Source organism: Mobula birostris, chromosome 10 (genome assembly GCF_030028105.1).
Source record: "Mobula birostris isolate sMobBir1 chromosome 10, sMobBir1.hap1, whole genome shotgun sequence".
Lineage (NCBI taxonomy): Eukaryota > Metazoa > Chordata > Chondrichthyes > Myliobatiformes > Myliobatidae > Mobula > Mobula birostris.
In genome coordinates this window covers 37365994-37491923 of record NC_092379.1, presented here as the reverse complement: position 1 = coordinate 37491923, position 125930 = coordinate 37365994, and the positions used below count along the sequence as shown (strand labels likewise).

Below are 125930 nucleotides of genomic sequence, written 5' to 3'. Positions count from 1 at the left end.
ACTAGGAAGGAGAGAACAGCCCTGAAAGAGCTGAAGGAAAATATGGATATTGTTATCAAACCAGCAGATAAAGGGAGCAGCATAGTTATCATGGACAAACAGCAATATCTATTTGAGGCACACAGACAATTAAACAACACCGAACACTACACTAAACTAAAGGAACCCAAATACTGGCAAACACACAGAAATTAGGACCATTCTGCGAGAACTAGGAAGGACTAGATACCTCAGGAAGAAGCAGGTGGAGTACCTGACAGGGATACAGCCACGACCAAGAAAGTTCTATATCCTCCCCAAAATACACAGGAACCCAGACTCATGGACTGTTCCTGGAGAAATACCACCCGGCAGGCCCATCGTGTCGGACTGCAGCAGTGAGTCATACAGGATAGCAGAATACATTGATGCCTTCCATATAACCATATAACAATCACAGCACGGAAACAGGCCATCTGGGTCCTTCTAGTCCATGCCGAACTCTTCCCCAATCCTAGTCCCACCGACCTGCACTCAGCCCATAACCCTCCATTCCTTTCCTGTCCATATAGCTGTCCAATAACGACAACATTGAACCTGACTCAAACACTTCTGCTGGAAGCTCGTTCCACACAGCTACCACTTTCTGAGTAAAGAAGTTCATAGAACATAGAATAGTACAGCACAGTACAGGCCCTTCGGCCCACAATGTTATGCTGACCCTCAAACCCTGCCTCCCATATAAGCCCCCACCTTAGATTCCTCCATATACCTGTCTAGTAGTCTCTTAAACTTCACTAGTGTATCTGCCTCCACCACTGACTCAGGCAGTGCATTCCACGCACCAACCACTCTCTGAGTAAAGAACCTTCCTCTAATATCCCCCTTGAACTTCCCACCCCTTACCTTAAAGCCATGTCCTCTTGTATTGAGCAGTGGCGCCCTGGGAAAGAGGCACTGGCTATCCACTCTATCTATTCCTCTTATTATTTTAAAAAGAGCAGAGAGGATATGGATTGAAAGACTACAGACGTATTCCCCAAACAGCCTAAACGAGGCCTAAAAAGCTAAGCCAACAATATAAAATATACCCACTGGAGGGCCAACACTGCACCCAATAATTAAAAACATTGACTTCCGGTGAGGCACAAGGCAAGATGGCGGCACGGCACTGAGCGCTGACATACAACCCTCCTTTTTCAAGTTCTTCAGGGCTCATAGACGGTCTTAATACAAGGCTGAGTTGGAGAAAGATCTAACTAAAGACATGGCTTCAAAAAAAGATACAAATTCAACCAGGAAACAAGATACCAGCAGGCGACAACAAGCTAGCGATTCATCCGAAGAAATAGTTATGCTAATTAAACAAACAATGGTAAGGGAGATGGAGTCGCTGCAAGAAATGGTAGCCCACGTGCTAAGGGAGTTGCTGGAAAAGGCTCACGACCCCATACAGAAGCGTATGGCAGAGAATGGCAACATTCTCCGGTCGTTAAAGGAGCAAGCGGACATTCACGCTAAAACATTTAACGGTCTTCAATAAAATAGAGCAAGTTTCGCGGAGGTGTCTAAGATATGGAAGAAGTTAAACGACTTGGAGGACAGATCCAGGAGAAACAACGTGCGGCCGGTCGACTTACCGACAGGCGCTGAGGGCGACAATCCAAGGGGTTACCTCCAGAAGATGCTGCCTGATTGGATTCCAGCGCTCAAGAATTCCCACAGCACTCCACTGGAGATCGATAGAGCACATAGGATCTTTTCCAACAACTCCTCAAGACCGCGGACCATGGTTTTTAGGCTTCTAGGGTACACCGACCGGCAGGCTATCCTGGAGGGTGCGAGGAAAGCCAAACCTACTCTCCCTGATGGCACCCAGCTACAGTTCTTCGCCGACTACAGCCCCGGCACGATGCAGGAACGGCAGGGATACAAGGAGATCCGCGCTAAGCTTCGACAGAAGGGGATCGACTCGTTCCTCATATACCCAGCGATCTTGAAAGTGACTATCAAGGGCATGAAGATGTCGTTTAACTCGGCAGAGGAAGCAAAAGGAGTTCTGAAATCATCGGTGCTGGGAGATATGGAAGAAGACCCTGGGCAAAGTCCACACGCCCCTCGGGAGGAGATGGAACGGCATTAAACACAGCCCTGATCACAGTTATACCTAAGCTCGGTAAGGACCCCTTGGAGTGTGCCAATTACCGTCCAATCTCCTTGATAAATGCCGACCTCAAGATATTTTCCAAAGTCTTAGCCAGTAGACTTGAGACAGTAGTTGGGAAAATAATCAGCCCAAATCAAACGGGCTTTATCAGGGGGTGTCTCGCATCTGATAATATTCGCTGGCTCTTACACGTACTGAGTGCAACACATAAAATCCCAGCTGCCTGTGGCCTGCTATTTCTAGATGCTGAAAAAGTGCTCAATCGCCTTGAATGGCCATATCTTTTGAGAGTTGTAAAAGAATTTAAGTTCGGCGATAAATTTATCAATATGATTCAAACACTGTATGCTAATCCTTCAGCCCAGGTATGTGTGGGAGGAGGTTTCTCAGAATTATTTGACATAGGATGGGGCACACGACAAGGGGACCCTTTGTCTCCTTTAATTTTTAATATATCTATTGAACCGCTTGCACAAACTCTCCTCAGATCTCCCCTATTACAATAGGTACAACATTGCATTCAATATCAGTTTACGTGGATGACACGCTAGTTTATATGGCGAATGTTCAACAAACTCTCCCCTATGTTTTAAAAACACTGGAGCAATTTGGATTTCTTTCAGGATACAAAGTTAATTTGTTAAAATCAGACCTGATGCTGATTAATACGGATAAAAGTAAGGTGTCTCTTCCTCCCCAGATTAAAGTTACAAATGAGGTCCTCTACTTGGGTATTAAAGTTAATATTTCCATATCAGCTGTGGCTGAAACAAATTACTCTTTAATTCTAAAAAAAAGAGGAAGATATTAATAGATGGAGACACTTGCCAGCATCAGTCCCGGCCCGTATTTCGGTCATTAAAATGAACATCTTACCCTGCATTAATTTTATCAGCTCAATGATCCCACTTGCACCTCCGGCAGGATATTGGCAAAAACTGGACTCCTTACTACGATGCTATGTTTGGAATGGTAAACGACCCAATATAAAATGGTCAGTTCTACAATTCAAAAAGTCGAATGGGGGATTGGCATGTCCAAATTTTAAATTGTATCACTGAGCATTTGTATTAAAAAGTCTTAGCTATTGGATGGAGGAGGATAAAGTTTCGTCCTGGAAAAATATAGAACTGGAGCTAATAGCACCAATAAGGTTGAAGGACTTTCTCCTTATAGGTATGTCTACCAAAAAATGTGATTTGTATTACGGTCCAATTTTAACCCATATGCTACAAGTGTTTAGGGCAGCAGAAAAATTCCTAAAATTTAAAAGTGTATGGTGTAAATCATCTCCATTATGGAACAATAATCGTTTTCTATCTGGGGGGAAACCATTCACTAACAGAACTTGGGTGGATAAAGGTATTACTACTCTTCAAGATATTAATGGGGCAAGTACTATCCTTGGCTTTCAAGAACTGGTATCTCGATATAATATTGATAAACATTCTCTTTTTTGCTACTTTCGAGTAAGATCAGCTTGTAAAGCCTACGGCGTTCCCTGGGGGTCAGATTTAAAGGACCATCCCATTTTAAATTGGATACAGAGTCCTCCAGGACAGATAGTGTTGTATATCTATGATAAATTAAACTCCCAGAAATATATGCCCACATCGGGAATGAAAGCTTGGGTTAGGGACATATCTGAATTGGGACAAGACTTGGACTGGGTTGCGATTTGGGATAATGCTGCCGGTGCTTCGAAAAACCCAAATCATTGGTATATACACTTGAAATTTTTGTCATAGAGCATATTTAACACCGAGAATTAGACATCAAATGGGACTGGTTCCTGACTCTTATTGCTCATTTTGCCCCATGGAGCCATTGGCACTTTTATACATGTTGTATGGGAATGTCCAGGGGATTTTGGTTTGTGGGGGAAGGTTATCAGTACTCTTACAGAACTAACGGGGGTACAATTACCAATGGACCCCGCTGTACATCTTCTAAATGATGTCTCCCACCTTTCCCTTACGGAAAAAACATGCAAAATCTGGCTGGCAGGCCTGACTGCAGCTAAGAAGATTGTAGTCCAGCGTTGGAAACCTCCCCACGATATTTCAAATACTCACGGGCTTCGGAGCTTTTTGGACATTTCTTACCTGGAACTTTCATCAGCAAGAGTAAATGATGCACGACCAAACACAATCTTAATGTGGACAAATTTGATATCTAACAAAAGATCTTTTGTTAAAATAGGAATGCTTTGTCTGTGTATGTACTACTATTCAGTTGATGGGTGGAGGGGGGATGGTGATGAAGGTTGGGGGGTGGCGGGGTTTAACAGTCAAAATGTAATTGGCAACTGGTTGTATTGAATGTAATTTGTTGGTGTTGCAATAAAAAATTAATAATAAAAAAAACATTGAGAAAATGAGGGGAGGGAGGAAGAGGAGGAGCCCCTTCAGTCACCCACCCTGAAACAAAATTAAGACAGGTGACCATTAAATAGGAAAGGTACGTCTTTCTTGGGAAATAGAGACTAACAACTAGGCCCCAGAACAGAAACTAATTCCCCAAATAGAGAGGGATAACGTGAGAAATTATAACTCTACAGGGATAACCATGAGGAAGAACAGACTTGTAATGACCAGTTTGATCCAGACACAGTACTTGCCCCAACCTCCCAGCTTGCCCCCATTGGGTAGAATGCATCCCCAGCACATGGCCCTGCCCTGAAACCTAACATCTTCATCCCCATAAACACAGGTCCTCTTCTCGCCAGGGGGCCAAACTCACCCTTCACCACCAGTTATACCTCCCACCGCCCAGCGGACTTCCCCTCAACCCTACCCCCCAACCTGATCGTAACATCCAAAAGGGCCTCACACCCCAACTAAACCAGACGGCGCCCAAGTGGACCCTGCCCACAGCCCCACAAAGGGGCCAACTTAACGATGGACCCCATGTTCCTCTTCTTCCCACACCCCCATGGGTAGGCCTGCGTACACATTCCTCGGCCGTATCCCTAAACATAATGACTTCACCCATCCTACGCACCCCCAGAAACCTGAGCCCCCTCTCCACTGGGGTGGGGGGCAAGTTCACCCGACTACACCATCGGTTTGGGTGCTCTAACCCTAACCATCCCACCACCGCAAAGTCCCATGACCTCACTACCCAGCCATACACCTCAGCCTAACACCTCCAACCCTTCAGCACACCCCCATAAACCCTAGCCCTCTCCTCACCCGGGAGCCAGGTTCCCCCCACATCACCAGAACCATGCCACCCCACAAACATCCCCAACCCTAGCATTCACCATAACCATAACTTCCAATGGACCTTGCACCCCAACTAAACTGGACAGCACCCCAAATAACCCAAACCACACCACACCACACCACATAAAAGGGTTTATATAACTGTCCTTTACCCTACCCCTAAACCTAACAACTCCAACCCTGCTACACACCCCCCATAAACCTAAGCCCTTACCCCATCACGGGGCCAAATTCACCCAATATCACCGGCAGTTAGGATCCTATTTCAGCCCTCACCCCTACTGCAGGGGAACCCCCCCCCCCGCAATGCCATTTGCCATCCCACCCCACCTCCCTTCGCCATGAATCCTCAACCCCCATTACCTAACTCTACCCCCGGGCATGTCCCTCCCCACACACCCCTCAATTAGCTACCACACAACCCCCAAATCACAGCACCCAGTCCCTATAAAAAAACCCCAAATCCAAAACACTATCCATAGGCAATAACTCCATTGTAACTTAAACTCCAGAATGGAGGTTAAAGAGGAGGAAGATCCCAGTCGGGGACCGAGATGATGACAACGTGGGCTAAAAACAAAGTGGCAGGGTAAAGTGATACTGCATCTCCAGTACGAGATCCACAAACACTAGAGGGATATTTTGCCCACTGCCCGCATACTCGCATCCTAACCAGCAGTGACACGTCCCTCATCATCCTGGTCCTCATAAGCCAAAGTAAATCGAAGGAGCTAGGAAAACTGGCACAGACGACTGAGGTTAAACCCCAACCCCAACATACATCAGCCACAAGCTCCTACCACATTATACCCACAGAACAGTAAACTCACAGTTTGAACACTAAAGTCACAATAAAACAATGTAATCCTAAAAGGAGAAATAGGATGAAATCGAATCTCAACTCTAACTAGGTATTAAAGGAATAGAAATGAAAAATTTGGAGCTAAAAGAATGGGGAGGGTCGAACAATAAAAAGGAGCAGTGCGATTAGTGGATAATTTGCCTTTAAGAATCTTAACAAACAAGGCAGACCGGGATCTGGGCAACAGCCAGAGGCTGCAGCAGAAATGGAGAAACAGGTTTGGTAAAACAATACAGAGGTGGGAGGGGACCGGGGGTGGAGTGGAACATTTTAAAGGAGAGACCACCTCAGTCTTTACAGAATTCCCCATGAGGAAGCCACAGAGAAGAGGCGAAATTGGTGACTCTCCCAGTCGGGAAATACGCTTTATTGAAGGCAATATGCTTTGTTAAAGGCAATTCACAGGAGTCGAAATCACTGAACCCAAGATGAAAAGCAAGCGATAAGGACATTAATTAACTGGACTTCATCTGTGGTTTTCTGATTATTGTCTTACTTTAATGACGTGGAGGAGAAATTGGAGAGTATTAAAGGCAACACGCTTTATTAAAGGCAATTCGCTGGAGTCGAAATCACTGAACCCGAGACGCAGAACGAGCGGTAAGAACATTAATTAAGCGGACTTCATGGGAAGTTTGGTGATTATTGTCTTACTTTAACGATGTGGAGGAGAAATTGGAGAGAGAGGACCGGGGGCTTGTCAGCACATGGCGCGTCAGACCACCGTGGTAACTGCAGAGACCTCAGGTTTCCCAGGGATTCCTTTTCCACCACGGTTAGATTAATATATAAAATAATCCAGACTCTGCACCACCGAAGAGTTTTGGAACAAATGAACAGGCCACCAAAGGGGATTACTACCCAGGCATATAGACTGACCAAATTCATAAAGCCGGCAAACCCCTCCCAAGAAACGCTTCATAAAATTGCTGCCAATGCGGACGCTTGGGCTAAAGAAACACGACAAATTTTAATTGGACACTACCAAAGTAGCCTGCAAGAATTGGAACTTGAATCGGATCTGATTGATCGCTTATCAGAAGCAATCACCAAAACCGTAATCTGGAACATACGAAATTTAAAAGAAATTTTCAAATCAAATTGGAGGCTGTCCAAAAGCATATTTTTGATCTGGTCTCAAGACCTGTGCCAGAACGGCAGACCGGGCCCACGAGGGGCCGCACAATTCGGACGTGGCCACAATGACCCCACGGACAATGGAAACCGCATTTCAAGGGGGAGAGGGGAACCTTCAGGGACGGCTTCTGGGTCAGCCGTGACCGGACTTGTATCACACCCGAGCCCCGGAAAAAGACCGCCCACGCTGCACCCCGTCCGTCGGCGCCGAGTAAAGCGAAGTTGTGGCCGGTAATTGCGCTGCGGGACTGTCTCAGGCCAACAGGTCCTGAGAACGATGCATGTAGTGGGAGTTCCGGCACCGTCCACGGGAGGGCGCTGGAGCCGGTCAGCCCTCCCGGCGCCGACACCTGCAGTGGGAGTTCCGGCACCGTCCACGGGAGGGCGCCGGAGCCGGTCAGCCCTCCCGGCGCCGACGCCTGCAGTGGGAGTTCCGGCACCGTCCACGGGAGGGCGCCGGAGCCGGTCAGCCCTCTCGGCGCCGACGCCTGCAGTGGGAGTTCCGGCACCGTCTACGGGAGGGCGCTGGAGCCGGTCAGCCCTCTCGGCGCCGACGCCTGCAGTGGGAGTTCCGGCGCCGTCCACGGGAGGGCGCTGGAGCCGGTCAGCCCTCTCGGCGCCGACGCCTGCAGTGGGAGTTCCGGCACCGTCCACGGGAGGGCGCTGGAGCCGGTCAGCCCTCTCGGCGCCGACGCCTGCAGTGGGAGTTCCGGTATCGTCCACGGGAGGGCGCTGGAGCCGGTCAGCCCTCTCGGCGCCGACGCCTGCAGTGGGAGTTCCGGTATCGTCCACGGGAGGGCGCTGGAGCTGGTCAGCCCTCTCGGCGCCGACGCCTGCAGTAGGAGTTCCGGTATCGTCCACGGGAGGGCGCTGGAGCTAGTTAACTAACTCGACGCCGATGCGGCCCCACTGCCCCAGTCACAGGAACAGAGAAGACGCCAGGTGAGCCCCTCCCCAGCCATGAGCCCCTCGGAGAAGACGCAATCCAACCTAGGAGCAGGGGAGCCCCAGCCCGCCACCCCCACGGCCTCCCCGACCCAAGACTCCAGGGAATCAGCACCCCACCCCACACCAGTGCGGATGGGCAGACAGACAAGGGGAGCCAGTACACGAGGACCGAGCAAGTCTTCCACCCCAGAGAACCACACAGCCCGAGAGTCGGAGGACGTGGGACAAACAAGAGGACAGGTAACCCCTATTTGCAACAACCAGGAGGGCCAAGTAAGGAGGCATCCTCACTCTAAACAGAAAAATGTAACTTGGGAACTAAGGCCCCTTAAACCTATACTAATTATAGGGGACTCTAACATTTCCAGGATCAAAAGATGCCCTAATAAGGATGTTCAATTGGACAGCTTTCCGGGAGCCAAATTCACCCATGCCACTGCTATCCTGACAAAGTTAAAGCCACAACTGGAAACTAAGAAGGTTATCCTTTCCTTTGGAATAAACAACAGATCACATCAACCAGCAACAGCGACTAAACAGCTTCAGCAACTATTAAGAATGGCCCATATTAAATTTCCCAATGCCAGTATCTGGGTGCCAGAACTGAACTTTAGCCACTGTTTGACAGAGGCAGAACAAGCAACCCTGGGCCAACTAAATGAGGTTATTAGAACAAAGAATTATATCCCTGCAGTCCTGGCGAGGCAGTTTAAGGTAGACAGAGACCACATCGATTGGACAGAGAACACAGCCCTGACCATAGTCAAGAGGTGGATGCAGTCTTTAAACTAGAGTGGAGACAAAGCCGAGAGAGGCAGGGTCCACGACTGGGAGAGACCATCGTGAACCTCTCCCGTACGTTCATCCCTACAGAAACCCAGCAAAAAGTTCTGAACAGGGGCCTCACTTTTGTACCAACTGCAAAACTCCATAAGGAGCAGATTGAGGAGGACATGGATAAGTTCGATAGGAGATTGGTACTCGTCCACTTTGTTGCGGAGGCAGAAGGTAGAAAGACCCATTTCACCCCTCGCTCAGACTGGATCCCCAAGAGGAGGTACAGGTCAGAAGCGGTCCTACAATTCGAGAGCACACTGGATGAGATAATGGAGAGGGAGGGAGAAGTACAGGATAAGGCCAATTTAACTAGGAAGGAGAGAACAGCCCTGAAAGAGCTGAAGGAAAATATGGATATTGTTATCAAACCAGCAGATAAAGGGAGCAGCATAGTTATCATGGACAAACAGCAATATCTATTTGAGGCACACAGAGAATTAAACAACACCGAACACTGCACTAAACTAAAGGAACCCATATACTGGGAAACACACACAGAAATTAGGAACATTCTGCGAGAACTGGAAAGGACTAGATACCTGGGGAAGAAGCAGGTGGAGTACCTGACAGGGATACAGCCACGAGCAAGAAAGTTCCATATCCTCCCCAAAATACACAGGAACCCAGACTCATGGACTGTTCCGGGAGAAATGCCACCCGGCAGGCCCATCGTGTCGGACTGCAGCAGTGAGTCATACAGGATAGCAGAATACATTGATGCCTTCCTTAACCCACTATCGCAGAAACACTCCAGCTACATCAAGGACACGTACCACTTTGTCCGGATAGTCAATTCCATGTCAGTGTCCCCTGAGGCCGTACTCTTCACCATGGACATGGAAAGCCTGTACACCAATATAGAAACGGACAGGGGTATACCGGCAGTGAGCGATATCCTTCGGGAGAACCCTCAGCTAGAGAGACCAGACGAGGCCTTGATAGAACTCCTTCACCTCAGCCTAACTAAAAATGACTTTGAATTCAATAATGAATTCTACTTACAAGTCAAGGGCACAGCGATGGGAAAGAAGTTTGCTCCAGCCTATGCCAAAATATACATGGCAAAATGGGAGGAAACAGTTTATCCAAAGTGCCCCAAGATACCCATGTGTCTTTATAGATACCTGGATGACATCTGGGGAGTGTGGACACACTCGGAGGTAAAATTAGAGGAATTCATTCAAATCCTAAACACTCATCATCCATCGATTAAGGTTAAGGCCACAATAAATAGGGAGAAAGTTGACTTCCTGGACACTACGGTATTTAAACTAGCACCAGAAAATGGCAGCCAGAAACTAGCCACCAAAGTATTCTTTAAAACCACAGACAGACACACCCTCCTACACACAGGGAGCCACCATCCCAAACACACCTTCAGAGGCATTGTCAAGGGACAGCTGACCCCGTTTCACCGCATTTGCACCAGGGCAGAGGACTTCCACCAAGCCACTACTATCCTCTTCTCTGCACTTAGACACAGGGGCTGCAGCAGACAGAGACTCAGACACATCAAATCTGACTTTTTAAAAAGTATCACAAATCCCCCAACACAGGACAACACAACACGGAAACTACCCTTGATAACGAGATACAGTGGGATGGCAGTGAATATTCACAGACAGTTAAAACACACTTTGAAGAACTAAAAGTGGAAGGTAGGGACACTGGGACAATACACCATAGTCTCAGCCTTCAAAAGGGGTAGAAACTTAAAAGACATACTAGAACCCGAACCCGAACCCCGATGTGAGGTTATTAGCTTTGCTGCTCTCTTGACAGTCACTTGTATCCATCATCATCATCATCTCCTCCTCCTCCTCCTCCTCCTCCTCCTCCTCCTCCTCCTCCTCCCCCCCCTCCCCCCCCTCCCCCCCCTCCCCCCCCTCCCCCCCCTCCCCCCCCTCCCCCCCCTCCCCCCCTCCCCCCCCTCCCCCCCCTCCCCCCCCTCCCCCCCCTCCCCCCCCTCCCCCCCTTCCCCCCCTTCCCTCCCTTCCCCCCCTTCCTGGTATTCCCAGCATCCAGTGGCAAATGCTCAAATTAAAACTGAAGATGTTGTCCAATCTGAAACTGTTCTCGGATGGGGTGGCAGAGGAGGGGCCCAGTGAGGGGTCCACGTTGGATGGGTTTGGCTTGGGGAAGTGGTCCACGTTGATGGGTCCTGACCCTGATGTAGGAGAGGGTTTTGCATTTGATGGGGCCTGGTGAAGGGGTGGGTTCCACATTGGTGGGTCCTAAGGTGGGGCCCACATTTAATGGGGCCTCATGTGGGGAAGGATGTTTGCACTGTATTGTCCCCAGGTTGCTGAATGATGTGCTATAAGTTTTGACCTACCTTCATTTCCCTTTAAATCATTTCTAACATTAAAAGAAAGAGTGCCCGTCAGACAGTTATTGAAATGACTTTCAATGCCGACCTCATTATTCCAGTGACTTGAACAGCAGTGCCAGTGGATGCTGTGATTACCTGATGGTTTGGTTAGGCAGCCATTGCTTCTGTATGTATTAGTTAAAGTAGATTTTTCAATAGCTGAGCTTCTCCTCCCGACCAGAACTACACAATATTGTATCATTACAGTGGTCTAGTCACATTTGGGATGCCATTTCAATATTGCAAATCATGTAATTTAATGTCTGTTAGCTTTCTGAATGATTTTAGAGATTGTGTTAGGCACGTTTAACCTGTTACCAGTGGACATCTTTCTCCTAATTTGTACATTACATCGTTGTTTTGACTGGTTTCCCTAATAAAGTGGATTAAGGTAAATGCAAACAACAGGAATTCTGCAGGTGCTGCGTTCACCAGCAACTTTTATGTGTGTGGATTAAGGTAAACGCTGCCTTGTGTTGCACACCAGAGAGGTGCAGGATTTACCTCCTTGAGACTTTTGCAGAGCAGAAACACGTAAAAAGCATGTCATGTGTTTCATTTCCTTGTCATTTTTTCCTTCTGTTAAATTTCTTTTTGAGGTAGCTTTCTGTGCTGTTCACCTGGTTTCAGAGAGCAAAGTCTTGCACACAAATCAGAGTTAGTCACTGAAGATTTAGTCAACGTGGAGAGACAAGTACAGCAGGGGAACAGGCCCTTCACCTCTTCTCTCTGGCGTCTTCTCTCTTCATCTCTTCCTAACAAAAGCCTCAAGCCCAACCTTAGTGCCCCTCACCAGAGAAACCTCCCCTTAATCATAAGACCATAAGGTGGAGGAGCAGAAGTAGGCCCATCAGCCCATCGAGTCTGCTCTGCCATCCAATTCTTCCGGTCATTCCCATTCCCCTTGCCTCCTCCCCATACCCTAGCTAATCAAGGACCCATCGATCTCTGCCTTAAATACACCCAATGATTTGGCCTCCACAGCCGCTCATGGCAACAAATTCCACAAATTTACCACCGTCTGACTAAAGAAATTTCTCTGCATCTCTGTTCTAAATGGATGTCCTTCAATCTTGAATTCGTGCCCTCTTGTCCTAGACTCCCTGACTGTGGGAAATAACTTTATCATATCTAATCTGTTCAGGCCTCTTAACATTTGGAATGTTTCTATGAGATCCCCCTCCCCTCATTCTCCTGAACTGCAGGGAATACAGCCCAAGAGCTGCCAGACGTTCCTCATACGGTAACCCTTTCATTCCTGGAATCATTCTCGTGACTCTTCTCTCAACCCTCTCCAATGTCAGTATATTCTTTCTAAAATAAGGAGCCCAAAGCTGCACACAATACTCCAAGTGTGGTCACACGAGTGCCTTATACAGCCTCAACATCACATCCCTGCTCTTATATTCTATAGCTCCAGAAATGAATACCAACATTGCATTCGTTGCCTTAACCACCAACTCAACCTGGAGGTTAACCTTTAGGGTATCCTGCTCAAGGACTCCCAAGTCCCTTTGCATCTCTGCATCTTGAATTATCTCCCTATCTAAGTAATAGTCTGCCTGTTTATTTCTTCCACCCAAGTGCACGACCATACACTTTCCAACATTGTATTTCACTTGCCATTTCTTTGCCCATTCTCCTGAACTATCTAAGTCTCTCTGCAGGCTCTCTATTTCCTTCACTTATCTTGGTATCATCGGCAAAATTAACCACAAATCCATTAATCCCATGGTCCAAATTATTGACATACATCGTAGAAAGCAGCAGTCCCAACACCGACCCCTGTGGAACTCCACTGGTAAGCGGCAGCCAGAATTGGATCCCTTTATTCCCACTCTGTTTTATGCCAATCAGCCAATGATCCACCCATGCTAGTAACGTCCCTGTAATTCCATGGGTGCTTATTTTGCTAAGCAGCCTCTTGTGGGCACTTTGTCAAAGGCCTTTTGAAATCCAAATACACCACGTCTACCGCATCTCCTTTGTCTACCCTGCTTGTAATCTCCTCAAAATCTTGCGGTAGATTTGTCAGGCAGGATTTTCCTTTCAGGAAGCCATGCTGGCACTGGCCTATTTTGTCATGTGCCTCCAGATACTCCGTAATCTCATCCCTAACAATCGATTCCAACAACTTCCGAACTACTGATGTCAGGCTAGCAGGTCTGTAGTTTCCTTTCTGCTGCTCCGACCCTTCTTAAATAGCAGAGTAACATTTGCAATTTTCCAGTCATCCGGTACAATGCCAGAATCTATCGATTCTTGAAAGATCATTGCTAATGCCTCTGCAATCTCTCCAGCTACCAAGGGTGCATTCCATCAGGTCCAGGAGATTTATCCACCCTCAGACCATTAAGCTTCCTGAACACCTTCTCAGTCGTAATTTTCACTGCACATACTTCACTTCCCTGACACACTTGAGTGTCCGGTATACTGCAGATGTCTTCCACTGTGAAACCTGATGCAAAATACTCTGCCATCTCTGCGTCTCTCATTACAATATCTCCAGCATCATTTTCTATTGGTCCTATAGCTACCCTTAACTCTCTTTTGCCCTTTATATACTTAAAAATGCTTTTAGTGTCTTCTTTGATGTTAGTCACCAGATTCCTTTCATAATTCATCGTTTCTTCTTCCATAAAACTGCAACTTTGAAGCACAGTCGTTGTATGCACAGACTTTCCCATCTCAGCCTCTGAAGCTTGTAACTTCTCCAGGGTTGTCACAGGTCTCTTCATGTACTCCCTCACTACTCCCCTTCTTGCACGGTCACTCAGTTTTCGAGAACGGCCTACTCCCTTCAGATTTACAGCTGTGCCATATCCTTTCCATTTCTTGATGATTGACTTAACTGTACTCCAAGGGATATTCTGCGACTGAGAAATATTCTTGTATCCATCTGCTGACCTGTGCTTTTCAATAACCTTTTCGCGGAGTTGCCTGGAGTGTTCTTTTGTCTTCGTGGTGTAGTTTTTGCCAGGATACTGACTCACCAGTAGTTGGACCTCTACTTCTTCTTCTTTTGTGTTTTATGGCAGTTGGCAACCAGTTTTTCAGTGCATTACCGCCATCTGCTAGACTCGTGGTGTTCCAACCAAATATGTCCTGGAGTTCTCTACTTTAGACAATCTAGTTCAGCCTGCAGTTCTCTATTAGCATCACTCTGTAGTTGCAATTCCTGGTGACTGCTTAATGCGCTCATTAGATAATGCCACAAACTGCTATCCCTCCCTAATTTTCTCACATGCTTTCATGTAGTTGCATTACCTCAATTACATTGATTTCATCTGCATCACTTGTAAGACTAAAATCGTCTTGTTAAAGAATAGTAATTATTGCACGTTATACTTTTAAAATTGCTGTTTTTCCAAGTCTGCTGCTTTTTCAGGTTTTCCTTTTCTTGGATCGTAGCCTGCAGTTGTTTACTGAGACCTCGGAGTTCTTCTTCATTTGCTTCCATGTTTTCATTTTATAATCCAAATGTAGATAATTCGCTTTGTAACGCACTCCTTTTCTTTTTGTATCCTTGTAATAATTTCCTCCATTTCCCAATCTCCTTTCCAATTCACAGTTGTTCTTGTCGGGTACTTCTATTTGTTGTTGCAGTTCTGCACCCTGGGCTTCAACCTAAAATCTGAGTATTTTCCTTAAGTTCTAAAACATATTTCTTAAATTCTTTTTTTTCATATTATTTTTAATTTTTTTATTGTACAAAAAACAGCACATCTACAAAAACCACGACCTTAACAAAATCTAATTAAATATCGAGCAGCAAAAGGGAGAAAAATATGAAGGCTAAAGTAAACATACACAGCAGAGGTGCACCGCACCAAAAAACCTCAGTCCTCACCCCGTGAGAAAGTCCAATACAGGGCCCCATATCCTTTCAAAGATGTCCCCTCTGTCCTCATTACATAGTCTCAGTCTCTCCAAATGTACAGTATTTGCCAGTTCTCTCAGCCACAGATCGTACGTAGGCGCAGAGTCCATTTTCAGCATTTGCAGGATTAACTTCTTAGCAATCACCCTGTCAAACAATACAGCCTTTTTTTCATACCTATTGGCTGAAGATAGGGAGCTTGTTGCTCCAAGGATGGCTATGAGCGGGTCTGGTTCCCGTCGCTTCCCATAAGCCGCAGAGAAAGAGTGAAAAATACTTTTCCAGTATGCATAAAGCTTACAACATGACCAGAATGAACGTGACAAGTTACTGCTCACAGATTTACATCTATTACAAACTGGTGAAACTTCAGGGTAGAAACTGTGCAACTTTACTTTGGAACAATGAAGTTTATGTATTGTTTTAAACTGTATAAGTGTGTGTCTGACGTTGACCGAACAATCATGTATACTCTTTAAACACTCATCCCAGACCTCCTCTGTCAGTTCTATACCCAGTTCATCCACCCATGCCTGTTTAAGACCTGCAGTATTCACCCGAGCTGCATTCTGTAGAATCTGACAAAGATAGGATACCGCACTACGAGTAACAGGATCAAATTTATTTATTGCCTCCAGGGACTCATGTTTGTCTAAAACTTCGAAGTTAGGTATATATTTCCTAACATAATCTGAATTTGTAAATATCTAAAAAAAACTAGATGCAGGGATATTATAAACTGCTTGTAACTGTGCAAATGAGGCAAAGCTTCCATTACTATATAGGTCACCTACACTACAGATGCCTCTCTGTTTCCAGGTAGAAAAAAACAGTATCATTCAGGCCAGGCAAAAAGGAATGATTGTCACAAATCGGAGTGTTAATATAAATTTTTGCGGCCTTAACATGGAGTTGAATCTGCTTCCAAATTCTTGTAGTGCTGCCAACCACGAAGCTGTTACTAAAATGTGACTTATTAACTGCAGTGGGGCAAATAAGGAGAGCTTGTAAGGAAGTCTTTTTACAAAGCACTCGCTCTCTGAGTAACCATGCTGGGCAGAGGTAGAGGGTGGGCCTTTTTTCCACCATGCAAGCACGGATAGGTGGGCAGCCCAGTAATACATTTTAACGTCCAGTAGGGAAAAACCACCTGCTTCCCTGGGCTTTGACAAGTGTTTTTTAGTAATTCTAATGGCTTTATAATTCCAAATGAAGGGTATAATAATTGAATCCAATTGCTTAAAATATGACAGAGGAATAAATCATGGAATTGACTGGAAACGATGAAGAAATCGTGACAGTACAATTATCTTGATTGCATTACCCCCCCCCACCAAAGAAATCGGAAGGGTTTTCCAAAAGTCAATATTGCATTTAACCTGCTCACCTTTGTTTCGCCAATTCACTTGCAAAAGGTCATCTGGGTTTTTTGTATTAGTCACACCAAGATAGGAAAAACTATCATGAGTTATTTTAAAGGGAATGGACTGTAAATATGCTGTATTAAACCACTGCAGTGACTGGCATTAGTTCACGCTTATCCCAATTAATAGAGAAACCTGAGAAACTACCAAAATGATTAATTAGAGTCAGAAGGGCGGGTATTGATGTTTGTGGGCTGGAGATAAACTCATAGTCATAGTCATACTTTATTGATCCCGGGGGAAATTGGTTTTCGTTACAGTTGCACCATAAATAATAAATAGTAAAAAAACCATAAATAGTTAAATAGTAATATGTAAATTATGCCAGTAAATTATGAAATAAGTCCAGGACCAGCCTTTTGGCTCAGGGTGTCTGAACCTCCAAGGGAGAAGTTGTGAAGTTTGATGGCCACAGGCAGGAATGACTTCCTATGACGCTCTGTGTTGGATCTCAGTGGAATGAGTCTCTGGCTGAATGTACTCCTCTGAAAACCCAGTACATTATGTAGTGGATGGGAGACATTGTCCAAGATGGCATGCAACTTAGACAGCATCCTCCTTTCAGACACCACTGTGAGAGAGTCCAGTTCCGTCCCCACAACATCACTGACCTTACGGATGAATTTGTTGATTCTGTTGGTGTCTGCTACCCTCAGCCTGCTGCCCCAGCACACAACAGCAAATATGATAGCACTGGCCACTACAGACTCGTAGAACATCCTCAGCATCATCTGGCAGATGTTCAAGGACCTCAGTCTCCTCAGGATATAGAGATGGCTCTGACCCTTCTTGTAGACAGCTTCAGTGTTCTTTGACCAGTCCAGTTTATTGTCAATTCGTATCCCCAGGTATTTGTAATCCTCCACCATGTCCACATTGACCCCCTGGATGGATACAGGGGTCACCATTACCTTAACTCTCCTCAGGTCTACCACCAGCTCCTTAGTCCTTTTCACATTAAGCTGCAGATAATTCTGCTCACACCATGTGACAAAGTTTCCTACCATAGCCCTGTACTCAGCCTCATCTCCCTTGCTGATGCATCCAACTATGGCAGAGTCATCAGAAAACTTCAGAAGATGACAAGACTCTGTGCAGTAGTTGAAGTCCGAGGTGTAAATGGTGAAGAGAAAGGGAGACAAGACAGTCCCCTGTGGAGCCCCAGTGCTGCTGATCACTCTGTCGGACACAGAGTGTTGCAAGCACACATACTGTGGTCTGCCAGTCAGGTAATCAAGAATCCATGACACCAGGGAAGCATCCACCTGCATCGCTGTCAGCTTCTCCCCCAGCAGAGCAGGGCGGATGGTGTTGAACGCATTGGAGAAGTCAAAAACCATGACCCTCACAGTGCTCGCTGGCTTGACATCATCAGCGTATAACGAAAGGTGATGTTTATGTCCATGCATATCAATAGGAGCTATCAAAGGGTCCTGTCGGATGCTAACAGCCAGTGGCTCAATGATAACTGCAAACAAAAATGGAGAAAGGGGCAGCCTTGACGAGTCCCACGATGAATTGCAAAAGGGGAGGAAATATTCTGATTAGTGATAATAGAAGCAGATGGGTGTGAATAAATTATCTCAATCCATTTAATGAAAGATGGTCCAAATCCAAATTTCTTAAGTGCAAACATCATATATGGCCATTCCACTTGGTCAAACGCATGTTGCGCATCTAATGAAATGACTACAGCCTCTTCTGCATGTTTTGTGTATAAAGTATTGAAAGGATGTCGCAAATTAAACTGCATATATCTACCTGGCATAAAGCCAGTTTGATTTGGATGAATAATAGAACAAATGCATTGAAATCATCAAGAGATCCTTCATATGAAAAGGTATTCAGAAACCAAGACAGGGTCAGCAGGACTTGCGTCAACTTCTGACATGCTTGCAGAATCTTCTCCTGTTGCAGTGAAGGGTGTGGATGTTAGGGAGGAACACCGAGAAGTGGAGAGCCAGCAGGCCTCAGTCTTTGTCTCAGAACCGTCCAAGATCATCTTCCGGCTCAGAATCCATTCCATGAAGTGGGAGGAGATGTACTCACATTACCTCTTCCAAAAGGTAGAGGGGAGCACTTTGATCCACAGCTTTAAGGAAGAGGTCTGGTAGCACCCTTGCAAATGGCCATACTGTGGAGCTGCAAATGCTTCTATGCCATACTCCTTAGTTACTCCCATTGACTTCCATTGACTTGGCAATACAGGGAATTGATATCAAAATTCATGCACTTATTTACAAATCCTTCCATGGCTTCATCCCACCTAGCCCACTTAGCCTTTCCCGGCCAAGTATCCCAAATCTTGTCTTCCCCTGTTCCAGCTCTGGATTCTAATTCTCCAGATGTTCCCACACTCTGAGACTCCCACCTTGCATTGTTATCTCTGCACCTCCTTCCAAAAAATGTCAAACCACCTGTCCAATCTCCTGTTTAACAACTAACAATTTTTAATCGTCCAAAACACTGCTGCCTTGTTCTAACATGCACCAAGACCTTTCATCCATCTCTTCTGTCCTCACCAAACAACCTAAACTCCTAGTTAAACAACATTTCAATCTTAAGACTCTTGCTTTCAATCCTGTCTGTTTCTGCAACCTCTCCCACACCTACAAATCACCCCACCCCCAATCTCTGCACCTCCAATTCCAGCATCTTGTTCAACCATGACTTTAAGCACTCTGCTATTGATGACTGTGCCTTCAGCTGTCTGTGTCTCAAGCTCTGGAATCCCTTCCCAAAACCTTTCTGCCTCTCTCCCCACCTCTGTGATGCTCCTATGAAACTTCCCATCGACCAAACTCTGGTCACCTGTTCGAAAATCTCCTTTCACGGCCTGGTGTCAAATTGTGTTTGATGCTGCTGCTATGAGTGTCTCAGGACCTTTTGCTGTGTAGCTGTCAGTTCCAGTTCCGTCATAATTAACCTTTAGGCTCATCGGCCACTACAGCACAGAATCAGGTCCTTTGTCCTGTCCAGTCCGTACCAAACTATTATTCCACTTAGTCCCAGCTGCCTGCACCTGAACCTCGCCCTCTGTACCCCTCCTATCCATGTACTTATCCAAATTTCTCTCAAATGTTGAAATCAAACCCTTATCCACCACTTCCTCTGGCAGCTGATTCCACATTTGCACCACCCTCTGAGTGAAGGTTCACCCTTAAGTATTTCACCTTTCACCTTTAACCTATGACCTCTAGTTCTAGTCTCACCCTTCCACCATGAGAAAAGCCTGCTTGCATTTATCCTATCTACATCCCTCATAATCTTGGATACCTCTATAAAATCTCCCCTCATTCCCCTACACACCAGGGAATAAAGTCCAAACCTATTCAACCTTTCCCTATAGCTCAGTTCCCCAAGTCCTGGCAACGTCCTTGTAAATTTTCTGTGTGCTCTTTCAATCTTACTGATATCTTTTCTTTAAGTAGGTAAACAGAACCGCACACAATACTCCAAATTCGACCTTACCTTTGTGAAAGATTGTTTCTTTACATTATAAACACCAGTTTTGTTTTTATAAAACGTATCTGAAAGTGACTTCAGGCATATTACTATCTTTACCTGCTGGTTCTTAATTATTTTGGTCAGTTTCCTCTTTTGTGTTCCCATGTCAGGTGGGTGTCACTTAAATGTTCCTTAGGCCATGGGAAAGGAGTTAAGGGCAATTTATACTTCTGCATTGAATTAGTGCCACAGGTACGGCGTAACCACGTACCCTACGCTGTAGCCTGACGTGCATCTCCTCAAAAATGTAACCACGCGTTGCGGTGACGCAGACAGCAACAACTGATTGGTTGGCTTGGTAGCATCGCATTTCCTCCTGTGCATTTCTGGTTGCTTCTTGTCTCTCAGTGGCCGGACAAGCACAGAAAATTCACCCTCCTTCTGCCTCAATCCATTCAATGCTCGTACACACCATCTCCTCCCACGTCTCGGCTCCTTTCTACGTTGCAGTAACTTCAATAAAAGTAACTCTTCTTCAACATTTATTAGCTCCAACTGCAACATGATGCGCTCAGTTTCAGTCGCCACTGCTTGAAGTACACGAAGAAACTCAACACAGTGGCATAGAAACCCCATCGCCAACTAGCGTTTTGGCGGTGAATTGCAGAGCGACGCGGACACACCAGTGCAGAAGTATAAATGCTCACAAGGGCATAGACCACTTGCACAGGCTACGGCATCGGCTACAGGTTAGAGCCGACGCAGAAGCATAAATCAGCCTTAACGGTGGGGCGGGTGGAGAAGGGACGAGGGGAGGCCAAGTCAGTCAGATGACATCTTGCATCTGGCTTCGATCGGCTGTTTCTTTGTGGCAACTATTCACCTGTCTCTCTGCTGAGTGCACAGATTGTTCTTATTAGCACTTGTTGATGTGGAAATGTCTTTGGTACCATAGTATTATATGGGAGTTGAATTCCAAAACAGTCCAATTGGCTCAACTAATCTGTCTCAGTGTTTTACCCCCCACCCCATACAAGAAAATAGTACTGATCATATTTACCCAATCAGCTCCTATCTGTCTTTAGACTTGTTTCCATCATGCACCTGTCCAGTCTTTCTGCTGCAACTGTGAACTATGAAAACAAATTCCATGGCTTCTCCAATATCTCCGGTCTTTTGTTTGAAGTTTCTTGCATTTACTGCTGTATTCATGGGCCTTTGCAGTGGATCCCATGACTACCACTGGTCCATCTTTGCAACATTTGAGAAAACACTGTCATTGCAGCATGCTGGGTTCCCTTTGTCCTTACCTACCAGCCCACGAGCCTCTGTGTCCAGCACTTCACTCTCCAAAACTTCTGCCATTTACAACGGGATCCTACCACTAAACACATCTTCTCCCTGCCCCCCCCACTCTCGCTTTCTGCTTGTCCACTCATCGCTCCCCACTGATCTCCCTCCTCCACTTATCCCTGTGAACTGCCCCTAGACCACCTCCCTCACCACTATTCAGACCCTTAAACTGTCCTTCCGTGTGAGGCGATAGTTCACCAGCAGGTCTGCCTGGGTCACCTGCTGTAACTTGGTGCAGCCTCCTCTACATTGGTGAGATTCGGCGTAGATTGGGGTATCATATATTTGAGCACCTTCACTCTATCTGCCACAAAAGGCAGGGTCTCCCAGTGGCTGTCCATTTCAATTCAACTTCCTATTCCCATTTTGGAGTGTTGGTTGTCTCCTCTACTGCTTGAAGAGGCCACACTCAGATTGGTGGAGCAACATCTCATATTCGATCTGGGTAGCCTCCAGCCTAATGGCACAAACACCGAGTTCTCCAACTTCCAGTAATCTTTCCCCACTCCCTCCTTCTGTCTGTTTCCAGCCCTCATGCGGGCTCCCCTCTTACCCTTCTCTTCACTTCCTCTGGTTCCCCCCTCCTCCTTCCCTTTCTTCCATGGTCTCTATCAGATTACCTCTTCTCCAGCCCTTTACTTCTTCCACCTATCACCTTCCAGCCTCTCACACCCCCTTCCCCCTTCCCCCTCACCTGGTCTCGCCTATATCTTTCCAGCTTGTACTCCTTCCTCTCGCCGCACCACTTTATTCCAGCTTCTGTCCCCTTCCTTTCCAGTCTGTCCTGATGAGGGGTCTGTTTATTCCTGTCCAGAGATGGTGCTTGACCTGCCAAAGTCCTGTGTTAGTCTGACCTGTGCTGTTCCAACAAGAAAGATTCCAGTTTCAAGGTCACTCAAGTTAAGAGCAGTGGGGTAATCAGGTTGTTCTCACTGAATCCTGGTCTTCATTGGTGTGTTTTCTTGCAGGGAGTGCTGTTGGAGAGAAGTGGAAACACACTAAATAAGGAGAAGTATGTGACCTAGCATGGAGCAGTGTGCAGGGGAGCCGGCTGGATTCGAACTGGGGACCTTTCGTCCCCAAGTCCGACTCTGATGCCACTACACCACCAGTCGGGTCACAGGACTATAGATGGGGAAATGCAAGCAGACTTTTTCCACTGAGGTTGGGTGGGACTACAGCTAGAGGTCATGGGTTAAGGGTGAAAGGTGAAAAGCTTAAAGGGGAACATGAGGGGAAACTCAGAGGGTCATGAGAGTGTGGAATGAGCTGCAAATGCAAGTGGTGCACGCAGACATCCCACCCTGCAAAAACTCATTTCAGGGAGGTAGCACCATCAATTTGCGAGAGACTCCTGGAACTTTCCGGAGAGGTGGGATAGCTGCGATAGAGTAGCTCCTTAGCAGCTAGCCTGCTAGTTTAAATAACGTTAGTTATGATAATGAATGAATGACACCTGTTAAACTCACCTCAACATGTCTTTTACAGTCTTAACCCACCATGGGCAATAGAAAAGTCACTGTTGCAAGCAGTGCAGCGAGCAACACTGTCATTATTTTTGACACCTGTTAGGCAGGGGTACACTTTAGTGTAGTCTGGGGTGAAGTACGTTTTATATTTTCTTTTTTCTTTTTTTGGAACACTCTGCCATCCATCCATCCTCTCTCCCTGCGCCCCCTCTCCCCCCTCCCTACCCCTCCGCCTCTCTCCCCCCTCCCCCATCTGTGTGTGTGTGTGTGTGTGTGTGTGTGAAAAAAAATTGATTTCCAGGATATTGTACATAATTTGCAGCCATCAGGGAGCCGCTGTCAATGTGCGGGTGACTCCTGCAACTTCCGGGAGAGGCGGGATGTCTGTGCATGTGAGCTCAATTTCAACATTTAAGAGAAGTTGGGATGGGTACCTGGGTGGCAGTGGTGTGGAGGGCTATTAACCCAGTGCAGGTTGCTGGGAGTAGGCAGCTTAAATGGTTTTCTATGAAATAGATCAGCCTGGGGCCTGTTCCTGTGTTGTATGACCTATGGAAGGCTATCTTAAGTATGAAAAAACAGTTCCAAGGGAAGCTAGAGACAGAATCGGATGCACCTTAGCTTTGGCAGAGTTTGCATGCTATTACTTCCTACAAGGTGAAACCTAACATCATAAATGGCTGAATTAAGATGAATGCCTTTTATGTACACTTTGAAAGGCAGAATAAAATAATACATGTGTAATTCCGTGCAGCATCTTATATCTGTCTCAGAGGCCGACATCTGAACAGCTTTCCAGAGGGTGAACCCTTACAAAGCTTCAGGCCCAATGGTGCACCTGGCAAGGCACTGAAAACCTGTGCCACCCAACCAACCAGTTCTATAGGGAATGAATCTCATTGGCACTGAAAACCTGTGCCACACAACCAACCAGTTCTATAGGGAATGAATCTCATTGGTACTGAAAACCTGTGCCACCCAACCAACCAGTTCTATAGGGAATGTATCTCATTGGTACTGAAAACCTGTGCCACCCAACCAACTAGTTCCACAGGGAATGTATCTCATTGGCACTGAAAACCTGTGCCACCCAACCAACCAGTTCTATAGGGAATGTATCTCATTGGCACTGAAAACCTGTGCCACTCAACCAACCAGTTCTATAGGGAATGTATCTCATTGGTACTGAAAACCTGTGCCACCCAACCAACCAGTTCCACAGGGAATGTATCTCATTGGCACTGAAAACCTGTGCCACCCAACCAACCAGTTCTACAGGGAATGTATCTCATTGGCACTGAAAACCTGTGCCACCCAACCAACCAGTTCTATAGGGAATGTATCTCATTGGCACTGCACTCACCCTTGCACCAGCTGGTCAACAACAATGCCTACGTCAGCCTACTGTTTATTGAATATAACTCAGTGGTCAACATCATCATTCCTTCATTACTGATCAACAAGCTTCAAAACCTGAGCTCCTGTACCTCCATCTGCAACTAGACCATCGACTTCCTGATCGGGAGATCAAAAATAACATCTCCTCCTCCAAGACAATCATCAAAGGCTTATTGTAACTTATTTATTTTGTTTTCTGTATTGCAGCCACAAAAAACAAATTGCACAACATATGCCAGTGATAATAAATTTGATTCTGATTTTATAATGAAGGTCCACGAACAACGCATCATTATGCATTTTAAACACTATTTATTTTGAAACTTGTAGCAATTTACTGTCTTTGGGCTGTACTTTTGCAACTTTGCACTTTACAATTGCTGCAAAGCAGCTAATTTCCTGTCATATGAGACAGCATTAATAGACCTGGTTATGGTCTCACTGGAGACTTTGCTCCAGGAGGTCGTCATGCCCTTAACAATAAGTACTGTAGAACTGGTGAGTAAGGCGAACAGATTGAAATTACAAATGAGGCTAGTATCTGGATCCAGACAGCACCAAGAAAACTCCAGTCCTTGTATCTATTCAAGAGACTGCAGAATGGATGAGCAAAATTACCATAGTACGATGGTAGAAAGAATACATTTTCCAAAATCCCACCCCTTTCTTCTTGAGGTTCCCCTCAACTGGAAGGAAGTAAACGTGACCCCACTCTTTAACAAAGTTGGGAGAAGACAATTGCAGAGAAAATACTTAAAGCCTATCATTGAGTGAGTGGCAACAGCACATTTAAAAAAGTAGGACTGATCAGTTGGACATATCGGGCCGAGGCCCTTCGTCAGGATGAACTGATAGAAGAGCTAGTAAGAGATTTGAGAGGGGGAGGGGGAGATCCAAAATGATAGGAGAAGGCAGGAGGGGGAGGGATGGAGCCAAGAGCTGGACAGTTGATCCTCTCATATCCCTTTTGCCAATCACCTGTCCAGCTCTTGGCTCTATCCCTCCCCCTCCTGTCTTCTCCAATCACTCTGGATCTCCCCACTTTCAAATCTCTTACTAGCTCTTCTTTCAGTTCACCCTGACGAAGGGTCTTGGCCCGAAACATCGACTGTACCTCTTCCTAGAGATGCTGCCTGGCCTGCTGCGTTCACCAGCAACTTTGATGTGTGTTATGGTAGTAGGGAATGGTATTGGATCAAAGAGAGAGAAACTGATTACCTTGGAGGTCTGGTACAAACATTAGCTTCCTTCCTGATCTCTAGTGTTGTCTGTGGAGTCTACACATTCGTTCTGAGATCCCACCAGATGCATCCATTCCCATTAGGAACTTGCTGTGCTGCTACTGAGGCACACTCAAAAGATGTGCAAGTTACTAGGTTAATTGATTATTATAACAGGAAATCAGATTAGTGTAAATGAGCTCTTTGATAGAACGGACACTATGGGTCAAATGTACGAGGTCCCTATGTTGTACAATTCTGTGACTAATAACAGGGGCCAAGCAGAGCTGGGACAGCCACTCATCCTGACATGAGAGGAAGTGGAGAAAGGCTCATTGCAGAAGTTTGTTTACGCCCAGAATCTTTATGGAACATTCTCCTCTCTGAACTTCAGTAAGATACCTAGTTGAGGTGCAGGTTGCCTTACACAAAGTCCTCACTGAAATAAATCACCAGCTACAATTACAACAACAGGGAAAGAACAGCATTGCCTTTTAATGTGGTGACAAATCTTTAGCGTTTGGCTTCTCTCAGATTGGAGCTGTTTTTAATAACTCACAGTTAGTTGTCCTCTGTTGTGTAAGAGATATTAAGACTGTTCAAATTTACTGAGAATGTGCAGTAATTTCACTGGAGTTGCAAGCTGAACTAGGGTACAGGGCACAATTACTGCATGCACATAATTTGCAGGCAACACTGGTATATTTTAGAAGGTCATAGCATTTCCTCAAGATCCAGTTGACGTGACCATTGGCAGTGAATCATGTAGGTCAGTGCCCAGCATACTAAATGCAGTCATGATACATTCATTCTGTGGTGGTCCACCTATCCCATTTAGTAAGCACCCAGTGCTTCTGACCCTACACCATCCTGTTCTGCAAGGGGCAATACAATTTGTCGGTAAGTGTCACCTGGTTGACATGGTTATCTTGGTTGAAACGAGCAGTTTGTGTAACCTGTGAGATTTGGATTTGGGGGTCAAATGTTGGTGCATGGATAGAACAGGTGATGTACTCTAATGTTACATATGAGGCCTGATTTATAGTCTGATGCAAAACTGGTGATTTACTAGTCAATTAGGCTGTTGGTGCAGTTAATGGAATATGACTTTTGAAGGTAGGCTCATTGATCTTGACCGTTCTTTTGAGATCATTAAAAAAATCGAAGCAGAATTAGGTCACTTTGCCTATTCATGTATGTCCTACCATCAGTGCAATCATGGCTGATCTTCTACCTTACTAACCCTGCATCCATTTATCAGAATGGTGGATTCCAGTTAATGGGGACACATCAGGATCAGTACATTTTGGCCCAATGAAGTGGCTGCCACAATTAGCCAAAGTTTCATGAAAATAGTTTTAAAAAGGCTAACTATGTTCAACTGAGTAACAAATTATGTATTTAAATAAATACAGAACAAATTAGAATATTACCAATATAACTGTAGTACTATGATAACACCTAATAGTTCTCGACAGCAGAGTTCATACAGTGTACGCTGCTCTGTTCTTTTTGATTGACTGTAAATGAACAAAATCAGTGTTGAAGTCATGTCAAAAATTGTTGCTTTGTCACTTGGCATCAGTCGGCTCAAATGAATACCATAGCACAAGCATACGCAATTGATGGTATTTAAAAACTATGTGCTCTAAGCATGCTGTAGTGTCACATGGCCAGACACATGCACACAACTGATGCTAGTTAGAAACTGTTGCATTCTCCAAATCCTCATTTTCATTGTAGCATTCAAGATGATTGTCAATATCTTAACTTTCTTCGTGGTTTCTAATTTGTTGAAGCAGTGAAATTGTTTCATTTTCATTCCCAGCCATTTCTTGCATCTCCAAGCCTGACTGCTTGAAACTGTAGTGAGAAAAACAGTTCTGAATTGTCTTACTGCTTATTTCTCTCTACCTATCCCTGACATAAACCACTGCTTTTTTGAACACAAGCTGATGATATTTAAAAACTGTTCACTCTAAGCACGGTGTACTATTTAATGACACACAAGTGCACACAACTGACACTAGTTAGAAACTGTTTGGCAATACTCTCCCGTCCCAGTTAAGAGACATAGTGTCCCAAATAAGTGAGGAAATTCTGGCTATTTTTTTGATTAGTTTATGTTGATTTAGAGTTGTCCCAAATAAGTGGCTGTCTGGATTAACTGATAGGATAACTAACCAGAATCCACTGTACAGTATATCATTTATTCACACCCAGTCCACTCCTGGTGCAAGGTCTCAGCCTGGAATATCAACTTGTATTCTTCCTCTGCAGATACTAATTGATGAGCTAAGTTCTTTCAGAGTTTTGTTTTTGCTGGCAGATCCCAGAATCTACAGTCTCGTTTGTTTTCATATCCTTTATTAGCTCGAGAGACCGGATCTCTTTACAATATTCCAGGCACAATCTTACCAGATATTTATATAAATGTACTTGAATGTTATTATTCTTGTACTCCTTCTTCTTTCAATAAAGACGAGCAAACCATTTGTCTTTCTAATTGTTTGCTGTATTTTGGCATCAGTGATTCACGTACACTGGTACCCAGGTCACTCTGAGCACCAACTCCTTACAGTCTCTCATCATTTAACTACTCTACTTTTCTATTTTCCCTACCAAATTTCCTCTTGCACTTTTCCACATTACACTCCATCAGCTGTGACCTTGCAGATTCACATAACCTGCATGAATCCATTTAAAACCCAAAAGATACTGCAGATGCTGGAAATCCAGGACAACACACACAAAACGCTGGAGGAACTCAGCAGGTCAGGCATCATCTATGGAAATGAATGTTAGAGTGAATTTTTTGGGGGTAATGATTTGTTTACATTTAAGTGACTTTGGCCACCAGACTTCTACTTGACAATGCACTTCCTATGCTTCTGGCGCCGTAGTTTGACCTGATGCTGTAGTTTTGAAGACAGTATTATCTATGCATTATAAATATTAATTGTCTTCTATGTTAGCATGGGAAATGCCAAATAAATGTATCGTAGACTTAATTTACATTCCTAAAGGCTGTCGATACCAACCCAGACATGTTGGCGTTGGAAGGAAAGGATGGTGTGATATTTTGTATGTAGCCTCAAAAGGAAGCATTGTCTATAACTTTTTAAGTAGCGATTGCCTTTGTGTTTAGCATATAAATATTGAGCCCGCATTGGGCTAGCAGACCTTTCTGCGGAAGGTGTCTCCGTCCGTAAGATGCCTGCTGTAGCTTGTGTCGAATACAGAGGCTGCTTTGTACCTACCAGTGACTCTGTCTCTCTGATGATTTCGTCCACGCTCCAACAATGAATAAACTGTTGATGCTTCAGGCTGGGACATTCCATCAGGACTGGTAAGGAAGGGAGAAGATGCCAGAATAAAAGTGTAGGGAGAGGAGAAGGAGACCGAGCTTGAAGGTGATAGGTGAAGCCAAGTGGATGGGGGAGGGGGGAATGATGTAAGAAGCTGGAAGGTGACTTGCAGATGTCGGTGGGACGCAACTGAAACAAGAGGGATAAAATGGAGTTGTGGTATGTGGATGCGAGAGCAGGCAGAAACAATGGGCCTACCCAACCATTCAGCTTTGTGAATCTTGGGACCAGGTGTCAATTCTCTGGACACCTCCTCTTACTGACCCCTTGAAAAGGACCTCACTTGGGACCATCAGGATATTGTCTCTGACACCACCAGCAACCTCACCGGCTCTGGAGATCTCCCAACCACTGCCACCAACCCTCATTGTTCCCTTATCCCACACTGCAACACCTCGTATTCCAACTAAGTAGTCTTTAAGCTGATGGCATGAACATTGATTTCTCTTACTTGAATTACTTCTGGTAATTTTGCCCCTTCCATTCCCCACTCTGGCCTCTTACTACCTCTCCTCCCTGTTTATCACCTCCCTCTGGTGCCCTTCCTCCTTCCCTGTCTCCCATGGTCCACTCTCCAGTCCTTTACCTTTTCCACCTGTCATCTCTAAGCTTGTTACTTCCTCTCTCCCTCACCCCTCCTCCACCCACCTGTCTACACCTATCACCTTCAAACTTGTCTTCCTTCCCTTACTCCTCCCTTCATATTCTGGCATCTTTCCCTTCCTCTCCAGCCCTGATAAAGGGTCTTGGCCCAAAACATCGGCTGTTTATTTATTCCCATAGATCTGCTGAGTCCCTTCAGCATTTTGTGTGTACATCCATTTAAAACTTCTCTGCATCATCAGACCCCAACTTGGTATCATTAGCAAACATGGATACTGTATATTACTGTAAACCCTCTCAACAAGATCATTGGTATTGACTGAATATGAGAGCTCAACATCAACTCCTGCAACACTAGTCAACAACCTCCCAATCTCAAAGTGACCTATTTATTCCTGGTCATTATTTTCTGTTTATTAACTGATCCTCAACCCACACAAGAATATTTCCTTCAATCCCATGTGCTTTATGATTTCTTCTGTGGCACTTTATTCAAGGTCTTCTGAAAGTCTAATGAGCAGCATAGCTGTCTTCCTCATCAATTCTCAGCAAACTTGAACAAGTTACACGCCAATTCTGATCAGTCCTACTTTTTTAAATGTGCTGTTGCCACTCACTCAATGATAGACTTTAAGTATTTTCTCTGCAATTGTCTTCTCCCAACTTTGTTAAAGAGTGGGGTTACGTTTACTTCCTTCCAGTTGAGGGGAACCTCAAGAAGAAAGAGGTGGGATTTTGGAAAATGTATTCTTTCTACCATCGTACTATGGTAATTTTGCTCATCCATTCTGCAGTCTCTTGAATAGATACAAGGACTGGAGTTTCCTTGGTGTTGTCTGGATCCACATACTAGCCTCATTTGTAATTTCAATCTGTTCGCCTTACTCACCAGTTCTACAGTACTTATTGTTAAGGGCATGATGACCTCCTGGAGCAAAGTCTCTAATGACACCATAACCAGGTCTATTAATGCTGTCTCATATGACAGGAAATTAGCTGCTTTGCAGCAATTTTAAAGTGCAAAGTTGCAAAAGTACAGCCCAAAGACAGTAAATTGCTACAAATTTCAAAATAACTAGTGCTTAAAATGCATAATGATGCATTGTTCGTGGACCTTCATTATAAAATCAGAATCAAGTTTATTATCACTGGCATATGTTGTAAAAATTTGTTGTTTGTGGCTGCAATACAGAAAACAAAATAAATAAGTTACAATAATTCTTTGATGATTGTCTTGGAGGAGGAGATGTTATTTTTGATCTCCCGATCAGGAAGTCGATGGTCTAGTTGCAGATGGAGGTACAGGAGCTCAGGTTTTGAAGCTTGTTGATCAGTAATGAAGGAATGATGGTGTTGAACACTGAGTTATAATCAATAAACAGTAGGCTGACGTAGGCATTGTTGTTGACCAGCTGGTGCAAGGGTGAGTGCAGTGCCAATGAGATTCATTCCCTATAGAACTGGTTGGTTGGGTGGCACAGGTTTTCAGTGCCAATGAGATTCATTCCCTATAGAACTGGTTGGTTGGGTGGCACAGGTTTTCAGTACCAATGAGATTCATTCCCTATAGAACTGGTTGGTTGGGTGGCACAGGTTTTCAGTACCAATGAGATTCATTCCCTATAGAACTGGTTGGTTGTGTGGCACAGGTTTTCAGTGCCAATCAGATACATTTCCTATAGAACTGGTTGGTTGGGTGGCACAGGTTTTCAGTGCCTTGCCAGGTGCACCATTGGGCCTGAAGCTTTGTAAGGGTTCACCCTCTGGAAAGCTGTTCAGATGTCGGCCTCTGAGACAGATATAAGATGCTGCACGGAATTACACATGTATTATTTTATTCTGCCTTTCAAAGTGTACATAAAAGGCATTCATCTTAATTCAGCCATTTATGATGTTAGGTTTCACCTTGTAGGAAGTAATAGCATGCAAACTCCGCCAAAGCTAAGGTGCATCCGATTCTGTCTCTAGCTTCCCTTGGAACTGTTTTTTCATACTTAAGATAGCCTTCCATAGGTCATACAACACAGGAACAGGCCCCAGGCTGATCTATTTCATAGAAAACCATTTAAGCTGCCTACTCCCAGCAACCTGCACTGGGTTAATAGCCCTCCACACCACTGCCACCCAGGTACCCATCCCAACTTCTCTTAAATGTTGAAATTGAGCTCACATGCACAGACATCCCGCCTCTCCCGGAAGTTGCAGGAGTCACCCGCACATTGACAGCGGCTCCCTGATGGCTGCAAATTATGTACAATATCCTGGAAATCAATTTTTTTTCACACACACACACACACACACACACAGATGGGGGAGGGGGGAGAGAGGCGGAGGGGTAGGGAGGGGGGAGAGGGGGCGCAGGGAGAGAGGATGGATGGATGGCAGAGTGTTCCAAAAAAAGCAAAAAGAAAATATAAAACGTACTTCACCCCAGACTACACTAAAGTGTACCCCTGCCTAACAGGTGTCAAAAATAATGACAGTGTTGCTTGCTGCACTGCTTGCAACAGTGACTTTTCTATTGCCCATGGTGGGTTAAGACTGTAAAAGACATGTTGAGGTGAGTTTAACAGGTGTCATTCATTCATTATCATAACTAACGTTATTTAAACTAGCAGGCTAGCTGCTAAGGAGCTACTCTATTGCAGCTATCCCACCTCTCTGGAAAGTTCCAGGAGTCTCTCGCAAATTGATGGTGCTACCTCCCTGAAATGAGTTTTTGCAGGGTGGGATGTCTGCGTGCACCACTTGCATTTGCAGCTCATTCCACACACTCATGACCCTCTGAGTTTCCCCTCATGTTCCCCTTTAAGCTTGTCACCTTTCACGCTTAACCCACGACCTCTAGTTGTAGTCCCACCCAACCTCAGTGGAAAAAGCCTGCTTGCATTTCCCCATCTATACTCCTTCTGTGACCCGACTGGTGGTGTAGTGGCATCAGAGTCGGACTTGGGGACGAAAGGTCCCCAGTTCGAATCCAGCCGGCTCCCCTGCACACTGCTCCATGCTAGGTCACATACTTCTCCTTATTTGGTGTGTTTCCACTTCTCTCCAACAGCACTCCCTGCAAGAAAACACACCAATGAAGACCAGGATTCAGTGAGAACAACCTGATTACCCCACTGCTCTTAACTTGAGTGACCTTGAAACTGGAATCTTTCTTGTTGGAACAGCACAGGTCACACTAACACAGGACTTTGGCAGGTCAAGCACCATCTCTGGACAGGAATAAACAGACCCCTCATCAGGACAGACTGGAAAGGAAGGGGACAGAAGCTGGAATAAAGTGGTGCGGGGACAGGAAGGAGTACAAGCAGGAAGGAGTACAAGCTGGAAGGTGATAGGCGAGACCAGGTGAGGGGGAAGGGGGAGGGGGGTGTGAGAGGCTGGAAGGTGATAGGTGGAAGAAGTAAAGGGCTGGAGAAGAGGTAATCTGATAGAGACCATGGAAGAAAGGGAAGGAGGAGGGGGGAACCAGAGGAAGTGAAGAGAAGGGTAAGAGGGGAGCCCGCATGAGGGCTGGAAACAGACAGAAGGAGGGAGTGGGGAAAGATTACTGGAAATTGGAGAACTCGGTGTTTGTGCCATTAGGCTGGAGGCTACCCAGATCGAATATGAGATGTTGCTCCACCAATCTGAGTGTGGCCTCTTCAAGCAGTAGAGGAGACAACCAACACGCCAAAATGGGAATAGGAAGTTGAATTGAAATGGATAGCCATTGGGAGACCCTGCCTTTTGTGGCAGATAGAGTGAAGGTGCTCAAATATTTGATACCCCAATCTACGCCGAATCTCACCAATGTAGAGGAGGCTGCACCAAGTTACAGCAGGTGACCCAGGCAGACCTGCTGGTGAACTATCGCCTCACACGGAAGGACTGTTTAAGGGTCTGAATAGTGGTGAGGGAGGTGGTCTAGGGGCAGTTCACAGGGATAAGTGGAGGAGGGAGATCAGTGGGGAGGGTTGAGTGGACAAGCAGAAAGTGAGAGTCGGGGGTGGGGGGAGGGAGAAGATGTGTTTAGTGGTAGGATCCCACTGTAAATGGCAGAAGTTTTGGAGAGTAATGTGCTGGATACAGAGGCTCGTGGGCTGGTAGGTAAGGACAAAGGGAACCCAGTGTGCTGCAATGACAGTGTTTTCTCAAATGTTGCAAAGATGGACCAGTAGTAGTCATGGGATCGACTGCAAAGGCCCATGAATACAGCAGTAAATGCAAGAAACTTCAAACAAAAGACCGGAGATATTGGAGAAGCCATGGAATTTGTTTTCACAGTTCACAGTTGCAGCAGAAAGACTGGACAGGTGCATGATGGAAACAAGTCTAAAGTCATATAGGAGCTGATTGGGTAAATATGATCAGTACTATTTTCTTGTATGGGGTGGGGGGCAAAACATTGAGACAGATTAGTTGAGCCAATTGGACTGTTTTGGAATTCAACTCCCATATAATACTATGGTACCAAAGACATTTCCACATCAACAAGTGCTAATAAGAACAATCTGTGCACTCAGCAGAGACAGGTGAATAGTTGCCACAAAGAAACAGCCGATCGAAGCCAGATGCAAGACGTCATCTGACTGACTTGGCCTCCACTTGTCCCTTCTCCACCCGCCCCACCGTTAAGGCTGATTTATGCTTCTGCGTCGGCTCTAACCTGTAGCCGATGCCGTAGCCTACACAAGTGGTCTATGCCCTTGTGAGCATTTATACTTCTGCACTGGTGTGTCCGCGTCGCTCTGCAATTCACCGCCAAAACGCTAGTTGGCGATGGGGTTTCTATGCCACTGTGTTGAGTTTCTTCGTGTACTTCAAGCAGTGGCGACTGAAACTGAGCGCATCATGTTGCAGTTGGAGCTAATAAATGTTGAACAAGAGTTACTTTTATTGAAGTTACTGCGACGCAGAAAGGAGGGAAGACGTGGGAGGAGATGGTGTGTACGAGCATTGAATGGATTGAGGCAGAAGGAGGGTGAATTTTCTGTGCTTGTCCGGCCACTGAGAGACAAGAAGCAACCAGAAATGCACAGGAGGAAATGCGATGCTATCAAGCCAACCAATCAGTTGTTGCTGTCTGCGTCACCGCAACGCGTGGTTACATTTTTGGGGAGGTGTACGTCAGGCTACAGCGTAGGGTACGCGGCTACGCCGTACCTATGGCACTAATTCAATGCAGAAGTATAAATTGCCCTTAACTCCTTTCCTTTGGCCTAAGGAACATTTAAGTGACACCCACCTGACATGGGAACACAAAAGAGGAAACCGACCAAAATAATTAATAAAAAGCAGGTAAAGATAGTAATATGCCTGAAGTCACTTTCAGATACGTTTGATAAAAACACAATTGGTGTTTATAATGTAAAGAAACAATCTTTCACAAAGGTAAGGTCAAATTTGGAGTATTGTGTACAGTCCTGTTTACCTACTGAAAGAAAGGATATCAGTAAGATTGAAAGAGCGCACAGAAAATTTACAAGGACGTTGCCAGGACTTGAGGAACTGAGCTATAGGGAAAGGTTGAATAGGTTAGGACTTTATTCCCTGGTGTGTAGGGGAATGAGGGGAGATTTTATAGAGGTATCCAAGATTATGAGGGATGTAGATGGGATAAATGCAAGCAGGCTTTTCCCATGCTGGCAGGGTGAGATGAGAACTAGAGGTCATAGGTTAAAGGTGAAAGGTGAAATACTTAAGGGTGAACCTTAAATCAGAGGGTGGTGCAAATGTGGAATCAGCTGCCAAAGGAAGTGGTGGATAAGGGTTTGATTTCAACATTTGAGAGAAATTTGGATAAGTACATGGATAGGAGGGGTACGGAGGGCAAGGTTCAGGTGCAGGCAGCTGGGACTAAGCGGAATAATAGTTTGGGATGTACTGCACAGGACAAAGGACCTGATTCTGTGCTGTAGTGGCCTATGAGCCTAAAGGTGAATTATGACGGAATTGGAACTGACAGCTACACAGCAAAAGGTCCTGAGACTCTGGTAGCAGCAGCATCATCAAATACAATTTGAGACCAGGCCATGAAAGGAGATTTTAGAACAAGTGACCAGAGTTTGGTCGATGGGAAGTTTCATAGGAGCATCACAGAGGTGGGGAGAGAGGCAGAAAGGTTTTGGGAAGGGATTCCAGAGTTTGAGACACAGACAGCTGAAGGCACAGTCATCAATAGCAGAGTGCTTAAAGTCATGGTTGAACAAGATGCTGGAATTGGAGGTGCAGAGACTGGGGCTGGGGTGAATTGTAGGAGTGGGAGAGGATGCAGAAACAGGACACGGGATTGAAAGCAAGAGTCTTAAGATTGAAATGTTGTTTAACCAGGTGTTTGGGTTGTTTGGTGAGGACAGAAGAGATGGATGAAAGGTCTTGGTGCATGTTAGAACAAGGCAGCGGTGTTTTGGGCGATTAAAAATTGTTACTCACTAAACAGGAGATTGGGCAGGTGGTTTGACATTTTTTGGAAGGAGGTGCAGAGATAACAATGCAAGGTGGGAGTCTCAGAGTGTGGGAACATCTAGAGAATTAGAATCCAGTGGAAGACATCTGCTGTATACCGGACACTCAAGTGTGTCAGGGAAGTGAAGTATGTGCAGTGAAAATTACGACTGAGAAGGTGTTCAGGAAACTTAATGGCCTGAGGGTGGATAAATCTCCTGGACCTGATGGAATGCACCCTTGGGTTCTGAAGGAAGTAGCTGGAGAGATTGCGGAGGTATTAGCAATGATCTTTCAAGAATCGATAGATTCCGGCATTGTACTGGATGACTGGAAAGTTGCAAATGTCACTCTGCTATTTAAGAAGGGTCGGAGCAGCAGAAAGGAAGCTACAGACCTGCTAGCCTGACATCAGTGGTTCGGAAATTGTTGGAATCGATTGTTAAGGATGAAATTACGGAGCACCTGGAGGCACATGAGAAGATAGGCCAGAGCCAGCATGGCTTCCTGAAAGGAAAATCCTGCCTGACAAATCTACTGCAAATTTTTGAGGAGATTGCAAGCAGGGTAGGCAAAGGAGATGCAGTAGACTTGGTGTATTTGGATTTTCAAAAGGCCTTTAACAAAGTGCCCACGAGCGGCTGCTCAGCAAAATAAGCACCCATGGAATTACAGGGACGTTACTAGCATGGGTGGAGCATTGGCTGAACGGCATAAAACAGAGTGGGAATAAAGGGATCTTATTCTGGCTTCCGCTTACCAGTGGAGTTCCACGGGTCGGTGTTGGGACTGCTGCTTTTTACAATGTACGTCAATAATTTGGACTATGGGATTAATGGATTTGTGGTTAATTTTGCCGATGATACCAAGATAGGTGAAGGAAATAGAGAGCCTGCAGAGAGACTTGGATAGTTCAGGGGAATGGGCAAAGAAGTGGCAAGTGAAATACAATGTTGGAAAGTGTATGGCCATGCACTTGGGTGGAAGAAATAAACAGGCAGACTATTATTTAGATGGGGAGATAATTCAAAATGCAGAGATGCAAAGGGACTTGGGGGTCCTTGTGCAGGATAGCCTAAAGGTTAACCTCCAGGTTGAGTTGGTGGTGAACGCGACGAATGCAATGTTGGTATTCATTTCTGGAGGTATAGAATGAAAGAGCAGGGATGTGATGTTGGGGCTCTATAAGGCATTCGTGTGACCACACTTGGAGTATTGTGTGCAGCTTTGGGCTCATTATTTTCGAAAGAATATACTGACATTGGAGAGGGTTCAGCGAAGAGTCACGAGAATGAGTCCAGGAATGAAAGGGTTACCGTATGAGGAACGTCTGGCAGCTCTTGGGCTGTATTCCCTGCAGTTCAGGAGAATGAGGGGAGGGGGATCTCATAGAAACATTCCAAATGTTAAAAGGCCTGAACAGATTAGATATGATAAAGTTATTTCCCATGGTCAGGGAGTCTAGGACAAGAGGGCACGACTTCAAGATTGAAGGACATCCATTTAGAAGAGAGATGCGGAGAAATTTCTTTAGTCAGATGGTGGTAAATTTGTGGAATTTGTTGCCACAAGTGGCTGTGGAGGCCAAATCATTGGGTGTATTTAAGGCAGAGATAGATAGGTTCTTGATTAGCCAGGGCATCTTGAGGAGGCAAGGGGAATGGGGATGACTGGAAGAATTGGATGGCGGAGCAGACTCGATGGGCTGATGGGCCTACTTCTGCTCCTCCATCTTATGGTCTTATGATTAAGGGGAGGTTTCTTTGGTGAGGGACACTAAGGTTGGGCTTGGGGCTTTTGTTAGGAAGAGATGAAGAGAGAAGACGCCAGAGAGAAGAGGTGAAGGGCCCGTTCCCCTGCTGTACTTGTCTCTCCACATTGACTAAATCTTCAGTGACTAACTCTGATTTGTGTGCAAGACCTTGGTCTAAAACCCAGTGAACAGCACAGAAAGCTACCTCAAAAAGAAATGTAACAGAAGGAAAAAATTAAAAGGAAACGAAACACATGACATGCTTTTTACGAGTTTCTGCTCCGCAAAAGTCGCAAGGCGGTAAATCCTGCACCTCTCTGGTGTGCAACACGAAGCAGCGTTTACCTTAATCCACTTTATTAATTAAAGCAGTCAAAAGAATGATGTAATATACAAATTAGGAGAAAGACGTCCACTGGTAACAGGTTAAACGTGCCTAACACAATCTCTAAAATCATTCAAAAAGCTAACAGAGATTAAATTACGTGATTTGCAATATTGAAATGGCATCCCAAATGTGACTAGACCATTGGAATGATACAATATTGTGTAATTCTGGTCGGGAAGAGAAGCTTAGCTATTGAAAAATCTACTTTAACTAATATGTACAGAAGCAATGGCTGCCGAACCAAACCATCAGGTAATCACAGCATCCACTGGCACTGCTGTTCAAGTCACTGGAATAATGAGGTCGGCATTGAAAGTCATTTCAATAACTGTCTAACGGGCACTCTTTCTTTTAATGTTAAAAACGATTAAAAGGGAAATTAAGGTAGGTCAAAACTTATAGCACATCATTCAGCAACGTGGGGACAATGAGTGCAGACACATGAGGCCCCATTAAATGTGGGCCCCACCTTAGGAACCATCAATGTGGACTCCACCCCTTCACCAGGCCCCATCAAATGCGAAACCCTCTCCTACATCAGGGTCAGGACCCATTAATGTGGACCACTTCCCCAAGCCAAGGCCCATCCAACGTGGGCCCCTCACTGGGCCCCTCCTCTGCCACCCCATCCGAGAACAGTTTCAGATTGGACAACATCTTCAGTTTTAATTCGAGCATTTGCCACAGGATGCTGGGAATACAAGCGAAGGTGTTTTGGGAAAGGAGGAGGAGGCATACTGGATACAAGTGACTGTCGACAGAGCAGCAAAGCTAATAACCTCACATCCTTGTTAACAGTTAAACCCATCGGATACACAATGCCACTGGGTACACTACAGTCAATGAAAATAAATAGGGGAAGTAGACAGCTTGATATCTCAAGCTAAATTGAGACAGCAGAAAGACTGCAGACTAGAATCTGCAAGGCAGCTAAAATCCAGTGACACTACGTACGAGACATTTGCATTTCCAGGGGTAATTCTTTAAAGAGTGTTGTGTATGTGGCCTGGCTACACAACAATGCTATTAATAAAAATGCTGGAGACAGGAGCGAAGTTTCATGGTTGTTTACTAGTAGAAAATGATGCAGAACACACACATTTGTATCAATGTGCGCCTAATAGCGCATGCAACGATGTGTTACTACAACATAAAGTAGTCCCCATATTATACAGTAGGCTGACCCGGCTGATGCTGTAGTGGCGTCACCCCGAGTTTGAATCCAGCCGGCTCCCCTGCACGCTTTCCATCCATGCTGGGTTACGAGCTGGTGATCTCTTTGGAAACTCACCCGGCAGAAGGCAATGGCAAACCACTGCTGTCACTTGCCTCGTACGCGGTTCCCCACTATGTCAGAGAGGCGTGGAGGGAAATCGTCCGGCAACTGGAGAAACTCCGGATGTGACGTAACTTTCCTTTTTCCTGTACGGTACAAAGAGAGAGTGAAGAAGGTTTTCAAAGATGTCAGCGGCAGATCTCGTTGCAAGTCTGGACAGCCGTTTCTTCACTCCTTTCTATGATAAGGCAAGCACTAGATAAGAAGGAAAACATGCAGATTAGATATTAAAAGGAGACAAAATGGGAACGTTTCTGAAGATAATCAGAACACGCATCTATCTGTAAGCTATGACGACAACTTGTGGGAATTCTAGCGATGGAGTATGTCATTTCTAAAATATTGCAAGTGAATTCATACATTGCCAACTCTTAATTCCTGTTGCTTCAAGACCTATTCGGACAGATGGGACTCGTCAGCTCATCTAGGAGAAGGAAAATTCTGATCTCAAACCTCTGCTGCCTTGCGGCTGTACCCACTCACAGGGAAGGCTTCGGGAGTAAACCCGGAGCTGGAGTCCCTAAGGCAGTCCTACGCTGAATGACAACTCCTGTGGTGCTCCTGGTACCAAACTCAATCTGCCGTTCCTTTGGGTGCATGCAGACGGGGAGCTTGCTACATGGGGCAACAGCTTGCTCTCCATATCGTACTGCTACCTCCCTGAAATGAGTTTTTGCAGGGTGGGATGTCTGGCACTAGATTTTAACACCCGTTCCTAAACCCTAAAAATCACCTAATATAAACACAGAACTCTTTACTGAGGATTGTACTCAAAACTCTGGATTGGTTCTTAAAATATTCAGCTTCCAGAAACAGGGAGGCAAGTAAGAGACAGAACTGAGAACTTCATGCTTGGCTCTATAACAAGGTTTATAATTCTGAACAATTAGTAAATCCCTTTAACTGGAAACAGTTCCAAATATCACAGCGTTGTTCCAGCAGCTCGAATAACCCTCTTGCTGGTTCAGAGTTTTGAATCCATAATTTGTGTTTTATCCCCTTTAATGAACGTGCTGAGGACTGCATGTTTTTCCCCGACCCTCACTCGTTACACGTGCAGATTACAAAACACACATCTTTAGCTTAAAGAGCCTTTTCTACCATCAGTGCCCCCACAGCAGGAACCCAGCAGACACCCATCTTGTCTTGTGCTCATCTTCAGAGACCCAGTGACAGACTCTGGGACAATGCAGGCCACAACTGCTCGAAGGGAGAATGCTTATGCTCGTACCGAGCTGGGTCCAAAGCCACAACTTACCAGTCATGGCTTCCTGCGCAAAGTACTTTACGTCCATATCTTGGTCCTGACCCAATTTCTCCAATATTGGTTTGAACTCGTTCTGTAAAGTGCTGTGATTTAAAAGCAAGTTTTAGTACCTGTGACCTTCAAAACAAGATAGCAGCACATTCACTTAAATCTAAAGCGATACTGGATATTACCCAGATTAAAATCTCCTCTTTCTGCCTCTCACGCAGGCTCCCACTACCACAACTGATCGTTTACTGGCCAGATACGGGTTAGAGCTCAACTAGAAGAGTACGGTCACAAACTGCAGCTGAGCTCATTTGGGTTAGTGGATGCAAAAGGAGAATAATTCGGATGCCGCATTTTTATGCCGTTGAAGAGAGGGGGCACTGAATGCATAAACTTCCTTTTAATGCAATCCGTCTGTTATTGCTTTCCACACAAATTCCAATCAAATCACAAACGCACAATTTCACAAAAATCGTTCACCGGACGGGTTGGCGGGGTGGAGATACGTTGCTACCAAAGGAGGTGCAGGGTGCTCCTTCCCTCCGCAGACCTGCAGGTCACCCTTGGGCAAGGTGCAACACCTGCTTAAGCCCCCCCACCTGATCAGGGTCACGCGATGCCGTGGGAGCAGATGGTGGACAGTGATGTGTGCAGCCGGTGCAGATCACAAGTCCTGGTTGTGCGACCACTGATGCCGGGCAGACAATCTCTGAAGAGCACTGATAATGGCTGGGGGGTGGGGGGGGGGTCACCTCGTCTTGTAAAAACACACACGGCCCAGAAGGCGTCAATGGCACAAACCAGTTCTGCAGGATAATTTGCCAAGAACAACCGTGGCCATGGAGAGACCACGATCGCCCACGTCACATGCTGATGAAGATGGTGGTGGCGTTAACTGAAATCTCACTGTGCGGTTTTCACTTCTAACCAGGATTTATCCATCAGTGGTTGAAGGAGAGAGGGAAAATGTATTAAAGAAGATTGGAGGAGCAAACTTTTCATGCAGGAGTTGGTAGCTGAGCTGCCAAAGGAGGTGGTGGTGGTGCAGGCCGGAACAAAAACCTGGACAGTCACTTGATAAACCTCTGGTTAGGTCACATTTGGAGTACTGAATTCAGCTCTGGTCTCCCCTCTAAAGGGCGTGGAAACTTTGAAGAAGGTACAGAAGATGTTTACAGGACGTTGCCCGTGATAAACCGCTGGTTAGGTCACATTTGGAGTACTGAATTCAGCTCTGGTCTCCCCTTTAAAGGGTGTGGAGACTTTGAAGAAGGTACAGAAGATGTTTACAGGACGTTGCCAGTGATAAACCTCTGGTTAGGTCACATTTGGAGTACTGAATTCAGCTCTGGCCAGCTCTTTAAAGGGTGTGGAGACTTTGGAGAAGGTACAGAAGATGTTTACAGGACGTTGCCTGTGATAAATCTCTGCTTACGTCACATTTGGAGTACTGAATTCAGCTCTGGCCTCCCCTTTAAAGGATCTGAAAAAGGTATAGAAGACATGCTGGCTGGTACTGCAGATGTTACCGGAGAGGTTGCTTTCTCCAGGGTGATGGAGTCTGAGGGAGGGACGAGTTGACAGAAGTTTACAAAATTCTGAGGCAAAGGCAGACGGCTCACAGTTGAGATGTAAAAGCCAGAAGAGAACAGCTCAAAGATGTGCTGAGGATTTGAGTACCTGGAACACACCGACGGGTCTGGTGGAAGTGGATGCAGGTATGAAACAAGAACAAGTGTTTACGATCCAATGAAGGGTCACGGTCTGAAACAGCGACTGGTTATTCATTTCCATGGACGCTGCCTGATCTGCTGAGTTCCTCCAGCGTTTTGTGTGAGCATTGAAGTATTTAAGACACTGTTAGACAGGCAAATGAACGTGCGGAGAATGGAGGATATCGGCCACGTGCGGGCAAAAGGACACGGTTCAATTAGGCGCTGCTTTATTTATAAAGTCTGCAGGTGTTGGAAACCCAGAGCAACACACACAAAATGCTGGAGGACCTCAGCAGGTCAGGTAGCACCTATGGAAATGAATAAACAGGTGACGTTTCGGGCCCAGACCCTTCGTCCGGACTGAAAAGGAAGAATTAGTTTGGTACAACATTGTGGGCCAACGGGCCTGTTCTACAGGTTCAGTGAGCAAGACAGAGGGATGTGGAGTTAGTGTGGCTGAGTGGGTTTACAATAGCAAGGAGTGATTGTCAGTATAGATGCAATGGACAAGAGGTCATGCTTCTATACAGTACAACTGACTGTATCCAGAACCCAAAGGAATATTGCGCATTGCTTGGGAAAGCTGTAGTAAAATGAGGCCCTTGGAATACAAAGGCAGTGGAGAGACCTTAAACAGGTAATTTGGAGGGTAGAAACGGGCTACTAAATGTTCTTGGTGAGGATGTCCTTTCTTTAAAAAAAAGGGGAGAAGGCAGGCGAGTGGGGTTGAGGGGAATAATAAATCAGCCATGATAGAATGGCCGTGCAGTATCGATGGGCCGAACGGCCTGGTTCTGCTCCTGTGTCTTATGGCCTTAACCTCTGGATAGAGAAGAAGATCGTTTAAGGGTACCAAAGGATCAAGGTCAAGCAGGAAAGTGAGGCAAACACCACAGGGGAGGGGGAGGCCCGAGGGTTAAGTTTATGCCCCTCCCCCATGCAGTACATGGAATGAGCTGCCAGAGGAACTGGTTGAGGCAGGCACATTAACAACTTCAATAAGCACAGGTACGCGGGCAGGAAAGGTTTAGAGCAAGGGTGCACAACTATTTTGGTGCCATGGATCATTACGCTAGGGGTCCATGAACCCCAGGTTGAGAACCTGGGACGATGGGACCGGCAGAGACGGTGGTCTTGGCCGGATTGGACCTGTGGGTACAAAAGACGGTGCGACTCCATCACTAAATGCCACCACAGTGGCGTCTCAATTTCCATTCCAAACTGGAGGTGAAACATTCTCCACAGGCCGGGTTATAAGCCCCAACTCAAATACTTACCTGGCATCTAAAACCGGTCCTATTTTCTGCAATGTTTTAGCCACGTTGAAGCGAATGTTTGCCACCTGATCGCCTGCCATCTGGAGAACCGTCGGCAGCATGTGCTTTGCTGTGATTTCTTGGCCACAGGCTTCAGACAACACCTAAAAAAAAACAGCAGAAAATGCAAACGTTCATTCACAGCCCCGAACTTCACGAAGCAAGACTGAAGAAAAGGTCATCGATCTAATTTGTGCGACGCTCAGAATGTATTTTGCCCCATGATAAAAAGGCATAGTCCACACTGGCACCAATGATCACCCGCAAGGAGAGAGATGAGGTCCTGCAACGGAGATTTACAGATCAATAGACAAGTTGTAAAGAAGAAGTGCTGGTGTATTGTAATCGCTGGACTACCCCTTCTGCCATGTACGAGCAAGTTTAGAAACAGGAAGGCAGGACGGCTGAAATGTACAAAGTGTGGGTGCAGAGCAGACAGCATCACTGGGATCTCTTCCATGACAAGGTGACCCGAGCCAAGAGGGAACCAGGATTATAAGACGCAAGAGTGGAATTCGGCTATCGAGTCATATATGATGGCAGAATATAGCATTAGTGGTCAGACTCCTGGCACTGTGGAGGATCAGAGGAATCTTGTGGTCAGAGTCCATAGGACACTCAAAGCTGCTATGCGGTTGACCCTGCGGTTAAGGAGGCATACGGTGCATTGGCCTTCATCAATCGTGGGATTGAGTTTAAGAGCCGAGAGGTAATGTTACAGCTATATAGGACCCTGGTCAGACCCCACCTGGAGTACTGTGCTCAGTTCTGGTCGCCTCACTACAGGAATGACTTGGAAGCCGTAGAAAGGGTGCAGAGGAGATTTACAAGGATGTTGCCTGGATTGGGGAGCATGCTTTATGAGAATAGGTTGAGTGCACTCGGCCTTTTCTCTTCGCAGCGTACGAGGATGAGAGGTGACCTGATAGAGGTGAACAAGATAATGAGAGGCATTGATTGTGTGGATAGTCAGAGGCTTTTTCCCAGGGCTGAAATGGCTAGAACGAGAGGGCATAGTTTTAAGGTGCTTGGGAGTGGGTACAGAGGAGATGTCAGTGGTTAATGAGGTGGAGGATAAATGCGTGGCTGAGAGATTGGAGCAGGGGGCAGGGATTCAGATTTCTAGATCATTGGGACCTCTCTTGGGGCAGTTGTGCCCTGTACAAAAAGGACGGGTTGCACTTCAATCTGAGGGGGACCAATATCCTGGTAGGGAGGTTTGCTAAGGCTGCTGGGGAGAGTTTAAACTAGAATGGTTGGGGGCTGGGAACCGAACTGAAGAGACTAGGGAAGAGGGGGTTGGCTCACAAACAGAGAAAGCTTGTAGACAGTGCGAGAGGGAGGATAGGCAGGTGATAGAGAAAGGATGCTCTCAGACCGAATGTTTGAGATACGTCTATTTTAACGCAAGGAGTGTTGTGAACAAAGCGGATGAGCTTAGAGCGTGGATCAGTACTTGGAGATACGATGTGGTGGCCATTAGAGACTAGGATGGCTCAGGGACAGGAATGGTTACTTCAACTGCTGGGTTTTAGATGTTTCAACAAGGACAGGGAGGGAGGCAAAAGAGGTGGGGGCGTGGCACTGTTGATCAGAGATAGTGTCACAGCTGCAGGAAAGGTGGACGCCATGGAGGGATTGTCTACGGAGTCTCTGTGGGTGGAGGTTAGGAACAGAAAGGGGTCAATAACTTTACTGGGTGTTTTTCATAGGCCGCCCAATAGTAACAGGGATATCGAGGAGCAGATAGGGAAACAGATCCTGGAAAGGTGTAATAATAACAGAGTTGTCATGATGGGAGGCTTTAATTTCCCAAATATCGATTGGTGGATCCCAAGAGCAAGGGGTTTAAGATGGGGTGGAATTTGTTAGGTATGTTCAGGAAGGTTTCTTGACACAATATGTAGATAAGCCTATAAGAGAAGACGCTGTACTTGATCTGGTATTCGGAAATGAACCTGGTCAGGTGTCAGGTCTCTCAGTGGGAGAGCATTTTGGAGATAGTGATCATAATTCTATCTCCTTTACCACAGCACAAGGCTAATAGGAAGGAGCTTAAGAAGGAAATTAGGAGAGCCAGAAGAGGCCATGAGAAGGCCTTGGCAGGCAGGGTTAAGGAAAACCCCAAGGCATTCTACAAGTATGTGAAGAGCAAGAGGATAAGACGTGAAAGAATAGGACCTATCAAGTGTGACAGTGGGAAAGTATGTATGAAACCAGAGGAAATAGCAGAGGTACTTAATGAATACTTCCGTATTCACTATAGAAAAGGATCTTAGTGATTGTTGTGATGACTTGCAGCAGATTGAAAAGCTTGTGCATGTAGATATTAAGAAAGAGGATGTGCTGGAGCTTTTGGAAAGCATCAAGTTGGATAAATCGCTAGGACTGGATGAGATGTACCCCAGGCTACCGTGGGAGGCGAGGGAGGAGATTGTTGAGCCTCTGGTGATGATCTTTGAATCATCAATGGGGATGGGAGAGGTTCTAGAGGATTGGAGGGTTGCCGATATTGTTCCTTTATTCAAGAAAGGGAGTAGAGATAGCCCTGGAAGTTATAGACCAAAGAGTCCTACCTCAGTAAGTTGATGGAGAAGATCCTGAGAGGCAGGATTTATGAACATTTGGAGAGGTATAACATGATTAGGAATAGTCAGTATGGCTTTGTCAAGGGCAGGTCGTGCTTTACAAGCCTGATTTAATTTTTTGAGGATGTGACTAAACACAATGATGAAGGAAGAGCAGTAGACGTAGTGTATATGGATTTCAGCAAGGCATTTAATAAGGTACCCCATGCAAGGCTTATTCAGAAAGTAAGGAGGCATGGAATCCAAGGGGACATTGTTTTGTGGATCAGAACTGGCTTGCCACAGAAGGCAAAGAGTGGTTGTAGGCAGGTCATATTCTGCATGGAGGTCGGCCTCAGTTATCTGTTCTGGGACCCTTACTCTTCGTGATTTTTATAAATGACCTGGATGAGGAAGTGGAAGTGGAGGGATGGCTTAGTAAGTTTGCTGAGACACAAAGGTTGGAGGTGTTGTGGGTAGTGTAGAGGGCTGTCAGAGGTTAGAGCGGGACATTGATAGAATGCAAAACTGGACTGAGAAGTGGCAGACGGAATTCAACCCAGATAAGTGTGAAGTGGTTCATTTTGGTAGGTCAAATATGATGGCAGAATATAGTATTAATGGTAAAACTCTTGGCAGTGTGGAGGATTAGAGGGATCTTGGGGTCCGAGTCCATAGGACGCTCAAAGCTGCTGCGCAGGTTGACTCTGTGGTTAAGAAGGCATACAGTGTATTGGCCTTCATCAATCATGGAACTGAATTTAGAAGCCGAGAGGTAATGTTGCAGCTATATAGGACCCTGGTCAGACCCCACTTATAGTACTGTGGTCGCCTCACTACAAGAAGAATGTGGAAGCCACAGACAGGGTGCAGAGGAGATTTACAAGGATGTTGCCTGGATTGGGGAGCATGACTTATGAGAATGGGTTGACTGAACTCGGCCTTTTCTCCTTGGAACGATGGAGGATGAGAGGTTACCTGATACAGGTGTGTAAGATAATGAGAGGCATTGATCATGTGGATAGTCAGAGCCTTTTTCCCAGGTCTGAAATGGTTGCCACAAGAGGACACAGGTTTAAGGTGCTGGGGAGTAGGTACAGAGGAAATGTCAGGGGTAAGTTTTTTACTCAGAGAGTGGTGAGTGTGTGGAATGGGCTACCGGCATCGGTGGTGGAGCCAGATATAATAGAGTCTTTTAAGAGACTTTTGGATAGGTACATGGAGCTTAGCAAAATAGGTGGCTACAGGTAAGCCGAGTAATTTCTAAGGTAGGGACATGTTCGGCACAACCTTGCGGGCTGAAGGACCTGTATTGTGCTGTGGTTTTCTATGTTTCAATGCAAGTTTTTTTTATGCAGAGAGTGGTGAGTGTGTGGGATGGGCTGCCAGAGGCGGCGGTGGAGGCGGAAACGATCGGGTCTTTGAAGAGACACCTGAATGGATACATGGAGCTTAGGAAAATAGAGGGCTATAGGTAAGCGGAGTAATTTCTAAGGTAAGGACATGTTCAGCACAGCTTTGTGGGCCGAAGGGCCTGTATTGTGCTGTAGATTTTCTTTGTTTCTATGAGTCTCCTCTGCCATTCCATCATGGCTGATTTATTTTTCCTCCCAACCCCATTCTTCTGCCTCCTCCCTTATCTTTTCACGCCCTTAACAAATCAAGAATCTATCAACCTCCACTTTAGGTATACTCAATGACTTGGCCTCCAAAGCCGTCTGTGACAATGAATTCCACCGATTCAGTACCCTCTGGCTAAAGAAATTCCTCCTCACTTCTGCTGTAAAGGGATGTCCTTCTATTCTGAGGCTGTGCCCTCTGGCCCCAGACTCTTGCGCTATTGGAAACCGCCTCTGTGCGTCCCTTTTATCCATACCTTTGCTCGAGCACTTTGGGAGGGTTTAAGCTGGTGAGGCAGCAGGGCTGGGACACAGGATACTAGTGTAGCAGGTGTTAACTCAGAATTCTATGTCAAACTCACTGAACAGGCAGGTCCGGTAAGCAGAGAAGGCAGAAATAAGTGGGAAAGCACGAGAGGGCTGGGAGGTTTAACCACATGTTTCCGAACATAGAAATTCACAGCACATTACAAGCCCTTCGGCCCACAATGTTGTGCCGACCAGGTAACCTACTCTAGAAACTGCTTAGAATTTCCCTAGCGCAGCAGTCCCCAACCACCGTGCTGCGGACCAGTACCAAGCCACAAAGCATGTGCTACCGGGCCGCGAGGAAACGACATGATTTGGCGATAGGAGTCGCTGCACCTTTCCTCATTCCCTCTCACCCACTGTTCAGCTTGAACACACGCGAGGTCATTACTCGCACATCATCCATGTCAGTATGGGAATAAGATCAGCTCCTCGAGCTTGCAAATGACGGCGGGCTGAAAAGTATGTTTGACATAACATCTCTGGCGACATTCTGGATCAAAGTCAAGGCTAAATATACTGAGATAGCCATGAAAGCACTGAAAACGGTGCTTCCATTTCCAACATATCTCTGCAATGAATGCAACGAAAACTAAATTGCGGAAAAGACTGGACATAAGGAACCCCCTTCGAGTATCGCTGACTCCCATCAGCCCGTGATAGGACCGTCTTGTTGCAGGGAAACAAGCCCAGGGCTCCCACTGAATCAGCGATATTGGTGTGTTGCAATGATTTTATATGCTCATGCGGGGAAAATACGTGCTGTGTGTTTAATATCCAAATGTTACTTAAAATGTTATGATGCTATTGATTTATAAGTGACTTGTAGAACCATACAACAATTACAGCATGGAAACAGGCCATCTCGGCCCTTCTAGTCCGTGCCAAACTCCACTCTCACCTAGTCCCACCGACCTGCACTCAGCCCATAACCCTCCATTCCTTTCCTGTCCATATACCTATCCAGTTTTTCTTTAAATATTTTCTTTTTCTTCCTTCTTGTCATAGGAAGCATGGAGAAGATCTAGAGGGGACACAGGGGAGACTTGCCAGGAGGCTGCCTGCATTAGAGAGCGTGTCTTATGAGGAAAGGTTGAGTGAGTTGGGGCTTTTTCTGTTTGGGGTGAAGGAGGATGAGAAGTGTGGATAGAGTGGATAGCCAGAGACTTTTTCCCAAGGCAGAAATGGCCAATACCAGAAGCATAATTTTGAGATGATTGGAGGAAGGTACAGAGGTAAGATTTTTGTTTCACACACACAGAGTGGGTGGGTGTGTGGAATACCCCGCCAGGCGTGATGGTAGAGGCAGATGCATTAGGGGCATTTAACAAACTCTTAGATAGGCACACAGATGATAGAAAAATGGAGGGCTATGTAGGAGGGAACAGTTAGATTGATCTCAGAGTAGGTTAAAAGATCAGCACAGCACTTTAACACAGTGCTTTAACGTTCTATGTTCTAGGTACAATTGCTCTGCCTAGTTTGCCAACTAACCAATGCACCATCATTAGCACTAACACTGCAAGACAAAGCTCACATTTTTATGTCATCTGCTAAACTTCTAGCCACATCCAAATCATTTACAGGAGAGTTCCAGCACAGATTCCTGTGGTATGCCACGGGGTAATCACAAAAGCCGATCAGCAAATCCACTTTGAACCCAATTTGTGAAGTTACTTCGGATCCCTCGGTCTCTTGCTCGTTTGGGGACCTTGTCAAAAGATTTTCCGAAGTCCCTGTAGACAACACCAGCTGCATGAGTACACCCGTAACTCCAAGAAACTCAGATTGGCCGACAGAATCACCCCTTCGGCAGGAGTGGAGAAAAAAGATGAGTAGATTTAAAAGTTGGGGGGGGGGGTGGGGAAGGTGAGTGGAGAAAGAAATACAAGGTGCTGGGTGAAACCAGGAGGGGGGAGGGATGAAGTAAAGAGCTGAGCAGATATCACAGAGTGAGAGAAGGTTTCACTGACTCCCATCGAAAGGAAGCAGCGATCACGGAGGGGGAGCAGTGAGAGAGGGGTTCACTGAACTCTCGAAGAGACTTTGGGAGCTCAGCCCTTCCTTCCCATAACAGCCAAGGATACATTTCATCAGGCCTTGGAAACATATCCGTCTCCAACCCCACTAAAGACTCCTAATACATCGGCTTCTTGCCCTGTTTGAGTTTTCCAGCCATGTCCTTCTCTCAAACAACAGGAATTCTGCAAATACTGGAAATTCAAGCAACACACATAGAAGTTGCTGGTGAACGCAGCAGGCCAGTCGACGTTTCAGGCCGAGACCCTTCATCCTTCTCTCACTCTGTTTCTCACAAAGTTTTCCTGGATCCCCCCTGCTTTGGGCCATTCCCTTTGAAATCGTTCCTGCTGATATCAGAGAGGTTGAGGTTCTGTACTACTATAACCTGATAACTCGTACAACTGTGTTTTGCCTTTCTCCTTCGTATCCAGGACGTCTTTGAGGAGCGATGCCTCAAAAAGGTGGCATCCATGGTGAAGGACCCCTGCCACCCAGGACATGCCCTCTTCTCACTGCTACCCTCAGGAAGGAGGCACAGAAGCCTGAAAGCACACACTCAGCGATTCCAGAACAGTCTCTTCCCCTCTGCCATTTCTGAATGGACACTGAACCCATGCTCTACTTCACTACTTTTTATTTCTGTTTCCGCACTATTATTTTATATATTTACTGTAATTCACAGTTTTCTCTATTATTATGTGTTGCACTGTGCTGCTGCCACAAAGACAGCAAATTTCACGACATTATGCCGGTGACGTTAAACCTGATTCTGATATCCTTGCTCCTGTACCTCATGCTGAATACTGGGAGAGCTGTCACATGTGACCACTCCTAGGGACTACCTGTACACTGTTACTTGAAGCTCTTTTTGCATATTCCTCCAAGGAATGTGTGGGCATCACAGGTTGAAGTGGTATTTAATTCCTTTGTGGTGGGCTGCAGCCCTTGAGGTGTGGGTGCACCCACAATGCAGTTAGGGTGGGTGATCCAGGATTCTGACCCAGTCAGTGTCAATGCCCTGGTTCAGATTTTTACTGCTATGCTGTAGGCATTTCATTTTAGCAGTTCTGTAAGAACAATCTGTTCTGCTTTCAGCCTGTTTGGGTCTGAGCTCAGGAATGAGGTGTCATCCAATCAGGATGGTAGAATTGGGAGAAGGTGCTAGAGATTACTGGGCAGAGAGGTCTTTGTTTGGCCGGAGCTGGGAGAAGACAGGAGGAGAGATGGTGGACGATGAGGGTGCTTTCTGCAGATGAATGGCTTCAAGGAGGAAGGACCAATAATCCTGTGGGAAAGCCTCTTTGTTCACGATGGATTTCCAGTTACCTTCGGAAGGTGTTGTGTGCTTTCACGCAGGCCGAGGGAGGGTCCAGTGCGCGATTTACAGAGAAGTTCAAGATTTGAGCTCCACTGTGCAGTTGTGACTTTTTAAGTAGAATGGGCCCTTCTTGTTTTTTCTCTCTTTCTTTCCTTTAATAACTGTTTGCTTAAGTTAACATTCTTAAATATACTCCTGAATAATTCTATGCAGTGAACAATCTGCTATTTTTTGCTGACAGGCGATTGCCAGGGGCAGTAAATCACACAGCATTCACACAAACCGGGGTTTGGGTAGGCGAGACATCCCAACCTCACGGATTTTGCGGGACCAAAGTCACATACACCTTAGATGTACGAAGCCTGAAGTTTCTCCCCGCGGAGTCCGGTGGCTGTTTGCGAGGGGCTAAAAGGCTGCATTTCCAGAGACGCCCAGTGAAAAGGGGGTTTCAGAAGTAATGGCAATATATTTCCAAGTCCGGTTGGTGTGCAGCTTGCAGGTAATATTCCAATGTTTTGCTGTTCTTGGCTGTTTACATCAAGTTCAAGTTTAATTGTCATTCATGAATACCCATGAATACATCCAAACGAAACAGTGTTCTTTCAGGGTCAAGGTACAAAACACAGTACCAACAGTCATACACAGCACGTGGCACATATAGCAGTAAAATATAGTCACACAACAAATATAGTCCAAGTCCCTGAGTCCATGAATGTTGCAGCAGTCTGTAGTCGAACACATACATCCTGCCTTCTGCCAAGCAAACACTTTGGGGGAGAGGGACAGCACCAACGTTAGCTTAAACGCTGCGCTACACCACCTCCAGTGCCAGCTCTTGATGCCTCTCTCCTGGGTGGCTGCAAACAGGCGGCCCCATGGCTTGAGGCCACATCCGCTCACCCTGCAGGGGTGTCAGTCACCCCTGCTGCCAGCCCCTGTAGTCCGCAATAAATCAGAAGACCAGACTTGCAGCATTACACATTAACAATGCCAAACAGGGTTTTGCAATCACAAGAAAACAGACTAAGACAATTGCTCGCTGCCAGTCTGCACGCCAACCACATTGCTGACTCTCTGACACAGGGAGCAGAACGATCTGCCCCAAGTCCAGCTTCTTCAGTTTCTACGCCGTTGGGGTAGGCCGCAGCACTCTTTAAGTGCTTAACTTCCAGCAGGGTCTTGAGATTGTAAAGAAATAAACAAAAGATAGTAACACGTTTGGCTGGCCCTGTAGAACCCGCCGCACCCCAGCACACTGCCATCTTACCGGAAGTTCACCAGTAGAGGCTTGTGGATTAGTAAGGTGTGTCCCAGAATGTCCTCCTCCTTGATATTTCAGTAATATATCAATATTACGGTGCCACGCCCACCACACCATTCACTGAGTGAATCGTTCAGCCATTCAACCCTCTCTATGACAGTAACAATATCACCCTCCTGTGAGCTCATTTGCTTTACTAGTAACGTTGCTTACACCAAAATAAATATAATCTTGCATTTCTTATCAGACTGAGGTTTGCTCTCCTTACTGGGCTTGCTTTGTTTCCCTTCGATATTTAACTCCACTGCCACCTCAACTGTAAATGTGGCCTGTGGCCCATCCCTATGAGTTTGAATCCCAGCGAGCACTCCCGCAGGCTGTTAGCCCTGTTTTGGTCCAGCCCGCGCAGGCATATCTTTCTGAGGTGTTCCTGCTGATCCAGAGGTCTAAATTTCAAAGTACATTGCTACCAAAGTATGAACTCCATATACAAGCAGGAGATTCGTCTTCTTGCAGGCAGCCATAAAGCAAAGAAACACAAGAGAATCCATGGAAAAAGAAAGAATCCTACACAGCAAAGACTGTCAGACACGCAATGTGCCCAAAAAGAACAAATCGGGCAAACAAGAATAAAAAAATAGTAAACCAGTAAGAAACAGAACATGAACCGCAGGGTCGCCGAAATTAGGCCCACAGGCAGGGAGCCAGTTCAGATCAGTAGATGGCTGCAGGCCACAGCAAGGGAGTCAGTTCTGTGCTGAGAGAAGTGAAACCAGTCCAGGGGCCCAATGGTTGCAGTCCACAGCCAAGGAGCCAGTTCAGCATTTTATCTGAGCCAGGGTCCCAATGGTCGCAGGGCACAGCCAGCAAGTCAATTCAGTGCGGAGACAAGTGCTGACAGTGACAGTCGGTTCACTGCTGAGGTATGTAAAGCCTCACAGAGAAGTTAGTCTTTCCCCCTGCGACTCTTTAAACTTTTTAACCTGGCTCGTTGTTGAAATCGACTGAACACCACTTCATTTTCCCCTCTCAGGCCACTCTCATCCAACCTGAAGTCCACTCCCAGCAATGGCCGCGGCCGCTGCACCTGCATTCTTGAGAGTCCAGCTTGCCAAATCCTTGAGGATACCGCAAAAATGCCAGGTTGTGCAGACCTCTCGACACCCTCCAGAACCTATCAAGCTCCACTTTAGATACACCCAATTACTTGGCCTCCTATCGCCGCCTGTGGCGATGAATTCTGTAGACTCACCACGCTTCGGCTAAAGAAATTCTTCATCTCCGTTCTAAAGGGATATCCCTCTGTTCCAAAGGCTGTGCCCTCCAGTCCGAGACTCACCCACTTTAGAAACATCCATTTTATCTGGGCATTTCAACTGAATCTCTCCATCACCTTGTCCAAACTCCAGCAAAGCCCAGGCCCATAAAATAAATCCAGGGAAAGAAGTTAATTCCGCAACTGGAATGACTGTGGGGGCCTTTAAGTACACTTGTAAATTGAAACTAGTTGCGTCAAAAAACTTACAATTCCCTCAGCCAGATAATGTATAATGTCCATTTCAAGGTACTCAGATCTCTAAGCAAAAGACAGAGCCATAGTCCACTACAGCACGGAAACAGACCCTTGTGAAATAAAACTTGAAAGCTGTAAGCCATCTGGTGGGTCAACAGGTCATTAAATCAGTTGTCCTTCAGCTAACACCATCAGTCCATTTCCACAGGGACGGTTAGGAACTCTGCTCCACGAAATCATAAAAAGTCTCACCCTCAACTCAATTTTTACTCCAGACACCTTGCAGATTAAACACAAAACACCACTACACCTCAGCAAATAACGCAAGCACAGAAGCTCGTATCAAGCAGATGTCAATATTGGAAGGAGCAGCTTTGGCAAAGTGTTAATTGATTTTTTGCAGAATCTAAACATTCACAAAGAATATATTAAAAGAACATTTTAAACAAATCCATATTATTTTTGTTAAATTCTTTATTCTTTAGTGTGTGTTCTAACTGTACGTTTTATTCATGAAATATTTTAGCAGCTTGTGAAGTGTAATGGAAGTATTGTCAAAGTTATACTCACGTTATGCAGAACAGAGTGGTCATTCTGCAATGGTAGTCGGAGTCACTAGCCATGGGCAAATACATTGTCAAAGCTATACTCATGTTAATGCAGAAGAGGGTGGTCATTCTGTGAAGGTAGTTGGGGTCACTGGCCTTGGGCAAGTACATTGTCAAAGCTATACTCACGTTAATGCAGAACAGGGTGGTCATTCTGTGATGGTAGTTGGGGTCACTGGCCATGGGCAAGTACATTGTTAAAGCTATACTCACGTTAATGCAGAACAGGGTGGTCATTCTGTGATGGTAGTTGGGGTCACTGGCCATGGGCAAGTACATTTTCAAAGCTATACTCACGTTAATGCAGAACAGGGTGGTCATTCTGTGATGGTAGTTGGGGTCACTGGCCATGGGCAAGTACATTGTCAAAGCTATACTCACGTTAATGCAGAACAGGGTGGTCATTCTGTGATGGTAGTTGGGGTCACTGGCCATGGGCAAGTACATTGTCAAAGCTATACTCACGTTAATGCAGAACAGGGTGGTCATTCTGTGATGGTAGTTGGGGTCACTGGCCATGGCAAGTACTTTCGGCACAATGGCGGATTCTGCCCAGTCTTTGCCAAACTTCTCCACCAACTTGGTCAAGTTGTTGGTCGCGGCCTCGCGAATGGCGTACACTGCAAGACAGCATTGACAGGTCAAGAAATGATCTGATCGCTGTTACTACTTGATTTTCAAATATGTACCTTGCTGATAAAATACAAAGTTCCGAAATGAAATGCTCGTACCACCTTCTTCAAAGTGTCAACCTGTTCCATACCAAGTTACACACAGTGGAGGAAATTATGCACTTGGAAAGTAGCATTTTAATATACTTATTTATCATTGATTATTTATTGAGATACAGCGTGGAACAGGCCCTTCTTGCCCTGTGAGCCACCCCCGATTAACCCTAGCCTAATTATAGGACAATTTACAATGTCCAGTTAACCTACCAACCAGTAGGTCTCTGGGAGGAAACAGGAGCACCCGGAGGAAACCCACGCAGTCAGGCTGAGAACGTATAAACTCCTCACAGGTGGCAGTGGGAATCGAACCCAATTGCAAAGTGTTGCGCTAACCAGACGCCACTGTGTTGCCCCATTAGATACTTAAAAAATACTTCGAATAGATTACCATTATTTATTACTTAGTAGTCTGATTGGTCATTGTAAACTGTCCTGTGATGAGGCGAGGGTTAAATCGGCCGGTTGCTGGGCAGTGCGTCTCGTTGGGCCTGTTCCATGCTATTCTCGAATAATTAAATAAATAAACGTATCGGTCAAAGTCAAGTCTGTTTCTTGTTGCCATGTGTACAAGAGTACGACAAGATTGCTTGCAGCAGTAATAACTGGGGGGGAGGGGGGCGCCGGTGTTTGAACTATGATGGTATTGGACATTGGACAGGAACCTGGGAGTACAAACTGGGATGAATGCACTCAGAAACACACAATTGAAATGTGGAAGTCGTTTTGGGCTTCACTTGGATGGAGCTCTGCAGAGTTTTGTCCCATTGAGACAGGGAAAGAACAGAAGGGTGAAGGAGCCATGCTTGACAAGAGATGTGCAACAGCTAGTCTAGAAGCATAGGATGCAAAGATCAGCCTGGGCTCCAGAGGGTTACAATGTGGCCAGGGAGGGAGTGAAGAATGGACTTCGGAGAACTAGGAGGGGCCACGAGAAGGACTTGGCGAGTTGGATTCAGAAGAACAAACTTGAAGAACAGGTGGATGGCCAGAGTGAGAGTCTGGGCCGGCCAGAGCTAAAAGAGGCAAAATGTTTGGAGTCGGTGGACTTTGGGGGAGATCCGCAATGAATACTTTTCTTTAGTAATCAGCAGTGAGAGGGACCTTGATGCTTGCGAGGGCAGTGATATGCTGCAACATGTTGACATTGAGAAAGAGGATGTTCTGGAATTTTGAAAAGCCCTAGGATAGATAAGTCCCCGGGGCCAGATGTGATATACCCCAGGGTTACTACGGGAAGCAAGGGAAGAGATTGCTGCACCTTTAGTGATGATCTGGGCATCCTCACTGGCCAGTCCTCACCGGAGGAAGTACCAGATGATTGGAAGTTGGCAAATGTTATTTTCTTGTTCAGGAAAGAGAGTGGGGATGACCCTGGGAATTATAGACCAGTCAGTTTTACTTCACCGGTGGGCAAATTACAGGAGAAGATTCCTACAGACAGGATTTACAAGAAGCATAGTCTGATTCGGGAGAGTCAGCATGGCTTTGTGAGGGGCATGTCGTGTCTTGAGCCTGACCCAATCCTTTGAGGATGTGACAAAGCACAATGAAGGATTTTTGGTTAGGCACCTGGTAGGGTCACTCAGCATCATGGAAGCACCAGTAAGATGACATGGACAACTTTGAAGGACTTTCGTTCAACAAAAGTAACGATTCATCAAGGCTATACTCACCGCGATCCACCAGCCACGTCATGCACAAGGAGTTCAACTTCTCATCAAAAAACTCCACTCCCTAAACAGGTTTTGACAAAAGAAAGAATGTTGATAAAATAACCCCTCGAATTTCTAGTAGAACATGCCAACTTGCCACATTTGCATTCTAGCCGTCTTCACCTTTCGCTACTTACCAGTACAGTTTGCTAACTCCTTTGAGCCAATGGTGAAGGGGTCACACAAGAAAGACTGGCAACGTGCTCTAATAAACTGCACAAAACTAGATTGTGCCGTGGCAGAAGGCTACACAGAAGATACCCTATCTAAGGTACTTGCATCTAGTATTTTGACTATCCTTAATTAATTTCTTTGTGTCAATACCAGAACTATGATCCATGAAAAATAGGAAAAATCTTAAAAGTGTCCGATGGTTTAATGCAGACAGTAAGAACGTTACTGACCACTATCGGTGGCGTAGCAGTTGGCCTGACACTGTTACAGCTTGGGAATTCTGATGTCACCTGTAGGGAGCCAGTACATTTTCCCTGCGGAACGCGCGGGTTTCCTCTCACAATCCAAAGACGCACCAGTTGGGAGGTTAATTCATCACTGTTACCTGTCCCTGTTTAGGCTAGGGTTGGATCAGAGATTGCTGGGCAGCACGGTTCGAAGGGCAGGAAGGGCCTTATTCCTCCATGTACCTTTAAATAAATAACCCAGTGAATCCTATGCTACCACATCCACAGCAGGGTGCTATTTCAACTTCACCATTTAAACGTAATTATGCATGTGCTGGATTATTTAGATTACAGATCCCACACTCCTGACCCGCACAGTATCTCTCTTCGTCATGACAGTGCAGCATTCTACATTCACGTCTCCCATGTGGTTAAAACATTCCACTTTCTACATTCAGTCACTGGGAACAAGTTAGCCTTTGCATAATTCTCAGGTTACTTTGCTTCATATCCAGCACAGCTAACAATTCCCAGGGTAACCACGTGGCTGAGTAGCCCAACCACAACCTCTGCCCGTGACTCTGACTCAGACCTTGACAACTCTTTACCATAGAAAGTACAGCACAGAAACAGGCCCTTTGGCCCTTCTTGGATGTGCCGAACCATTTTCTGCCTAGTCCCACTGACCTGCACAAGGACCATATCCCTCCATACACCTCCCATCCATGTATCTGTCCAATTTATTCTTAAATATTAAAAAAGAACCCATATTTACCACCTCGTCTGGCAGCTCATTCCATACTCTCACCACTGTCTGTGTGAAGAAGCCCCCCCCAATGTTCCCTTTAAACATTTCCCCCCTCACCTTTAACCCATGTCCTCTGGTTTTTTTCTCCCCTTGCCTCAGTGGAAAAAGCCTGCTTGCATTCACTCTATCTATACCCATCATAATTTTATATACCTCTATCAAATCTCCCCTCGTTCTTCTACGCTCCAGGGAATAGTCCTAACCTATTCAACCTTTCTCTGTAACTGAGTTTCTCAAGTCCCGGCAACATCCTTGTGAACCTTCTCTGCACTCTTTCAACCTTATTGATATCCTTCCTGTAATTTGGTGACCAAAACTGAACACAATATTTCAGATTCGGCCTCACCAATGCCTTATACAACCTCATCATAACATTCCAGCTCTTATACTCAATACCTTGATTAATAAAGGCCAATGTACCAAAAGCTCTCTTTACGACCCTATCTACCTGTGACACTACTTTTAGGGAATTTCTATCTGTATTCCCAGATCCCTCTGTTCCACTGCACTCCTCAGTGCCTTACCATTAACCCTGTATGTTCTACCTTGGTTTGTCCTTCCAACATGCAATACCTCACACTTGTCTGTATTAAACTCCATCTGCCATTTTTCAGCCCATTTTTCCAGCTGGTCCAAGTCCCTCTGCAGGCTCTGGAAACCTTCCTCACTGTCTACTACACCTCCAACCTTGTGTCATCAGCAAATTTGCTGATCCAATTTACCACATTATCATCCAGATCATTGATATAGATGACAAATAACAATGGACCCAGCACTGATCCCTGTGGCACACCACTAGTCACAGGCCTCCACTCAGAGAAGCTATTCTCTACTACCACTCTTTGGCTTCTTCCATTGAGCCAATGTCTAATCCAATTTACCACCTCTCCATGTATACCTAGCGATTGAATTTTCCTAACTAACCTCCCATGCCGGACCTTGTCAAAGGCCTTACTGAAGAAAATCTACTTTGTGTTTGCACACCGAAACTGAGAGCGATTTGCTTCCTTAAAACCAAATACATACTAAATCCGGTATGATACAGGAGAGCTTAAGTAAGCTACAGAGAGTTATAAAATTAGTCAGCTCCATCGTGTGCTCCAGCCTCCATATTATCCAGGACATCTTCAAGGAGCGGTGCCTCAAAAAGACACTGTCCATCATTAAGGGCCCCACCAGCCTCTTCTCATTGCTACTACCAGAAAGGAGGGACAATTTGTCTGAAGACACACTCACTGATTCAGGAACAGCTTCCTCCCCTTTGCCATACGATTTTTGAGTGGACACCGTACCCATGAACACTACCTCAGTACTCCTGCTAGTTACCGACACAGAGGAGGAATCTACAACAACCAGTTTACAACCAGCACGTCTTTGGGATGGAGGAGGAAATCGGAGCACCTGGCAGAAACAGAGATGAGGAGTGATTTCTTCAGCCAGAGGGTGGTGAATCTGTGGAATTGATTTCCATGAACAACCGTGGAGGCCAAGATATTGGGTATAATTAAAATGGAGGCTGACAGGCTCTTCATTAATCAGGGTGTGAAAGGATATGTGGAGAAGGCAGGAGAATAGGGTTGAGAGGGATCACAAATCAGCCATGGTGGAATGTTGGAGCAGACTCAATGGGCTGAATGGACTAATTCTGCTCTCAAGGTCATTTGCTTCCAAACAATTGGTTTATTGATCATTACAGAATATCTGTCTGGTGCTTCCCTCTCCCTTCCCCTTTTCCCAATCAAAGATTCAAAGGTTCACTTATTTGTTTTCAAACATCTCTTTATTGCTTTTACAGAATGAAAAATAAACACATTCGATCATCCATAGGTTTGAAAGTGCAACAAGGTTAAAGAAAAAGGGAAAAATAAAATACATCAGAAATAAAAGGAAAAACAACGCACAAAAAAAGCAAACACCCGGCCATTAAAACCAAGCTGTCAGTTCAATTTGTTACTTTCATCATCCCAAATATTGTTCTCCAGAAACTTGTGGAAAATATCCCAAATTTCCCGACATTTGCCAAGTTTGTTTTTCTGTGATGTAGTTGATCTTTTCTAGAGCAAGATACAAAGTCACTCCTTTCAGCCATTGTGAAAGTCCACTGGTTGTGGGTTTCTTCCATGAATAGGCTATGCAACGTCTGGCTTTCAAAAAACAAATATTAAGCAGAGACCTTGCATTTTTGGAGGTTACAAAGTCCTTTGGATGAATGTTCAGAATACATAATTTAGGATCAAGGAGCACCTTTTTTCCAATAATCTGACTAATCAAATCCAGCACCTTCTTCCAGAAGCAGATTATCTGGGGGCACTCGCACATACAATGGAACAGAGACCCCTTTTAGTGATTACATTTAAAGCATGTTTCTGGAATGTTGGGGTTAAAGTGACGAAACCTGACTGGAGTAATGTACTGTCTGGTTATCCGCTTAGAATGAGTGTTCACTGACTGGGTTTGAACGAAGGAACAAGCTTCTGACCACTCTTTTTCTGACAGGTTCTCATGCAAATCAGTTCTCCATGCTTGTAGCATGTTGTTTGATGACTCTTTGCATTTACTTGCAAACAATTTGTATGTAGCCCCCTGGTAAGCCTCAGACTCGCTCAGCTCGCTTTCGTCTAGGGGGAGCAGCCTTCAGCCCCGCCAAACGGGGTGATCAGGTCTGTGTGGATGCTGTGTGATGTACCCCACACCGCCATTAACAGACAGTACGCCATATGCGATTAAATGATTACACTTTATAAGTATTTCTTGGTGATGGGTTAGTAGAAACAAATAGAAAAAAGGTGCCAAGTCAGTAACTATCAGTTCGGTGCACACTCGTTGGAGCTCTTACAGAACCGGGTCCCCCTTCCTCCAATCAATGTCCTCTGAGCTCCGCCAACTCACGAATGGGACCACCCTCGGTGATCCACCAAACACTCCACACGAGTCTGTCCTCGTCTCCTATCCTCGCTGAAGACCCTGGGCCTCGGACTCCCGCTCGGGGTCCGTGCCGTTGCCCAGCTTACAGCATCTCTCTCCTCGCGTCTCCTCTCTCTGTCCCCATCACGCCTTCTGCCCAAAGCCCACGAAAAAGAATAGCTTACAGACACACAAGAAAGAATACCATCTATCCCAATTGGTTAGCAAATGAATACAATTCCTGTATCAGTAATTATAACCCAAACAAGTTGCTATAGAGAACCACTGTCTCAGCAGTTAATAGTACAGAGAAGCCATTTTATTAGCCTTAGCAAGTAACATAAAAGAAGAAACCCTTACATGTATAATTCAGACACTTGTCCCCTAGCTTCAGATAATTTCAGAGTGATGTCTTCTAGGGTAAATAAAGGAGGGAGCTTCAAACTGTAACTTTGCCTGGACATAATAAAACTTTGCAACTAAAGGCATTTAAAAAAGTGTTTTGTTGGAATTCCATATGTGGCCTTGAGTTCTTCAAAAGACATAAGTGAATTGCCATTATAAAGATCAGACACCTTAGCTATGCCTCGGGGCGACCAAGTTTTAAAACTAGGATCCGCTCTGCCGGGCTGGAGCTATCATTACCAAAGGTAGGAGTAAACTGGGATAACTGTGATGTCTCACCCATTTACGCAAGAGCATCGTGCCAAATCATTGTTGTATTTTTTAAGAAAGGGATTTTAGATTGTGTGACCAGGTTTTTCTTATTTGCTGAATACATATATAGTTCTAGAGGGATATTGATCAACTGGGATTCCATTGAGACCCAAGGAGGGGAGTGATCCTTAACAAAATAAAACATTCCTGCTCTAATTTGGGCCGCCCAGAAATACCATATAAGATTTGGTAGCTGTAAGCCACCTCTATCATACGGCAGATATAACAGGGAAAGCCTGAGTCTTGGACATCTATTATTCCAGATGAAATTAGAAAAACATTTCTTTAATAAATAAAAGAAAGAGTAAATAACTACATAGGGATTGGATAATTATGTCTGCGGGCAGGAGCAAGCATGAACAAATTAGGATATAAACACCTGCAATGGTTGATACTTAGGCTTATATACAACATTTTGGACCAGTGGAAATGGTCCAGAAGGGTTATATGGAAACTATTATTACCATTTTTCTTAACAACTAATTCCATTACTTAGCCTAATTGGTTAGATTTACCACAGTACATAATTATCTATTTAAATGTTTATTTTCCTTTTATATCATCTCAATGTGTACTTAATGTATAAATAATTGTAGTTTTATACATATAAAAAAATGGAAAAGGTTATATGTGTGAAAAAAGTACGTGATATTTGTGAATTCCTTATCCAAATAAAAATAAAATTAAAAAAAAATAAATAAAAGAAAGATGATGGAGGAGAAAGTGGGATAGATTGGAAAAGGTACAGGAACTTCAGTAAAATTGACATTTTTAGAACGTTTATGCGTCCAATCAAATTTATGAGCAATTTCGTCCATCTGTTTGTAAGTTGAGTAACTGAGTCTGTGAGAGGTTTATAATTAGTTGGGATAATTTTACCAATAGTAGGAGTAATTTTAACACCCAAATAGGTAAACCCTGTTCTGACAAAATTACGTCATCCATGTACAGGGCTATGCGATGTTCTACATCTCCTATAGTTATTCCTGCTATGTTAGCCTGTTTTCAAATTGCCATAGCAAGTGGCGCAATGGCCAGGATAAGCAGGAGGGGAGATCCCTGTCTTGTTCCCCGTTGGAGTTTAAAAGATGCCGAAAAAAGCAGGTTAGTTAAAACTTCAGCCTGTGGGTTAGAATACAGAAGCTGTATCTTAGAAATTTTCCCCCTATTCCACTCCACTCTGTCGAAGGCTTTCTTGGCATCCAATGACAGAATAGCGCTATCGGAGCTTCCAGATTTTTCATAAAGTATATTAAGCACTCTTCGAATGTTGTGGAAGCCCTGCCTTCCCTTACAAACCCATTTTGGTCAGGGTGGACCATTTTTGGCAAGAGTGGCTCCAGCCTCCTAACTAATCCCTTACAGAGAATTTTGAGATCATTGTTCAGATGTGAGATTGACCTATAAGATCCACAAAGGGATGGTGGTTTTCCAGGTTTTAACAGTAGTGTGATTGCTGCCATATTAAGAGAGGAGGGAAGGGATCCATTGTCAAATGACTCCTGATACATATCAAGCAGAGGTGGTATTAGTTTAGTCTTAAAGATTTTATATATTTCAATCGGAATTTCCATTGGGCCCAGGAGTTTTCCCTCCCTTCATGTTAGTTATAGCTGCAGACAATTCTTTAGCCTCTAAGTTAAACTCCAGTGATGTCAAGGACGTTTCATCTCGGGGTATAAATTGTAACAAGTCGAGAAATTCCGTTTGTATTTGTGGAGCTGAATCTGAATATTCTGAGCTGTACAGATCTTGGTAAAATCTCAAAAAGATATTGTTTATTTCCTCTGCGACAACCGTTGTCACCCCCTCATCTGATTGTATGGAGTTTATTGCCCTTTCTGTTTGTGTCTGTTTGATGTGCAGGCCAAAGGTTCACTTATTATCATGTACAACTCTGAAATTTGTCTTCCCCAGATAGCCATGAAACAAAGAAAAAACATGAAAGTCATTGAATGGCATCCTGATCATCAGCCCCCCCCCCAAAACCACCCCTCCCTCCACACAGAAAATGGAACAGCAACAATCCCAGCCCACCCCCCACACAAAAACTAACAGAACATTTTACCCTGAAACACCCTCCCCTCGCACAACAAAATGAAAAGAAACAGACAATATAAAAACAGAATATAAAATCCCCAAGTCTGACAAAGTCCGCAGTCCTTAAACAGGGGTCTAAACCTGATTGTCTAAACCAGGGGTTTCCACCCCTACTTGGTTAATGGTCAATTAAAAAAAAGGTTGGGAGCCCCGAGTCTAAAGTAAGACTACCCATGTCAGTGGGCTACAAGTATAATTGTTACTATCGCACATTTGCTTCTGGTGCAAAAGGAAAGAAGATGTTCAAAGTTATTTCCGTCTTTAAACTAAAGTATCAATTTGATATGGGCAATCATTTCCATTCTGCAAATCATCCATATGGAAGCATTGCTAATAGACTATAAAAACATTTTAGAATAAACCACCCACCAGCAGCCCTGCAAGCAGAGGCATGTACTCGATTATCGCAAGGCGCACTCTCCATTTGGCATCTTCTGCTAATTCTACAATGGCTGGCAGGAGAGACTGTGCTAACTGGTGAATTCCAATAACTTCATTCACGCAGTCCAGATTGGAGATAATGTTCAAACGGACCTCAGGGCACTAGGAAGGAAAGGCAATTTTCTGAGTACAGCAAAGGTGAAAAACATTCATACTGCGAACGCTGTCTGACAAACACACTGGCGCTCCCCAGACTCTCTGCTTTCAAAGTATCATCTTGGACATTTATGAAATATTAATCCCACAAAAGAAATATGAATGCCACTTTCACACTTACAGTACTTAGGCACATGCACATCTAGCCAGGGTGCCAATGACTTTTGCACAGAACTGTACTTGCCAACGTGCAGTGGAGAGCAAGTTTGTAAATCTGGCGGGAGCACAGGATGTTGGGAATGGTGAGAGTGGAGCACCCACGGGAGGGGTGTGAGAGAGGTGGCTGAGGTGGACTGCCAGGGGCAGGAGGGTGTGGTGCGAGTGGAGACACACTCAGCCCTGAGAACACAAGCAAGGGCATTTGATTCCAAACAATTGGTCTATTGGTCATTACAGAATGTCTCTCTGGTGCTTCCCGCTCCCTTCCCCCTTTTCCCAACCAAAGAGTCAAAGGTTTGTTTATGATCAAAGCACGTATCCAAATACAACCCTGAAATTTGTCTTCTCCAGATAGCCACCAAGCAAAGAAAGAAGATGAAAGTCACTCAGAGAGAAGCATGAAACCTACACCTCCCCAGCCCTGGTACAAAAAATAATGGCATCCTGATCATCTGATCCCCAAAACTACCCCTCCCGCCACACACAAAACGGAATAGCAACATTGACCCCCCCCAACCCATCCCCCGCACAAAAAACTAACAGAGCATTTTACCCCCAAACACCCTCCCCTCACACAACAAAACGAAAAGAATAAGGCGATGAAGAAAACAGAATATAAAAACCCTAAATCTGAAAAAGTCCACAGTCCATAAACACAAATGCAGAACCAGGATATCATCCTACGCTATCACCGACATTCACCAAAAGAGGGGGACAGGGACACAACTCCCCTCTCCCTGCCCCCTTCCCACTCTCAGTCCACATCAGAGACCCATATCAGACATCTGTGAGGTTTATCATCACTCACAGATGTCAAGAAATTTGATTTTTTTTTGCGGCAGCAGCACCACAGTGCAATATATAAGAATTACTACAGGACCGTGCTAAACTCAGACACCCTAGCTATATACACCTAAGACTTTTGCATAGTACTATACATTATGGTCCAAGTTATGGTCACACGAGCAGTATGCCAGAAATTCGAGAGTCAGTTAGCAGAAGTGAGTGCAGTTGCTTTTATTAAGGAGAAGGTTCTTGGGAAGCTGAAAGTTTTGAAGGTAGTCAAGTCACCTGGACTAGATGGGCTACACCGCAGGGTTCTGAAAGAGGCAGCTGTAGAGATTGGGGAGGCATTAGTAATAATCTTTCAAGAGTCATTAGAATCTGGAATGGTTCCAGAGGACTGGAAATTTCCAAATGTCACTTCACTCTGAAGGGAGGGAGGCAAAAGACATGAAACTATAGGCCCTTCAGCCTGACTTCAGTGGTTGGGAAAATGTTGGGAGTCCATTATTAAGGACGAGGCTCCCAGTACTTGGAGGTGCATGGTTTCCTTAAGGGGAAATTACAGGCAGGATAGACAAGGGAGGGTCAGTGGATGCTGTTTACTTGGAGTTTGACAAGATGCCGCACATGAGACTCCTTAACAAGTTAAGAGCCCATGGTATTACAGAAGATATCCTAGTAAAGATAGAAGATTGCCTGACTGACGGGAAGCAAAGAGTTGCAAATGAAAGGGGCCTTTTCTGGTTGACTGCAGGTGACCATTAGTGTTCCACAGGGGTTGGTATTGTGACCGTTTCTTTTCAAGCAGATGTCAATGATCTGGACAACGGAATTGATGGCTTGGTGGTCACATTTGTGGATGATACCAAGATAGGTGGAGGGGCAGAGAGTCTGTAGAAGGACTTAATAGATTAGGAGAATAGCAAGGCAGTGGCAGTTGGAATATACTGCACTGACCGAAAGTGTTTCTGGTAGGTAGGATTTCTCAGCCTTGGGCGGCAGCCCGCTTAGGAGAGGGAAAACCCTGATTTTAAACCTCCACTGCCTTGCAGTCATGCCCACCCATGGGAAAGGCTTTGGGGGTAAACCCCTAAGGCAGTTTGATGTCGTTTACAGCTTCACTCTGGCAACCTCTGCGATGACACTGGTGCCGAGCTGTATTGGCGCTTGCCCTTCCCTTCGACAACATGAGTGATGTGGAGAGGGGGAGCCTGCTGCATGGGAAGAGCCGGTCCTACAAACCTTCCTGCCCAGTAGAGGACACAGTCCACCAGAGGCACAAACCCATCATCCCCGGGATCAAAGGGTGCCTACTACCAGAAACGTATGGCCATGCACTTTGGTAGAAGGAGTAAAGACATGTACTATTTTCCAAATGGGCAGAAAATTCAGAAATCAGACGTGCAAAGGCAATTGGGAGACCTCGTGCAGGGTTCCCTAAACGTTATCTTGCAGGCTGAGTTGGTGATACGGAAAGAAAATGGAATGTTGGCATTCATTTTGAGAGGACTAGAAAAGATATAAGGGTAATGCTGAAGCTTTATAAGGCATTGGTCAGAACGCAGTTGGGGGTATAGTGAGCAGCTTTGGGCCCTTTATCTAAGATGTGCTGATATTAGAGAGGGTTCACGAGAATGATCCTGGGAATGAAACATACAGGAGGAGTGCTTGACGGCTCCGGCTCTGTCCTCGATGGAGTTCAGACGGGAAGGAAGAGGGGTGAATCTCATTGAAACTTATGGAATATTAAGAGGCCTAGAACAGAGAGGAGGTTTCCTGTGACCAGAGGGCACAGCCTCAGAATACAGGGACGTCCATTTAGAACAGAGCTGAGAGGAAATTTCTTCAGGAAAGGGCGGTGGATCTGTGGAATCCATCAACGCTGAAGGCTGTGGAGGACGAGTCATTGGGTATACTTAACGTGGAGGGTGACAGGTTCTTGATTAGTCAGGGTGTTAAAGGTTACGGGGGAGAAGGCAGGAGAATGGGGCCGAGAGGGTAATAAGCCAGCCATGATGGAATGGCTAAGCAGACACGATGGGCTGAGTGGCCTAATTCTGTTCCTGAGTCTTAATTTATTGTCCGTTCACTCTCCCTGAGTGCAGGCGAGCTCCTCGGGAGGGCCATGGGAGGAAACAACGGTCATTTTGTGAAAAGCTGCATTTCACAAAAGAAAAACACTTGAATTTCTGTGTTTGAGAAATCTTTCTGCACCTTTGGCATAAATAGATGCAAGATACTAATTACTATTAAATTATCCAACAGTTCAAATCATGATTCGGCAGGCTTTTTTCTTGATTTCATTTCAAACTAACAAATAATTCAAGGCTTGAATTAACAGCTGCCAATTTGAAGATGTACACTTTGAATCTGTCAGCTGTGCCTGGAAAATCGAGGCATTTCTGACATTTGGGGAATCTTTTCGGGTGTAGCACATGAAGGGAATCAAGTCTGCAGACATTGGAAATCCAGAGCAATTCACCCAAAACGCTGGAGGAACTCAGCAGCTCAGGCAGCATCTATGGGAATGAGTAAACAGTCGGTGTTTCAGGCCGAGGCCTTTTATCGGGACTGTAAAGGGAGGCAGAAGATGCTAGGATATAAAGGTGAGGAGAGGGGAAGGAGGCCAGCTGGAAGGTGTTAGGTGAAGACAGGTGGGTGGGAAAGGTCAATGGCTGGAGAAGAAAGAATCTGAGAGAGGAGAGGAGAAGAGAGTGGACCACAGGAGAGATGGAAGGAGGTGGGGACCCAGGGAGAAGTAATAGACAGGTGAGAAGTAAAAGCTCAGAGTGGGGAATTGAGGAAGGAGAGGAGAGGGGAGAGATTTTTTTTACATTTTTAAAAATAATCTTAATTCTGTAAAAATAATGAAAGAATGCAAATTTCCATATAAATTAAAAAAATCCAGAATTTGCACATGCAACAGTTTTGTTTAAGTTCACGCCAAAATAAACAAGGAACTTGATGGATGGAGAAATAACAGCTCCATCACACCATTAACCGATTCATCTTTAATCCAATATGCACAGATTACAAACCAGCTCACATCACTGCTTCTAAAGAACGCACTGCACATTTGCTCTTATCTGAAGCTCTCAAACTAAAAGAACAGTTCGAGAGACTCCGGTGGAAGAAACAGTTGTTATTCCATTCATGATTCATAAAAACATAAGAAATCGGAGCAGGAGTAGGCCATCCGGCCCATCAAGCCTGCCCCGCCATTCAGTAAGATCATGGCTGACCTGTCCATAAACTCAGCTTCACCTACCTGCCTTTTCCCCATAACCCTTAATTCCCCTACTATCTATCCTCTCCAGCCCTTTACCTTTCCCACCCATCACCTGCCTTCAACTCCCCTCCCCTACACACCAACCTTTCCCATCACCTGGTCTACCTATCACCTACCAGCTTGTACTCCCCCCATCCTCCCAACCTTCTTATTCTGGTGCCTTCCCCCTTCCTTTCCAGTCCTGACGAAGGGTGTCAGCCCAAGGGTTCATTCCCCTCCATAGATGCTGCCTAACCTGCTGAGTTCCTCCAGCATTGTGTGTGTGTGTATGTGTGTGTGCACGCGTGTGGCTGTGGATTGCCAGCATCTGCAGAATCTGTGATTATAACACTTTAGAATGCTGGACATCACCGCACAGCTCCAAGCAAACGGCAGTTACAATGTTTGTCAACAGGAAAGAAAGCAGATGAACATGGGCCAACTGCTGTCCCCTTCCAGGAATCGATATCAGTGAGAGTAAAAGCCTAGACACATCAGTCTGTGTTGCAACGCGTCCCATTCTGGCACACTTATCCAGATACCTGTATCTTGTGGTGGAGCATGGACTGCTCGTCACCTTCAGCAGATGTACAAGTTCCAGAGATGACAACCAACTTTTTGATCGCCTAATGAACAATAAGCGACCTTTCCTCAGCACTCTGGACTTGACAACAGCTTCCAAACAGCACACAGAAGAAAGCTCTCCATTGGTGTTAGCCTGATTTCGGTAGGCTAATCAAATATTATCCACGATGGCCACCAGTCACGCAAGGGGTATGTTAAAGTTTGTACTTCATGATAAAATTACCTTATCTTTGAGCTGAGCCAAGACCAGGGGAAGCAGGTGCTCAACAGTGCTGTCCTTGCCCAGGATGGTGGACAAGCCCATAATAACAGAGGCCAGAGCTGACTTCACGTGTTGATTGGTGTCAGACACAAGTTCCTGGAAAAGAAACACAAAAAATGATCAAATGAAAACCCAGACAGGTATCTCAGTCAACACGCACAAAATGCTAGAGGAACTCAGCAGGCCAGGCAGCACCTACAGAAATGTCGACTGTACTGTTCCCCATAGAAGCTGCCTGGCCTGCTGAGTCCCTTCAGCATTTTGTGTGTGTTGCTCGGATTTCCAGCATCTGCAGATTTTCTCTTGTTTGTCATTTGATATCTCACTCATGATGCCATCCTGATCCACGTTCTTATGATCCACCTGGTCAGTCATGGATCATTCTTAAATAATTTCTTTTACAGTTTGATATTCTAGTTTATATAAATCATGGAACAGAACCGGCCCCATAACCCACAATATTATACTTAAATTCCTAATCAAGTGGGCAATCTAATCTACACGATGTCCATATTCTTCCGTTTTCCTCACATTCGTGTGCTTATCTAAACGTCATTAAAAGTCCCCGATATATCTGCCTCTACCATCACTCCAGGCAGCCAACACCATGTTAAAAAACCAGCAACACACACAAGATGCTGGAGGAACTCAGCAGGCCAGGCAGCACCTATGGAGAAAAGGACAGTCGACATTTCAGTCCAAAACCCTTCGGCAGAACTCAGCCCTTTGGGAGAGGGGGAGGGAGCAGGAGAGGGGGATGGGGAGGGAGTGGGAGAGGGGGATGGGACAGGAGAGGAGAATGGGACGGGAGAGGGGGCAAGATGTGACTCGTGCTTGGACACTGAGCTTTTCCAGTTACAAACAGTTCACACTGATAAATGGTGCCTGAATCCTCGTTTCAGACCCACCCAAAATACTGAGGGACTTTTTTCTGAAGTGAATGAGATGAGTTGCTACATTAATTTTAGATAGACTGTATAACCAGCCAAGAATTTGAGAAGGCATATTACCTTAACATACGGCAAGATGTGACATATTATGACAGTCTCCCTGCAATCTACTGGCAAGTTTTCACAGAAATCTGCAAGATAGAGTACTGCATGTTAGAGAGTTATTCTCAAACAAAACAATGGAGTCAGAGAAAAATACAGCACAGAAATAGGCCCTTCAGCCCATCTATTCTGTGCCGATCCATTTAAATTGCCTACTCCCATCAACCTGCATCTGGACCATAGCCCTCAATACCACTACCATCTGCGTACCCATCCAAACTTATCTTAAACGTTGAAATCGAGCTTGCACGCACCACTTGCGCTGGCAGCTCGTTCCACACTCTCACCACAATGATAAATCAATAAAGTTTAACAGATTAAGCAATTGCTGAAAAGCATCTGCCTTAATATTTGTATCTTCTCACAAGATAGTGGCAAGAGAAAACATACATTCTGAAGCACTATTTAAGTCGCACAAGGAAAAGCAAGGCCAGCACCTACAGTGTAAACATCAAGAGTCAGCACAGGTTCAATTTTGGTACATCTGTACATTTTCCCGGGAGTAAACCCCGAGGGAAAAATCCGGAGCCGGATTCTCCGAGGCAATCCTACGTTGAGTTCAACGCTGACTGGCAACTCCTGCGATGCCACTGGTACCAAACTGTATCGGTCTCTGCCGATCCTTTGGACTCATCAGATGCGTGGAGAGGGGGAGCCTGCTACATGGGCAACAGCTTACTCTCCATATCATACTGCCCTGGCTTACGTATCACGTAGACAGCTGCACGTAACATCCATGGTGGACCCTGACCAACGGAGGGCCTCGGGTTAGGCAGTCAGTGGTACAAACGTAAAGAACAGCATTCACTCTTTTTCACAATCTCACAACCTTTCAAGACTCTGCACAAGCAATGAAGTGCACTTTGTAAGGAGCAGCCACCATCGAAACATGAAGTCAAGTGGCACACAATTCCTTTCCATTTGCTGTCATCCAGTTCTGGGATCAGATCAGGATGCCAAAGGGGAGGCATGCTGGCATGCTGTTCTCACTTGGAGAAGTGTCACCTGGATATGTGGTACCACATTAAATAGAGTCATAGAAAAGCACAGCGCAGAAAAGGCCCTTTGGTCCCTCTTGTCCATTCTGAACAATTCAAACTGTCTACTCCCATCTGCCTGCACCAGGACCACAACCACCCCCCCGCCCCATATCCGTACTATCCATGTACCTATTCAAACTTCTCTTAAATATTGAAATCAAAACTGCATGGGCCACTTGTGCTGGCAGCTCGTTCCACTCTCATGACCCTCTGTGTGAAGAAGTTTCCCCTCATGTTCCCCTTAAGCTTGTCACCTTTCACCCTTAACCCATGACCTCTGGTTGTAGTCCAACCCAATTTCAGTGGAAAAAACCTGCTTGCATTTATCCCATCCATACGCCCCCATAATATTGTACCTCCATCAAATCTCCTCTCAGTCTTCTGCATTCTGAAGAATACAGTCCTAACCTATTCAATCTTTCCTTCTAAGTCAGGTCCTCCAGACCAGGAAACATCCTTGTAAATTTTCTCTGCATTCTTTCAACCTTGTTTACATCTTTCACAGGAGTTCAAAGTTCAGGGGTGTCCAGGGAAGGGGTCGCACCTCTGGTGAAGGGGCTTGTCGTGTCCATTCCGGGGCAGCTCACTCACCTTTGCTCGCCACCGGACACTCATCTCTCCCCTGTGGCTGCAAGCAGCCATTTGCACGTGACAGCAGTCTCATACTCCAGTGAGATTCGGACAAGCCAGTCCTAGCACGCAAAGTCAGCCTCAGCGGACTGGGCGGGTGCGATCTACAGTAAAGCCCAACGGCCAGGAAGGTGGCTCTGCATCGCGCTGTGGAGAGCGAGGGGCATGAAAAGACACAGAAAGCGTCCTGGTCATCCACTGCAAACAAGAAGACCCCTGTTTCTTCTGGCGCTTGTTCATACCACTGGACCCGGACTTCTGAGGCCAAGAGAGTGGAACTGCCACAGTGCAAAGGCTTTTCCATTTTAAAAACTCTCCCGCACAGGTTTCCTGTCATCGTCGGACAAAATGTGCAACCACCATGCGTACTATACACAACCTTGACATTTGTCTCCTTACAGGCAGCCACAAAGCAAAGGAACCCAACAGAACCCATTAAAGACAGAAAACCATCAATCACACAATGCGCAGGAAAAAAAGACAAATTGTGCAGACAAGAAAAGTAAGCAAATAATGTTCAGGACTGCACTGCAAAATGCCAGGTTGTACAGCTGGATCAAAGGCCTCGTCTCCACTAGGAAAGTTACAGGCACAGATTGCAGTGTCATTGCCCAGAACAAGAGTCTATTAATGAAGTAATTGATAGTTGTTTCTGCTGCCAGAAAGTTGTCACTGTGCTTCACCAACAACATCTTAAACCGGATGGAAAAGACAAGAATGAGAATTCCCAACCAACCTTTAACTTTGTTGGCCCCAGCTGCTCGCACTTCAGCCTCACAATCTTTCAACAGGTTTTGGAAAGCAGGAACCAGATCATTTTCCACAATTTCAGGACCCACGGTTTTCTGAAGCTTTAAAGGCAAGAGAAACCAAATGAGTAACAAAGATAGAGCGGGTTTCAATAGCAGCAATCTGTGCATTAACACGTGAACAGAGGAATCACAAAGACAACACCATCTTTCTTTTCCACGCTCGTGTCGCTGCTGCCATCAGGTAGAAGCTGCAGGAGCCTCAGGACCCACACCACCAGGTTCAAGAACAGTTATTACCCTTCAACCATAAGGATCTTGAACTACAGGGGATCAGTACACTGAATCAATTGAGATGTTCCCACGAGCAATGATCTTACTTTAATTACTCTTTATCTTGTTATTTCATACTCTTGTTATTTATTGCTATTTATTTATATTTGCATTTGTACTTTATCTTTTATTGATCCTGTTTACAGTTACTATTCTATAGAAATTGCTGAGTATGCCCACAGGAAAATGAATCTCAGGGTTTTATGTGGTGACATGTATGTACTCTGAAAATATGAACTTCAAAATTAAAAATCTGAACTATACTTTAGCTACAGACTTCATTGCAAGATTAGTTTATACGTGATCTTGAGCATAGAAAGTGCCTTTTGTGATGGTCTGTCATTAGCAATGATAGCAGAACTTTATAAATACAATAAACTCTGTATCGTTCTAATGCAATTGTTTTCCAATAATGGGTTGGTGCCAATTTCACAAGTGCTCTGGCAACCTTTATCTTGTTCTGGCATATTTCCCCTTCCTTTCCAGTCCTGATGAAAGGTCTTGGCCCAAAACGTCAACTGTTTATTCACTTCCATAGATGCAGCCTGACCTGCTGAGTTCTTCCAGCATTTTTGTGTGTGTTACCTTATATGGAGCTTATTTTTGAACACGGGTTAGTTATCGTATAAAGACAGACAATATAACGTCTTTGCCTGTTCCAAGGGTAACAATCCTAAGATGACAAAATGGCTGTGTTTTCTGTGTGCTTTTGAACACTGGTCCATCTGTAATTTGCTTTAATTTTCGATCAGGTTTACAGTTTTTAATTATGTAATTTTATCATGGGTGGCAGGGTGGAAATACATCTCTACCAAGAGACATGTAAGGCGTTCCTTCCCTCCGCTAGCCTGCAGGTCACCCTTGGGCAAGGTGTAGCACCTGCTTAGCCAACCCCACCCCCCCAATCAGGGTCACGTGAAGCCATGGGGTAAGAGGAAAGAAACCCAGAGAAATGTTGCCATTGTGTTCACATGTTTATCAATGAGTGGATACCCCATGCTCTGGTAAAGAAATAAATGAGTGGGGAGAAAAAGGGAATGGTCAGATAAATGGTGTCCATTTAGAAGCAGCAATCTTTAGTGTTACCCAGGTAAAACAGCTGTAATGATCTATCCTTGATAAAATATCCACAGATAAACCAGCTGCTTCAGTACAGATTTTACACTCATACAGAACAGAAAGATTTAATCTCAATGCTTTGGGGTGGGACCAGATTTTCCTGGCCTAAAGAGACGGAATTTTAAATTTTTAAAGAAAGGCAAAGTTGAGAAAATATTGTCGTTGATGGCTCTGAATCCGAAAGTATGGTACACAGACAACAACGTGAGCAATTGTAATCAGCTAATTTCTCAGGTCAAAAGAAACAACTAAATAATGTTATTTAATCATTAAATAATGCTTCTTAATTGTTAAATAATGTTAACCTGATTGTTAATGTTTGCAATTAACCTGTGTAGGCAATGTGCCTTTATTTTGAGGACTTGTATTACATTGTGGTGAGAAAAGCACGGAGATTTCAGTTGATCCGAGTGTTTTCCCAGGCTGGGAAAGTCTAAGACTAAAGGGCATAGATTTAATTGGAGACACAGAACGCAACAAGCTGTTCCGGCCCTTCAAACGGCACCGCCAGTAACCCACCAACTTGTGCAACAATCTACAATGACCCTTTAACCTACTAACCGGAATGCTTTTGGACTGTGCGAGGAAACCGGAGCACCAGGAGGAAGCCTGAGGCAACAAGTTTTATACTGAGAACAAAGACCATCTGGTTCAAAAAACATAAACACACAGGAGATTCTGCAGATGCTGGAAACTTAACACAAAATACTGGAGGAACTCAGCAGGCCAGGCAGCATCTATGGAAATGAAATAAACAGTCGATGTTTCGGGCCAAGACTGCTCTTCAGGGCTATAAATCTGCCGATGACACAACTATTGTTGGCAGAATTTCAGATGGTGACAAGGAGCCGAAGAGGAGTGAGATAGATCAGCTGGTTGAGTGGTGTGGCAACAATCTGGCACTTTGTCAGCCAGACCAAGGAACTGATTGTGGACCACAGGAGGGTGAAGTTGAATCACCACCTCCCTACACCATACCTGGTTTGTGTGAAGTCAGCAGTGGGAAGGAACCAGCAAAGTCCAGTCCATCAAAATTTTAATTAAATTAATTAATTAATGCCCTACATCACAAAATTTACCACAATGACAGTAAAACCAATGATTGTGGACGTCAGGAAGGGGAAGTCAAGGGAACATACGTCAGTCCTAATCAAGGGGACTGTGGAAAGGGTGAGTAATTTCAAGTTCCTGAGTGTCAAAGTCTCTGAGGATCGTCCTGGCTTTTCAACCTTTCGGCTCATTTTTAAACAGAACTGAAGTTCCCCTTAACTTCCTCCAGTCAAAAGTGAAAAATATCAGTGTCATCAACCTGTGCACGTGCTGAATCCCCAGATCCCTGGCACTATGCCAACAAGTTTGTTCTAAACCCCTGTCACAGGATTATCCTTCAGATACACTGAAAAAGATCTGAGCTCAATTCAGACCAACTTTGTTCTATTTCAGATCCATGCTTAAAAACAGGCTAATTAAATGAATCTGGAAAGAAATCTCAGCACCTTTTGGCATGTCAGTCAATTATATTAAAAATACGCAGGTGCTTGATTTAATGATTTTTTAAAACTATATTAGAGGAACTAATCGTGTTTTCATGACTTTTGACAGAATCAGAAGGGATTCCAGCTGGAACAGAAAACTTAAAGACTAGCTTTAAAACATAAATGCACCATATCATCATACCAAAGAGATGCATTTTGTGCTTTAGCAATAACACGTACCTCAGAAAATTTGTCTGCCACCACATAGCGAACACGCCAGGATTCATCGTCCACTGCCTGCCGGAGGGTCGGCATCACCAACGCTTCCAGGTCTTCCTGGGGCAGCAGCTGGGCTATGCTCACACAAGCCTCAACTGCCAACAGCCTCACCGAATCCTGTGAAAAAGATGTTCAAACCGGGTTTGAGCTGGTTCTTCATTAAAAAACAAAATTAATTTCCTGAAGTTAACATTAGGAAGAACTAATCTCATCAAAAAAATCATAAAAATAAATACTGACAATATAACAATTGTTTCCCAGATGATATCCGTTCAGATCACCTAGAAAGTAGCAACAGGTTTCATTACTTTGCAATGTGTGCTGGAATCTTCCCAGGATACAAGTACTGGAATGGAAATTTGGAGTGTATCAACATGCAACCTTTGATGGAAGCATTCCTTGGATTAGTATATTAGCAAATGTCATGACAGTGCAAAAATTTATTGATAAATCAATTTTCTTTCTCCTGCTCTTGAAGCACCATTCTCTGCTGAGTGAATCTCCAAGCTAATCACCCAAGTGGTCACTTTTCACCGTAGGATGTAGGAGCTGAATTAGGCCATTTGGCACATCGAGTCTCCTCTGACATTTCATCATGGTTGATCCATTTCACCTTCAGCCCAATCTCCTGCCTTCTCCCCATATCTCTTCATCGAAACATGGAAATCTACAGCACTTTACAGGCCATCCGGCCCCAAAGTTGTGCCGACCAAGTAACCTACTCGAGAAACTGCCTAGAATTTCCCTACCGCATAGCCCTCTATTTTCCTAAGCTCCATGTACCTATCTAAGAGTCTCTTAAAAAACCCTGTATCCATCTCTACCACCTTTGTTGTCAGTGCATTCCACACACCCACCACTCTCTAGGTGAGAAACTTACCTCTGATGTCCCCCTTATACCTACTTTCAAGCACCTTAAAACTATGCCCCCTCATGTTAGCCATTTCAGCCCTGGGAAAAAGTCTCCGGCTATCCACACGATTAATACCTCTTATCATCTTACACGCTTCAACCAGGTCACTTCTCATGCCCTGACTAATCAAGAATCTATCAACCTCTCTGCCCTGAATATACCCAATGACTTCTCCTCTGTGACAATGAATTCCACAGATTCTCTGGATAAGGAAATCCTTCCTCATCTCCATTCTAAATGGACAAACCTCTGCTCTGAGATTGCTTCCTCTGGTCTTAGGCTGTCCCACCATAAAAAACATCCTCCCCATATCCACTCTAGAGGCCTTTTAGTATTTGACAGGTTACAATGAGATCCCTCCCCCTCATTCTTCTGAATTCAAATGACTACAGGAACAGAGCCATCGAATGCTCCTTGAACGACAAGCCTTTCAATCCTGGACTTTTCAATCACTTTCGTGACCCTCCGTTGAACCCACTCCTGTCTTGGCAAACCCTTTGTTAGATAAGGGGCCCAAAACTACCTTCAATATTCCAAGTGAAGCCTTATAAAATGTGAACATTACATCCTTGTTTTGATACGCTAGCCATCATTGGTGGGGTCTGAACCTGGAGCAAGTGTGAACATCTCCTTGGCTACAGATGTGAAGGTTTATTTCCAGGAGTCACTGGACAGTAACCAGAAGAGAAGCTTACTCAACACCAAGGAGCACACGTCCAACCGTTAACCAGAAGCTAGGTGAGGGTCAAAGTGTCCATCCCAGCTCCCCTTCAGCGTACCATTTCTGTACGACTCTGGCTCCTTAGTACACGAGGATACTGCGGACAGCGTCAAGCCTTTTGCCCGGGATACTTTAGGTTGGAGAAATATGAAAGGACACACACTGATTAAACAGTTCGCTCTTCAGGCAAAAGCCTCAAGATAACCACCTTCTTGGAGGAGCATCTCCAGCTGGAGTACTGGAATGGTGTAATCATGCCAATAGATTGACAGGCACTGCTTCCATCTGCTGTGGACAAAGGAAGTTTATAAAGCAGGGGCTCCCAACCTGGGGCCCCTCGGTTGATGGTAGGGGGTCGATGGCGTAAAAGAGGGTTGTGAACCCGGTTACAAAGGTGAACAGATGGTGCAGACTACGACAACAGAAACTTTGCAAGCAGGAAGTGGCATTAACAAGGCGTAGCATATTGAGTACATGGACGTATTAACCGGATGCAACTCAGTTCTTTGCCACGGACACACCATCCGTACTAATCTTTCCCACCTCCAGCTCATCCATACAGTAAAATGCAAGCGGTAATGTGGGGTGGGGGGGGGGGGAATTGCTCCAGTGAGCGGAATGACAGACAGCCTGTTACCGGAACGAGCCAAGTGCTCTCCGTTATTTCACACACTGCCATGACGTGTGGGATACAGAGGCTCCTCAGTACAAGCAATTGATACACATGTGACATAAAGCCAAGGTGACAGCAGCAGCTTCAGCAAGATAAATCATGACAAGCCATGGGGAATAAGATCACCTTTCTTCACTATAATCCACGCTTCCTTCATCCACGTCACCTGCATTCCCACCCCACAAGCCTTTCCAGCGCATCAGTGTCTGTAGCCCCCACCACCCACAATAGACTCCTAGACTAATCTCAATCCTCCGCTATCTGCAAGAGGTCTCTGCCACTAATCACACCCCACTTTCCCCACCCCACCCTTCAGGGTTCCACGCCACTCATTCATCCTTGTCGCTCTCCCCGAAAGCAAGACAAGGTCTACAGTCGCCCATTTGCCTCCGTTCAGGGCTGCAAACAGTTCTTGCAGGCGAAGCGGTGCTTTCCTCTCGGGGCTATTCGCTGTATCTGGAGCTCCTGCCGTGGCCTCCTCGACATCGGAGGACCAACACAGATGGGGTTGGGGGGGCGGCTTCTTCAACGAGCACCTTCTCTGGTTCCGCTGCGACAGCCGGGGTATCCCAATGGCCACCCACTTCAATTCGACTTCCCGCTGCCACCCCAGTACCTGCTCTACAACTACATACCTGCTCATCAGAAGCCAGGGAAGTGAAGAGGGGTATAATGTCACTTTTCAAAAACTCCAGCTCCACAACCTTTGCAAATTCACCCAACTTTGATGCTGCTGCCTGGCGGACCACTGGTGTGTCATCTGAGCACAAGCTGTGGAAAAGTCTGCAGAAAAAATAAAATTAAAGGTCACATAGGAGTAGTCGCCCATTGATGCAGAACTTAACAATTCGCAAGCAGAAATACAAGCACTAAAAATTGACATTTTTGCAATTAATGTTTCTAAATCAGAAGCTACTAAAATATTTTGCTAAACCCATCATCATTATGTGCTGTGTCATATGCTATGGGTGGTCACGGTCTTTCCATGACCCTGATTGTTCTCCGTAAAGTTTTCTACAGAAGTGGTTTGTCATTTCCGCCTTCTGGGCAGTGTGTGTCTTTACAAGGTGGGTGACCCCCAGCCCATTATCAATGCACTTCAGAAACTGTCTACCTGGCGTCAGGTGTCGCATAACCGGGACTTGTGATCTGCACCGGCTGCTCATCCACCACCTGACCCCATGGCTTCACCTGACCCTGATCGGGGCGGGGGCGGTCGGGAGGGGTCGATGGTATCGAAGCAGGAGCTACACCTTGCCCAAGGGTGGCCTGCAGACCAGCAGAAGGAAGCCTTACACCTCCTTTGGTAGAGACGCATCTCCACCACACCACCCAAAAATCCAATATTTGTGGTATTCAGATTTTATCCTGAGAAATACTTCAAGATAGCAACAGAATATAGAAATTTACTGCACATTACAGACCCTTCAGCCCACAATGTTGTGCTGACCACGTAACCTACTCTAGAAGCTGCCTAGAATTTCCCCACCATACAGCCCTCTCTTTTTCTGAAACAACTGACTGTATCTGAAAGTTTACACAAATGACACCACAAAAAATTTTAATTCAGGGAGTAAAGCGGCTGGAAGTGAACCCCAGATGTGAGACTCCTGCACTTGGAGCAGAACAGAGCCATTGGTTGTGGACTGCAGGGGCACACAGTTACCAAAGCAACCTTCTCGTCCGACAAAACTCAAACACCTCCGAACAAGTGAAATCCTCTGCGCGCCAGATTAATCAAAATGGCCCTGAAGCAGAGCAACAGGCTTGACAAGACACGGCTCTCAAAAAGAGCACGCCTTTGTAAATGACAAGGCCACTTCAACCCCACAGCCGAGAGTAAGCGATGAGCACCACTCGACTATGATGCACCTCGGCTTTTGCTCCTTCCTCACTAAAAACACACAAAAAACCTTCAGTTTATGTCATTAAAAACAAAAATGCCACACTTTCTGTGCTATTTTGGGGCTGATTATTCTCTAAACTAGAAACTTCTACCCACTCAGTTAAAACAAGGTCCCGTCCACCATGGTGGTAGCATGTTATCGCCAATAAAACCAAATTATACCGAAATTGGGTGGCAGGAAGGAAATACGTCCCTGCCAAAGGAGGTGTAAGGCACTCCTTCCCTCCACTAGCCTGCAGGTCACCCTAGGGCAAGGTGTAGCACCCGCTTAGCCTCCCCGATCAGGACTATGTGAAGCCGTGGGAGCAGGTGGTGGACGGTTGTATGAGCAGCAGGTGCAGATCTCAACTCCTGACACTGACACCAGGCAGACAGTCTCTGAAGCGTATTGATAATGGGCTGGGGGTCACCCGTCTTGTAAAGACACACGCTGCCCAGAAAGAAGGCAATGGCAAACCACTTGTGTAGAAAACTTCGCCAAGAACAATCCTGTCCACGGAAAGACCCACGATCGCCCACACCATACGACACGGTACATAATGAGCGATACTACAGGATGTAGATTTTCTACAATAATACTGTAATATTCCTAGCCAACTTCAATCATGTTCATCTCCAGCATTCCAAGGGAGGAAAGTACTTACTGACGCAGCTCGGTCTTTACACAGCTGGATACCCGAGGGTAGCAGACACTGAAAAGGCTGCATGCCGAAGTCCTGGACGTGAACCAGTCACCACAAGTCAGGCGCTTGACCAGTGGCACAAAGTGGACTTCTAGGTCTGCAGGAGAGTGCTCGTGGGAGATGGCTCGCAGTGAATCGATGGCTTTATTTCGTACTACCGATTTTTCCACCGTTGCCAGGTTCTCCAAGGGAGGCTGATTAGTGGGAAAGAATTAAACTGAAACACATCTTCTTTTTACTCTACTTCTAAGAAACACAATATTTAGAAACAATCTTTAAGATAAATTCTTAAATTGCTGAGAATTAGGAATTCTCATAAAGAAAATGAGACAGAGAAACATTTAAAGGCAGAAGAATATAGAGCCGTGCTGGAGGACAAAACACAAACTACCAAAAACTGTATAAATCAAAGGACATATTTTCTCAATCACAGAAATTCCCAAGGTTCCTAACCAGAAAACTCTGTACTAATATTAAATGGAAATTACACTGACACATTCCTAATTACCAGTAATTACTATTTCATCTTCAAATTAAGTACCAATAATTGTTCATCCTATGAGGTTTTAATATGCAAATAAACATGAAGCTGCCTGTCAGAATAATTTTGCCAAAGTTTGAGGGAAGTCCATGGTCATCCACTTTGTTAGAAGAAATAAAAGTGTAAACTACTTTCTAAATTGGGAGAAAATTCAAGAATCCGAGGTGCAAAGGGACTTGGGAGTCCTCGTGCAGCATTCACTAAAGGTTAACTTGCAGGCTGAGGAAGGCAAATGCAATGTTAGCAGTCATTTCCAGAGGACTAGAATATAAAAGCAGGGATGTAATGTTAAGGTTTTATAATGTATTGGTGAGGCATCATTTAGAGTATTATGAGGAGATTTGGGCCCCTCATCTAAGAAAGGAGGTGCTGACAGTGTGCAGAGTTTCAAGGAGATTCACAAAAATAATACTGGGAATGAAAGGCTTGTCACGTGAGGAGCCTTTGATGGCTCTGGGCCTGTACTCGCTGGAGTTCAGAAGAATGAGAAGAGACCTCATTGAAACCTATCAAATGTTGGAAGGTCTGAATAGAGTGGATGTGGAGAGGATGTTTCCTATGGCAGGGGAGTCTAAGGCTAGAGGGCACAGCCCCAGAATAGAGGGATATGCTTTTAGAATGAAAATGAGGAGGAATTTCTTTAGCCAGAGGGTGGTGAATATGTGGAATTCTGTGCCACAGGTGGCTGTGGTGGACAAGTCAGTGGGTATATTTAAGGCAGAGATTAATAGGTTCTTGATAGGTTCATGGCATCAAAGGTTACTGGGAGAAGACTGGGGAGTGGGGCAGAGGAGGCGAAAAAAGGATCAGCCATGATTGAAAGACAAATTGATAAGACTCTTGATTAATCGCAGCATGGAAGGATACAGGGAGAAGGCAGGAGATTGGGGCTGAGAGGGGAAAATGGATCGATGGGCCAAATAGCCTAACTCTGCACCTATATCTTATATAACTATTCAAACAACAACTGTGCCCACGTTTCAGTTTAGAATTGCAGGCATCACAGGGGCTCCGAGAAAACGTTTCTGAATTGCTATTTTCTATAATACAAAGCCACGCCATCTCAGCGTTCTTCAAGAAACACTGCTAAAAGTTTGTGATATTTTATATACAGCCCCCACCCACACATGAGCAAATTGGATTCCTTACGTAAATGCTTTAAGAATTCTCTGCCTGTACTCGCAGGTAATTTTACACAAAAAGAAAACATTTTTGAAAGGAGTATCAATACAAAAGAACGTACACACTCTATACGCAACATACTGACGCTGGAATGTCTAATTTGAAACCACTGCAATCAATAAAGTAAAACATGGAATAGTAAAGTACAGAAACAGGCCATTCGGCCCACAATGTTGTGCTGAACCAGCTAAAAAGAAAATCAAAAACCACCAAGAACTAATCCCTCCTACCTACACAATGTCCATCTCCCTCCATCTTTTTCATACCCATGCGCCTATCCAAAAGTCTCTGAAAAGTCTCTACCATCATACCAGTCAATGTATTCCAGGCATCCACCACTCTGATGGTAAAAAAAACTTACCCCTCACATCCCCCTTGAACCTACCTACCCACTCTCACCTTTAATGCATACCTCTGGTATTAGACATTTAAATCCTGGGAAACAGATACTCCTCTTTACTTAATCTATGCACATGCTCCTCATAATCTTACAAACCTCTAGCAGATCTCCCCTCGGCCTCCAGCGCTTCAGAGAAAACAACATAAGTTTATCCAGCTCTCATGATCACACGTCCTCTAAACCAGGCAACATTCTGGCGAACCTCTTCCGCATCGACCCCAAAGCCCCAACATCTTTCCTATAGTGGGACAATCAGAACTGCATGCAATACTCCAGACGTGGCCCACCCAGAGTCTGATAAAGTTGCAGCACTTCCTCTAAAGCAGGCAGCATCCTGGTTAAACCTCATTGATCGAGCTACTTTGGTGGTTTCATAAATTGATTTCATTGTTTTAATTCTGAATTGTCCTATGATGAACTGATCACTGAAAATCATTTCAATTTGATCTATGCCCTGTAATAGCCTGAGGCCCTCGTTATTTAATTTCAGAATCTTGTTCCCCATTACGGGTATTTAAAAACAATACAAGTATGTTATTTTAAATAAATATTTAATGCATAGGACCATTGCATCTGGGCATTAAAATCTGTGTTTTGTTTCCCCCAGTTGGGCTCATGTTGAACGTATATTTGGTCAATACAGAGCAGAGGTTTCAGTGTTCGGGGGACGGTATCAGTCCGTGTATGTTTTCCAACAGGCTGCGTGGGTGAACCTGGATCAGGGGTAGAGTAACTACACTTCACTGTAGCAATTCTCAATGATACACCCCTCCAATATTTCAACCAGGTCCTGAAGAAGGGTCTCGGCCAGAAACATCGACCGCTTACTCTTTTCCACAGACGCTGCCTGAGCTGCTGAGTTCCTCCAGCGTTTTGTGAGAGTTGATTTGGATTTCCAGCATCTGCAGACTTTCTCGTGCCTACAAATATGTTGGGGTGGCACAAAGCCTCATCTGCCTCAAAGATTTTATTGCAAACAATAAAAGCAGAGAGGGTTCTGTATGTGTCCGTTTACCCCTCATTCATGCAACCCATCATAACAAAGAAAGATTACAGGGCCATTGCCGGGTTTGGAGGACTTGAGTTATATGGAAAGATTGAATATGTTAGGACTTCTTTTTATCTTGGAACATAGAAGATTGCAAAGAGATATGACAGGAGGAGACAAGATTACGAGGGGTTTAGATAGGGTAAATGCAAGCAGTCATTGTCCACTGAGGTTGGATGAGACTGCAGCTAGAGGTCATGGGTTAAGGGTGAAAGGTAAAATGTTTAAGGGGAACATGTGCTGAACTTTTCTATGACTCATTATAAAGTCACTTACTTTATCATTGCCTGTGGAACCCTGCTGCTTTGAGAATCATCTTCTGGAAATTAACCTTTATTAAGACAGTAATACCACTTCAATGGCATTAACCGCGTGTCTGTCTTGTGCAGTGCTTTGTAAATGTACGACCGCTCTTACCAGCAAACAGTGAACATACTCCGGTCCGCCAACGAGCACCGTGAAGCTCCCTAGTTGCTCCGCTAATGCCAGCAGTGCCTCGTTTTCATCGAAAATGGTGTCTGCATCTAGACGAGAAATCAGTGGCAAGGTGACTCTGAGAGGCGATTGTTCAAACCGAAGCAGCCCAACCACACGCAGCTTTGTACCTACCAGTCAGAAGTGGGAGCAGCTCATTCCGGGTATGCTCTACCCCCAAGGCCAAGGCAATTGTGGACAGTTGCTTTATGTTGTTCAACCGTGACTGGGGAAAGGAAAGAAATGAAATTGATCAATGCCATCCAACCCGGAACAGAATTCTGGAAAAAAAAAGATATTACTGGCCACTCCACTGGGCACCGCACAACATTATTCTCGTCAGCACAAGTCCCGAGCCCAGTCATTAAATGGTTTCTCTTTCTACAGATGCCGAGCCTCTGCTTTGGTCATCCATTTCCATGAATACAGGACCATAATTCACTGAAAGTGGTGCCATGGGTAGATATGGTCATGAAGAAAGCTTCTGGCACCTTGGGCTTCATAAATCAAGGTAAGTTTGGATGTTATGTTGAAATTCTATAAGACAGTAGTAAGACCTAATTTGGAGTGTCATGTGCACTTTCAGCTGCCTACCCACAGGAAAGATGTCAGTAAAGTTGAAAGAGTACAGAGAAGGTTTAGAAGGATGGTGCCAGGACTGGAGGACCTAAGTTATGAGGGAAGATTGAATAGGTTAGGCCCTTATTGCTTGGAACATAGAAGATTGAGAGGAGATTTGACAGAGGTATGAAGGATCTAGGGTAAATGCAAGCAGATTTTTGCCACTTAGGTTGGGTGGGACTACAACCAGAGGCCATGGTTTAAGAGTGAAAGGTGAGAGGTTTAAGGGGAACATGAGGGGGGAATTTCTTCACTCAGAAGGTGGTGAGAGTGTGGAATGAGCTACATACTTTTCAAAAACTTGTGAACGTCAGAAGCAATATAGCAATGCAAAGGGCCTTAAGAATAAGTTGAGGGTGATATGAAGGATCTTCCAGCAATGGAACAGAAACAAAAAGAATAAAGCTAGATCAAGTCCTTTGAATAACCATATACTTAATTTCCTCAACAGTTTTCCAAATTAAACAATGAATATTGTGGATAGCAAATTGATTTTGGAGTAGTATATACAGACAACTTTCTTATTGCCCTAATCAAAGACTGGCAGGACAGTCAAGGTAAGAAGGTATAACAATAATCTTACCTCTAGTTTTTTACTGAGTCTGGCCTCCTGTGCCTTCAATCTCTCCTCCTGATACTTTTCATGCACTTCCTTCAATTTGTCTACACTAGATCTCTTGGCAGATGCTGTCCCTGTTAGGGATGCAATCAAATCAAAGTTATAATAGGTAGTAGCTTCCAATTCAACCAATTCTTTATCATTCAAAATATACACCTCAGCAGGGAGAAATCAACTAACAATTTTACTTAGTTTCTATTCATTTATCGCTACCTGAAGCTTAAGTTTCCAATTAAAATCTATCTGATTCAACGCAGTAATAGCTGCCAGAATTAATTGGAAACTCTCACATACCATTTTGTTTTGTTTATCACACATGTACTGACAGCCCCAGTCTTAGAACACATACCAACTAACACATGTAGGGTTCTTGGTAATGTTAACTGCTAAGGCTAATGAAATGGCGTCTCTGTAATGCTAACTGCTGATGTAATAGTTTCTCTGTAGCTGCGATATTTGGGTTTTAACTACAGATAACAGGGAACTAACCAAATGAGAGACACATTATTCTATCTTGTTTGTCTGGGAACCGAGCTTTTGTGGTTTTTCGGTCGAGGCGAGTGAGGAGGTAGAACGAGTGCGGAGAGTGCTCGGTGATCACCGGACGGAGTCTACGGGAATTCGAGGGTCCAGCGGTTGGCAACGTTTCGGCGGAGGTCATTGAGGAGGAACACCGGAGGCGTGAGCTCCAAAGATTTTTGTGCACAAACTGTTAACTTTAACAAGAGTGGCGTCTTTGTCTTTTATATTTGGTTTCTCTACTAACCACACAACAAAATAAGGGTTATAAAGGCCATGTGTCAGTTTGCCATCACCGTGAAGGCCGACGAAAAGGAAAGGGCGGATTGAGCAGTGGATCATTTGGGGGCTTCTGATGATGCCCTACCTCCAGTTTACTGTAACCTGACTGCTCTGAAGAGCAAGCAGCTGCCGGAATTGAGTTCTGGAGGAGTGGCAGCTGCTCAGTGAGGTGATCCGGGCACTGGCACTACCTGGTATGTATTTGGAAAGGGGGATATGGCGCAGGCGGAGAAGACAAAACCAGCTTCAGTACCTCCATTACTGAGAGAATAGCCTCGTTTGAAGTTAAAGAACCAAATTTTATACCGGTCATGTCAGCCCCGGACCGACCTCGGCGTTGCCAGCTGGTTCTGCCTGAGAAGTATCGGAGCATTGCGTTGAGTTCACTTCATGATGATCCTGGACATTTGGGGGTGGAAAAGACCTATGGTTTTTCTGGCCCTGAATGAAGTTGGAGGTTGAAGAGTATTGCAAATCGTGCATTCGCTGCATACGCTGGAAGACACTGCCTGTGCAGGCAGCTCCTCTGTCATACCTGCAGAGTGCAGGGCTCCTGGACCTGGTGTGTATGGATTTCCTGTCTATAGAACCCGATGCCAGCAACACGGCCAGTGTCTTAGTCATCACGGACCACTACACTGGATATGCTCAGGCTTTTCCTATCAAGGACCAGAAGGCGACTACGGTGGCAAAAGTGTTATGGGAGAAGTATTTCATGCATTATGGCCTTCCCCAGGCGGATACATAGCGACCAGGGATGGGACTTCGAGAGTAGACTCATCTACGAGTTACTGGGCATGCTGGGAGTTGAGAAATTGAGGACCATGCCCTATCACCTGCAGGGCAATCCCCAGCCTGAGAGGTTTAAGCTTGGGACCCTGGAGATCAGCAAGGAGAGCAGGTGGAGTTAACATATCGGGCATCTGGTTCACTGTACCCGAAATGAAGCTACTGCGTGCACGCCATATGCAGGAAGCCAAGGCGTTACTAGTGAAGGCTTGAAACATGGATTGTCCCATATAACTGCTGAAAAGGCATGTTTAATTGGGGCCCATGCAACTGTCCGAGGCTTCACCTTTAGTTTGGAGAAAGTGGGAGAAACCTAAGTCAAACTTGAGAGTAAGAACTAGTTCTACCAGGTGAGGAAAGATGGTGATGAAGGGGAACTGATGAGGTCTGTTGTCTAGAAAGAAGCAGAACATTAAGGACTTCCTGGAAGGGGATGAAAATGTATAAACACTAAACCCATAGTGAAAATAAAGTGATCTGGGCCAAGTAACTGAAAGTGATTGAAGTGATGGAGAGATTGCAGACCAGATAATGTTCTAAGTGTCGGTTGCCAGAAAAACATTGGCAAGAACTGGAGGAAGAACACTTCCTACTTCTTTTTAAAATTAGGACTACATTATCTGTTACATTGATAAAACCAGACAGGTTTCCGGTTACCATTGCATCTCTATTGGTAGAGTAATCCTTCAATACCGTACCATATGAATAGCCTGGATTGTGGGAGCCCAGGTCGGTCTTACAAGAGATAATGTTAAGCCTGGAAAATTGTAGCTATGGAGGAAAGATTGGATAAGCTTGGGTTGTTTTCTAGTCTTGAGATGTATAAAATTGGGAGGATCAAATGGCAGAAATGAGAAGGGCTTATTTCCTGAACAGGGGGATTAAAAAAAAACTGAGGTCCATCGTAACTGCTAGTAGTATTAAAAGTATTTTCACTCAGAGGATGGTAGAGGGATCTGAAATACTTCCAAGGCATAAATTCCCCTCATATTTAAAAAGTAAATGAATATCTGAAGCGCTGTGATCAACTGGGCTACAGAGCCTGAGGTAGGACGTGGAATTAGAATGGGTAGCTCTTTTCTTGACCATCACAGATGCAATTCCCAACATATTTATTTTTATGGTTCTATGAGCTTGGCTTAGGAAATAGGCAGGTAGGTTTTATTTTTAGAAACACAATTTAGTTGTTCAACTAATTTTTAAAAGTGTTTATACTTGTAAACTTTCAACTTAAAAAACTTTCTTTTATCAAGTGTTTTTGGAATGTGTCATCTCAGGTGTTTACAGAGAGAACATTTTGAGATGCAGACGTACCCTTTTTAACAAAGCAACTCAATGACACATTAGATCCTTCACCCTCAGGAAGCGATTTCCAGCTCTTTTCAGATTCAGCCCTGAAAACAAAAAGTAGAAAACTAATTTTGAGCTTAAGAGCTTGGCAGATAAATATCATATTGTCTTTGGAATTTTGCAGTGACGAAGGATCGCAGATCGACATTGCAGACTGCTTTTCTTTTCACAAATTCTGCCTGATTCCGTGCGTGTTACAGCAAGCTACTCACAACATTTCTGAGCCAAATCCCACAGACTCAGGAGCACAGCAAATATCATAGATTATCATTAAACTGCAGAATAGAATGAATTATGTCACTGGATGGAACAATCAGCTCTTGAAAGAAAACCTGCTAGAAATTTAGTAAACTTTTTGAAAACAGAAATCAAAATATCACAGATGCTGGAAATGTAAAGAGAATGACAAAATATTCAGCAGGTGAAGCAGTGTCTAAAAAGAGAGAAACAAAATTACTGAAATAATATTTCAAAAGTCACTGTCATTGTTTCATGCTCCACCTCCTCAGTAGAAAATACTGTACTACTCTTTAAAGAAGTCTGCTAAATAAATGAACAACAGTCACGTGCAACCTAATTTAAAAATAAGTACTTTCAATAGGGGAGAAGGCATCCCATTATGTTTAACTTATAAAACAGTGATACTACCAATATTCTGAGAAGTCCTTTTCCAACTAAGGCTGTATTGCCCAGTGACATTACCTTTGTAGAGAAAGTGGTTCAGCCTTGGGCTTCTCAGCAGCAATGGAGGAAGGGGTTTTGATTTGTGGTTTGGTGGAACTGGACACTTTGCTTAGTTTTGCTGGAGTCCTTTTAATCGATCCATCACAGGACTGGTAATACAAGAGAAAGAAAACGGTGAAATGTTCAAAGGTTCATTTTATTGTCAAAGTATGCACGTACAACTCTGATACTTGTCTTCTCCAGATAGCCCTGAAATACAGAAAGACCATGAGAGTTGATGAAAGAAAAGACACCAACTCTCCCCACCATCAGTACGACAAAGAAAAGAAACAATAACAATCCCCGACCCCCTCGCCTGCAAAACAGACCAGTGACAGTAACATCGAAACCCCCAACCCCACCTTACACACAAAATATTTACAGCTCACCCACCCACCAACCAGCCACAATTAACAAAACACCAAAACCTGAAGGAAACCAATATGAAGTACAGTCCAAAATTCACATATGTCTCAGGATATTGGAAACAGCTTTCCATCGGCATACAAAGACAGTGGCTGCAAACTCAACAAATCAGCAAAAGCATTTTCAACTTAATCAATCCAATTTTAGTTGGTAAATTAATCAAGGCTGACAACTGAAAATATTCAGAGGATGGCAAATCAATTTGGCTAAATGCTGTAAAAAATAAATTGTAAAGACTGCAACAATCCAGATTTCCCCAAACTTTCAGAAAGCATTGCCTCCTGCTGCTTTAACATAGCAGATACAAAGCAGGAGAATAGCAGCAACTGGGGAAAGACAACCGAACGCACTATTGAATGCTGCATACTTTTCAAAGACTTTTGAAAGTCAGAAGCAATATAGCAATGCAAAGGGCCTTAAGAATGAGTTGAGGGTGATATAAAGGATTTTCCAGCAATGGAACAGAAACAAAAAGAATAAAGGTAGATCAAGTCCTTTGAATAATCATGCACTTAATTTCCTCAAACACCAGGAAATCTGCAGATGCTAGGATTTCAAGCAACACACATAAACATTCACCAGCAACTTTGATGTGTGTTACTGAATTTCCTCAACAATTTTCCAAATTAAAAAATGAATATTGTGGATAGCAAATTGATTTTGGGGTAGTATATACATACAACGTTCTTATTGCCCTAATCAAAGACTGGCAGGGCAGTCAAGGTGAGTACGACGACAATCTTACCCTTAGTTCGTTAATGAGACTGACCTCCTGTGCCTTCAATCTCTCCTTCCGAAGCTTCTGCCCTTTCTTCAATTTGTTTACAATAGGTTTATGTTTCCTCAGATCATCTTTAGGTGCATGAATCCTGCCCTCGATATCACTCTGCTCAGATGCTTTCTCTGTTCAGGATGCAATCAAATCAAAGTTATAATAGGTAATAGCTTCCAATTCAACCAATTATTTATCATTCAAAATACATACCTCAGCGGGGTGAAATCAACTAACAATTTTACTCAGTTTCTATTCATTTATTGCTACTTGAAGCTTAAATTTCGAATTAAAATCCACCTGATTCAATGCATTAATAGCTGCCAGAATTAAATGGAAACTCTCACATACGATTTTGTTTTGTTTATCACACATGTCCTGAGATCCCCAGTGGCAGGAAATGCATTTTGATTTTGACACTGTCCTCCTGGTACCATTCTCCCGTAAATATAATCAAAAGCTGTCACTGTACAGTGCAATCAGATCCATAACTCACTAAATGCACTCTTAAAGTTCAGAATACTACTAACACACAGCTGAGCAAGGCAATAGACTCTTAAATGTCTTCTTAATTGGCCCAGTAAGCCAATAGATGAAGGGCAAACAGGGAAGGAAAGAAATACTGATATCCCCCAAAATACCAATTACGCACATAAAGCCCCAACCTCGTCGGACACCGACCGGCCAGAGTCACGGCCTCGTTGGAGACGTGGCTCACACTCTCAACAGCAAATACAGTTGTGGACTCATTGAGATCATAAGCAGGGAAACATCAGGAAACAATTTAAATATAAAATCAGATTTTTAAAAAAATCGAAGCTAATGGTGAGCATTGCATCAATAGGCAGAGAAACACTTGCTGCAAAATAGATTACATGCAACATTTCACTAACCAAAGCTAGAACTCACTGACCACTGCTTTTAAACCTTTTCCTTTGTGTGGTACAAATCTTGCCAGTGTAGTTTTCATGTTGATTTCCAGAGTTCAATTTGATTCGGGCTATTTAATCCCACACCCTGTCAAATACAGCCTCATTAAAGGCAGTCACTCAAATCACCTGTAAATACTGCACTAACTCTGACCCTGGAAAGTCAAAATGGGCATGGGGGAACAGATTACTGAAGAGCAAATGTCCCTTAAGAGCACAGTTGGTGACACCTCCCATTACTTTTATGATTGGACAGTAATTAGCCAGATCGGATATACTCTGTTTTTGGTGGATAGAACGTAACTAGGGACATGTAGTTGCCACTGACAGACCTGTACTGGATATGCTTGGCTTGCTAGGCATTTAGTTCTGAAGTGCAACTTTAAGCACGACACATCGGAGGTTGTCCATTTTCATTATTATTGCTGTTCCTGCTACTCGCTCATTCTTTGATTTGGCTGAAAACTACCATTATAACAGTGAGGACTTTGGGAGGAAGCACAGATGCATCATTCACTCAGTTCTTCGAGTTGAATATAGTTTCACAAAGTTCATTCCAGGCTCTGGTTTAATTGAAGGTGGGGATCTTCACTGGAGAAGTGTCCTCATGTTAGCTAACCTATCACCATCACGACTGTGTGATCCAGGGTGGCAGAACTTTGATCAGATCCATTGGTTGGGGAACTGCTGAACTCTTCATTGAAGATGAGAAAATCTGCAGATATAGGAAATCCAAAGTAATACCCAGAAAATGCTGAAGGAACTCTGCAGGCTAGGCAACAGCTACGGAAGAGAGTTAACAGTCGTGGAACAGTCCATGTTTCAAACCTAAACGGGCATCACTCCACAACTCTTCCTACGCTACAAAGATAACTGCATTGGTCCTGCTTCCAGCACCCATGCTGAGCTCATCAATTTCCTCAACTTTCTCCAATTTCCACACTGCCCTCAACTGGCCCACTTCTGACACCTCTCACCCCTTTCTCGATCCCCGTCTCCATCTTTGGAGACAGTTTATCTGCTGATACTCTTTACAAACCCACTGACTCTCACAGCTCTCTGGACAAGACATCTTCCCACCCTATCACTTGCAAAAATGCCATTCCCTGGCCTCAGTTCCTCCATTTCCACTGCATCTGCTCCCAGAATGAAGCTTTTCATTCCAGAACAACTGAGATATCCTCCTTCTTCAAAGAAAAGGGCTTCCTTTCCTCCACTATCAACGTAGCCCTCAACCACATTGCACAAATCACCCTGAACCCTTCCACCTGCCGCCACACGAAGGATAGGGTTCCTCTTGTCCTCACCTATCACCACACAAGCCTCTGCATCCCGCACGTAACTCTCTGCAACTTCTGCTATCTCCAAAGGGAGCCCACCACCAAGCACATCTTTCCGTAGGAATCATTCCTTACACGACTCCCTTGTCCACTCATCCCTCCCCACTGATTTCCCTCCTGGCACTTATCCTTGCAAGCAGAACAAGGGCCACACCTGCCCCTACACCTCCTTCCTCACTACCATTCAGGGCTTCAAACAGCCCTTCCACGCCAGGCGACACTTCACCCGTGAGTCTGTTGGGATCACCTATAGTATCTAGTGTTGCCTCCTATATATTGATCAGACCAGACTGGGAGACATTTGTCAAGCAGCTTCGCTCCATCTGCCACAAAAAGCGGGATTTTCCGGTGGCCAGCCATTCCAACTCTACTTTCCATTCCATTATGTCAGTCCATGGTCTCCTGTCACTGTGAGGCCACCCTCAGGTTGGAGCGGCAAAGAGCTTATTTTTTGTTTGGGTGATCTCCAACCTGATGGCACAAACGTCAATTTCTCAAACTTCCAGTAACTGCCTCCTCCTCCTCTCCATTCGTTTCCCTCTCTCACCTCATCTCCTTACCTGCCCATCACCTCCCACTGGGGCTCCTCCTCCTTCCCTTCTTCAATGGTCCTCTGTCCTCTCCTATCAAATACCCCCTACTCTAACCCTTTACCCCTTTCACCAATCAACTTCCCAGCTCTTTACTTTAACCGCTCCATCTCTCCCAGTATCACCTATCACCTGCCAACTTGTATCTCTTCCTTCCTTTCCCCCACCTTCTTTTTCTGACTCCTTCTTCCTTCCGTTCCAGTCGTGAAGGTTTTCGGCCTGAAACATCGATTGTTTACTCTTTTCCTTTAATGCTGTCTGGCCTGCTGAGTTCCTCCAGCATTGTGTGTGATGCATCTGTTTACTGCATGCTGCTTTTGCCATTTAACAAGCTGATGGTTCTGTGTAGCAGCCCTATTCAGTTCAGATCCACCCAATGCAACTTGTAAAACTTCTTTCTATACTCACCACTGAACTGGCATTGGTCCCTAGCTTGATAGTAATGGTCAAAAGGAGTGATAGACCAGGCCTCGAGATTACAGTTTGCAGCTGAATACAATTCTGCTGATATGGACAATTGCAACCCTTCATGAGCAACTAGATTTGCTGAGACTCTCCCATCAGTACTGAGCTGTAACGTTAGCTGTGCTTACATGGAATTCTGTGAGTACCTGCCGAGTATAAATACTGAAAAGCTCACACATAGCTGTCAGAAACTTCATACCTGATTGTGTCATGGATACAGATTCGTCAGACGAGCTGCAGGATCCTTGGCATGACTGTAAACTAGGGCTGGTGTTAGTCTTTCTATCAGCTTCGTTTGATGAAGGGGCACTGTCTTCTGAGGAAGCAGACTGCACAAGGGCAAGAGAATGGAAATAGATTAGTTCCCGAGCTGTTAGTATTTTCTGATTTGATAAAATAAAGATTAGATGGGCAGGAAGCTTGCAAACATTTAACATCCAGCAACTTAAATTCTGTACATCCGTCCACTGGATTGCCCCCTCCCTGCCCTTTCAATGCATCCCATTATATCCTTCCATATATTTCACTAACCTGCTGCAACCTATTAGCCCAAACCCTCAAAGTTTAATGTTCATCTCAAACATGTTACCCTTGAAAGAATCACACAAGAAATTCCCAGCCTTTTCTTTGTGCCCAGTGATCTCATTTAGACCCTGCCATAGTCTACTGGCATCCCTTTGGTTAACCTGGGCTTCCAACTCGGCTCGATATTGCCTCTTGGCGCCCCTAATGGCTTTCCGGAGTTCACGCCTGGATTCTGTGTAGCCACTGGTATCCCCGGACCTAAAAGCCGCAGCTCTAGCCTTTAAAAGGGATTTGACCTCATAATTCATCCATGGTTTCCGGTTAGGGAATACCCAGATCGTCTTGTGAGACACACAGTTCTCCGCGCATTTCCAAAGAAGTCTGTGACAGCTGAGGCATACTCATTGAGGTTAGCTGCCGAGTCCTTGAATACCTGGTCCATTTCCGACACCTCTCTCCCCTTTCTAGATCTTTCTGTCTCTATCTCTAGAGACAGCTTATCTACTGATGCCTACTATAAGCCTACAGACTCTCACAGCTATCTGGTCTATTCCTCTTCTCACCCTGTCTCTTGAAAAAATACCATCCCCTTCTCGCAAATCCTCCATCTCCGCCGCATCTGCTTTCAGGATGAGGCTTTTCATTCCAGGACGAAGGAGATGTCCTCCTTTTTTAAAGAAAGGAGCTTCCCTTCCTCCACCATCAACTCTGCTCTCAAACGCATCTCTGCCATTTCACGCACATCTGCTCTCACCCCGTCCTCCCACCACCCCACTAGGGATAGGGTTCCCCTTGTCTTCACCTACCACCCCACCAGCCTCCAGGTCCAACAAATAATTCTCTGTAACTTCCGCCAGCTCCAACGAGATCCCACCAGTAAGCACATCTTTCCCTCCCCCTCCGCTTTCCACAGGGATGGCTCCCTACGCGACTCCCTTGTCCATTCGTCCCCACCATCCCACCCCACCGATCTCCCTCCTGGCACTTATCCTTGCAAGCGGAACAAGTGCTACACACGCCCTTACACTTCCTCCCTTACCACCATTCAGGGCCCCAGACAGTCCTTCCAGGTGAGGCGACACTTCACCTGTGAGTCGGCTGGGGTGGTATACTGCGTCTCGTGCTCCCGATGCAGCCTTCTATATATTGGTGAGACCCGACGCAGACTGGGAGATCGTTTCGCTGAACACCTACGCTCTGTCCACCAGAGAAAGCAGGATTTCCCAGTGGCCACACATTTTAATTCCACGTCCCATTCCCATTCCGATATGTCTATCCATGGCCTCCTCTACTGTAAAGATGAAGCCGTACTCAGGTTGGAGGAGCAACACCTTATATTCCGACTGGGTAGCCTCCAACCTGATAGCATGAACAGTGACTTCCCTAACTTCCGTTAATGCCCCACCTCCCCCTCGTACCCCATCCATTATTGCCCATCCTCTGGGCTTCCCCCCTCCCCCTTTCTTTCTCCCTAGGCCTCCTGTCCCATGATCCTCTCATATCCCTTTTGCCAATCAGCTGTCCAGCTCTTGGCTCCATCCTTCCCCCTCCTGTCTTCTCCTATCATTTCGGATCTCCCCCTCCCCCTCCCACTTTCAAATCTCTTACTAGCTCTTCCTTCAGTTAGTCCTGACGAAGGGTCTCGGCCCAAAATGTCGACTGCACCTCTTCCTATAGATGCTGCCTGGCCTGCTGCGTACACCAGCAATTTTTATGTGTGTTAATTAATTAGGTGCTGATTGCATCGTCTCTGATCTGGGCCGACATTTACATGCCAGGCAGCACCTAATTAATTAGCTTGTTTATTTTGGCTTTTTTCTGGGTGCGTTCCGGCTATCGCTGCACCACTGCATGCTTCGCGGATCAGTAGCGGTCCGCGGCCCGGAGGTTGGGGACCACTGATGTACAGCGTAGTTTCACTTAGCAGAGTCAAGAAGACAGCCAGCACGCTGGAACATTCACACATCTTTCTATCAGACAGTTCTTTGTAAGCACTCAAAACATCCTGCAAACCTGCCCTGAACCTACGTGCCCTTTCAAGGTTAAAGTCATACTTTTCTGCAATCATTGCAGCATTGTCAATTGTAGCGAAAATCTCACGCAGTTCAAAGCTATGGCAGCTTAATGCTGAGATGCTGAGTGTAGTTCCCGGGGAAGAAGCTTGGCTTTTCGCCACTCTCGCAGCTCGGGGTGCGCGCTGCCTCTATAACGGCTCGCTTCACAACAAACGCTGACGCTATTTCACTTTTCGCTGCTCAGGGTGCGCGCTGCCTCTATAACCGCTCGCTTCACAACAAACGCTGAACGCTATTTTCACCACTCTCTCTGCTCGGGGTGCGCGCTGCCTCTATAACGGCTCGCTTCACAAGAAACGCTGAACGCTATTTTCACCACTCTCGCTGTTCAGGGTGCGCGCTGCCTCTATAACGGCTCGCTTCACAAGAAACGCTGAACGCTATTTTCACCACTCTCGCTGCTCGGGGTGCATGCTGCATTTTTTTGTAACAGTGAAAACACCTTCTCGTCAGCGAAAACCGGTAACTAATTTGGTCTTTCACAACAGCGAGGAGTCGTAAAGTGAACGTTCCAAAAAACGGGGGCCAGCTGGACACTGAACACTTGCTGACAAGTTTGGAATTACCTGAGATCTTTCCTCTTCATCCTGCCTGAGCAAGCATCTGGTCCATCTCAACCCCATTTTGTTCGGGAGTTATCACCTCTTTAGCTCTCTATTATTTCCTAGCTGAAGACTGAGACACAACAGTTTGTGCTTCTTATCTGATATCAACACCAAAATATTTCTCATGGTTTCTGATTTGGCCACTGTGATGTCATCAGCTATTGTGATGTCATCAGCCACTGTGATGACATCAGCCATTGTGATGTCATGACCCACTGTGATGACATCAGCCACTGATTAAAACTAATTAAAACATGCTATCCCAAATATTTGAAGCACTTCATTATTTGAACCTTCCCATCATTGATTATAATCATTGGCCACAAATTTCAGTTGGGGTGGGTCTTGTGATTTATTGAATGAAACAGTTGTGTCTGACAGACTTTTTGTTCCAATGTACACAGAAAAGAAAACGACACAGAATTACATTCGTGATCCCAGTGCATTAATATTCACCTCTTTGGGCAAGTTAGGATTAAAAAAAAGAAATCACTCTAAATTGTTCTCCGAGGCAAAAGAATAATAAGGGGAAAGTTGACATTTGTCCGTACAATTGGCTTTAATTGATTCCTAATCTAAATTACCTTCCCACCAATGGTTAGCCAAATAGCCTCACACCTCCTTCCTGCAGGAAGCAAAGAATCTTTAAAATATAGAAATGGTCTTTGAGGAAAACAAATCCTGGCACTTCTAGAAGAATTGCCAACTGAAGAAAACTCAATTCTACCATTGACTTGTTTCCAAAATGCATCAGGCTTGTTTAGATGTTCCTTTGCAAACTTCTGATGCTGAAATTTGTGGTAACGATGCAGGAAAAGTTTTCTTCTGATGACTCTTCCATGAAGGTCATATTTCTTCAGTGTCGCTGCACAGTAGAACAGTGCACCACCACTCCAGAGTCTGCTAAATCTTCCTGAAGGTCTTTTGCAGTCAAACAGGGGTTTTCATTTGCCTTTCTGGCAATCCTATGAGTAGCTCTCTTGGAAAGTTTTCTTGGTCTTACAGACCTCAACTTGACCTCCACCGTTCCTGCTAACTGCCATTTCTTAATTACGTTACGAACTGAGGAAACGGCTATCTGAAAATGCTTTGCTATCATCTGATAGCCTTCTCCTGCTTTGTGGACATCATTTATTTTAATTTTCAGAGTGCTAGGCAGCTGCTTAGAGGAGCCCATGGCTGCTGTTTGTTGGGACAAGGTTTGAGGAGTCAGGGTATTTATAAAGCTTTAAAATTTGCATCACCTGGCCTTTCCTAATGATGACTGTGAACAAGCCATAACCCTAACAAGCTAATTAAGGTCTGGAACCTTGGTAAAAGTTATCTGAGAACTCAAATCTTTTGGGGTCCCTAAACTTTTCAATGGTGCTCCTTTCCTTTTTTTCACTCAAAAATTGTACAAAACCAAAATAATACACTAATCTTGCTCAATATGTTGAAAAGAATGTTTCATCTTCAACGTTATGATTTTTGGAGATCAGTTCATCTTCTACTCACTTAACTATTCACAGTAACAGAAATTTTGACCGGGGTGCCCAAACGTTTTCCTGCCACTGTATGTCAATTTAGGCAGCTGCAGGTACCATGATGTTTACTTCTGCATAGACTGCAAGTCAACGTTATATTTTTTTTCAATATTACTGGTATTGTGAAAATGGTATTCTTCATCATCCACTTCAAGGTTCGACATGTGTGTTTAGAGATGCTCTTCTGCACACCACTGTTGTAACGTGAGGTGATTTGAGTTACTGTCACCTTCCTGTCAGCTTGTACCAGTCAGTTGTCGTTTTGGGCCAAGATGCTTCATCAGGACTAGAAAAAAAAAGATGAGATCAGAGTAAGAAGGTGGGGAAGACGTACAAGGTTGTGGGTGATAGGTGAAACCAGGAGATGGGGAGTGGTGAGGTAAAGAGCTGAGAAATTGGTGAAAGAGATAAAGTGCTGGAGAAGGGGGAATCTGATAGGAGAGGACAGAAGGCCATGGAAGAAAGGGAAGGGGGAAGAGCACCAGAGGGAGGTGATGGGCAGGTAAGGAGATAAGGTGAGGGAGCAAAATGTGAATGGAGAATGGTGAAGTGGGGGGGTCATTACCGGAAGCAGGAGAAATTGATGTTGATGCCATCAGGTTGGAGGCTACCCAGACGGAATAAGGAGTTGTTCCTCCAACCCCAGTGTGGCCTCATCGCAGCAGTAGAGGAGGCCATGGACCAACATGTTGGAATGGGAATGGGAGGTAGAATTAAAATTGGTGGCCACCAGGAGAAGTGCCACAGCTGCCCCTGGATCTCCTCCCTCACTACCATTCGGGGCCCAAACAGTCCTTCCAGGTGAGGCAACATTTCACCTGTGAGACCCGGCCCAGATTGGGAGACCACTTTGACGAGCACCTACAGTCCATTCAGCAGAAGAAACCAGGACCTCTTGGTGGCCACCAATTGACTTGGATGAGGAAGTGGAGGATTAGGTTAGTAAATTTGCTGATGACACAATGGTTGGCGGGGTTGTGGATAGTGTGGATAGCGGGACATTGATAGGATGCAAAACTGGGCTGAGAAGTGATAGATGAAGTTCAACACAAATAAGTGAGAGGTGGTTCATTTTGGTAGGTCAAATATGATGACAGAATATAGTATGAATGGTAAGGCTCTTAGCAATACGGTGACCTTTTATCCAATATTTTCATTTAATTATTTATTACTCTTTCAGTCTTTTTTTCAAAGTTTTAGATTTCATCAGAAAGTCTTTCTTTCTTTCTTGATCGTATCCTGAAAATGGACTGCCCAGTCCTCTTTTTTTTTGTTTCTTTAGTGTAGTGGGTTCTTTTTCCTTTTCATTTAAAACCCAATGTTTTTTCCTTTCTCTTCATAAACTGCTAAGACAATTGTTATTTTCATTTTTTATTATATATTTTATACTAGTTTAACAATATCTATGATTTTGACAATGTCTATCTTAATCTTGGATTATATTGTTACCGATATATATATTTGAATGAATTCTCCTCTTGATTTGTATTTAAGCTTTTTTTAAATCAATGAAAAGATTAATGAAGAAAAAGACTCTTGGCAGTGTGGGGGATCAGAGGGATCTTGGGGTCCGAGTCCATAGGATGCTCAAAGCTGCTGTGCAGGTTGGCTCTGTGGTTAAGAAAGCATACAGTGTATTGACCTTCATCAACCGTGGGATTGAGTTTAGAGCCGAGGGGTAATGTTGCAGCTATATAGGACCCTGGTCACACCCCACTTGGAGTACTCTGCTCAGTTCTGGTCGCCTCACTATAGGAAGGATGTGGAAAGCATAGAAAGGGTGCAGAGGAGATTTATAAGGATGTTCCCTGGACTGGAGAGCATGCCTTATGAGAATAGGTTAAGTGAACTCGGCCTTTTCTTCTTGGAGCGACGGAGGATGAGAGGTGACCTGACAGAGGTGTATAAGATGATGAGAGGCATTGATCGTTTGGATAGTCAGAAGCTTTTTCCCAGCTAGCATGAGAGGGCACAGTTTTAAGGTGCTTGGAAGTAGGTACAGAGGAGATGTCAGGGCTAAGCTTTTTATGCAGAGAGTGGTGAGTGCGTGGAATGAGCTGCTGGCGATGGTGGTGGAGGTGTTCTAAGAGTAAAGTTAAGAGTAAATTGCTAAGTTCTAAGAGTAAACCTAGCAATTATCAGCCTGTGAGTTTGACGTCAGTGGTGGGTAAGTTAATGGAAAATATTCTTAGAGATGGTATATATAATTATCTGGATAGACAGGGTAGCTGTTTAGGAACAGTCAACATGGATTTGTGCATGGAAGGTCATGTTTGACAGATCTTATTGAATTTTTTGAAGAGGTTACTTGAAAAGTTGACAAGGGTAAAGTGGTGGATGTTGTCTATATGGACTTCAGTAAGGCCTTTGACAAAGTTCCACACGGAAGGTTAGTTAGGAAGGTTCAATCGTTAGGTATAATATTTAAGTAGAAAAATGGATTTAACAGTGGCTGGATTGGAGATGTCAGAGAGCAGTGGTGGATAACTGTTTGTCAGGTTGGAGGCCGGTGACTAGTGGTGTGCTTCAGGGATCTGTACTGGGTCCAATGTTGTTTGTCATATACATTAATGATCTGGATGATAGAGTGGTAAATTGGATTAGTAAGTATGCAGATGATACTAAGATAGTTGGCATTTTGGATAATGAAGTGGGTTTTCAAAGCTTGCAGAGAATTTGGGCCAGTTAGAAGAGTGGGCTGAAAGATGGCAGATGGAGTTTAATGCTGATAAGTGTGAGGTGCTACATTTTGGTAGGACTAATCAAAATAGGACATACATGGTAAATGGTAAGGCATTGAAGAATGCAGTAGAACAGCGTGGTCTAGGAATAATAGTGCATAGTTCCCTGAAGGTGGAATCTCATGTGGATAGGATGGTGAAGAAAGCTTTTGGTATGCTGGCCTTTATAAATCAGAGCACTGAATATAGGAGATGGGATGTAATGTTGAAATTGTACAAGGCATTGGTGAGGCCAAATTTGGAGTCTTGTGTACAGTTGTGGTCACCAAATTATAGGAAGGATGTCAACAAAATAGAGAGAGTACAGAGGAGATTTACCAGAATGTCACCTGGGTTTCAGCACCTAAGTTACAGAGAAAGGTTGAACAAGTTAGGTCTTTATTGTTTGGAGCGTAGAAGTTTGACCGGGGACTTGATAGAGGCATTTAAAATTATGAGGGGGATAGATAGAGTTGACTTGGATAGGCTTTTTCCGTTGAGAGTAGGGGAGATTCAAACAAGAGGACATGAGTTGAGAGTTAAGGGGCAAAAGTTTAGGGGTAACAAGAGTGGGAACTTCTTTACTCAGGGAGTGGTAACTGTGTGGAATGAGCTTCCAGTAGAAGTGGTAGAGGCAGGTACAATTTTGTCATTAAAAAAAAGTTTGATAGGTATATGGACAGGAAAGGAATGAGGGTTATGGGCTAAGTGCAGGTAGATGGGACTAGGTGAGAGTAAGCATTCGGCACGGACTAGAAGGGCCACGATGGCCTGTTTCCGTGCTGTAATTGTTATATGGTTATATGGAAAGCAGGAGATTGCGGCTGAGAGGAAAAATGGATCACCCATGATGAAATGGCAGAGTAGACTTGATGGGCCAAGTGGCCTAATTCTGATCTGCATCTTATGCTCTTAACCACATTCTCTACTACCCCTTTATAATCCCTCCTCAATCCTATCGCTCTCTTTCTGATCCCACACCAGTTTCCCACTACCCACAACACAATTGTGTCGCGTTCTGGTTGCCTCAGGATTGGAAAGGTGCAGAGGAGGTTTGTAAACGTAACTTTGCTGGATCAAATAACAACAGTACAAAAAGATCGTTACTTATCTTTCCACCCGTTTAGTTCTTCGAGCTCAGCCGGTGAGTGAATTTGGACCTGACATCAGGGAGAGAACCTTTCTGATCTCCCCAGCAGTTCAACTAATTCACTGCCTGATGTCAGAATTGTCAGAGGTTATAAGGCCACCGATACAAAAGAACAATCAATTTGATAAGCATTCCAGCCAAGTCAATGGACTATGGATACAAAGAACAATCAGCTTGATAACCATTCCGGCCAAGTCAATGGACTATTGATACAAATGAACAATCAGTTTGATAACCATTCTCTTGGTTGACGTGCTAAGTCGTCTTAGGTGGGACGAATGATTTAATCTACGAGATGTAGATGATTTCAGCTGAGCTGACATCTTGTAGATGATTTACAGCTCAGCTCAAAGCAACCTCTCAGCTAAGTCAAGATTGGGAATTAAATATCCAAGGATATCAGGTTATACGGTATGATAGGCAGGAAGGTAAGGGAGGTGGGGTAGCGCTGTAAGGATGAGATCAGTGCGACAGTGAGAGACGATATAAGATCTAAGGAGCAGAACGTTGAGTCCATCTAGGTAGAGATTAGGAACAGTAATGGAAAAAAAATCCCTAGTGGGAGTTGTCGATCAGCCACCAAATAATCACATTACAGTGGCACAGGCAGTAAACAGAAATATCTCAGGCACGGGAGAATGGAACAGCAGTTATCATGGGAGACTAACTTGCACAGAGATTGGGTGAATCAAATTGGTCGAGACAGTCTTGTGGAGGACTTCATTGAACGCATAAATGATGGCTTTCTTGAACAGCGTGTTACTTAACCTGCAAGAGAATGTGTTATCTTAGATCTGGTCCTGTGCAATGAGAAAGGTAAGATTAGTGATCTTGTAGTTAGGGATCCTCTCGGAAAGAGTGATCACAGTATGACTGAGTTTCCCATACAAATGGAGGGTGCAAAAGTAGTCTGGGAACACAGGCTATATGGTGGGACTATTGAGGAGCAGTGGAAGACTTTCAAAGAGATTTTTCACGGTGCTCAACAAAAGTATATTCCAGTTAAAAGCACGGACAGTAAGGGTGGGGAGAGCCAGTCTTGGATAACTGAGGAAATTAAAGAAGGTGTCAAACTAAAAGCGTGTGAATAGAAAGCCTCCAAGAGTAGTGGGAAACTGGAAGACTGGGAAAATTTCAAACAGCAACAAAGACCCATCAAGCAATTAATAAAGAAAGGGAATAAGGAAAGAAAATAAACTAAAATTCTCTGGACTGTGGGCAGGTTCTGGTGGATTAGAAGACGGCGAATGTCACGCCACAGTTCAAAAAATGATGTAGGCTAATGCAGGTAACTACAGGTCAGTTAGTTTAACATCTGTAGTTGGAAAATGCTTGAAGCTATCATTAAAGAAGAAATAGCGAGGCATCTGGCAAGAAATGGATCCATCAGGCAGATGCAGCATGGATTCAGCAAGGGCAGATCCTGTTTGACAAACTTACTGGAGTTCTTTGAGGATATAACGAGCACAGTGGATAGAGGGGAACAGATGGACGTTATTTACTTGGATTTCTGGAAGGTGTTTGATAAGGTACTGCGTAAAAGACTTATCCATAAGATAAGGATGCAAAGAGTTGGGGTGATGTATTAGCATGGATACAGGATTGGTTAACTGAAAGAAAGCAGAGTTCGGATGCATGGGTGTTACTCTGGTTGGCAATCAGTGGTGAGCAGTGGTGCCATATGGGTCGGTGCTGGGCCCGCAACTGTTCACAATATATATTAACCATCTCAAAGAGGGAACCAAGTGTAGTGTATCGCTTAAGTTTGCTGATGATACCAAATTGAGTGGAAAAGTAAATTGTGCAGAAGATACAGAGAGATACATATCGATAGGTTAAGTGAGTGGGCAAGGGTCTGGCAGATGGGGTACAATGTTGGTAAATGTGAGGTCATCCACTTTGTTAGGAAAAATAGAAGAGCAGATTATTATTTAAACGGTGAAAATTTCCAGCATACTGCTGTGCTGAGGGACTTGGGAGTACTTGTGCATGAATCACAAAAGCTTAGTTTGCAGGTGCAGCAGGCTATCACAAAAGCAAATGGAATACAGTATTGGCATTCATTACTAGAGGGACTGAATTGAAGAGCGGGGAAGTTATGCTGCAACTGTACAGGGTACTGGTGAGGCTGCACCTGGAGTACTGCATGCAGTTCGGGTCTCCATACTTGAGGAAGGATAGACTGGCTTTGGAGGCAGTTTGATGGTCAGGTTGGGATTGGTGCGGGGAGAGTAGAGGGCAGTGCATTCAGTGGAGGAGTGAAGGAGTGATGAATTCGATGTCCCGTCGGCAATTCGAGATGAGAAGATCCAGAGCAGGCAGAGAACCAGAGCGGGGAGGCCAAGGAGAGGAGGAGGTGAGTGAGGGTAATTTCAGAGATGTGAGAGCGGATCGTTTACACAGAGAGTGGTGGGTGCCTGCGGTGGTGGTAGAGATAGATGCATTAGAGATTTTTAAGAGACGTTTAGATAGGCACATGAATGTGAGGAAGATGGGAGGATATGGACATTGTGTAGGCAGGAGAGATGAGCTTAGTTAGCTATCTGATTACTAATTTAATTGTTCTGGCACAACATTGAGGGCCGAAGGGCCTGTTCCTGTACTATACTGTTGTATGTTCTATTAAAGGACTCCTGCCCTCAGCTGCAGGGATATCCTTGAAGGAACGTCGGAGGGTCACGCCAACGGGTCTTTTCACTGCTTTAGCCTTCAGCACAAGCAGGGCTTTGGTTCGGAGGTTGGGAACGTGAGCTGGATTTCAAGTTAACAACCAAACCTGTTGGCAGATGTTTGCCCTGGCCAGACAGCTTGGTGTCAGTGTGAGTGAGAGAGAGGATTCCAGTCTTTCTGCATGTAAGGATGTAATGCTGAGGCTTTATAAGGCAGTAGTGAGGCCTCACCTGGAGTCTTGTGTGCATTTTTGGGCCCCTTATCTCAGAAAGGATGGACTGACATTGGATGTTTGAATAGGCAGCTCAGGCAACGCATCACCAAATAATTAGATAGGGCGTCAAAGGTTAAAGGGAAAATGGGTTTGAGAGGGAAATGGATCAGCCATGATGAAACAGCGGAGCAGACTCGATAGTCTGAAAGGCCTAACTCTACTCCAATGTCTTCAGTTCTTCCGGTCTTTCATATGGAGGCTGTCCTCCAGTCCGCTGAAGGAGCCTGTTAATGAGCTAGACCTGGAGGTTCTGCATTGGTCGGAATGGACCATGGATGTTGTGTCCTAGCTGTCTACATGATGTGAAAGCCAGGGAAGTACAACACGGAGAGCAAGTTGTTGCCCACACAGCAGGCTAGCTCTCTCCACGCAGCAGATGAATGCAAAGGAATGGCAGAGGTCGATAGTTTGGCATCAGCCCAAAGCAACTTGTTTTAAGGCGTCAGAAACCCACCTAGGTGCCTTCTCCTGTCAGTAGAAACGGTTCCACCAATCTTAGTAGCTCAGCCAGACGTGAAGGCCAGGAGCTGGACTTGGTTGTCAGAAGCCTGCCCTGCCGTGCGATGTAATCATGTCTGCTCTATGCTGACCACAATTCTTTTTTTCCTGTACTGGTTTACGTATTAATAAACAGCCAGTAGGTGGAGATTGTGTCTCTCTCAGTCCATCAGGGTCAAGCATATTTTGCTTCCAACCCACAACACACACACCAAGTGCTGGAGGAACTCAGCAGGTCAGGCAGCAACTCTGCTGAGGAATAAAGAGTCGATGTTTCAAACCGAGACCCCCTCATCAGGACTGGAAAGGAACTGGGAAGAAGCCAGAATAAGACTGGGAGGTGTTGGGAGCATGGAGGGAAGGACTTCAAGCTGGCAGGTGATAGGTGAGACCAGGTAAGGGGGAAGATGGATAAAGTTAGAAGCTGGAAGTGTTTAGGTCAGGGGTTCCCAATATCCTAAAACCACAAGATATGGGAGCAGAATTAGGCCATTAGTCTGCTCTGCATTTCATCATGGCTGATCCATTTTCCCTCTCAGCCCCAATCTCCTGCCTTCTCCCTTTATCCCTTCATGACCTGACCAACCTCTGCCTTAAATATACAAAAATACTCGGCCTTCACAGCTGACTGTGGCAATAAATGCCACAGATTCACCACTCTCTGGCTAAAGAACTTTCTTCTCATCTTCCTATTCATCTCTAAAAGGACACCTCACTATTATGAGGCTGTCCTCTGGTCTTAGACTCCCTACCATAAGAAACATCCTCTCCACATTCACTCTGAGACCCCTTGCTTAATTGTACTGGTCCATGGCAAGTAAAAGGTTGGGAACCCCTGGTAGAGGTGGAAGAGTTAAAGGGCTGAAGGAGGAGGAATCTGATGGGAGAGGAGAGTGGGCCATGGGAGAAGGGGGATTAGGAAGGGAAGAGGGTGAAGATGGGAAGGTCTTCATTGAGTTCACAACATCCAATCTGCTCTGGTACCACAGTATTTATGTGGGCTGTCCTGCTGAGACTCTGGACAATGTTGGCCCCTCCAGGACATTGACAGTTGGGTAATTCAGTGACGAAAGGGCTGACGAACACAGAGGTGTGTATTGGCGATGTAATACGGCTGTCTGAAGCCAGCTTGATAGTGAACCTTGGAAAAAATGAGTTCGGCCACACGAAGGTCACTTACCTGGGAATTGTGGTGACACAGGGGCAGCTGGCGGCGATGCAAGCTACGGTGCAGGCTATCGCTGACATCCCAACCCCGACAGACAAGAGGACCCTCAGAAGGCTCTTGGAGATGGTGGGGTACTGTAGGAAGTTTTGCAGTAACTCTGCGGTTACCACCCCTCCCCCTCCGACTAAGCCTTTGCGAGAGAAAACTAAGTCAGAATGGGACGACCCTTGTTATTGTGGTCCGGGACGAAACCCAATGAGAGGTACATTGATCGCAATTCATCAGTGTTTTTGGCCACTATGAAGTTTGCTAAGTTGGAGCCTGGTAAGAGGGATTATTAATAACACATATAAAAGGAACAGAAAATGTGATGGCTGACTGTCTGTCAGGTGTTGACAACTTCAAACTCGCTGTATTAGCCAAATAGCTGATAAAGATGTATATCTGTGTGTACCAAATAATGTATTCATGTTTGTAATTTTTACCCCCGGTAAAAATCCTTAAAGGGGGGAAGTGTGACAAGAATACACATAGATTAAGATGTAGCTGTCCTGTGCTGGCACCAGTGGGATCAGCAGTTGGTCTGCCACCTGTCTTCAGGAGAGAGAGAGATAAGGAAAACAATGGAGCAGCATTGGGAGATGTGTAATGAAGGGACGGGAGAGAGAGTAACAGAAGGAGAGAGCTGTCAAGATCGGCTCCCCCTTTGAACCCTGAACTGTTTGAAGTGATGGACAGGCGATACCCCAGCAGGGGGATAAAAAGGGACAGGTTCACTAAGGCAGCACACACACGACACCCGAGGTAACGAGACCCTGGAAGCGGTGCGTCTCTCACAAGTCGGTGGGAAGTTTTGGAAGGCCGGTTGCGGGACCAGGCCATAGACGCACAGGGTGGAAAGGCATGATCGGCGGGAACCTGGTGTGTGTCCACCCTTGCCTGGGTGCCGGGTTCACCGCAGAGAAACGATCGTATCTCGAAACGGAGGGGGTCACGGTCAGTGACCTCAGATGACATCACAAAGGGCTCGCCCGAAAGCTGACTGCGAAGGTCTGTGTGTGGAAGCCCTTTTGAATATTCATTCATTTTGCTCTCTCTCTCCTTCCCTCCACTGTCTGCGAACTGAACTGAACTAAACTGAACTGAACTTTGCGTCACTTTGAAACTGGGCATTTACCCCTAGACAACGATAGAGCTTGATTGATCCTGTTATCTTAATTCTGTGTACATGCATGTTTATCATTGCTGAACTGTTGCATTCATTATCCTTTTGATTAGAGTACTGTGTTGCTTGTTTCTTTAATAAAACTTTCTTAGTTCTAGTAATCCAGACTCCAACTGAGTGATCCATTTCTGCTGGTTTGGCAACCCAGTTACGGGGTACGTAACAAAGACCAGTGGTCCCCAATCACCGGGCTGTGGACCGGTACCGGGCCGCAAAGCATGTGCTACCGGGCCGCGAGGAAACGATATGATTTGGCGATATGAGTCAGCTTCACCTTTCCTCATCCCCCCTCACCCACTGCTGAGCTTGAACACACGCGAGGTCATTACCCGCGCGTCATCCATGTCAGCACAGGAAGAAGATCAACTCCTCGAGCTTGCAAATGAAGGCGGACTTAAAAGTATGTTTGACATAACATCTCTGCCGGCATTCTGGATCAAAGTCAAGGCTAAATATCCTGAGATAGCCACAAAAGCACTGAAAACGGTGCTTCCATTTCCAACATATCTCTGCAATGAATGCAACAAAAACTAAATTGCAGAATAGACTGGACATAGGGAACCCACTTCGAGTATCGCTGTCTCCCATCACCCCTCGATATGACCGTGTTGTTGAAGGGAACAAGTTTTCAGCCCAGGGCTCCCACTGATTCAGCGATATTTGTGTGTTGCAATTAATTTATATGCGGGGAAATATGTGCTGTGTGTTTAATATCCAAATGTTACTTAAAATGTTATGATGCTATTGACTTATAAGTGACTTATATAACCATATAACAATTACAGCAAGGAAACAGACCATCTCTGCCCTTCTAATCTGTGCTGAACGCTACTCTCACCTAGTCCCACCGACCTGCACTCAGCCTATAACCCTCCATTCCTTTCCTGTCCATATACCTATCCAATTTAAGGTTAAATGATCATATCGAACCTGCCTCTACCACTTCCACTGGAAGTTCGTTCAATACTTACTTCAATCTCCCCTGTCCTCCCCTATAATTGACTTATTCATGCAAGGAAAATATGCGCTGTGTGCTTAATATTAAATTTGTTAGATAAACACTTTTAGAAATGAAATTCAGTGTATTAGCCACTTATCACCTATATTCCGGTCGTGATTAACACCCCGCCCCCGTACAGAATCGCCAAAAATGATTTGTAGAAAAAAAATCGGCACGTACACGCATGCGCAGGTCACGCATGCGCACTGGTGCCCACGCAAGTCTTCATGGTCATTGTAGCCTATCTCGAGGTAAACACAACGTATCCGTTGGTAACCCTACACCCCACCCCTCCACCAGGTCGGCCAGTCCGCAAGAATATTGTCAATAAGAAACCGGTCCGCGTTGCAAACTAGGTTGGGGACCCCTGCTGTACAGTTGTGTTGTTAGCAGAACCGCAGATATTACATTTATTTTTCTGATCTTCGACATGAAAATATATTAAGAATGCATGGATTACTGATTCCTTCAGTATCCCTTCTGGCCACTGCCTGCCACTTGAAAACATACTTATTCTTACTCAAATCCTACAATTCCTAGCCGTTTGTCTACTTGCACATGCAGAGGAGTTGTTAGGCTGGAAGATAGACAAGTATGGAGAGGGAGGAGTTCAAATCAAGATTTTGTTTTTATAAGTTTTTAAAGAGTAAAGTCCTGTCAGAATATGTTAACCTGGGTCTCATTAATTCTGATCCATGTTTATGCCAATAAAATTAGAATTTGAACTTGGACATTGCACCTTCGGCTCTCTAAAATCTCACATGGTCGAATAAAGCAGTTGAAAGCAGCTATAAGTGTACGAAATGCAAACGAGACCAATCACTATTGTCAATAGTTTTAGCCTGCAAAGTCGATCACGTTCGAAAGGACTATCGGTTCCCTTTTCATGAAATGAAACATGGTCATAATGCTTTTGATGTGAGGTCGATTCATCTGAGAAGCCAGGTTAACCCTCAACACATTTCCCAATACCAAAAGTAATGGGTTCACAGTGAGGGATAAACTTGGACAACGATCTGAGATCTCTTAAGTTTGGAAGAAGGCAAATGTAAAAAGAAAATACAAACGCTTCGAAAATGTCAGCAGTCTTTCAGATAGAAATCACCTATGTAATTAGATTAGTTAGTGGGAAGTCAGAAGATTCGGCAGTTTCTGAGAAATAGCAGATGGCAGCTGAAAAGCCATAGGGAGAGAAAAGTTGAAATGTGAAGGAATCTACTCAATGACACAAAGAGGATGTCAACAGTATTTTGTTTTTGTCAGATATACAAAGATTACAAGGAAAGCAAGAGTAGATATCAAATTCCAGAAAATGACACTGGAACGGTAGTAATGAGGGACGAGAAAATGGCGGAAGAACTGATTAAGTACTTTGCAGTATCTTCACTGTAGAGGACACTAGCAGCACACCGTATGGTCGGAAGTGTCAGAGGGAATACGTGAACGTAGTTGCTATTATTAGGAAGAAGGTGCCCAGGAAGTTGTAAGGTCTGAAGGCAAGTAAGTTACCTGGACCAGATGGACTACACCCCAAGGTTCAGAGGAGGTACCTGAATAGTTTGTGGAGTAATAATAATCTTTCAAGAATCACTACATTCTGGTATAGTTGCAGAGAAATGCAGAATTGCAAATGTCACTGCACTCTTCAAGAAGTGAGCGAGGGGGAAGAGAGGAAATTATAGGCTAGTTACCTTGACCTCAGTGGTTGGGAAAACTTTGGAGTCGCTTGTTCAGGAAGAGGTTTCAGGGTACCAGAGGCATGGTAAAATAGACATGGGTTTCTTTATGGGAAATCTTGCCAGGCAAATCTTATGGAATTATTTGGCGAAATACCAAGTAGGACAGGCAAAGCAGAAACGGTGGATGTTGTGGATTTGATTTTCAGAAGGCCTTTGACAAGGTGCCGCACATGAGGCTGCTAAGCAATTAAGAACCCATGGTACCACAGAGAAGATTCTAGCATGGGTAGAACATTGGCAGATTGACAAGAGGCAAAGAGTGTGAATAAGCAAAACCTCTTCCGATTGGTTGCCGATGACTGGTGGTGTTGCACAGTGGTCAATGTTAGAACCACTTATTTTTACGTTCTACTTCAATGATTTGAAGTGATGGTTTTGTGGCCAATTTTGCAGATGACACAAAGATAAGTGGACGGGCAAGTAGTGTTGAGGAAGCAAAGGGGCTGCAGGAAGACTTAGACAAATTAGGAGAATAGGCAAAGAAGTGGCAGATGGAATACAGTGTCGGGAAGAACATGATCATGAACTGTGGTAAAAGGAATAAAAGCGTAGACTAAAAGGGGAGAAAATTCAAAAATCCGAGGTGAAAAGGGACTTGGAAGACCTCGTGCAGGACTCCCTAACGGTCTTGCTGGTTGAGTCTGTGATTAGGAATGTAAATACAATTTTAGCATTCATTCTGAGAGGACAAAAAGAGAAAAAAGAAACATATCACGCTGGGAATTTATAAGGGACTGGTGACACCACACTTGGGAGTCCCGTGAGCAGTCTTGGGGCCATTATCAAAGAAAGAATGTACTGCCGTTTGACTGGTTTCCAAGAAGGTTCAGGAAAACGCAAAAATGATTCCGGAAATGACAGGCTCGCCATATTAGTGCCGTTTGACGTCTCTGGTCATGTAGTCGCTGGAATTTCAAGGATTAGACGGGGGTGGTGTGGTTAGTGTAATTTCATTGAAAGCTATCGAATGTTGAAAGGCACAGATGGACTGGGATTGGAAAGGATGTTGCCTCTATCTGGGATAGTCTAGCACCGACGTGCACAGGTTCAGAATAGAGGGACGTGCATTTACAACGGAGATGAGGGGGTTTTCCTTTAGCCTCAGAGTTGTGAATATGTTGAATTCATTAGCACAACACAGGCAACTGTGGAGGCCAGGTCATTCGGTGTAGATAAGGCGGAAGTTGCTAGGTTCCTGTTCAGTCAAATGCTGAAAAGTTACAGGAGAGGGCAAGAGAATGGAATTGAGAAGAAAAGCGATAAGCAATGATCAAATGGCAGAGCAGTGGCCCAATTCAGCTCCTATGTCTTTTGCTTTTATGGTCTTAAGGTAACGAAAGAACAAAAAAAAAACAATTTCTACAGCTAAAAAATGCTGAGGAAGGATATCCCTAATAAAAAGAGATTACCTTTGGTATATTTAACAGGTCCGTTAATACCTGACGAGAGAGAAAGAGAGCTATCGCTTCATTCCGATGGTGTTTCATTAGAGCTGAGGGGGGAAGGCTGGCCAGAAACAGGGGGAATTATTGAAATCATGCATGGTTCTATCATAGAACATAGAACATTACATCCTTATATAAAGACCCTTCAGCCCACAATGTTGTGCTGAACTATTTAAACTGACAATCAAATGACTAACCGATCTGTTCTGCCTACAGAATGTGAATATCCTTCTATTTCCCTCACATTCATGTGCCTGTTGAAATGTTGCTTAAAAATCCCTAAGGTGTCGGACTGTACCATCAACCCAGAAAGCTCATTCCAGGCACCACCCAGTCTCCGTGTAAAATATTGCCCCTCACATCTCCTTTGAGATTACACTTCTATCCGAATGCAGGCCCTAGGAAAGAGATAGTCTGTCTACTCTATCTATGCATCCAATGATCTTATAACCTCCATTGCGCGTGCCTTCTGATCTAGATAGCATCTTGGTAAACTTCTTTTGCACCCTTTCCAAAGCCTCGACATCTTTTCCGTAATGGGGCAACCAGAAATGTATGGAATATCCAGATGTGGCCCGAAAGTCGCAGCATAACCTCTTGACTTTTGAACTCAATGCCTCGACTAATAAAAGCAAGTGTTCCGTAAGCCTCCTGAACCACACTGTCAAGCTGTGTAGCTACTTTCCGGTATCTACGGACTTCGACCCCAAGATCCCTCTGCTCATCAAGATTGCTAAGATTGCCCTTGACAGTATTATCTCTTTCCATTTGGACTACCAAGGTACAGGATTTGTCCCGGTTAACCTCCATCTGCCATTTCTCCACCCATACGTACAATTGATCTATTACTCTCTGTATTTTTTTGCCAGTCAACTACACTATCCACAACAGCACCAATAAAGATAGAGAGGGAGATAAAAGGAGAGGTGTGTTGTCAAATCAGCGACAATGTCACAGTTGCTCTCAGTGAGGAAACATTAGAGGGTTTATCCACTCAGACTACTAGACTAGACATTAATGTTAACGAAGGTGCAAACACTCAGGTGGCTTTGTACTACCCGCTTCCTATTAGCGAACTAGAGTTTGAGCATATAGATACTGAGATATGCACAGGTAAATATGGGGAAGTTCGAAAAGCAACACGTTTGTTGCTGTGGGTGACTTCAGCATCTCCAATATTAACTGCAACATCCTCAGTGCAAGGACTTCACGCTTGGCGGAATTCATTACGTACATCCACGAGGGTTGCATATATCAACATATCGACAGTCCATGAACCGGGTAGAGGGGAGGGGTGAGGTAGGATCTGCTGTAGGGAAATGAACCTAGCCAGGTGACTGTTAATTCAGTGGGAAAACATATAAGGATCTGGGAATCCTTAGTTTAAGCAATGCATTAAAATGCTGGAGTAACAGAGCGGGTGAGGCAGCATTAAAAGTGGGAAATGTACAGTCAAGGCTTAGGGCTGCGACGAATCTCGACTGTTAGTTTCCAGATGAAAACAGGCCTGGAACCAATCCCTAAGGAACTCCATTATGCATCGACCTCCAGTCTGAAACGTAAACTCACACCATTGTCCTCTGCTTCCTACCATCAATCTAATTTTGTATCCAACCAGCTGAATCTTCCTGGAAGCCTTTCGATCTACTTTTCCATAACAACTTTTACGGGCTTCACTATTTCAAAGGTATCACTAAATCACTGAAGCTCACTTCTCTATAGGTCTGCTCTCCTCAAAAGCTGAAATCTCTGTTCAAAAAACAAAGTGGATTTCACAGATGACGAATCATATTTTACTAATCTGCACAATTATCTTTGCTCTATCTAGCTTGAAGGTTCAGTCATAGTCATACTTTATTGATCCCGAGGGAAATTGGTTTTCGTTACACTTGCACCATAAATGATTAAATAGTAGTAAAACCATAAATAATTAAATAGTAATATGTAAATTATGCCAGGAAATAAGTACAGGACTAGCCTATTGGCTCAGGGTGTCTGACCCTCCAAGGGAGGAGTCGTAAAGTTTGATGGCCACAGGCAGGAATGACTTCCTATGACGCTCAGTGTTGCATCTCGGTGGAATGAGTCTCTGGCTGAATGTACTCCTGTGCCCAGCCAGTCCATTATGTAGTGGATGGGAGATATTGTCCAAGATGGCATGCAAGTTGGACAGCATCCTCTTTTCAGACACCACCGTCAGAGAGTCCAGTTTCTTCCCCACAACATCACTGGCCTTATGAATGAGTTTGTTGATTTTGTTGGGTTTGTTGAGTTTGTTAACCTGTACATGCGATAGGTTTGTTGTTGTGCCCGAAGTGATTAGCTGTATCTCCGGAGATTAGTTGTCTGTTAATAAAGGACGATCAAAATGCTCTTATCTTTGTTCCGGCTTCCAGAGAATGGAGTGTTGGGGCAGAATTTCTCTTTGTTCCAACGAGGATATATAAAGATATTTTTCGAATGGAGAGGTTATATAATAATATGATTTTGTAAAAAAAAAGTACGTGATGTATTTCTGCCGATTTGTAAGGAGTTGTGAAACGCAGACATTGATGCATATTGCAGTAAATTAATACAGCCATTTCTTCTACCATAAAAAAATCAACCATATGCTTTATGGCATTTACTGCCTTTTATTCGCCTTGTAGCTCTTTCTCGCCTTGAACTATCATTCACGGCCTCTGTAGTACGAAATAGATCATCAGTTAGTCAAATGAAATATTTGTCCGACAAATATTAGGGATGGCTGCTGTCATTACATTATTAGAGAAATATATCCAACTTGGCCATTTCACAACAATTTCATTCTAATATTTTTATCCCTGTATTTGCAGAAGTGGTTTTGTGATCGAAGATAAAAATTTCTGGTTCACATTTAACACAAGACAAGTTATATTTAAAACAATGTTGCACATTCGTGGTTGAATTAGCTTCATCCATTATTTCATACATTTACCTATTATATTTACTAGATATTGTACCGTGGTTTTCAGCTGTTCCCTGAACTTTCTCTGAGTGACTGCAGAGATAAATATGTTTGTGCAGCAACTTAATAGTTGGAGCATATTGACAGTTTCAATAAATATAGACTGGGGATCACTGTAACCGCTAACTTGATGGTCATTGGAAATTCTCTCATATAGGAACTGTAACAAATGTGTCATCCACAATAGTATGGAACTGCCTGAAACGGCGAAGAGTAACACAATAGACTTCCTCCTGCTCTCCATCCCTGCGTCAGTCTGATTGTTCCCACTGTTTTGGACTTGGAGTCTCTTCCGGGCTCTACTAGCTTCTAAAATGTGTCTGACAGTGAGAAGATTGAGCAAAAGGATCGGGAAACAAGGAGTGAAGAGGTGGTTGAACCAATCATAAACGCCCCACAATAGAGAAGTATAACGGACAGCTTTCAGTTTGCAATACCATGGTACATTGTTAATTATATAGCTGGGTTCATGAATGAAGTAGCATGGAATATTGATAAAACAACTAAGGAAACAAACAGTTGCTATGACCACAGATGCCGTTTTGTCGGTGCAATACTTCGCCTTCAGTTTCTGGCAACAAATGACGACAAAACGGTCAGAGGTGAAAGCGACGGTTAACCAAACAGAACTGACCCTGGCTGCATAGGTTATTGCAATAATGGCACTACACACTGGGGTGATGGAGAGGAAACTTCCTGGGAAATAAATGCCACAAATGCGGTTGATAATCACAGCGGTAATAATGAGGAGCAAATCCGTTACTGCCATGGAGACCAAATAGCGAGTGATGCATTTAGAGAGGCCACACTTCCCGCGGGACAGGATCAGAATCGCCACCAAATTAGCTTTAGGGAAAAGAAAGGGAGACACGGATGTTTATACCATAGACTGTCAACAGCAGCAGTACATAGACAAGAAAAATATACATTTTAGAACTCTGACACGTAAAACGCTCATGGTAATATGAAAATGGAAAAGTTTAAGTTAAATAAGTTAGGTTAGAGAACGCATATGCATGAACCGGCGTTCTCATAGGAAAAGTCATAAATACGAGTCGCTTCAACACTCGAGCCCACTCAGTCGAAATCATTGCTTATTATCCACATTTTTGTCATTTTCCTGCTCGCCTCTATATTCGTAATACGCAGTAAAAACACCGGTGTGTGTTTCGGATGATTCAATGACTGAGCCTGCATGCTGCGCTGAATTAATTCAGCATATTTATTTCCATACTGGTTATAAATGACCTCATGATATTTGGAGATTATGTTCCTGGTTTCGAAACACCTCGCCCTTCCCGGCCCCGACTAATAGCATCTTACACTGCCAAAGTACACTTGCTTTTTTTTCCAGAGCTACTCATTTATTAGGTAGGGAAACCAAGACGATGAATAAAACTCCAGTTAAGGTCTGAGGGAGGCCTCGCATAATTTGAACAAATCAGAGTTCGTCCGGTACTAGAACTTTCTTGTAATGTCTGCTTATACAAGGATCGCCCTTCCCGATGACATGACTTGTGTTCCAGGACAACGAGGTTCCAATTAACTGAAAAAAGACCAATCTTTGGGAAACTAAAACAACATGTTTTGGAATTAGATCACTTCAAATTTATCTATATTATATTCTATCTTCTATTTACTTTTAGAATTATTCAGAGATGTAATTTACTGACACATTTACTTGAATTTACCTTGCAAGCTTTCCGAGAATTGATGTTGAGCAGTGAGGAATTCAATTGGGAATTACACAAATCTGAGATCTTACTATATATAGTTTTCCACAGAAATCTTACATCAGTTTAAAAAAATCCGGTTTTATTATATCCTACTGATGTATAGCCTCGTCGCTAGCACAGTTTAATAATAGGTCTTTAGTTTTCGTTGCTGTGTGAAAGTCCGAGACACCGAGTAACGCAGGCTTACCCGTTTTCCAGTAGCAAAATATGAAAATCCAGAAATTTTAGTCCTGGGAAAAAGCCCCTGATCATCCACACGATCAATGACACTCATCATCTTATACACCTCTATCAGTCCACCTCTCATCCTCCATCGCTCCCAGGAGAAAAGGCCAAGTTCACTCAACCTATTCTCATAAGGTACGCCTTCCAATCCAGGCAACATCCTTGGAAACCTCCTCTACATACCCTCTATAGTACCGACATCTTTCCTGCGGTGAGGTAACCAGAACTGAGCACAATACTCTAAGTGAGGTCTGATGAAGGTCTTACATACCTGTAGCATTATCTCACGTCTCTAACTCATTCCCACGGTTGATGAATGCCAACATACCACAGGCCTTCTTAACAATACTGTCAAAGTGAGCAGCAGCTTTGAGTGTCCTATGTGACCGCAAGATCTCTCAGATAGAAACATAGAAAATAGGTGCAGGAGTAGGCCATTCGGCCCTTCGAGCCTGCACCGCCATTTATTATGATCATGGCTGATCATCCAACTCAGAACCCTGCACCAGCCTTCCCTCCATACCTCCTGATCCCCGTAGCCACAAGGGCCATATCTAACTCCCTCTTAAATATAGCCGTTGAACTGGCCTCAACTGTTTCCTGTGGCAGAGAATTCCACAGATTCACCACTCTCTGTGTGAAGAAGTTTTTCCTAATCTCAGTCCTAAAAGGCTTCCCCTTTATCCTCAAACTGTGACCCCTCGTTCTGGACTTCCCCAACATCGGGAACAATCTTCCTGCATCTAGCCTGTCCAATCCCTTTAGGATTTTATAGGTTTCAATTAGATCCCCCCTCAATCTTCTAAATTCCAACGAGTACAAGCCTAGTTCATCCGGTCTTTCTTCATATGAAAGTCCTGCCATCCCAGGAGTCAATCTGGTGAACCTTCTTTGTACTCCCTCTATGGCAAGGATGTCTTTCCTCAGATTAGGGGACCAAAACTGCACACAATACTCCAGGTGTGGTCTCACCAAGGCCATGTACAACTGCAGTAGTACCTCCCTGCTCCTGTACTCAAACCCTCTCGCTATAAGTGCCAGCATACCATCTGCCTTTTTCACTGCCTGCTGTACCTGCATGCCCACTTTCAATGACTGGTGTATAATGACACCCAGGTCTCATTGCACCTCCCCTTTTCCTAATCAGCCACCATTCAGATAATAATCTGTTTTCCTATTTTTGCCACCAAAGTGGATAACTTCACATTTATCCACATTAAATTGCATCTGTCATGAATTTGCCCACTCACCCAACCTATCCAAGTCACCCTGCATCCTCTTAGCATCCTCCTCACAGCTAACACTGCCGCTCAGCTTCGTGTCATCCGCAAACTTGGAGATGCTGCATTTAATTCCCTCATCCAAGTCATTAATATATGTTGTAAACAACTGGGGTCCCAGCACTGAGCCTTGCAGTACCCCACTAGTCACTGCCTGCCATTCTGAAAAGGTCCCGTTTATTCCCACTCTTTGCTTCCTGTCTGCTAACTAATTCTCTATCCACATCAATACCTTACCCCCAATACCGTGTGCTTTAAGTTTGCACGCTAATCTCCTGTGTGGGACCTTGTCAAAAGCCTTTTGAAAATACAAATATACCACATCCACTGGTTCTCCCCTATCTACTCTACTAGTTACGTCCTCAAAAAATTCTATGAGATTCGTCAGACATGATTTTCCTTTCACAAATCCATGCTGACTTTGTCCGATGATTTCACCGCTTTCCAAATGTGCTGTTATCACATCTTTGATAACTGATTCCAGCAGTTTCCCCACCACCGATGTTAGGCTAACCAGTCTATAATTCCCCGGTTTCTCTCTCCCTCCTTTTTTAAAAAGTGGGGTTACATTAGCCACCCTTCAATCCTCAGGAACTAGTCCAGAATCTAATGAGTTTTGAAAAATTATCACTAATGCATCCACTATTTCTTGGCCTACTTCCTTAAGCACTCTGGGATGCAGACCATCTGGCCCTGGGGATTTATCTGCCTTTAATCCTTTCAATTTACCTAACACCACTTCCCTACTAACAGGTATTTCACTCAGTTCCTCCATCTTACTGGTCCCTCTGTCCCCTACTATTTCTGGAAGATTATTTAATAATCAACATTGCCAAGAGTCTTACCATTACTATTATATTCTGTCTTCAATTTTGGCCTACCAAAATGAACCACTTCACACATCTGGGTTGAAGTCCATCTGCCACTTCACAGCCCAGTTCTGCATCCTATCGATGTCCCGTTGTAACCATTGCCAATCCTCCAGACTATCGACAACACCCCCAACCTTCGTGTCATCAGCAAACCTACCAACCCACCTTTCTACTTCTTCATCGAAGTCATATATAAAAACCACAAAGAGGACACAAAAATCACAAATCTCAGGGCTTCATGACTGTCCGCTTTTCAATACGCCAAGGACACAGCCTGGAAGAATAGCGTGCCTTCAGGGTGCCGGAATTTCATAGCTCTGGAGGCAGGCAGATGTGAGGTCGGTGTCACCGCCTAATGTGCTGTGGAAGATCGAAAGCAGAGAGCTGGCTGCTGTCTATGTGACCAGAGACCAGACTTCCTTGGACACAGAACTCGGGGAAAAAACGACGCAAAACACCTTTAACACCATAAATCTGTGAGTCATTTTGTTATGTTTCCCCTCTCTCAGTGAAACTGGGACACCTGCTATTCCCTTATTAGGGAGAGACAGAGAGCCTGTGACTTCGCGAATTACAGGGCGAAGGAGAAGTCTTCGGGGGTACTGAAATTCTGTGTCTTTATTACTGCTTTGCTGCACGTTTGACTGCTCCGTGAAGGGAGCAGATGCTTTTTTTATGCTGGCGATTGCGTTGCTTTGCTGCTGCTTATGCGTGGGTGGGGAAAGTTCGGGGACTTTGAAGTTCTAACATTTAAATATCATTCACTCTTTGGGACAATGCTCTGTTTTCGTGCATGCTTGTGAAGAAAAAAATTTTCATGATGTACGTATATTGTATACATGTCATGGTCCGGTCCGTGAAGGTCGCATTCCAGTTCACAGTCCGGTCCATGGTTCCTTATTCCAGGTTTTCCAGTTTTCCCTTGTCCTGTTGTGTGCCTCAATCCAGGCACATGATTCCTATTTTTGGTTGGCTACATAAACAGCTCCTGGGTTCAGCTTCAGTTGCTTGACTGTTCCTTCCCCATCCTTCTGTAGCCTCGCCTGCTACCTTCGCCTGTAACACCGTCATGTTCAACCGCCAGGGCAAGACTGGGGCCTTGCTGTGACTAGATAAAGAACTATCTTTCTTTGTTTGGAACTGTCTCTTTGTGTCCAAGCCTTCGCTAGGTAGGTCTGGCTGTTTGCCGCTACCTTGTGTTGGGAACCATCTCTTCGTGCTCTTGCCTCCGCTGGGTAGATCCAGCTGTTTGCCGCTGCCTTGTGTTGGGAACCATCTCTTCGTGCTCTCGCCTCCGCTGGGTAGATCCAGCCGTTTCCCACTACCTTGAGCTCTGAGTTCCTGTTCTCCCTCGACCAAGGCTGAGTTCTTGTTCTCCCTCGAACAAGGATCTGCATTCCTGTTCTCCCTCGAAAATAGCACCGAATGGCTGGCACACCATTCCTAAGTTGGAAAAAATAGCTCCTAATTTTAGCCAAATCCAAAACACTTCTTTATGAAGCTTGGATGTGGGCTATGTGCGGGATATATTACACGGGAGGGTATCTTTGTACAATTTCATTGCCAGGGAACTACACGAAAGATGCAGTGTTATCACTTTTAGTAGCAATAATTTAAAGGCAGGTTGTTAAATAAACAGCGAAAGATTATGTAATGAAAATGCAAACAGCCTTTGGTATCCTTGCGCACTGGGTTAAGAATGATATCGGCCAAATGTGGACAAATTTGCAAAGGTAAATAGGTATCTTGGTTGGTATGGTCCGGTTTGGCCAAAAGGCCCGTATCTCTGCTGTATAGCACTATGACTCTAGTCAGTGACAACGGATATACAGAACTAGAAGGCGAATAAGGATGAAAATGCTAAGTCCAAATGACGAGAAAATTTGAGTCCAGAAGTAGGGATAGAGGTTTTCATAAGTACACCATGATTACAGTGTTTACTGCAGGTCTCCCTGTCTGAGAAAAGTGTTCAAAATCGGGATTATAGCAAAGGTTCGCCAGGTTTATTCCTGGGCTGACAAGACTGATGTCCGTCAAGGGATTGATTCGATTCGATTCGATTCATATTCGCAAAAGAACGAGAGAGGGGTCTCGTGGAAATCTCGTTATATATAATCACGAAAGCGGGGCTTTTCACCCACCTCGTCAGAAAGTGATGACAATCTGTCCAGATAGCCTGCATTTCTTCTGCACAAGACTCACATTCCTGCATGTCTTTCCTGTAACCTGCCCATGAGCTTTCCAAATGTTCTACTTCGTTTCTTCATCCACCATAGTCTCTGCATTCTCGTTCGAGACAGCCATTATCGTCTATCAGGAAAACCCTGGTCATCGACTTTCAATTAAAATCCTCCTCCTCCCATCTGTAGCAACGAATACCGCAGATTCGCCGCCTCCAGGTTAAAGGAATTTCTCGTCTTTCCTGTTTTAAATGGATATTCCTCTGTTCTTTTCGAAGCACAGTAGCATAGCGGTTAGCGTAACTCTCTTACAGCAACAGCCACCGGGATTCTACCTTCTCCAGGAGGCCGTGTTTCCTTCAGATTATCTGGGATGCCCCGCCCACCCCCCGCTTAACCAGGGGTACACAAAAACGATAGGAGGTTGGATCTGCACCCGGGTTCGGGGGACAGAAGGGAATGTTGTCTGACTCACGAGGGTCCCCCTTTCTACTGGTCAACCCTCCCTTTTGGCCGAAGGGAACAGGTAGCACGGAAGTGGCGGGACTGGCCGCAATAGAGACATTTCCCCGCTCTCAATTTCCGGAGTCGCTCTGTGAGAGAAAGGCGGTTCCGTCCCAGCTGCATGGGTTCCTCTCCTGGGTGGTGGAAACGGCTGGACTGGGAGCTATTCCAGGAGAGGGAGGGGAAGAGAGGCTAGGGCTGGTGGGAGACGGTAAAGAGTGTCGTGGAGTTGCTAAAGGGAGTGGACGACCAGTTCTCTCCCTATGGCGTTCTCGAAGACAATTGTCCAACCTGGTGGCTAGGGAGATCAAACAATCCAGGCTGTTGGTGTCATCCCTTGCCGCCAACTTGTCTTTCACCATGTCGCTGAGGCCTTTCTAAAATACCCCTTGGAGTGCCTCATCATTCCACCCCGAGTCAGCCACTAACATCCGGAAATCCACGGAATAGGCGGCAACACTGTGTGAGCGCTGACGGAGAGTGAGTAGTCGCTTAGCGGCATCTTTACCACGGACAGGGTGGTGAAAGCTCCTTCTCATTTCTGTGATAAAGGTGGGGAATGAAGAGCAGTTAGCCGGTTGATTATCCCAGATAGCTGTAGCCCACACTAAGGCACTTCCCCGCTACAACCCATATAACCCATCTTTGACTTGTCTGTGGAGTACTTGGATGACTGCTGTTCGAACACCAAGGAGCATTGCAGAAGGAAGGCCCGGCACCTCCCCAAATCCGCAGCATAGTGTTCTGGTTCAGGTATGTGTGGCTCTCTTGGCGGTGGTGTTACCGACACGTAGGGGGTTGCCACTTCCGGCTGTCTGGGCTGGGCTGACAGAGTTCCAGGAGTGGATCGGGTAAGATGAACGGATACTCGGTCCACCTGGTCACTGATCTTCTTTACGTCAGCAGACAGGGAACGGAGGTTCTCCATGACATCCCAGAGAAGTTGATCGTGCAGATCCAGTTGGGAGCCCTGGCTGGCGAGGGCTTGTTGCAGGGTATTCGTGTCCGCTGGGTCCATAGTGGCCAGATGGTTCTGTTGCAAGGAGCGACTACGGCGAACCCAAGTGCAGGACACAGGCACGGAGATTAAGGTAGGATGCTTACACGGGCGTAAACGCCGAACAGCAAACAGCAGGGATCTTGACACGGAGCCCTGATATGGAGCCTTGACTCAGAGAGACGGAGTTTCATAGATAAACCTTGAAATTGCAGCTAACTTAGAACAAACAGTTCTAAGCGGTCGGGAAACGTTAGTTATCACACAGGAAAAAGACCACGATCTGGTAACTCGGTTTTGTAACGCCGGGGGGTTCTTATACTGCAGGTCCTGATGGAAACCAGGTGTGTCATCATGAAAGAAAATTAGAAGTAATTGGGAAATTAACGGTCAGAACCATGGCACAATTAAAGGAAATTAGAGGAAACTAGGGAATAAACAATCAGGACCGTGACAATATAACATTCCTCACGTTCATCTTCAATCACTGCATTTACTTGTTTCATTTTATTCCTATTTCTGCAACAGTGTGAAAAGTAGTATGATTACTCTTATTGCATGCATATTTTTCCGTACGCTGAACACTTTTTTGCCTGGTGCTGCTGTCCGCAGCAATCACAAGACGTCTTGCTCTCTGCCGGTTTCGTTGCCTTTTTAATATTTCTTCTAATATGTTCGCGCTTTTTTACAGTATCTACGCTGCAGCTTTCAATGAAAAGGTGTTCAGCCTGTGTCGTTACGGTTTCCGAAGCTTTGCAAAATATCAAAGCTTTTTCCAAATCCAGGTCTTGCTCTCTTAACAGCCTTTCTCTCAGACCATTATCCCGAATGCCACAAACAATTCTGTCTCCAATGAGAGAGTCTTCCAGTTCTGCAAACGCACATGATTTACTTCGGCGTTTCAACTTCGTAACATATCGATCTATTTTCTGCTTACACGTGAAAATCTTGAACACCTCATACGTCACATTACGCTTCGGTATACAAAATGCTTCCAATTTGTCCATTATCGACTTTAAATTGAAATTAATTTCATCTTCAGAAATAGAATGATTATATTTCAATTGCGTCGTCACCTATTACGTGGAGTAGAATCGCCGCTTTCATGTTTTCTGGTTTTCTATCGGCTCTGATCGCCGATAAATAGATTTCAAAATGTTGCTTATATTTCCTCCAGTTTTCAGCTGCATTCCTAGTCAGCTGAAGTGTCGGTGGGGATTGTAGATGTTCCATTTTTAAAGCTGTTAGCAAACCTCGAAAACAGTTCGTGCGGTTTTCTTTTGGATCATCTTCGACTCTCCCGTACTAGCGAACGTATTATTCTTCCAGACCGACTTCTGACACCATGTTGTGTTCTTTATACGCATCGTGGTTTAACAATAACAAAACATATTCTGTTAGAATAGAACTCGAACTTCTATTTACTACAGCAACTGCAACCACGTTTACCATAGAAGTTTCTCGATGATTTCTCCGAACACTGTTCAATCACGTTCTGACACGTGATATCACCACACGAGACACCGAGTGCTGCGAGCAGGGGAACTGGGTCACGCCATCCTGATCCCCGGCCAGGACACGGGAGAAAGGTCCATGGGATTCGGTGCAATCTGTGAGCTGAGCCGGGATCGGAGCCCATTATAATCTGCCCAGCGCAGGTGGAACTACGGCGGCTTTATGGCTGCAGGAGGTTCAGCAGGGTGACGAGCCCCACCACTCGTTTGGCGTTGAGGATGCCGAGCACCATCAGGCCAG

General features: G+C 44.9%; 1 protein-coding gene across 1 annotated transcript; it reads right to left on the bottom strand.

Annotated features, from left to right (window-relative positions):
• Positions 1 to 7326: 7326 nt before the first annotated feature.
• Positions 7327 to 124196, bottom strand: LOC140203592 (serine/threonine-protein phosphatase 2A 65 kDa regulatory subunit A beta isoform-like). Its single transcript, XM_072269640.1, has 18 exons — positions 123963 to 124196; positions 121688 to 121937; positions 91425 to 91582; positions 85486 to 85576; positions 85294 to 85394; positions 81667 to 81899; positions 79752 to 79899; positions 76771 to 76926; positions 73591 to 73705; positions 71143 to 71213; positions 70094 to 70228; positions 64845 to 65018; positions 57507 to 57567; positions 55568 to 55722; positions 43847 to 43989; positions 40858 to 40949; positions 18182 to 18300; positions 7327 to 7791 (listed from the first exon to the last, which is right to left on the bottom strand). Exons 1-18 carry the CDS (start codon positions 124194 to 124196, stop codon positions 7327 to 7329), a joined length of 2901 nt encoding a protein of 966 aa, XP_072125741.1.
• Between the last annotated feature and the right edge of the window lie 1734 nt (positions 124197 to 125930).

Coding starts and splice junctions, on each gene's coding strand:
- LOC140203592 (XM_072269640.1), bottom strand. CDS start 124,196: ATGGACCCAGCGGACACGAATACCCTGCAACAAGCCCTCGCCAGCCAG. Junction 43,990..55,567: donor CCACCCTGTTCTGCATTAAC/GTGAGTATAGCT, acceptor GTTTTTTTTTAG/GTGTTGTCTGAAGCCTGTGG. Junction 18,301..40,857: donor TGCGCAGGAAGCCATGACTG/GTAAGTTGTGGC, acceptor TTTTGTTTGCAG/TTATCATTGAGCCACTGGCT.